This window comes from Tinamus guttatus, unplaced genomic scaffold, assembly GCF_059628265.1.
Source record: "Tinamus guttatus ecotype Peru unplaced genomic scaffold, ASM5962826v1 Tinamus_guttatus_pri_ptg000211l, whole genome shotgun sequence".
Taxonomy (NCBI): domain Eukaryota; kingdom Metazoa; phylum Chordata; class Aves; order Tinamiformes; family Tinamidae; genus Tinamus; species Tinamus guttatus.
Genome location: NW_028288745.1, coordinates 2,450,171 through 2,594,349, shown reverse-complemented (window position 1 = coordinate 2,594,349; position 144,179 = coordinate 2,450,171). Strand labels below are relative to the sequence as shown.

General features: G+C 41.2%; 2 protein-coding genes and 1 long non-coding RNA gene across 3 annotated transcripts; 1 reads left to right on the top strand and 2 right to left on the bottom strand.

Moving 5' to 3' along the window:
- Nucleotides 1–1,362: 1,362 nt before the first annotated feature.
- Nucleotides 1,363–11,382, bottom strand: ATP6V1G3 (ATPase H+ transporting V1 subunit G3). The gene is made up of 3 exons (XM_010224535.2): nt 11,281–11,382; nt 4,492–4,592; nt 1,363–1,665 (listed from the first exon to the last, which is right to left on the bottom strand). Exons 1-3 carry the CDS (start codon nt 11,360–11,362, stop codon nt 1,492–1,494), a joined length of 357 nt encoding a protein of 118 aa, XP_010222837.1. The 5' UTR covers nt 11,363–11,382; the 3' UTR covers nt 1,363–1,491.
- A 20,153-nt stretch (nt 11,383–31,535) lies between these two features.
- On the top strand, nt 31,536–82,389 carry PTPRC (protein tyrosine phosphatase receptor type C). The gene is made up of 31 exons (XM_088524348.1): nt 31,536–31,862; nt 57,299–57,394; nt 57,682–57,777; nt 58,050–58,145; nt 58,846–58,941; nt 59,654–59,680; nt 60,919–61,068; nt 62,804–63,010; nt 64,642–64,694; nt 65,539–65,707; nt 66,441–66,596; nt 68,970–69,163; nt 69,847–69,907; nt 70,577–70,685; nt 71,318–71,349; nt 72,177–72,292; nt 72,799–72,889; nt 72,995–73,071; nt 73,282–73,318; nt 73,703–73,800; nt 74,504–74,629; nt 75,748–75,905; nt 76,346–76,481; nt 77,038–77,187; nt 77,613–77,703; nt 78,394–78,527; nt 79,556–79,690; nt 80,011–80,133; nt 80,238–80,416; nt 80,875–81,010; nt 81,818–82,389. The coding sequence occupies exons 1-31, from the start codon at nt 31,796–31,798 to the stop codon at nt 82,088–82,090; spliced, it is 3,669 nt and encodes a 1,222-aa protein (XP_088380474.1). The 5' UTR covers nt 31,536–31,795; the 3' UTR covers nt 82,091–82,389.
- Nucleotides 82,390–114,566: 32,177 nt separating this feature from the next.
- LOC104569342 (uncharacterized) lies at nt 114,567–143,440 on the bottom strand. The gene is made up of 4 exons (XR_015913339.1): nt 143,331–143,440; nt 114,890–114,964; nt 114,736–114,807; nt 114,567–114,651 (listed from the first exon to the last, which is right to left on the bottom strand). It is a non-coding gene; the product is annotated as an uncharacterized LOC104569342 (long non-coding RNA).
- Nucleotides 143,441–144,179: the final 739 nt, after the last annotated feature.

Here is a 144,179-nt window from a genome sequence, read left to right as displayed (position 1 = left end):
TGCTTATGTGAATAAGAGCATCATTTATCAGTGCAGGACTGTGGTGGCTTCCCATGCTCTGGCGGGACCGAAACTGCTGCAGTTGTCCCCAGATCCTCGCCTGGTTCAGACCGCAGCTGCCCGCTGTCTGAGGAGGTGACATGAAGAAATGCAGGAGTGCTTTGCTGCTCGGGTGCAGATGCAAAGGCAGTGGCTGCCTCCTATAAAGGTTAAGATAACTGGTTCCCCCATCAGCTAGATGATGAACTCACCATCTGCTTAGTTGCTGATCCATTGCTATCCAGAAAATTCACGTCTTGGGTGACCATACCTCGTGCCAACCCGGTCCCACCGTTCCTACTGTAGTGCCAGTGTTCCACAGGAGCAGGTCATCTCATCCCGTTGTATGGGGAGACGTTGCTCATGGTCCCTACAGCTATGCAACATTTTAGGGGAGGAAAGGAAATGTTTTGCTCCATCAAGAGCTTCACCTATGCATTTATATCCTATGTGTGATCATTTGCAAGAGCGACTTATGTTGCACTGATAATCTTTCAAAAATATTTTAATATGGAGAATTTAATTGCTGCAACTATGTACCACGAATGAAATCCAATTTCAGCTAACATCACAATTAGTGGAATTGGCTAAATCTGATTCCCCAAATCTTGTTTTCCAATCTCTGCAGTAGCTAATTAACGGAAAGTCTGCAGAAAGCCTTCATATACAGCATAGAATTTATTCTTCATCTCTGTGGATGAATCCAATCTCGTGGATTCCTGTGCTTTCAGTGTAACTGTACATACAGATAATGATAAATGTGCTACTGCATGCCTTAAACTAAGAGAATTTCATAAATAACAATTGCTTCTGTACTCATTTTTAGACTTCAAAAGGCCTTCTAAAGCTTGTGATGTATTTACACAACAGAGCAGTACTTGGGGTATGGCATTTGCACGTAAATCTCTACAAGTTACATAATTTTGCTTTAAATTATCATACAAAAACTGCAGATATGTTTTGGTCTACTGTGTTTAATGAAAAGCTACAGAGTTCCTGTGCACTCTCCAAACTGACTACTTGATGCATCCCAAACAGAAATGTTCTGGTTTTTATTTTTGTAGCATTAGTCTCTTTCACATGCCTTTAAATACAGTAAAGATTGTGATAAGCAGATTTCATGCAACATCACATCTCGTACAGATCGTTTTACACAGAAGAGAAATAATGAAAGTGACTAGAAAGCTCTTGGTGTCAAATAATCATTTATTCTGCTGTTGTTGACTCACTCTTGTGTCAGTGACAGGGGCTTAGCCACTGTCAGGAAACAAGTACATTCTAACAAATGCTTGAATATTTTTTGCATAATCAAAAAAAGTGAGGAACTACAAGCTTTGGGCTTTAGTGCTCTTCTGTATCACATGTGCAGCAACAATAACGGCGGAAACGCTGGTGACATCAAGAAAAGGGGCTGCTTCTTACAAACACCCTTGCCCAGCACATCAGTGGATCTTAAACTTCGTATCTGAAGTTTGGGTGGATTTCAGGACTGATGTCACATATCGTGTTCAAAAGCTTTTTCATCACGCCCTCCATGTTCTTGTGGTAGCTGCCAGTGAGGTTTTGGATCGCTTCTGTTGTTTGCTCTTCTATTTTAGTGGAGAGGTTGCCTTGGGAGCCCATTGCCTGCAAAGCAGAAGTCCTCTGAGCAAAATGAAGGCTTCCAGGTGACTCTGTGCTCATCGTACCTGAAATAGCCTCTAAGGATTTCTCTTTATCGTCCAGTATAAACATTACGCAGGCATTTCACAGCCCTTTTGCACGGTAAGGGTACAAGCTAGAGTAATCCACTCGCGTAATAAACAGGGTTAGAGAGAGCTCTTCCACATGCTCATTAGCACTGGAATCTCCCTGTGTAATGCAAGTTTCCCAGCTCCTTGTGGGAACAACATTTTACACGCTTTCTCTTTTATACCAATCACTATAATTTGCTTTATTTTAATGACTAGTCAGCTAAACTCTGTCACTGGTATGCTTCCTTTGGCCTACCTGAGAATGAGCATGAACAGGGCTATGGAGCAAAACACGGGAAAGCCTTCCTGAAAATACGTAATTAGAGTTTCAGACTGTTTGAAAAGGCTTCAGTGGTTAGGGATGTCTAAGGCTTCACAGGCCTCAGACAAGGTCTTTTAATCTTGCATTTTCTTGTCTGGCAAAACACCAGACGGCTCCTGGCACGTTAATACCGGGACATTCGCTCAGAATTTAATTGACTTGAGCCCAGTTGAACGTTTCAGCAAGGTTATGTTACAAGAACATGCATGTATTCCAAATCCAGGACTTTGGTCCCCTGTCTCCACTGTCCCAATATTCTCTGAATTCCTCCCTGATGGAAAAGTCCATCTGATTGGAGATAAAATTTTATTTCCAGCTCAAGAGTTGCATGGGGCACAGCAGGTGCCTGTTCCATATACTGATGCAGTATGAGAGCAATAAATAACATATTCTGTTTGTTTCTGCTCCTCGAGTGGACAACCAGCTGAAGCTAGAGGGCAGATTACATCTAGGTAGCAAGTACCTAGATGACCACCAGAAACAGGGAAAGGAACTTTATTTTTGACATGATTTTAGCTCGACATAGTCCTTAGAAGAAGGAAAAGAGGCTGAATTCTTCTGCACAAGGCACTGCCAAAATTCTGTTGATCTGTACCTCGCAGTGTAGTAAGATGTCTGTCCATAATCCTGATGTAAAACAATTTCTGATTTGGAAGAAATTGAGGACGGACACCCCCATGAAAATGCTGGGAAAAGACTATAGCTTTGAGTAGTAGCTATTTTTAGTTTGCATTTTATATTAGCTTTTAGATGAGTCAGGAGGGCCTCGTGGGGAAAGGATTGTACAGTTTAGACCTTATTTATGAAGCTGAGTTATTCCACCTGGGAAAATAACTTTCTAGCGTTCCCAGATAATTATGTGTTATCCAGCTAGTAAGTACTTCTGAAAAAATTCAAGAAAAGCATTATAATTTTTTAAAAAAGAGCCTCTGTAGATTGGGAAACTGCTTGCATGACTCATGCTAATACAATAATTTGAGGTAGTCACTCTTACACTTCTATGAACTTTTTTTCTTTCTGCTTTTCTGTTTCTGAATTTTTAGATCTTGTTCTTGTCAAAATCTGAGCAAATGCCCTCCTCGGTCCATGATTTGTGCTGACCTCGAGGGCCTGTTCTCTCTTAGGCCCATCCTGGTTTTGTACCAACTTTACACTGACTTCAAGAACACAACGTTGGGAACGAGGCTTGGCCTCTCCCAAGAGCAGTGATCCCCAAACCTGGGTGTTGACCCCACGACCACTAGCAAAATTACCTCTCGCTCTGGGTTTGTGTTTTCAAAACATGCAAAACTTATTTTGCTAATTGGCACTCAAATGCCATTTTTCCTCGCTGTTGTCACTTATTCTGGACTGTCGTGAACAATTCACCAGGTGGGAGCAGGGCTGTAAAAGGCTTGTGCCATGGGTTGTTTTTTGGGGAGCAATAAGTGATCTTCCTGTGCAAATTCTTTGGTCAATAAGCAATGGCGTTTTCCTGCAGCCGTGGTTTTGTCTGGGAGTAGAAAATTGGAGTTCACACCATGGTATGCAAACAATTTTTTTCTCTTCAGCTGTAATATATGCTTGAACTGAACAAGTGAACATATTTTAGAGGTATTTTTACTTTATTTTAGCATTAGTAATGACCCAAAATTGTATGTATGAGACAAGTTCACCTAGCCTTGCTGTGTGACATTGTGTCTGGGGGCTGATTTTCCTTACTAGGGACTTTGCATGTGTATATGTTCCTAAGGCCTATGATCTCTGCTGGAAGGTGTTTTATAGGAATTGTGGCTGAAAAGACAGTTTTGTAAAGCAGTTTCTGTTTGACCTCTTTGGCTTTTTTGTTTTGCTGCAGCTTTTGCAGATGTAGTTTCCCTTGGCTTTGCACAGTACAAGCAAGGAGAAAAATAGGAACAAAAAATGGAAAAGGAAGGTCACCGTCGGGGAAAAAAAGAGCAGTTTGTGATGAACCTTCATGAAAATGCTAGAAAAAACTGCAAGATAGTGTAAGTACATAAAATGAGCTACAGTTCAGGTATGAAAATGTCAACCTGACCATTTTTACTTTGCAAGTGTAGTGAAAACTCCCCAAATTTGGATGATTTTGGTTTATCAAAGCTGCAGTGCTGCAGCAAAAGCAAAGCAGAAATCCGAAGAAAGGTTTTGAATCTTTGTTTCTACCAAAACATCAACCTTATTTCTGCTTCCGGTTTCAAGAGGAGGGTGAGGTCTGTCTGAAATTGAAGCCAGCAAACGCAAAGGTGTTTTTCCTGCACCATCAAAGGACAGACGTGAACCCAACCCAGAAGCTGGGCAATGTGGGTGATGTTCAAACCCAGAGCGGTGCCACTGGGAGCGATTTGCTTCGCAGTGAGCACGTGGAGCTGCCCAGGGGCACGGGGGTTTCCTACTTACGCTGCTTTGCTTGTGCCTGAACTCCTTCTCCCTCTGCAGCCGGTAGTGGTCTATCTCCGCTGTAGCCTCTTCCTTGGCCTGCTTCAGTCTCTTCCCCTTTCCTGCACATAGAGAAGAAAACAGGGAATACTATCCCAGAAGATAAATTCTCCATTTCCCAGTCAATAGCAGTTTTATTTGCAGGGAATTGCCAGGAGAGGCCAAGTGATGTGGGTAGCGCGCTCTGATTCGAGGCTGGTTGTGTAGACACCTTTCCGCTTCCCTATGCGAAAGCACACATCAAAATCAAAAGTTTGTTGGTTTGCTAATAACAGAAGTCTTTTTTTTTTTTGCAACTAGACATATTCTCATAACACAACTGGTATTTTTTTCTCTTTTGTCACAGCTTTGTGTTTAAATAAATATCTATCTTTTCTTCATCAGCAATAGTAGCAGCCAGATAACAGATTTTAGTTGTCACTGATTGGAAAAGACTTTATTCTGTAAGATTTGCTGTGTTGACTGGTTGCCAAAATCCCTTCATCCCACACCAACTGGATTCTATTTAGAGCTGGCAGATTTCCAAAACGCTGCAAAGATGCATCTTAACCACCAAGGAACTGAGCTGCAGCCTTCCCACTTCGTTGTCTTCTCTCCCACCTTTTTTCCCCTCTAGCATTTGTTAAATGTGAGTGAATAAAAGAAAAAGGGTGTCAAAGGTGTTCTTTGACAATGTGTAGAAAACCTTGCAAGTGTTTGGAGTAGGAGGGTGATCTACTAAGTGGTATTTTAGGCTTTCTTCTAAAAAAGGCTTGTTGACATGCTTAATTTTGTGCGTTGGGAACAGTTGCTTTGCCTTTTGCAAAATACTAAGGGTTTGTAAAATGAAACCCATGTAAGACCTTGCAGGACTGCACATACAATTCATGGTATTCCTGCATCTACCAGGGGTGTTAGAGATCAGATAACAGCAGAGCTTTGAAGGAAATGCGGTCCTTAAGGTTTTTTGCCAAAGCAAGTACTGAACGTGTCGTACCCACGCGATGGTGACACCTCTGCTTTCTGTTTTATATGAACCAGGTAAGGGCCCGTGGATCTTGGCAGCGCTTGGCTGCACCAGTTTCTGAGGAAAGAGCCCTGTTCTAACTGATGGGGCTGTCAGCCTCTTGCTTTTAAAGCTGACGTGTTATATCTGAGACTCCTTGGCTGCTGCTGATCTCTCTTATGGGCCTCTCTGCTGTACAGCTGGAAGTTCAAGGGTGGCAGAGGTGAAGGTTGCTCGCTTCTCTCAACAGATGCAAGGCCTCTGGAAATAAACACTCGTTTAGTTACTTAAATTAGGATTTCATAAGACTACAACAATGAAAAATGGGCATCTCAAAAAGGCGTCTTTGTCTGAAGCATGAAATATCCTTTTATTTTATTTATTTGTTTGTTTGTTTGTAGCCACCTGCTTGATATCGTTGACTTATGTGAACACTTTGGGAAGATTTAAAAAAGAAAATTCAAGTAGGAGGGCTAAACCTCTTGTGAAATCCTGCAGTTCTCCAGTTAAGCCAGAGGACAAGTGTTGCTCTTTCTCAGTTACTCGCTCAGGCAGCTCCACTGGATGGGCTCCACTCGTGCTGGACTTCTGAAGCCTGGTCACGTGTGACATGTAGTGATCGGCTTCCCCGGGGTTGGCACCAAAGTGAACCTGGGTGCTGTGAGGATAAACCCTTGGTTTTGATACGTCTATGATTCGAGCAAATCCTAGATGAAGGGCCTCATCCAGTGATAAAATACTTGCTCAGTGGATGGCCCATCTGCAGCCAGTGCCTGTGATTTGGTGAGTAGAAGCAGAGGTGCTGAACGCACACGTTTCCTGTTCAGGCCCTGATTCCTGGCCCTGTGACTCAGTGCTGTGCTGCTTGTGGGGTGTGAGGAGAGCTGAGGGGAGGCTGTGTCAAGGTTTCCTGCATGGAGCAGCAACATATTGGGGCCCTTGTTAGATTTACTGATTCTGAGTCCACCTGGAGAAAGCTTCCTTGTACAGCTAATTACCCTTATCAGAGCCCATGTGCCACCAGGGAGCTGTAATTATGTACAAAGGGACAGAGAAGCTCTTTAAAAGCTTGCATGGTCTTTTCCAAAGTTTGCCTTTGTATGGAAAGAGCTGATTACATCAGCTTCTGTGGCTGTATTAAGTCTTGGGGACCAGTAAGTAAAAGCATCGATCTGGACAACAAAAGTCAGAACCAGGCTGAGCTCTGTGCTTTGAAGTTCCCCTCATCCCCATCCCCAAAAATGGGGCTCATCAGCCTTTTCCAGAGCACGTCTTCACAGGTCTGTGGAAACGGGCTGCGAGGAAGCGCTGCCAATTTCACCAGCTGAGGAACTGGAGCTCAATAGCAAATCAAATTATTTCAAAATCAGTGGGATTTCAATTTCAAATTCCATCTGGGGGGCCATCTGTAGTAAATATGTTGCATACCTTGGCCACCAGATAGATAAATAAATCCATTTAAAATGCATGCAAGAGAACGAGACTCTAGGAAACAGCAGTTCATCTGTCCCCAAGAACATAACTAGCAAAGCAAAGAAGAAAATGTGTGTGCGTATGTGGCAGTTCTTGAAAGTGCACTGGATTAAGCACATATACAGGGCAGCAGCCATTTCACTTCTCCGTGATGCCTTTAGGACTGACACAGCAGGAACCTGCTGCTTCCTATTTAATTAAGTGGAAAAGCTGTGCGTAAATTACTGCGAGTTCAACAACGTTGTGGTCAGAATCAGCAACTGCCAACATATGCGATAGTGCATATGCTGCACCTGATTAAACTGAAACTAGAGTCTAACCTGCTGTTTCACCAGAGGCACCCCAAAATTAATTAATCAGCCCGTTAGGAACCGCTCGTCTGCTGCCTTGGTCGTGCGAGAGAGGACTGCCTTTTCCAAGCCTTGCTGATCCCATTTGTTGATGGTTGGAGAAGGGAGGCGCAGAAAGGTGCAAGGTGGGAATGTTTTTCACCCATGGGCACGTTGGGCACCTATGTCTTGACCCTGCCCCTTCCTCCCTGCGGTAGGTTTTTATCTCACCTAACCATGGGGGAAACATTATTAGGGATAAGCATAGGGAAAGGTTATAGCTGTCTTTCTGGGTATTTCTGTGATAGTAGAGAACCAGCTTTAGTTCACTCCTTTCACTCTTGGAGGCTACTGGTAATATTTTAGACCTTACAAGAAAAAGATAGCAGAAACCAAGTATTTCTCAAAATGTTGCCTTCTAATTTGCTGAAGCACCATATTATCTTACTTTCAAAAAGTTGTCTTGCTAAAAACTGGATTTTGGTTTTCAAACATATAATCTAGGCTGAATTTCTTCATGGAAGTTGCCCCAAATTAATCAATTTTTACTCTAAGTAGGACCATTTCCATTGTCTTTGTTAAATTGCCTGCAGAATGGCATTTTTTTTAAAGTTACAAGTAAGTTAAAAGTAAAAGCCTTTTTTTAAAGTTAAAAAATAATCTCAAAAAGTACAGTAGAAGCAGCTGGTTGGTGTATATATAGCTTTTTCACTGTAAGAAAGTCCTGGATATTATCCAAGAGAGAGCCAAGGATATAAGTTTGTTGATAATATTTTATTTTGGTTAATGATTGTTTTATAACCTGATTTCCTGGAAGCTTTATTCTGAGCTTTATTTTGACATTAGAAATGAAGCTGAGACATGAAAACCTACAGGAAACCAATTTTGCTAAATCCAGTGTTCACCATACATTTGTTTTCCCCAGAAGTTTTTTCAGAAATTGCCATTTTAGCTCTGACAATGCCCATTTATTTCTGGGATCTCAGTTATGCTTGAGGAAAAAAGAGCCAAAGTAGTGCAGTGGGTATGAGAATAGGGGACCACAGGCAGTTTTGGTTCATTTTTAATCAATTTGCTACTTTCAGCCTTGCCCATGTGCATTCCCAAAACTATTAATAATGTGTCAAGTATAACTGACATCAGCCAATGGTGCAATAAAGATATTGCAAGGCAGGACAAAGAGTTTTGACCATGAAGTTTACAGAGGAGCTTTATCAAAGTATTTTTGCTTTGTTTCATGTTCATAAATAGCATTTTATTTGTCATTTTTTCAGGATAAAAGTGGATTTTGCATTACAAAGAGCTATGAATATGTCAGGAAAAAAATGGGCCCGTCATCTGCTCATTTACAATATTGTGTGTGTCCGTTCTAAGTTTTCAGATTATGTGAGTATCTGTGAACAAGACTAAGGGTCTCGCTTGAGGGTAGTTTTGATAATCCCGTTTCCTTGAGAGTGACTTGCCTGGGTCATGTCCTGCCAATGATTTACCTTTCATTCCTCTTATATTTAAATGTAAACAGGCCTGTGTGACTCATCTGTGCAGCAGTGCCGTGCAGAGGCTGCTTGTTGTGCAAAGGGGGTCATATTTACAGTTCAACAGGGAAGGGAACGCACAGGCAGGGCCCAGGCAAGGTCCTTGTTTTCACCTGAAACCAAGACCAGGAGATCCCCCAGTTCTGAGCAGAACCTGCTGATCTGAACCGGTGCTGATCGGCCCTGAGCTGGTGAAGCAGCCTGTTCCTGGCGTGCTGCTCAAAATCCTGTGTGCATAAGGCAACCAGCTCTATTGCATATAGTGCTTGATTGCATTTCAGGTATTTGCTTTTGTTTTACTTTTTGCATTTAATTAAGGACCAACTGTGCAGTCCTGTATGATGATCAAAATGCAGAATAACTCTGGTTAAAAGACTTGGAGTTGTTCTCAATTGGCAGAACAGAATTTGGCCCTGAAAAAGCATCCTGTTTGCCTTGTCCCACGCTGCTTGCACTATGCTGGTACGTAAGGTGGCTTCAGTGACGCTGCTATGAAAAGCCTTGAAGTTAAGGACAGACATGGAAAACGTCTGTCAATATAATAATGTCTGCTTGGCATATGGGAGCAGGGGCAATTATACTAACAAAAGTTCTTAATACGGTACTTGTACAATTTGGAGAAATGCTATAAACAAAATCTCCCTCTTTTTTTCTTTTTCTTTTTTTTTTTTTTTGTGTGCTCACTGAAAAACTCTTGTAACTTTGAGTATAATACCGATTACCTTGGTATACATTTTTTCTTTACCTTAAATGGAATTTTCTTTATTTCAGTTTGTGCCCTTTGCCTTGACCTCACTGCAAACTGAGAGGAGTCTGGCTCCATTTCTTTACTCACAGGTATTTGTTTTCTAGGTATCTATCAGGAATATATATATTGTTTACTTCATTTTTCTAAAGGAGAAAAACATCTTTAGTCATAAAAGTAACAGAGAAGGAACTCATACTAACGTGGTATTTCTGTTTTATTTGCTGATACCTGGCTTCTGTTGCTGCTGAATGCTGCTTACCTCAGCGTGGCAGCCCTGGTGGGTGTAGGCAGGGGTTTAATTCAGGTTTCTGGTTTGGAAGGGTTTGGAAAATACTGTCTTTATAAGGAGCTCATCACAAGTGTTGTGTTTAGGCCTGAGGTGATGACTGAAGAGTGAGTTTTTGTGCAGAGTAAATACCTCTGTAACCCCATACTTGGACTTAGAAACACACTCATCTTCTGCCATTACTTTTACATATATAGTTGTATCTATTGTTTTGGGGGTGTTCTTAATTTACCAAGCTTCTTTACAACTGGCTATTAAAGAACAAATTGAAAAGTCTCCAAAGCACGGGGAGCAGTCACCACCAAGCTCTGGTAGCTCCAGCCCAGGCTCTGCAGACCAGACCCTCGTCCTCCTCCCCATTTCGGGCTGGATACTGCCTGCCCAGATCGTATTTTCTCACTTCTTGTCCTGGGGACAGCACATTGCCAGTGCCCCAGATGAGCAGGGAAAGGCAGTGCCACCAAGACACCTCCCCTGGCTGCCAGGCATGGTGGCTCGGTGCTTGGAGAAGGGTGGTTGCCTTTTTCCATGTGCGCTGCACAAGTTAATATATCATTCTAATAATTAATGAGTATGTCGTGATGCTGATTTGTGCGTAGAAGGGATATGGGGGCTACACAAATTATTTTTGTTTAGCTTCTACTTCTCCCTGGAAAACAAAATACATTTCTTCATGGCGCTCTCTTTCTGCACATGGCATCACCTTCATGTATTTCATGTGAGGTCTGTAGGATGACACCAAGTTTCCCTGCTGCTGCCATCTAAATCACCATCACTCTGTGAAGCAATATTAATGTTCCCCTGCAAATGCAGCCCAGTGACTTGTGTGGTTCATGCCTAGTTCAGGGGAATATGGTCACCAAAGTTTCTTGCATTAAATCACTGGGATGATTTTATTTACATTATTCACATTATTTAATTAAACTACTAGCAGATTCAGCTGGAACTTTTTTGGCTATTGCCTTGATTTTTATATTTGTTTCTGTTACTTTTTGCTTATAGTTGACTGGAATAAAATTGTTTTAATTTATTATTCTTGTATATTTACACATGCTTTACCTTGGGCATTTAGGCATTCAGCAAATGAGAGTTTGTTTTAAACTGAACATTTAATCACTTGCTGATTGCCTGTGCCAAGCCAATCTCATAGGTACAACCTATCACAGCAGCGGCAATTCTTGTGACTGTGACTTTCAATAATTATCACTGTCCTGAGGTCTGCATTTGCTAACATGTACTTTTGTTGGAGACCAAATGACATTCAAAGGTAAACTGCTAGTTTTTACCGGAAGAACACTGAAAATTTTGTATAAGACATGAAAAACTGAAACACGGTTTGTTTTTCTAGAGAGTTTACAGTAGAAAAACACAATAAAACCAGCCCAGATACTTACTTTTTTTGGCTTCTTCCAGTTTGTCCTTGGCCCGTTTCTCTGCCTGCAAAAGCTGCTGGATTCCTTGTGACTGGCTGGTCATGCTGGTTCCCGGAGCGTAGCGGGAGCCGCCGGGCTCCTCCGCGTGCTCTGCTCTCCGGCTCCTGCAGCCGCTTCCAGCCTGCTCCGCCCCGGCCGCTGCTGCCAGTGTCATCAGGAGGAACTCCTCCGGGAGGCTCCAGGTGACATTGTCTCCTCCTCAGGGTCACCCGAGAGCTCAAGTGTCTAATCGGCACGTTGGGGAAAGGAGGCAGTAACACTTTAAATGGCTTATAGTGCCATTGAGAAATATGTGTATTTTTAAAGTCCTGTTGCTGGAGTGGACTTTAGCTAATCTTCTCAGAGCAAGTGATAACAAAAATTATGTTGTTTCTCAGAATTTTACTTTGATGAAACTTCCCATGAATGTGAAGGATCAGGCTCAGATGGCCATCAAGGAGTCAGGACTGCATACAGTGAACTGATTGCAGACTGCTGTTTCCCGTTACTTCTCAAAGTTGTTCATTGGGAATTTTTATTTAAAATATCTCAATTGGCAATTAATTAATTGAGGACTTGAGTTTAGGTGCTCGGGGTGCCTTGTGTGGGAAGGTGCCCCTCGGCCGCAGCGAGACGAGCGCCGCGGCGCGCAGCGCTGACGTCCAGCCCCAGGCAGGGCACGTGCGTTGCTCGAGGTCCTGCTTTCGACACAGGCGGGCGTTCACCATGGTGGAATGTGGGAGCGTGGCTGCAGGGGAGAGCCCGGCTTCCCGGAGTGAGAGCGTGTGCGGTGAGCTGCATCCAGAACGAGCAGCAGCGCCTGCTGCCAGTGCTTGGAAAAACGGAGTTTCCCCGTCAAAGTGCCCTTTAGGCACAGGAGCACGAGAGGAACATTACAAGATGCATAATTAAAATGGATTTTTAAAAGACTTCTTGGCAAGAGTAAAACATGTTTATTGCAAATTCTTCTTGCAGTGTAAGGACCAGGGATCACTTGAACCTCAGATATACCTATTTTTTTTACTTTTTTTTTTCTTTTTTGCACTGCAGCTACCATTTCCATACATTTGCTATACAGTTATCTTGCATTATACCTGACTAGCAACAGAAAGCAGAAGTGGAAAATGAAAGTTAAGAAATGAAGCACTCTGCAGAAAACTCAGGCTTAGCACCTTAAAGCAATAATTACTTAATATTTCTGCCTCTTATTTATTTTTTTATCAGATTTATCTCAGACATCAAAAGTATATCTAAGGCACAATGGGCTGTGTCAGGTAAATCTCTGTGCTGCAAGAAATGCCACCAAACAGCTGGCAGATTGAGCTGCAGTTCAGTTTCAGGGCACAGGCAAAACAGCAGGGATCATGGCCCTTGATTTTCTGAGCAGTTCTCAATGTTGTTACGAGGTTACACTGATCTTAGTGTTGCTGTAAATGTTCATATTTACAATCTGTTAATTGTAATATTTCACAGAAGAATATATGATTTTTTAAGGAAAAAATCCACCATTGAACAGGTTATAGCATCCTTCCATTGCTCAAAAATGCATGTATTTCCTAAGCAGCTCAGCTGAGCTGCAGCTGCCTGATTTCACATATTTCAATGCCCTTTTTTTTTTTTTTCATTTTCCCTGTAGCTGGCGCGTGTGGAAGGAAGCCTCGATAGGGGCTGCCCACGTGCACCTTCGCGGCACCAGCCGGGTACCAGGGACCGGCCCCGCTGCGCGGACGAGCGCCGATCCAGGCGGTGCCCCTGCACCTTGGTGAGGCTCCTCCGTGCGGGGCCGCGCGCAGGGCTCGTCCCCAGGCCGGAGGGTGAGGTGGGTGATCTCAGACCCTTGTGACGTGGCGCCTCCGCACACTCCGCTCTGTGGATAATTCATTACAATAAAGCGGGTTAAGGCACCGCCTGGCCACGCAGACTCCTACTCCATCAGGCGAGCTAATGAGATGTGCTGCACTCGCCGGCTTCCTCTCGGAGTCGGAGCGAGCTCTAGAGTGCTTTAATTAGAGGAGAGAAGCTGAGGTGACAACTGGCAGGGGGGAGAAGTATTTGCGGAGGGAGGGGGGTAAAAAGCAGGTTTTTCAAAGACGAGCCCCTTTCCCTCACAGCAAGTTGTCCTTTCATCTGGCTGCCTTGGCCGCCGGAATTGCCCGCAGCCTTTCCTGGCCCTTCCTGCTGACGGGAAAGGGGATCAGCCCCAGCTCCCTCCAAACTAACCCGCAAAGCCAGTAAATGAAGTCAGATGAGGGATGAGAGACCCTGCAGGGATCTCCCTGCTCTTGGCTGCGCAGCTGGCAGAAATGCTCTAAATTAGGTATTTCTAGTGCAGGTGGAAGTGGAGCACACGCTCTCCTCTGTCTGCAGCTGGGCTCTGAGCAAGCCTCAGGTTGTCCTCATTATTTTACTAGGGAAGAAATAAAAACCCACGTGTTGCTCCTCCGGTTGATCCTTACCTAAGGTGAACCCAGCTTTAAAGACACTGAAGGGTAAAGGCAGAGTCTCCTTCTATTGAGGTCTGAGAGCTGCCCTGTGCATAGGAGGGCATGTGGGATGTGTCTAGGTTGAAGGTCTCCCATGTGTTGTGTCCCTTCATAATTAAATAAGCATGTTTGCTTGTATTAAAATAAAAATAGCTATGAATTTTGCGCTAAAGCAGTAATTACGCCCGCAGGTTTGAGTTCCCGCTGTTACATTGTCCAGCAGTGAGAGTGTCATCAGAGCACCTCGGCAGCCCCCATTGCACCCAGAGGGCTGACGGTATGGAAAGAAAGAGGTAAGGCAAGCTGGATATGTAGTGAAATATTGCCTGCAGCTGGCACATCTGGGCCGGCTTGTTGGCGCAGACCCAGCCTTGGCTGCGGCAGCAGTGTGCGGTACCCTGCGCCGGGCACACAGAGCACCGACCTGCCAAGTGGCCTGGGTTTGTCCCTGCGCTTGGTGTTTGCCGTCTGGAGATGGATAATTGGACTTGGAGCTCTCTGAGCGTCTGGGGAAAGCCAGTGTGAGCTGTGCATTTAACCAGTGCTCCCAAAAACCTCTTCAACTGCTAGAACAGCGAGGAAAAAATTCACTCTCTCCTTTTTTTAACATTAACCAAGTGATCATTCAGATAATTAAAAAAAAATGCTGGAGCCTAGAACTCCCTTGTTTAATATCTGTTAAATGGACCAGAAAGATAGCTTGGATTATTTCCCATTCTCAGTGTTTCGTGTTAAATGTTTCTATTTTTTTTCTTTCTTTCTTTCCCGGTACAGCCATTTGCTATTTATATTCCCAGCCTTTGCACTCAGAGCACACCTCTTGTTTTACCACATCCTCTCAGTGATTTTCAGCATTGCTGCCTGTCCCAGAAGAGGACTTGAGCCTCGCTGCCGCCTTTGTGCAGGCGGGCTGTGAAGGGAGAGGAAGTGGGAAGCCCTGTAAATATATTCTAAATTACACAGGCTAACCAGCCGCTCGCACCCATTTCACAGTTCAACATTCACTTGAAAGCTGACATTTGTTTTTCTTTGCTGGTGTTATAGACGTGTCGATTGTATCATTTGTGTGTCTGCATGCAGATCATGCATGGTCTTGCATGTGCCTTGCAGGCCACCTTGCACATCTCGTTCCCCCAAGCTGCAGCATCCCTTGAGTTTTCATCCAGATGCTGGAGCTCATGAGAATTTTCTACCCCAAGGGTGTCCCTGATCAGTGCTACCAGCATCAAGGAATGGGCTGGCAGGAGAGAGGCTCCTTGCCCTATGGTGCAGCCCCCTCTTGCAGCTCTCCCCCCTGCATGTCTGCACAGCAGCAGGGGCGCCCCGGGGAGGACCCATGTCCTGCCGGGCAGCGCGGCCCCAAGAGCTGCAGGGGGAGATACACCGAGCCCCTCAGTGCGGTCCCACGTGCACGCAGACTTCTCCTCAGAGATTCTGCGTGGGACATGGGAAGTCCCAAGGCAGGAAAGCCCCCAGCTCGCGGCGGCCCAGCCGAGTGCCCTGAGCACACTGGAGCCCCCGTGTCCCGCGAGCCCCCGTGGCTGCGGCTTGGCGCGGGTGACGGCGCCTCTCCCGCTGCTCCGCGTGCAGGCGGCGACGGGGGCGGGCGCGTTGGTGCCCCAGCTCGTGCTTGAGGGAACTCCTGAGCTTCGGCATGGCTGGCTTGGGTTCCTTCCACTGCATGAAACACGCAGGGAAAAAGCCCCCAGAACACTGAATGCAAATTTTCATTTATTGTTCTATTACTTGATAGATCTATTTTTTCCTGTTTCTATTGCAAGCTTTTACATGTGGTATATCATAACATTTTGATGCTGCCTAGAATTTGATTTACTGAGATAACCAAGACATAACAAAGATGATTATCCAGCTTTGCAGCTCAGCAGGGCTAAACCTGTTGTTTTCGGTGTCATTTTACTTATGCGCTTTTCCTTTGCAGGTGGTTTAAAGGATGTTTAACTAGTATGCTGAACTTTAACAAAAACTTAGGTTTCTTCTCCATTTCTCATTGTATCTCATTCCAGATTTGAGCAGTACTAGTTTCAACTGAAAATGAGGAAAGGGAGTAAGCAGGACAGTCTTTTCTTCTAGTGAAAATATTAATATTACAACCAGAGAAGGGAGGCATCATCTTAGTCCTCATAAGGCAAATGAACATTTGAAAAGGTAAGGTACAAAACCTGAATATTGACAAGCTATCGTTAAGACCAGAGTAGATGTTGTCTATAAATGCTACATTTTACGGCATTAATGAGAACGATTATGAAGGTGATAAAGTTTTCCCCCCTTATTTTCATATGCCCTGGTTTTGAATTGCAGACAGTGTTTCTAAAACAAGAAATCTGTGATCTGTGCATGTACCTGTGTTTGTACACAGGTATACATGTGCATGTGTGTTCGTGCATTGAGATTTAAACTGCATGCTATTTCTTCACCTTTCAAAGCCTTCTGGATTTTTGGAGTGTTTTGTTTGCTTGTTTTTCTTTTTAAGAGCTTGCGTCCCTTCACTAAAGAAATGAGAACGTTAACTAATTGTAGCCTATTCCTCACTTTACATCATACCCCTGGTGTTTCGGTTGTTTCTCTTGCTGCTCCTGCGACTGCAAGAAGGGCAAGTGTTGCATGTCAGCGAGTTCCTCATCTCAGAGGAAGTACTGTGCTCATCGGGGCTCGGCGCAGTAATAAACACTTTTTTCTTCAGCCTGTCCCTTGATACGCTGTTTAGCTTTTGCTTTACAGAAAGCGATTCTGCTGCTGGAGATATCTGCACTTTTGTGTATAGCATTTGTCCCTTTTTCATCCCTGGAGAAAAAGGTCAAAATTCATCAAATCCGTTTTTATTTCACTCAATTACAAGTGATTTCGGAGCCTAGCTAAACTAAGTACTAAATTATCGCACATTAAGCACAACCTGATTTCTGGTGTTAAAACTTTTTCAGAAAAGTTGGATGATTTCAATTCATGAGCATGGAAGGTAAAAAAAAAAAAAAATGCTACCATGCAAGGAGTCTTCACTCAACACAGTTCACATTTCTCTTACTGGGAAATAGAGAGATGAATTTGGCTGCACTGCTTAGTGCAGACATGTACCTAAGGCTGTCTTGATAAATTTTTCCTTACTTTGTCTGCAGTGCTACTTGAAAAATTGCAGCTGATTATTTTCTCAAAGCCAACTCTGGTGAATGTTTTAGGCATTGGCGTGATGCACCATCAGTCGGTCAGTTTTTCTAATGCAGTGCTATCATTTCTAAAGTATTATTTTAGAAATAGCATTTTTCAAGGTGCAGGTATTATGGCAGGAGCTCTGAAGAAAAACAGGGTAGCTGCAATTAAAAGGTTAGAGCCAGCTAGTGCTTAAAGCTGGGGAGTTTCTTCCTAGTCTGGCTGGATTTCTTTCCGTTTGATGGAGAGAAATGGACACCTTGTTTCTGCACGTGCTTTGCAAGGTCCTGTGAACAGAAGGAATCCATGGCCAGCGGATCCAAAGCCCTCCATGGGGATCGCTCACCCTCACTTAAATCAGGACATGGCTGCTCTCGCGGTAGGACTTGGTCCTTGGATCACCTATATATGGATTGTAATTAAAAAGTATCTTTGTTAACATGTAGAGCAGATGAAAATTTATCTCCAGTAAATACATAGTCAGAAAGAAGCTGCTGGAAATGACATTATGGGCAAATTAATGATACTGTCTTGGTTACTCTGAGCAGGTGCCCAATTTATCTTTGAAATAAATGGCTGGAAAGGGTTTTTTCTGCAGGGAGTGCGAAAGATCTGGAATTAGGCTACTCTGAAATGAGGAAGCTATTCTTGATATTTCTGCCCAAGAACACTGTGGATATTTGCATGGCCCTTTTTTGACACTCTGGGTGACAGCAGAAGCAGCATGGATTAATCCTTTTCTCATAGAGCGTGGTGCAAGCTGCAGTGGAAGTCTCTCAAAGCAAAATTCATTGCTTTGAAAAACCTCAAAAGCTGCATTGGAAAAGAAGCTTTGTGCTTATGATAAGATAACCCTTGATAAAAGTCTGTGCAATATTGGTTCTCAAAACCCTCTTAAATTAAACCCATTGAAATTCATCACTAAAGACCCAACATGCAATGACCTTTATTTTGTCAGTCTGCCTCACTGAATCTTTTCCTTGCAGGCCACCCTGATGTCCTCCTGTTAGCAGCAGAGGTGGCTGTAGATACATGTCCTAGAATTCAAAATATTACAGCAAAGCAGAAAATGTTCAGCTGTCCATTTCATTTCTTTCCCTTTCCTGACCTTATGTCAAAGGACTGAAAATCTCAAAAAAAAATATTTTCTGCCTCTTCAGGGCCACTCTATTCATTCTTGCCTTTGGAACAAGAGCAGCTTTGGTTACGTAACACACTGAGGCTTCATGTGCTAAGTGCTGCCCAGTGCCCTGTGGTCGGGGCCACCCTGGGGTCAAGACAAGACAGACCAGCTCTGTTGCTCGCTCATGCAGCTGTTTTTTTTTTTTTATATATATATATATATATATATAAATCCTACATGGGAAGGAGAGGGAAGAGCTAGTGAGGAGAGGGCCAGATTCACTCCTCGTGAGCTGCTGCGAGTGGGAAACGAGCGGGCAGTCACCAGCGTTGCTGTACGTAGGGTAACTGCATTGCACTGCAGCTCTTCAGGTGTCGTGCAAACTGACTGCAAAAGCAGCAGCCTGGTACACTTCTTGTAACAGCCATGTCGTGTTCTACATACACCAGGGAAAAACAAACCAACCCCCCAACCAAAATATATGTTATTACATTGTGGAATCCTTTGAAGTGCTACACTTTGGACACTGTCACTTCCTTGCAAGGATGCAGTGCAATTGACTTCATTTCACAGTTATATCTTAGATAATGGTGCTTTTTTCTGACCCTCTTCTCTCTTTTTGCAGTTCTGCAGCATGTGAAATGTTTATTACATCAGTGATGATACTGAAGAACTAACAAGGCTCTGCAGGGTAGAAAGTTGTGTCAAGAGCTATGTGAATTACAGGGTGGGAGGAGAGCTGGCGGTAAGAGGTTCAGAAACCAAATACTTTACAGTAACTTTGACTTCCTCTAGGCAGATTTTGGCTGTTTTGAAGTTTGCAGAATTGAAAAAAAAAAAAAAAAAAAAAAGGGATGACTTAGTTTGAACTTTCCCTCTTCCCGGATGCTATCTGATGAGCTTGTTGCCCATAAACCCAAGGCTGGTGTGAACTGCAGAGGGGCCCTGGGCTGGCTGCACCGTGTGCTGCTCTCTTTCCTTCTCCCCCTAGTTTCGTTATTGGCTTGTGCTATTGTCTTAAGTCATATGCCAAGGTTAAAAAGAGAAGGTGAAATGAAGCTCCCCGAAACAAACTTCGTGCCATGCACAATTTTGCAAATTCTCTGTGGGTTACTTTCAGTTACTGTTCTGTATGCAAATTACAAAATCTAGATGTTAACAGAAAACTGATTTCAGTTAGTGATTCATAACCATGCTCAGAACTCACCATCCAAATGTCCACAAGTAATAATTTCACTGCAGCTTCCTAGTATTTCAGAGCTAACTTATTGTTACCATGCAGTGAATGAACAAGACTTACTTATGCCTGTAAATTCTTGTGCATGTAATGTAATATGCCGTGCAGACACTTGCAATTACAGACCCTTGGTTTTTCATGGCATTCATGGGCTGGGCTTGAGGTATAGAAAAATGGATGCATGTTGGTGAGAAGTTGTGGGGTTCTCCTGCATGTTGAGATAAGTAAACTCTCTCCCCTGTCACCAAGTTTCCATAGACTAAGCCCAGAGACAATAAAATAAAATGTGGGATGTACAAGTATTGATGTGTAAACCAGAGGAGAACAAAGCACTTTAGAATAATTTTTTAGAAAATATTTTAGAGTTATTTTAGAAAAAGGAAAAACAGCAATAAGATGCAGTGATCACTTTAGTCTAACCAGAGGCTACTGTTTATCTGCACCTTTTATCTCTTCTGTCCTTCTCTTCTTGAGATACCATTCCAGGATGTTCACAGAAATGATTTGGGATGTGCAACAGGAGACCACAGAGAGCGAACGCAGGCAGGTGATACCTGGGGTAGAGCAAGGCACATGTAGTGCCCAACATGTGGTCATTAAAAAAGACTGGATAGGGTTTTTGCTGTGGATAGCTGTGTCAAATGTTCTCTGTGTATCTATAATTTTATATATTTATATATCTGTATATACATACAGATATATCAATGTCAGCAATAGTTCTGTGAAAAAAATCAAAGCTGCTCAAATCCAGTGTGATAAATTTTCAGTGATTATTGGATGTATTTTAAATGCCATTTCTCTTTCCATATAGACCCTATTTTGACTCCTGTTTTCTTTTTGCCTTTTACCTCACTGAGGTATTCACTTCCTTTGTGCAGGAGGCCACCAGGACATCTGTAAAACCACTTCTTTTTTTTTTTTGTAGTACGAACTACAGGATTTGGCCTATAGTTTTAGTGTTCATGAAAGAAATAATGGATTTCTTTGAAAAAAAAAAAAAAAAAAAAAAAAAAAAAGGAAAATCAGGGACGTTTTGTCCACTGCAACAGCAGTGTTGGCAGTAATTGCCTTATACAGTTCACAAGTTTCTCCACTTTATGTAAATACATTACCTTTTGAAAAAAACCCTTATATCTGTGAGGTGGGGCCTTTTGAAGAGGTGGTTCCTTTGAAGATCCACAGCTCTCTTAAACACACATATTTTTTTCTTCAAAGTAGCTGCTGAAGACTCCCTGTCACAAATCCTTCTTGTTAGGAATTCTGCTTGAAGAACACTCTGAATTTCAATATCAAGTATTTCAAACAAATACATCTAGTGCCTTAGTGCATTTTTCTTATGGTCAGTCAGTGGCCCCAAATAAGAAAGGGAACCTTGGATAATTTGAAGTCTATTCCTAGTCTATTCCCTTTGAAGAAGAAGAAGAAAAAAAGAGATCTACAGTTGTTATAGTTATTCCTGGAAAGTAAGAAAGGAATAGTAATAGTAAGTAAACTGTGTTTTTGAAGCTATTACAAAAATCACTCCAAGCCCCACTGCAAACACTCCTTTAAGTCCTCTGATTCATTTATGCAATGGTGCTGCAGAGCTAGGGAAAAATTTAGGCTGGCAGGGATCTCAGGACAGAGAAGAGCCTGACTCTGTCTCCTCTATAACCACCCATTACATATTTCAAGACAGAAATGAGATCCTCTTCTAGCTTTCATTTCTTCCAGAAAAACAAACTTCGTTTTCTCGGTGTCTGCTTGCTCATCATGTGCTCCAATTCCTTATGCTCATATAGATAGGATGCAACTTAGGGAAAAGCATCATACCACGCTGGACCAAGAGCTCTCTGTCCTGCCTTGTTCAATAAACAAGAAAGGTGGGAAACCCTCTAACAGGAAATTAGGCAGCAACATAGAAGTGGCTGAAATAAGTTACCTGTGACCAGAGGATATGTTCTAGCTCCTAAATACAGGAAGCAATTATAAATATGTCTGTCATTAGCAATTTAGGGTGTCATGTGAAGCTGTGAGCATTGCAGGTTTCAGCTGCAAATGTAAGACACTGTTCTGGAAGCTTTGACTGATTTCAGTAGATCCTGTGTAGACAGAGGGTCTGTCTTACCCATTAGGCACAAATAAGGCCTGTAGCTCTGGACTGCCTTCTGCAGCTAGCACTGCCTATTTTCATACGTGAATGTGACCCTCGCAGTGGGTCAGGTACTTGAAACAAATGTCTGATGAAAGACTTGTAACAGACGGATGGGACATATAGAGGATCCAGTTTGCCTGACAACATTTCTGTGTAAAAATTACAACTACTTTACCACTGCATACATCTATGTTCATCTCTACAGTCATATATATATATATATATATATACACATACACACAGAGATATACTTACAAATGCACACTGAGTATTAGTTCATTGCACCTCTTCTCCTTGGGACTTCCCAAGTGCTGCAGAGCAGAGGGAGGAGGCTACATGAACCCGGTGTCTAGCTGGAGTCAAATACAGTGAGGCACGTGGTGCCAGCGCTCGAGCTTTCCTGCTGAGAGTGTTACCTGCACCTTGTGTTTGTCTGCAGTGTCTGAGTGATCACCTCTTCTGACTCCATCATCTCCTTCTCCTTCCTCTGCCCTCCCACACGTGTTTGCTCTGTTCTGCTCGAGCATCTGCAGCTCTGTGTTCCTGCCTGGAGCTGGGCTAAGCAAAGCCTGAGTTTCCCTGAGCACTTGTAGGAGTGGGGCACATCCAGGGGGACGAGAAAGAGAAGAGCAAAATAGACCTCCGTAATACTAACATAATAGTCTTCCAGTGTTGAAAATCTGTGAATTATACCTATGAATGCTGCAGAAATGGCCATAAAGGCAACAGCCAGAGCCACAGCTTCTAGCTATAGGCAAGCCAAGCTCACCCGTCGTTAACGGTGGAGGGGAGGAGGGCCTCGTTAGCAACTCGACGGCGTGGGTAGAGCGGCCGTATGGCTGAGCTGCGAGCCACGGCCCACGGAGACACGGCGCATGTTCCACCCTCTGCACTGCCGCCAGTGGCGTGACAGGGGCTGTTTCATGGAGCCGCTTCTCCCATCGAGCTTGTTGTTCAACTCCTGTCCTGTCAACAGGGAGCCGTCAACAAGCTGGAGCAGCAGCCCCAGGCCACAGGCAGGGAGAGGGAGGCAGAGGTGCTGTGGGCATTCTCACTGGACAGGACTTCACATTTCCACACGCTCCTGCATCCTCACTGCTGCCCCGGAGCAGCTCTCGTTGGTTTTGCAGAACCTGGGAGTCAGTGTCACTTACGCTTCTGCTCAGGGCAAACCTTAAATCATCAGATGTATCTTGACAAGAGCTAAGAAACCAGCTTATCAATTTAGAAGAACCTGAGGCAAGTGACTGAAAAAGTTGTGCTGAATCTCTAAAGCAGCCCTTGGATGCCTGTCACTGCTCTTTTTTACTTCCAGTAAGGACAGGCTGGCTCCCGTGGCACGTAACATGCCAAGCCAAAGTGGTGACAACGGGTTCTGGGTCCCTCAAGTACAAAATGAAATCTGAGCTATTAATTAGGTTCTCCGTGTCCCGAAGATGGCAGGCATTTCATCAGGCCAAAGGTAAGGAGGCAGATGCCAACTTAAAAGGTTTTGCCGTGTTACACCGGGGCTGGGGAGCGGGGCTGGATGCCGAGGGCAGGCTGGATTCGACGCGTGGGCAGAGGGGCTCTGCGCACGCCGCGAGCTCCCGGACAGGAACCGGGAAGCAAAGCCGCCCTGGAAAGCCGAGGTCGGCCTCGCTGGTGGGCCAAGCCGAAGTGAGCGCTCAAAGCGGGCAGCAGTGAGGAGCTCCTAGCGATTTTCTAGCTGAATTAGCTTCATATATAAAATACTGCACCCTAATGGGCTTCACCTGACGGTCTTGGAAAAAGTCTGTAGATGTTTGTGATGCAATTAGCAATACAGACGTTAAATGTATCTCTCAATACAGTCAAAGCAAACGTGCTTGCAGTAGCTAATGTGGGTATGTATATGCAGCATAAAAGAGTGATATCATCAGTAAGGTAGCTTAAGTGGGTATTTGTTTGAATTCAAAATGGATAACATTTGATAGTATTTTTTTTTCCTTTTGAGATTTGTCCTGCAGTTTTAAGATGTTTTGAGGGTGTGAATGATTGGTAAAACAGGTCTTTCACAGCCTACTGCAGTGGCTCATGGAAAGCACAGGCTAGGCTTTCCTTTAAATAATTTACTCTTCCATGAAAGCAAGAACATTTTAAAAAAGTAAAGATGAACGATGGTCAGAGAGTCCGTCTGGCTGGACGCTTGTGCAAAGGGCACCCCTCGTGTCCGCCTCCTTAGCTCTCCAGGGCAGTGCGGGAGATGTGCCCACGTGGGCTTTTCTCAAGCCCCTCTTGACTTCCCGTTCCCCTCGGAGCTGGGCAGGCGGCTTTGGGAGCCGCCAAGCGCCGCTCTTCCCAGCCCGTGGGCAGCTTCTCCTTTCCCAGGCTCCGCGTGCCGAGTTTCCCTGGCCAACGAAGGGGAGGGCAGCTCCTCTGGGCCGTCCTGCCCCTCAGCCCACGCTCGAGGTTGGGTTGGTGTTGGCTCGGCAGGACGTGACGTTGGGCGTCCCGCGCTGCGCAGAAGTCCCTGTTTGTGTGCAGCCCTAAGGAAGTCCAGGTTTCACCTTAAATAATCACGTCTTAAGAAGGCAAGAGACCTGTGAGCTGTAGAGCTGAAGTATCCTGCTCATCGCGCACTGCTGGCTGCCCTTGTTTTGTTCATTTTTTCACCTGTCCTTATTCCTCCCTGTGGTGGAAGAAGGACAGGAAAATAGGCAATGGATTAATAGCTTTTCCAAGCAAAAAGTCCTTTGGGAATCTAGATACTTCTGCAAGGTGCTGGTGGATATGCAAAAATGTGTCAGAAATTTCTCCCCCCAGAAAGAGTCTCAGTTGATCAGTATAGGTCATCACACTGCTGGGCATCAGCAAAATGGAAATAAGGCTGGGACATCGAACACATAGGAGGTTGATTTCTTCCTAAGTGTGCCTTAGGGTCTGAAAAAAAACCCCTTATTCTTATATACCAGTTTACAAGCCTGATTGACTTACCTTGTTCCAGGAACTGACAATGCTTAGCCAAGAAGTTAGGATTTTTAGATTTTGTTTTTTTTCTCCTAGAAACAGTTTTAAATAATGCCTCTGTGCTTTAACACAGAATTGCATAAAATCTAAAGCGGATCTTCTGATGACTGGGCAGTCATAGCCTCTTGCCAAATGATCGTTGCGTAGAGTTTCACCTTCTGCGCTATTTCTTAACTAACTAAGTATAGGAAGTAACACTTGCTATAAGACAAAAAGAGGATGTGCAAACATTTATGCTGATCTTTGGAGGAAGGACATGTTATCTCGGTTGCTTTGTCAGCCTGAGCTTGATATGGGAAAAAATGAGCTCTTATTGCTATGCCAAAATTTATATTCCTGATCTTTTATCAATTTTTAAAACAAATTGATGAAAAAAATAGCTTCATTAGTGTTGTTTGTTTTTGTCAGAGAGTATTTTTTTTGGCAGTGTGTATATCATAGAATCATAGAATGCTTAGAGTTGGAAGGGACCTCTAGAGATCATCTAGTCCAACCCCCTGCACACGCAGGGTCACCTAGAGCACATGGCACAGGACTGCGTCCAAGCGGGTTTGAAGATCTCCAGAGAAGGAGACTCCACAACCTCTCTGGGCAGCCTGTGCCAGTGCTCTGGCACCCTCACTGTTAGGAAATTTTTCCTTAAGTTCCTGTGGAACTTTTGGTGCTTCAGTTTGTGGCCATTACCTCTAGTTCTGTCAGTGGCCACCACTGAAAAGAGACCATCACCGTCCTCCTCACTGCCTCCCTTGAGGTACTTCTAGACACTGCTCAGGTCCCCTCTCAGCCTTCTCTTCTCCAGGCTGAACAGGCCCAGCTCCCTCAGCCTCTCCTCATAGGGCAGATGTTCCAGGCCCCTGATCATCCTTGTAGCCCTGCGCTGGACTCTCTCCAGCAGCTCCACATCCCTCTTGTACTGTGGAGCCCAGAACTGGGCACAATACTCCAGATGCGGCCTCACCAGGGCTGAGTAGAGGGGCAGGATCACCTCCCTCGACCTGCTGGAGATGCTCTTCTTAATGCAGCCCAGGATCCCATTGGCCTTCTTGACCACGAGGGCACACTGCTGCCTCATGGTCAACTTGTTGTCCACCATGACACCCAGGTCCCTCTCTGCAGAGCTGCTCTCCACAAGGTCGGTCCCCAGCCTGTACTGGTGTCTGGGGTTATTCCTCCCCAGGTGCAGGACCTTGCACTTGGCCTTGTTGAATTGCATGAGGTTTTTCACCGCCCAGTTGTCCAGTATATCCAGGTCCCTCTGGATGGCAGCGCAGCCCTCTGGGGTATCGGCTACTCCTCCCAGTTTCGTGTCATCAGCAAACTTGCAGAGGGAGCACTCTGTGCCTTCATCCAGGTCATTGATGAATAAATTGAACAGGACTGGACCAAGGACTGACCCCTGGGGGACCCCGCTAGCTACAGGCCTCAATAGAAGCACCAATTATAAAATTATCTGTGATGGAATTGTAGTATTTCTGTGAGACACGTGAAAGGAGTTTTCCTGAGCTCAGAGAATCCGATAATGTTTTATTCCCGCTGCTATTCAGTAGTTTATATGCTCTGAGACTGCCAGGTGTTCTGAGGAGATCTCAGCATGAACTGTTGCAGCACGATGCTTTTAAAGCTCTCCCTCCTGCTCTTCAAGAACTTTGTCTATTCCATCGCAGCCATGTGTTTATCAAAGCTCAGCTCTGTGTTCTTTTAACAGTTCCGACACAGCTAAAACAGCCAAATGGTGCTTAAAAGCTTTTCAATGTTTATTACAAAGCAAAACTGAAACAGAAACGAGGTATAAAACCATAATATTAATGAAGCAAACCTCTTTATTTCCAAGTCTTTATGCTACCACAGATCTACCTCTTCTCCTATTTGTCTTTAAATCACCCTGTATTTTCTTGCTTCTCTGCCAGTTTCTCTTTCACGCAAGAACCTACTCATTACCTGATTGTCCTTTTAAAACTATTTCAGTTATTTCTCTACTCCTCAGTTACTGTCCACTAACAAGGAGTGCTAGAGAGACTTAAATAAATGATTTTGTAAATTAAATTAAATAAATGATTTTGTAAAATATTCATATTACCCTAATGGAATTGAAATGCTTAATTGAATCTCTTCTCACTTTTGCTGAGATTTAGCTTTTGCAGGTCTCGTTGGGGCTAGGTACCAGTCTAACAATCTAGCGTTGTCTTCTGTTTTTATCTTCAGTAAGTGTCCTTTGCATCACAGGACAAAAACAAGGATAATTAAAAAGGGAATTAAACAGGGATAAGTGGCAATCAGCATGGAGGTAGGGAAAAGAAGTCCAGTAATTTAGTAAATCAGGATTTGATGTGACTTATTGCAGAGGAATAACCAACATGAAATATTTTGAGCAAGAAGCACATATAACATGCAGCCGTCAACCCTCTTCCCATGTTGCCACGTTACCTCTCACACACTTTCTGCTTCTGCCTCCTTATCCTTCTACCATTTCTATACTGTGATTTATTTTTTAAAAACTGTTTCATTCTAAGATAATCATGAAAGATATGTGGTAGTATTGTTTTTTTTTTCCCCTTTCTACTAAAAGAACAAATACGTAAGGCTGTGAATATAGACTGTGAACTGCATGTAGTTTGGGACATCGGTGATTTAACAATATATTTCCAAAGCATATTTCTCAGGATATATCTTCATGAGATTTTCAACTGAAATAAAGAAATCTTCTTCATTCTTTTAGTTTTACAGTGGCAGTTTCTTGACAAGTCACTGAGGAAGAAGTAATGCCTGCCACATGTTTATCTTTGGAGACATCTTTCTAACTCATTTGGACATCCCTAGAGAGAAAAATCATGTCAAAGCATGGAGAAGGATAGGAGAGGGGCTATCAGAAGATGCCCGGCAGCATCACTGCAAGCAGACCAGCCTTCTAGGTAAACATTTCTGGTTTATGATTGGAAATACCTTGCTGAGAGGCGTTTTTGTGCTTCTGCACCATAATACTTGCAATCAGCTGTGGGAATACATTTCTATCCACAATCAGAGCCTGGATGTTAGGAAAGCATTGTATATAATCTATTGTGTAAATATATTGTCCAAAAACAGACAGAGAAGTGGCAAAAAGACAGCCAGCCTATTGATTCAGGATAGAGGCTGACCTCTAGAAGTGTGATGGTGTAAGAAGATAGCCAACCTAGGTTCAGCTGCCCATGGTTCAGAAGCCATGGTTTAAAGCAAAATAAGGCAAAGCATTACAACAGCAAAATCTGTCCATCCTCTTTGGTTTTATTTAGGGCGTTGGTTCCAGAATAAACTGAAATATATCTTTATGCAGGCTACAAAGCATGCAGGAAACAGTGTCCAGGGAACTGCAATGATATTTGTGTTTGTTTTTTTAAAACCAGAGCCAAAATATTTTGGAAAAGATTGTTTCTGTAGACTTTTTATTCTCTTTTTTCTGTAGGCTGCTGGGCTGGTGTTAACATTGCTTTGACTCCCGTTCCCCCTTTGGCCCTGCTCTGGCTGCTGTGCAGGTAAGAAGTCGCTTCTTGCACAGGATTATGTGTTGCTAAGGCAAAGTTTTGTGAGCAGCTATGAGACTCTGAAAAGTTTGTGTTACTGCTTATGTGCTAAGGGTGGCCCTTGAGGTTGCAAGTAGGAAAAATGAAACTGAAAAAAAAAAAAGAAAAATCTGCCATTGTTGAATGAATCCTGTATTTTTAAAGAACTTCAACACATTCTAGCACTATTATAGCCTATTTCTCCTGTGGTGTTAAAATTGAATGATATGAGCAAAGTATTATTTTGAAATCATCCTAATTTCTTGACCGGTTTTTCAAGCAGGCTACTGTTGTAACAAACAGGATGTTTCAGACATCTCGGGCATATTCTAGATGAAGGTCTTCCTTTCGCTAATGTCTTAAATACAATTCAGCTTAAAAATCATCCTTAAGAAGCAGGCGTATGAGATTTATCATCCCTCATGGCAGGGCACCCTGAGATGTTAATGGCAGAAAAAAAGAAACAGAATAATGTGAACTCATTCACTGTGCCCCTTCTGAGCACTGTGGAGCTAAATTCTTAATTCAGCTCTCATTCAGAAACAGGAGTAGTGCATCTGTTGCCTGAAGTGATCAGGTTCCAAGGCAGACCTAATATTACATGTCCAAAATTCAGGAATGTCTGCCTCAGAACAGCTAGAATTTCAGGTGCAAGCGAGATGTAGGCGCAGGGAACTTTGGAGGGCTTATGAAAATTATTGCTCATTTGGGGCCAGATTGTGAATAGTGCCTCGAGGGTACCAAAATATGGTCTCTGTCCTGAGCAAGTACAATATAGATCATGCAGGCGAGGTATGAAGTGAAGATGTCAAATCAGCATTGCCTGAGGGCTGGTAGCAGCAGAGCAGTCTGTCTACACGAAGAGCTGCGTTGTATACTCCTACACTCCTGACCTTAAAACAATTTCATCTAATGTGGCATATTAAGTAAAAAATGTTTTCTTTCTTCAATAAATAGTTCTTGGCATTTGTAAACAAACCTGATAAAGTATATGCAAAATAGAATCCTCAGTAGATATTCAGCACAAATTTAGAAGCATTGCAACATACATCCTTTAGCACAAACAATGTTTTCACAGTGAGTCTGTCAAATTAATTTTACAGGATGAAATGCCTTGTGGAGGAGCTGCCTTGTAAACAGAGTTGCCCTTGGGAGGAATTTGTCCCGTGTCCACTACAGTTTGCCAAGGTGTGTCCATTGCAGTTTGCTTTCACATCGAGTGGAAGGCTTAATTCTGATGTGCAGTCACGGTGCGTATGGATGTAACTGAGCTCAGGCATAGTAGCAGACTTGTGCACGAAAAAAAAAATAGGCAGACCAAAGAAAGTATGCATAACTTGTCATTGAAATGCGAGTGGTATATGGAGTATACGGGGCATTTCATTTTTATTGAATTCGATGCATCCTACTGCTGGGATTTGTCCATCTCTCCTGAAATCTTCTGATACATGAAATTTTCTGTTGCAACATTTAGGGTCTTCTGCCTAATACACCTGCTAGCAGAATGCATTCATTCTATCTGCCCAAACCTGTATTTTTTGCTTAAATCTGCGTTTTTTAAAATGTGACTTTTAGCTTCATGTTTGCAGTTGCTAATTACTTGCTTTCAAAGGCTTGAATTCTGAAGGGAGAGAACTTGAAAGAGCTCCACGTCCTACACTTCCTCCTTTGGCCAGGTACACAGCTGTCCCAAGGACTTGGTGACTAAAATGCACGTGGCAATTCACAGTATCAGCTCATCGACTGAACTGGCTTTGAAAAGCCAGCGTGTTAGTACCACAGTATCTTTCATTTCTTCTTCAGATGTTCAAACACACAAATGTCAAATACACAAGCTGAACTGGTATTTGTATTTCAAATGTGTTGCAAGCAGATGGAATCTTATAACTTCTGAGGCTAACCTAAGATCAAAGGCACATGTAATTTCTGTGAAGGGTGTTTGTTTTCTCTTGGATACAGGACAATTGTTAAACTCATTGCCCATCATGTTGCCTTGCTAACCACTGAAACAGATTTGCAGAAAGAGGGATTTGCTCTGGGAAAGAGAGAGGGTTTTTTTTCTTGTTAGCAATTCACTAAAACTCAGGATATTTTGAGTCTGTGAAACCTCTCTCAAGTTTATTGTGTAGTCTGTGGTCAGCAATTTTAGCAATCCATGGGTATAGTTCCTTAGCTGTTAAGCGAGGGATAATAATAATAACAACATACCCAGATTTACAGTGATGGCTAGCGTGTGTGATGTGTATCATTAAATAATACCCGTGGTAGGCTGCAATATTTCAGTGATGTGGAGGGCTCGTTGTAAGTATCACACAAACAGAAAGGTCCATCGTGTAGCAATTATTCTCGGAAAGACATCTTGAAAAATCAGGCAGAGGTTCTGTAAAACCGTTGGGAAGATCAGGCAGAAATGGAACTTGGCTCCATTTACTTCATTGAATCCTGAAATTATCCACAGGATACAGATGGGACACTTCAATGCTATGGCTTCCTCCAGGAATAACAAGGAAGAAGACACCAGTGTTGAAGACAGTGTAAGGCTGTAGTCTGGATTCCTCTTGCAGCAACTTCCCAATGCATATCAAAGCGAGGGTCCCTGGAAGACTGCCTGATGCCACCAGGTCAGTTTCGTTCTGAGCACATTTACAGTATAATTATTATTACAACTAGCTGTTATACAGACATGTTACTTAATGTAAGCTATTATTTTGGTCTTATAGGACCTTTGGTGTTATTTGTTTTGGTGTTATAGGACTTCACTTCAACTTGGACCCGAGGAAACGGATTTTCATCTTATGGAGAATCTGATTCACTGGTTTCGTATGTGAATTATTTTGTGAATTTGCACAACTTCACAGTGCGATGTCTAGGAAGTCTCTGAAGGATTTATGGCATGAGTGAAGAATAAATTCCTGTCTTTGGCACTTTCAAAAACTTCAGAATTGCCAATAAAAGATGCAATCTCAACAGTATTCCCTTTGCAATTTCACGCTACTAGCTACTAGAAAGGTACAAAATATTTCAGTTTCCAAGGATTTGTAATATTTTTATGGAATGAGTGAATAGTTTGACTTTCCATTTTGTTGTTGCCTAGAACTAAGTAGAGCATTGTGTGGAGCTAGCTAATTAAGAACTGAACATCACAGAAAACAGACTATCTATTTTTTATGTACAACTGTCATACCTAGAATTGCATTCTTAGGTTCTTTAGAGAGAAATATTCTCTGTTTAGAGGTTGTTCATCTAATCAGCAATCACTTCCCTTGAGGATGCGTCTCTCTTGAAGGCTGTGTTGCCAGCGTAACTGTTAATGTTGACTGATATTTTTTTTTCTTCTCCCTGGGAAGTGTCTATAATAAGAGAGGACTCAGTGAAATGTACACTACAAAACATGAATATGGGGAAACAGAATGACTATTGGTTGAACTGAGCCTTCTGAAAAATAAAGTCTTGTTTGGTTCCCCAGTTGAAATGGCTGAAATTGTTCAATTTCATTTGAATTAAGGAAGCTGAGCATTACTGTAGCAACTTAAGAAAAACCCTCTTGACTTCCTGGAAACTGAAAGAATTTTTTTTTCTCTGAAGAAGTAGTTGTCTCTGACATCACTGCACTGTGCTGCGAGTTTGCAAGTGGTTAGTTGGGGTAGCAGAGGAAGCAGCTCCTTTGCTGTGATAAGCAGGCAGGGCGATGTATGTGCCTGGTTATTCTCCCTTTTGATTCAAATTTCGCTAAGAAATTATTTTGCAGAGAGATAATGCTTATTTTGCTTTCCAGAGAGAGACAGACACATGCTGTTTCATAAGGATACGCTTTAAGGATTTCCAGAAATAACCATGTTTTTGTGGCTTAAAGTCTTGGCACTTGTCATTGTCTTTCTGGACCAGGATGCTTTTGTCAAAGGTAGGTAGCACTTGATATTTCATTCTCAAATTTTGAACCATAACGTTCTGTACAGAATTTAAACAGCTTAAAAGCTTTGAAAAATAGAGAACTAACATCTTTGTTCAGAAACTAGAATCTGCTTGTATGTAACGTTGGCAGAACCTAGATCAAGAAGATGACTCATAATGTACTGGGCTAAAATGTCTTCTGCGTGGTCAAGGGTGAGCGCTGCATGAACTACTTTAAAAAGAACTGTAGTTGCATTTGAAAAAAATATTTAGATCTCCTATATTAGCCTATTTAATGCAGTCTTTATCTTTGGTTTCATCTCACAAGGCAGTGCTTCTGTTTTCTGTGCTTAAAAACTTTAAGAAAAAAAAAGTCCTTTTAAGCCACTCCCTGATCTGATTCTGCGTACAGTTCCTCAAATTTTAATTTGTACTGCTGTGAGATTAGGAAAAAAAATGAAACGTTGTAAGCTTTCTTCCACTGTTGGAAAATTACATTTATAAATTATAAAGTATTTATAAAATTGTAAAAAAGTTTTTATAAACTGCTGCTTCAAAGTGCCTTCAGAATTTTGAATTGTCTGTAACTCCTAACCCACTGCAGGTGAATTTAAGTCACTTGATCCTTTTTTAATTTTAAAAAAAAGAAAGTTGTACCTTGAGAGATTGAGATCTCAGAATGTACTAGTTGTGTGAGAGCTGAGTAGCAATAGAGACAATTAATACTGGGCTAACAATTTATGTAAGTTTGGTGGATCTATATTTGAAGGAAAGATTTTCTTGAAAAGAACATACAGCACTGTGTATCTAGGTCTCTTTCTTACAAATTGGCACAGTTTATGGTGGATACAAAGTATTTTTGGTTAGGTAATGTTAATCCTAGAAGTGCTTATAACTTATATGCTCTGAAATTGTAACAAACTACATGCAGGGTCAAAACTGCTGCTCATTTATTCTAAATTTACTTGTTTCTATCCTCAATTTACTGTGGTAACTCCAGATTTACAGTGATCTAAGTAAGAAACCGACCTGCCTTTAGCTGATAACCAGCTAAAAGAGCGTGTGAAGTCTGGACATGAGTTCTCTTGTCGTTCAAAGCCTCTCGAGCGAGACATCACGCAGCAGAGCTGGCTGCGTGTTGTGGGCAAACAAGTGAACGCTGTATTGTGAAGGAAAAAAGCAAATCTCTCTCATTTTTTTTCTGACTTTTTTTTTTCTTTATCTGCTGTCCTAGTTTTCATTTTGTAAGCCCTTTTCTCTGGCCCCCCAGGGCCGCCTGTTTTCAGGAGGGGAGGCTGCAGCCTCCTCCTGCAGCCACCTCCACAGTCGGTGGACGTGGTGGCTAACGGAGAGGGCTGGAAGGCAGAAGGAGGGGCAGCAGGGCTTTATTTCAAACAAAACCTGTTATTTTCTCTGTCTGTAGACGGCAGCCTGCCTTGATCCAATTCCTCACGTGCTGGTGCTGTGCAGAAGAGCCTCAAAGAAATGTAATGATTTAACCCCTCTCTAGAGCGCCTAAAGCCGTTAGCAGTCCGATTCTGCAGGATGCAACGTGGTGGACTGTGTTTTCACCAGGTCGTTGAGGTGCCTGCTTATTTGAGACTTCTGCACCACATTTCTACAGTCACGACCTGTCTGTATAACTTGCCTCATAGGCTGAATTTTGGCTTGCAGGATGCCTTGCCCTCTACTTAAAACAGTGGGGAAGGGTAGGAGCAGAAGGCTCTTGGAGACTGGTTTTCCCGTGGGGGTGACAGGAATATTGTACTTCATCTTTGCCCTGGAGATGGCCCTGCCTAGTAGCTGTGGACTCACTGCTCAGTCTTTCAGGGAGGAGGCCAAATTAGGAGAAGTGTGCAGCAGCCCTTGGCTTTGGGGCAGGTCAGTGCTCAGTGTGCTGCGGGGTTTGTTTTGGCGTTACGGTTAGTGTCTGAGAGCCTGATTACCTAGTGATTTTGAAGACCCGACAGGACAATTTTAAGATTGTTGGATTTTCACTACAAGCCCAGGAATCCTGTAAAGTATCTCAAATTCCCTGTGCTATGCAAACCACTTTGCTCAAACTGCATTTGGAAAATAGAAGTTAGGAACACCTAGAACTTACAGAGAGACCTTTTCATTATCTAAATCCCCCAAATAAAACTCATATATGGTTGCTTATACTGGTAATAAGCAGTGAGTAATGGTATTAGTGGATGAGTGGATATCCACATTCCCATAAATAACAAAACTTTCATTTGAAAGGGGATGGGACTGTACACAACGAAATCCTGGAGCTGGATCTGCCGTTGTAAACATTTTCACTGCTGAAATACCCCATTAAACACCTCAGCACTTGTGCAGTATTGGTTAGTCTTTCATCTCCACCTAGATAGAGTAGCTTTTTTTTTTTTTTTTTTTTAATCTTTAGTTGTCAGGTGTGTGCAGTTTAAATCTGAGGTGCGATGCCTTCTGTTATACAGACTGACTTCCTGATCAAAAAGCTAATGCGAACACAACTGATGCAGTGCATCATGCAACTTTGTACAATACAACTTTGCTCTTGTTAGAAAGAAAAGAAAAAAACTGCTTGCAGGATTTGCAACACTTTTTTTTTTTTTTTTTTTCTTCAGTATCCCATTAATTCAGATTGCTCCTCCACCCTCCACAGCAGTATTACCAATTTAGTAGCTTTCAAAAGAGTTTACCCACTGCAGAGCAACTTCCTTTATTTCAGGAAACTCAATAATTACTTGGTGGCTTCACGGGTAGGTCTGCGGCCCCAGGGTGTGCATGGCCAGGAACGATGGAGGATTCCCCTGGGAAAGGCTCACGTTCTCACCAGCTGCCTGGATGCCGCGCTAGAATTAGCTACTGACTTGGACCAAATGCCTGATTGGCTTTACCCACTCACCTAGGCCTAAACAAACAGAGAATGAATGTGTGTTTTGACTGCTGCTCTGATATATTTATTGATATATATAGAGATAGATATGTATTTATTGATAGGTGCAGAATAGGAAAGAGACATTGGTTCAAGACTAATAAATCTTTCTTGCATAGGGAAGATGGTTGTTAATCCTTCGTATTCATTCACATTAGCAAATTGGCATACTGAGAACATTTTACTGGTATCAGCTTGAAGCCAAAATATTCCATGCAGGGGCTAGTTGAAAGGGAAATCCTGCTCTCAGTGGCATGTAATATTGGAGCTGCTTCCTTTACTTTTGCTTTACTTTTTTTTACTTTACTTTTTACTTTTTCTTTGGTGATATTGCATTAATGTATTTATGTTCTGAACAACAAATCGGCAGTGAGTGGAATAGAAACATCACAAATATGTAATGAAATAAGGCAGAAAAGGTGGGTGGGGGAATCCGTAGCGAAATCCTGTTTGCATTCTTGATCTAGGCACAAAAATGAGTGTTCGGAGGCACATACGTGGTCCTCAGGAAGGCAGAACAGATGGTGCCCCGTGGCCCTGCTGCCCGACCGGGACGTGTCTGTCCCGGCCGCCGAGGTGGCCGCGCGGCACCGTCGCTGCCCGCCCTCGGGTGCGGGCCCAGGACAACGTAGAGAACAACTCAGCCATCTTCACAGCTCAGCTCAGCCCCTCAATCGGTTTGGTGCAAACAGGGATGAAAATTCTTGGGGTGGCAAAACTCTGCCCCCTCCATAGGCAGCAAGGCTCACGTCGCCTCGCGGGTTGGGAGGGCTCTTTTTGTCTGCCCCTCTCTTACTCGTGGTGCTGCCTGCGTGTCCGGGTGCATTTCCCGGCCACGGACCCGCTCGCAGACCGGCCCCGCTCGCTGCCCTTTCAGTAGCTGTCAAGCTTTTCATCTATTTCCAGGCTTCCTCCTCTTTCAAGTAGAGCAGTTTGGGGTCTTCAGTGCCAGGATTTTAGGAACTAGCTGTGAGCACTTCAGGGCCAGCTTATGCTATTTGTAGTGTTGTGTAGGTAGCCGCCGCGTCGCTTTGCTTTAATGCCACCGCTTTTGCAGCGCTGCTCCTCCAGCGATCCCCCTGTGCTGGTGCCTCCTCGGCTCGCCCGCTCGCTCTGGTTTCTGTGCTCCGGTTTCAAAGGCCTCTCGTTGCTCTGTCTGTTCTTCACTCGTAATCCCACCACCCTGTACAGAACTGTCTGCTTCAGAGGTAGCTTTTGTTGTGCCTGAGTGGGTATTTTCTGTTGTTGTCGCAAAAACATGGACTCCGCGGAGCAGTATTTTTAATTGCCTTTTGAAATACATTTCCCTCCCTGACAAATGGTGAAGCGGGACAAAAAGAAAAATAATCGAGCTGGCTGTCCTGGCAGGAGCGGGAAGCCACATGGAGAAGCTTTCCTTCAGCACAGCATAGGAGCAAACAGCGGTTCATTAAACAAATCCTATATATCCAGGCACCTGAAAGACTTGGGGATTAGGGCCTGTACTACAATGCAGATGCTCAGCTGAAACAGTGTGGAGCTGCACAGCTCATATAAGCCTTTCCAGGTAATCATACACATGCTGCAAAAGTCCTCTGACTACAGTTATGAGTAGCATATTTTAAATATTGCTAGGTCCTGAACTCCTTCATTTCTCCAGACATCAATTTTGCTCTCTGTTAAGTTGAAGGTAGTTATACTTACTGGATGGTAATACGAGGAGCCATAACTCCTTAAATAATTTAAGAGATGAGGGTCATTAGTGGCAAATTACCACAAATTATTCTGAGGAAATTGCTTACATATTAGAGATCCCTGAACAGTGTATCTATGCAAAGAATGAAAGCCATGAAAGGCGACTCATGCACCAGTTTGCAGCCTGGTCTTGCACAGAGGTGGGCAATGGGGAGCTGTTACTTCCTGAGCAAGAACAACCCAGATGAGACTGCTACTGCGCTGAACTTCAGCAAGTCCAAAACAGGACTGCCCAGTGAACTGTTTTTCAGAGTTTTGGTGGTAACATTTTTGAACTCAGGTCAACTGAAATGCAGAGCAAGCCAAGTCCATTTAAAATCTAGTGCAAGCATCATAAAAAGAAGCTTGGCCAATGCTGCTCCTGTCTGTTGTAAGCAGTGCCCAAGTTCCCCCTCTGCCTGGCCGGGTGTGTGAGTTCATGTGCGTGCACTTTGCACCTGCGTGTGCGAAGTCAGAGTTGAGGATCCTTGAGGCTCTGCAGTGCTTACGTGAAAGGACTTGACCTTGTTTGCAGTTTCCTTAGTGCTTCTGTGCTGAACTGTGCTGGCCCCGCAGAACTGAAAGGCTTTTCTACATCCTCTGCACCTGCAGTCTGGTGCTTTAATCTGGAGCACGAAACGTGCTTGAGATCGAAGGGGAAGACATGGAGCAGCAGTGAGAACAGGGCGCTCGTGCAGCTTGGTGACACGTCTGGTTTTGGTGTCCTGGCCTGCTGGCCACGTGCCTTGGAAAGAGGAGGTCCCAAGAGCTGTGCCACGCGCTGCCAGATTTGGAGCACTCAATACTTTGTGGAAGATTGTTTGGCTACGAGGATTTTGAGGTGATAACACAGAAAAGTTCTAATATGCAGCAAGACAGTATTTGTAGGGGCATACTGTCATGTGGAAAGCTGGTCTACAGGTGCAGTGTCCTAAGTCCTTTGGAAATCATAGAGGAGATGAGGATAAAAGGTCCAACAAAAATCTGACTTTTGGGAGTCGGGTTATTACGAGTGGTAACAAACAAGCCACAGCCATGTCTGTCTCGCTGCAATGGTTAATGCTGCTCTTGAGGGCCTGCTCAGTTAAACTGCAGTTTGGCACCATCCTGAATGAACCGAGAAGCATTGGGAGCAGCAGCTGGCTTTAGACTTTGTGCTGATATTGGGAAGAAAGCTCTTCACATGGTGGAAGTGCTCTTGCTTCAGAAATGGGTGGTACCTGAGTGTCACTTCAGTGGTGATGTCAGTGGAAAGTCTGCAAAGGGGGCAGAGCCTCGAGGCCGTCGGGACTCTCGCAAGATTTATTTGAGCCTTGTGGTTTTTCACTGTGGTTTGCTGAATTTTCCTTGCCTTTATATTAAAATAGGAAAATAAAAGTTTTTACTCATGATAAAGGGCTTCGCGTTGTTTAAAGTGCCATGTTCCTGTTTGCTCTCCTAGGAAAACTGTTTGTAGGAAATACCCCAGTTTTGACCAAACGCTCCATAAAACTTGGGAGCCACTTGTGCTTAGGCGGAGATGACAAGAGAGCTCCATGTGTTGGTCCCTGGCCCGGTGTGGAAAGTCTGGGTGTCCAGCACGACTTAGCCTCTCCTGAGAGCGTGAGTGCAGCGGTGAGCGCAGGGCGCCCGGGCGGGAGCCGCGTGTGTGTCCAGCCAAACACTGTTTTCCTTTTATAGTATTTCCTTTTCTGTGCACATCAGCTATTATGAAACTGCTACAGGGAAAAAGCTTATGCCTGCCCAAAGCTCCTCTCTCGCTATACAAAAATAATAATTTTAAAGAGTCAGGTTGTGTACAAAGGTATTGTCTTTATTTGCAGTAATTATTTGCTCCAGTTGTTTTATCTTTTCCTAAATGTATTGTATTCTCTCACCAGTGAGTGATGCAGTAAGCAAACAACAGAACGTGTACAGGATATTGCACGCAGGGACACGCTCTCTCCTTCCCTTGTAGGGAGGGCAAATAATCTCGTGCCTCTGATAATTTGTGTAACAGAAGCTCTGTCTACATGAAACTATGTAATGTAAATAGCATCTACCTATGAGAGGGACTGTATTCTATTCTGTTCAATTCAGAAACTTTTGCATTATGTTCAGCATTCTCATATCTGAGCCCTCATGAATAATAACAACAATAATAAATTAGTACTGACCTGTCATTGACCCAACAGATTTATTTAGATAGAAAAAAAATCAAGCTATACATTTTTTGTCTTAATAAATAAATAAATAGATAAATAGAGAAGTTGGGTTCAGGGTGCAAAGGATGGCATCACATTTCCTGGATATCAGATGGTGAGCAGAGGCAAGCTTTGGGAATTGCCTGCAATTAATTCAAGTGCCGCCTGGATCCTCATTACAGCATTGAATACTTTTCAATATTTATTGGACTCCACAGATACTTCTTTTTAAATAGCTTGTGATGAATTTGCTCCAAGTTCATTTACTTGTGAGGACCGTCAGGTTTTAGATGGCATCAAGTTTGAGTAGAAAAGGTTTTGCTTCAAAACGCTAAGAATTCGAAAGGCTGTGTTTGCTACTGAAATACTTATTGGAAGATATGGCTGTGAGTAAGAACTGGAATGAAGCTGATATGTAAGAACCATTTACAAATAGTGTCTCTGAATCTCATTTCTTTCTATCATGTAAGTTTGTCTTCATGTTGATGGGAAATATATACAGGTAGCAGGAAACAGGTATAACCCTACAGTCTTTTAAAAATTTGCTTAAAATTTTCAAATAGTCTTTGAAAAGAGTATTGCACTGATTGATAGAAGATATATCTTCTCATTGATAGGAAATGCATCTTCTAATTTATAGTTTATGTCAGACTTTTATTGTGTTATTGGATACAACTGGCTTTTCAGCGGATTTTTTTTGTAATTGCAAGCAACCAGCATCCAAGAAGCAGTTTTGATTAGCTGTGAAGCCAAATGAGAGGTGATCAGTGTTGTGGGACAGCCAAGTGATAGTAGAGCCATTGCTACCCTGTCTTAGAGGAGGAAGGAGGAGGAAACTATCTAAAGAGGTAGGCAGGATGCTGGGACTGAGATGGCAGTGGGAACAGAGCAGCTGGGCAAAGGAAGATCTGAAAAACGAAAAGAAAGCAAAGATCAGCTAGGAACAGACAGGTGATTTGTGGAGGGTTTGGTGGGAAAAGGTGAATCTGGCTGGAATCAGACGACTAATGAATTGGGGCTAACTAGATGAGAAAACAAGATGGTTTTGTTCCTTTGAAAACGGGATTCGGACAAAGACAGGGCAGAAAAGATCAAGTTTGGAACTAGAAGAGAGAAAAATTTTTCACCTCTGCATGATACTCCAAGACCTGAAATAGCAACCAAAGTCCCTGAGTTTTCTCTCTCCTCTGTTGTCAGCAAATACCTGCAAAATTCACTGATGGAAATCTGCTACCCCTGATCTAAGGCTGAAGATACCAATGCCGGTACCCCCTCGCCCCCAGAGGCAGATCTGAGCAATAGACAGACACTGCCAATCCAGCACCATGGTGCCCCTTTCAGAGAGTTTCTGATTTTTTTGAAGGTGGAGGATGTTTTTAAAAGCTAAGAAACCACACGTAAGAAGGGCATGAAGATTGCCAAGTTAAGCATTCACAGTGTGCAGGAAAGCAAGCTTGGCAGTACAGTTCTTACTGGCAGGTTAATGTATTGTGTTTCAACACAGGTTTCTTTCCTTAGCATGCAGCATGAAATTACAATCACTGTGTTATTTTATCCTGTTTTAAATGCAGAATTCCAGCTTATTTACAGAATACTATTCCAGGCTTTCTCTGCAGCTGCAAATGTTTCGTCCTAAGCTCTCTGATGATGGTGCTCATCTGTACCCAAGAGCCCCACACATACACAGTTTCCTATTTATAATGACAAAGTGATCCAAAGAGGGAATCAGGCTACCAATTCAGAAAGCCTCTTCTGAGGCCTAGCAAGCACTGGACACTTTAGAGGGCCTCTTACTTCAGTTAATTTGCAGTTTTGAAAGCTCGTGGTGTTTGCAAGTCAGACTAGTATCGCAACTCAGATTTCTGGAAAACTTGGTATAAGCAGCTTTCCTAGTAACATACAAGAATTCTGTGAGAAGAGCTGGAATATGATGAGTATGATCACGTTACCTAAACCAGCATTTTACTTCTTAGCCGTAAGATCTCTTTTCTTTTGTGGTGTTCTGACTAATGTCTCAGCTTCTGCAGATGATTAGATAAAAGCATCTTCACTGCAGATCCTGTGTAGTTCTCAGTTTGTCCATCTTGTGATGGGTAAAAAGAGCAGGATGCCACCACGGAATGGAAGATGTTATCTCAGGGAGTATTTGTTGGTATTAGGAAAGGAAAAGAGCTATGACACTGCTCTGTCAGTCTAATGGGTTTGCCAGAGTTTGCCAACTCTGGAATGATTGTCTTTGCTACCCCAAAAACGTCTTTGGGAGCAGCATTTGTGTATAGAATTATATTATAAAATATTAATCAAGTGTGAAAATCAGGGTATCTGTGACCTTTCTGAAGTGTCCTTCTCTGTTGAAGTTCTTCTGGTGATGTTATGAGCTTATGTTCTTCAAACATCTACTGATACAGTTTCTTGCACTGGTGTAATGCCAAGTCGGCTACGTTCTTGCACCCCAGACTGACTGTAACCCATTGACAGCCAGTTTCCTACTTGTCTTTGAGGATTAAGATGGATTATAGTATATTTGTGATGTACATAACTGACTTATGTCCTTGTTATGACTATGTTTGTATGGCTTTTAATTATCGATTATCAAAATACATGTTGGATTTATTGATACTATTTGGCAGAGGGTGTTTCAGGGTTGTTTCATGAGGTGCTCTTTCTTCCTACCAAAGAGTGGAACATTGTGGATTTTGCATTTAAAAATCAAATGAATACTGAATTTAGATGATTCATATAACAATCTGCACTAGGTTATCATGCCATCAGGAATGTGTTAGTTTGCTGGTTTTAGAATGAGTTAAGCTGTAGTTTGGATGAGGACAATGCAGTTGTCCTTCTATTGCTGAAGCATAAGATCTACATGGAAGTGGAAGGAAGCGTATAATATAATCAAATGATTCTCTTTAGTACTTGATTTGAGCTGCAGCCCTTATTTTTATATGTTTAATTAGCACTTAGACTTGAAAAGTCATTTGTTGGTAGGGAATCCAAGAGCAAAATAGTATACAGGAATATTTGATGTCTTAACTCCAGTATAAGAGGTGTTATGGGATTAAAAAAAAAGAATAATGAAGTGATTTGTTGACTATTTCAAGTCTTTCAATATTAAGAGGCATATTTTGTGTTAGGACTGTGAGTCTAAAATAAGCATTGAGTAACCAAAAGGAAGTACTTCAGTTCCTCTGGATCAGGCTAGGATCCCAGCAGGAGAACTTGTTTTGGCATGGTGGTTAGAAACACTGACAGAACTGGCCTTTCTCTGATGGATGCAGTGGACTCTTTCAGGATCACGTAGACTCCTCCATCTCTTACACACTTGAAAAAAATCGCCATTGAAATACTTACAATGATTGTGCTGATGTATTAATAACTTGAACTAATAATTGCGGTCTTGCTGCCAAAACAGTTCCCGTAAGCTGGTGGGATTTGTTCCCACCAAGGAGCGAGTGTGTACTGAATGCATGATCATCACTTTGCACGCGCTTGTGGAAAGGGTGAAGACCTAATGACTTATCTCCATCACTTCTTCAGGGCGGCCTTTCTGTCCGAAAGTGAAACAAGGTTGTTCTGGGACTGGAAGGACGGAGGAAGGTTGTTTTCAGTAGTTCTTGGTGTCCCTTGCTCCCAATATCCTCATCCTTTCTGGCAGTCTCCAGAACAAATCCAGAGCTATGTCACATTGGCTGGATAGGCTCTGTGAGCTGGGTGGCCGCCCCGTCACTGACTCCAGAGCCAGGGAATGGAAGGAACTGTGCAGTCTGCTGAGACTTGTTCTGAGCACGGCTATAGTCATGGAAAAAACGTCCTTCGTTTTCTCAGTGATTAGATCTGATTCGTTTTGAGGGACAAGCACTAACAAGTCTTGAACTGATTCATCAAGATAGGTAGCATCTTTGTCTCTAGATGAGTATGGAAAATTACCTGACCTTTGATGGATATTGTGATAAAGGCAGACACACGGGCCTCTGCTGAGTTTCCAGGAAGTGTAGGCAAAATAATACCATTCTTCCATTTATAACAAAGATTAAAAGCAATTCTTGAGGGAGGTGAGGTGGGGGCAGGAATTGTTGCTCAGAGAAGCCACTCGGACTGATAATGTCTGTGGAGACATCCTGGTGTCTATGCAGTAAGCAGTACTGTGCAGAATGAATGCAGGTGGCTGGAAGCAGGTATTACAGTTCAGTAATTGCAGTGGGGTGGGGGGAGAAGCAGTATCTAATCAAGAAAAATGATTTTCCCTTTTTTTTTTTTCCTCCAGTGAAGAAGGCATTTCATTCGCACCTTAATAATGGTTGCAGCTGCATTACCTTAAGGGTTATAGTCTCCCCTCAGCAAATTCTTTCTTTTGGACCAGCTTTGAAATTATGGTTGTGAGGACTTGGCCCAAGAGAAAACGGCTCATCTTCAAAATTAATTTGACTAGAGCTTTATCTATTTAGAGGCTGTGCCTTTGAGAGAGAGTGTGAGGAAACTTCAGTGAGATTTCTTGGGATAAAGATCAGATACCTCCATGTCAGGATAGGCAACAGAAATGAGGTAAAACACATGAAGCTTCATCCCATCCACATATGAGTGCAGGAACCACCCAGGGCTTCCAGACCCTTCATGGCACCGCCGTTCTTTCTAGAATGAGGCTTCCTGTGTGCAAGGAGAAATGCAGTATCTCCTCCTCAGTGCTGAAGGGTTTCTACTGATTTCTACATTCAGGAAGGTTTCCACGCGTTGGTGTATTTCATATATGGAGAAGTGGCCTTGAGTGGAACATAATCTCAGTGATTGTCATCTTAATCTTCTAAGCACATTTTACTTGATAAGTACATTTTATTTGATTTTATTTTGCTTCAGTACGTTTTATTTGATAAATATCTGGCTGCCTCACTTTGCTCAGAGCACTTCTGCTGAGTAAGAGAAAACAGAAGAGGGAAACTGCAGACATAGGAAGGCTGTTTTTTTAATTCAAGGTTTAAAGTTGTTTGTTTCTCAGTTGCTTCACTGAGTAAGATGGATTGAATTTGTAGCAAATTCAAAAAAATCATATTTAATGCTACAAAAGGGAGGACAGTGTAGCATTGATATTCTGGAGCGCAAGCAGGTTTAGAGATAACCACGAAGGGTTAATCAGAAGCAGGGAAATAATAATAATAATAATGCAGATAGCACCGTCCCCCTTGCAGCGGGGTCAACGCCTTTAGCAGCTGCACTCGCTGCATGGTCTGGGAGCACTGTGGCATTGCAGCACACAGATGCAAACCAGAATTAGCCCCATGGCAGCTGTAATGACAGGCAAATTTCACAAGGCAAATTTGTGTTAAAGATACTGCGCACCCCCCGTGGAGAAGAAATCCCACCCACAGACCAACAGAGTTGAGTTTTGTTGGTGGAACAGGCTCCTGGTCTCTGCGTTACGTCCCCGGGTATCAGATCTTGGAGTCCTGTCAATCTGTGCCCGCGCTAGCGCGTTCGCTGGCGGTGGAGGTTGCTGCAGGGGACGTGTGGTTGCAGTGCTGGGGCCGTCGCAGAGAGCAATGCGACGTCTCGCTGCAGGAAATGTGATCATTAGGGAAATGATCTGTCACGAAACTCGTTGTAATGCCACTTTGGAGAGCAAAAAGTGCTTCAAAGCTTCTAACTCAAAAACAAACTCAAACCCAAATCCCTGCGACTTCTTCTCATACTGAGAGGGGCGGTTTCACTCATAATGAAGAATGCGGGGAATGGCTGAAAGCGCCTCATGGAGTGTTTGAAGTGTTGAACATCGGTTTTCTTGTCCACAGATTTCATCTAGAAACTTTGCTGCACTTCTGCTAAAGAGGAAACCAGTGCAACTGCAAATAGATCTCGCTCTGGCTCTCCTCCGCGCGCTGCCTTTATGATGGGGTGCTCTCCACGTGCCTCTTGGTGGAGAATCCAAAGCACCTTTCTGAATTTCAGTTCTTTGGATGATTCTTTGCCCTAGGCTAAATAATTTTAGTGGTCATTGTTTACAGTCTTACCGGTGCATGTTTTACTGTTGTTTTTGATGGCTTTTGTTAACATAATAAACTGGTGAGCACCAGCTCAGATCATGCCTATTTTGCAGAGAAAGCCTTGCAAGGGAGAGAATTAAGGAAGCTGAAAAAATCCCCTAGAATTTCAGAATTAGGATGGGAGTTTTCTGCACACTGCAGATACAGAGAAGGAAGAAAGAGCTCAGACCTGATACTGTATGAGTTCTCCAAAACTGGGGGGATTCAGAGGATTCTCCTGAGACAAGGGTTCATGTTGTGAAAAATCTACTTCCTGCAATGTTTTTGGCTTACAAAGCCAGAGGCATTTCAGGGACACATCGAGGCTCATTGCACTAGCCTACTAAAACTGAATCAGAATATACAAAAAATGTGGACTAGAGTGAAAATCTGAATGATCTTGCTGTATTTATAAATATAATTTTAGTGTGTGTGTGTGTGTGTGTGTGTGTGTATATATCTATATTATATCTATATATATACACACACCCTTAATCCACAGCAGGACCAGGTATTTTCAGGTGACAGTTTCTGTTCAGCAGAATCTGTTTCAAAGGCTCAATATGATAACAGTGCAAGCTTAAATAAATACATATTATTTCCAGTTATATAAATCAGTCTACATAAGCTTTCTTTCTCCATCTTTTGGGGATTACTGAGTGCTGTGCCTTGCCGGTGTTCACCTCGCTAGTTTTTGCAGCCCTGTCCTTCCGCGCGTCCCGCATGAGCCACCGCTCCCTCCCTGCCTGCAGGTCCCGCTGTTGAGGCCTTCGGTGGGAAGGTGGTTACTAATTTCCCCCAGTGCAGCAAGGATGAAGTTTGTCACCACTGGAGGAAATCAGAGGCCTCTTTTCACACCGGGTCCAAACCTGTTGGGCCACTTAGATCTGATCTTTCCACTTTCTTGCTGTGTGAGCTATGCAAGAGCAGCTCTCTTGCAGCGAGCCATCCTTTTTCGTCTAAATACAATTATTTTCTGTCATGTTGCCACTGGACCCTCCTTTCTAGGGGAGATATTTTCCATTAAGAAAAGTACAGGGAAAAATATGCACATGTGGTACTGTGTTTTGTAGTGTGTTTTGGCTTTTCTCAGTTTTCATGTTGGTCTGAAAAATCCTCCTCCGCTTCAGGAATCTGTCCGGAGTGATGCTAACTGAAGATCATGTAAGATGCTGTAGATAAAATTCAAGATAATTATTAACCAATTATAGAAGAAGTTACTTCAGGAAGTAACAAAAGCCATAATACATTACTTCAATATATGAGAAAGTCTGTGAATAACTTGCTGGGCCTGCAATCAAACAGAAGACCAAAGACATTTTTATACAAAGCCTTCCTGCAGTACTCATTGGTTTTATGCAAAAAGTTTAGGCTAACTTGGTGTATGCAAATTCTTTAAGAAAAGAGTATGAAAAGAGTGAATAATGAAAATAATGAAAAAAATATCTGATTTATTCTGTTGGAATTTTGGCACATCTTTGATAACTTAAAGGATGTAAAGAGAACACCAAGAGTAAAAGCGTTCCTATAAGGAACACCTGAGTATTCACAAAGTAATCTTGTCCCGAAACAGTTGACCCACTCATAATGCTTTGCTTCAGAGATCCAGGGAACAGTAAAGTTGAGGAAAAGGTGTCTGTGCAGTGAGGCTTCTGTCAACGGTAATGGGTAACAGGCTGAAGATACCCGTGATGTGGGATGTGGATGAAGATATTGTCAATGTGTTCACTGACTGTTGACTAGATAAGGGAAAATACATATTTGTTTTCAAGTTATTCATGAGCTGCTTTATTTACTTTTCTGAGAAAGCTCATTTCAGTCAAATTACATCTGCATAGTGTTTCTGGAGAGGGAGTAAAAAGCATGCATTTAGTAAGTTTGAGTATGTGCTCGTGGGTTTGTTTTCCTGAGTGATTCCCACATCTCCGGTCGTCACAAGACGGCCCTTGGGCAGCCGTTCCCAGGTAGCTCCTTGTTCCTGCCGGCTGCTCGCGATAGAAATGCCGTGAAGGAGCCTGGTCATGGCCAGCAACGTTCCCTGAGCTACCCAGCAGGTAGGCCGGGGAGCAGGCGAGCCATCGTGGCCCGCTCCGTTCCTGGGGGTTCAATTCTGCCGAATTGTGTGTCTGGCAGCGACGTGGGCCGCGGGGCCGGTGCTGGGGCGCGCGGCTGCGGTCCGGCCTGTGCCGGGACGCGCTGGGGCAGCCGTGCCCAGGGCGCTCGCGCGGTGCAGCCGAGAGCTCGCCGGCTGCAACACAGGCGAGTGCTCTGCAAAATGCAGATAAAATGAAGGCGCCCACATCCTGTGGTGCTGTGCGCTTCTTGCAGGCTGCTGTTTACCAGGAAATGAAAAGAAGATCCATTAGTTCCAAAGTGTTAAAACACCCAAATCCTCCAAACGTTATTCTTGAATCCCTTTCTATGGTGTGAAGCTGGAAACAAGCTGTGTGGGCCAGACTTTCTTCTGACATCACTCAGCCTCTCTCTGGGGATGCCAGTGGGGGAGCAAAACGCAGGCCCAGCTGCTTGTCTGGTGGGTCAGGTTGCAAGTGAACCCACGATCGTCCTGGCATTCCTGCTTGGCGTAAACCTCTTTGTCCACCTATGATCACTGTTTGCTTTTAGTTCCCCTGTCTGTTCCCGTGCATGCTTAAAAGTAAAAGATGTATAGCCTTAAATTATTAAAAAATAATTTGTATGAAAATAAGTTGTTAAAGAATAATAGCTATGTTCTATTTCTGGAGTGCGTATTTCTGGAGTAACTCCCGAGTTGGAGTTACAGACTAGGTAGAAATGGGTGTTTTCTTTTTATTCCTGTGTCTGGCAGCAGCACAAGTAGAGATTTGAGATTTTATTTATCTCTATCAATAAATTGTTAAATAGGGTTATGCAGGTGAAACGTGGGAGAGCTCTCTATTCTATTGAAGTCAAACATTATTTCCCCAATTAAGTGAAATGTGGTCAAGGTTAGGAAGAAAGGCCATGCGCCACAAGCTTGGTGGGCAGACAGATATAATTACTTTCTCTATAGCGGACTGAGCCAGTGCCTCTGATTTTATCCCTTCAAAATTGGAATTTTTGATCAAGCTGGCAGAGAGCTGGTTGAGGCCCCACACAATATGCAACCCATAGAGTCATTCTGAAGCAACTGCAAGTTTATAATGAGACCCTTGTGTTAGAGCTACTTTCAAGAACTCAAATATTTCTCCTATCATTTCCTGGCGAGGTGGTGGGTTGCAGTATATTTTATTTACATTAGATGATAGCTCTAGGCCTCCCAAGTCTCTAAGCCAAGGCAATATATAAAGAGCAACCAAAACTTCAGGGTAACTAATAGGTAAACACCAAAACTGACCTCTTAATTTTATCCACTCTTGTCCAGAGGCAGAAGCTTCCCCAGGTGAAGGGAACCCTGCTGTAGTTAAGCCACTCAAATCTAGACTGAATTTGATCTACACTGAAGTGAGAGCCTGACCATGTGTTTGATTAACTGTAATGACTCATAGCCAAATAGGATGTGGCTACAGGATGTCTTGCAAGACAGAGATCCCTGAGCAAGCAGTAACAAGCAGGGGTTTTGCCACATTCGATAGTGGTGCATACCTGAAACGGGGATGGCAGCACAGTGGGCGAGATGCTGGGGACAACGATGCTATTTCAGGCATTTGGGAAATATGTAGAAGACCCGTTTTGGTTCCCATTCATCACCGAAGCAGATTCCTTGGGAGTAGGTGCCTGCCCCAGGTGTCAGCCAAACTGAAGGGGTGATTCGACTTTCGTCCATACCCTCTGATGTTCTTCCAGGTTATTAGCAACTCCTTCACTAACAGAGTTACATCTATGCCCTGGTTAGGGAGTCCCTTTCCCTGCACACTCTGTAGCTTCATTTTCTTGTGTGTTTGCTCATCTTTGTCATTCTTGAGGCTTTCTTTGGCCCTGTCAGCATAAAGAAACCTGATGGTTTCCAGTGTTATGCCCCACTGCATAATTTTGGATTGTTTACAGCAATACTGTTGCTCTGTCCTTAATTTCTTTGAGTCCTGATTATGTACATGTGCCTGAAAAATCATGCTTGATTTTTCAAACCCTTCTGGATGTGAAGCTCATTTTGGAAATCCAAACTGAGAAGCTGTCAGCAGGTAGAGCAGTCTCAGTAGATCTTGGAGAATGTAGTGCCTGCTCCACAAGAAAATGCTGGTGCTGGAAATTACAAATGTTTACTGTATTTGCAATGCTATAGCAGAAAGGTAGGAACTACTATACCAAGTCGGATACTCTACTCAGGATTATGGGTCTGCCTGTGACTGGTGACAGATGTCTCTCCCAGACGCTAACGTGTGCTCCTCATGCCACGCTACACGTTCTATAATGACCCGGACACGTTACAAATTCTGGTTTTCACGTATGGATGAAATCGCCTTGAAATGTTCAGTTTGCAGCATGCAGAGTTGCAAAACCCAGACAGTTTGTCCTGGAGTTTGGTTCTGGGTGCTGTAGATTAGGGCTATGATCATAGCCCATTGATTAGCCTGCCTGACTTTCCTTGGCTAAAAATGAATTGGAGGCTAATTTTGTTAGGTTACAGAGTCATAAATTCGTCACCATTTCAGCCACATTCTGGAGGAGTATAGGCCTTGAAAAGCCTCGCCTTACCCACAGTCACACATCTTGTGTCTTTCTGCCTCTGCTTTTCCCTCTGTTCTCACAGGTGGCATTGCCATCCTACTGCCAAGCTGGTTTGCACAGGTACAAATGGATCCTTTTTTACTGATCAGATAAACAGCTCTTCTGACCTTCTGCTTCTCAGCAGTTGTTCTTGCTGTTGTCCTGATAAGATGTGTAATGCCACAGTGTGCACAACTCTTCTGCTGGGGCATCAGAAATGTTTACAGGTCTGCTGAGTTTCCTGGCTTGTGCATTGCTGTGCCTGTATCAAGAGCTTAAAATTATTTGGAGCATGAAATTCGATGTTCTCTTAGCTTGGGCCTAAGGCTTTCTCTGGGTCACTATACTTCGAAAGGTCCATAAAATACTTTCCCTAAATAAATCATTGTCTAGTATTCTTTATCTGATATCTTTAATTTTTTTTCCCTGAATGGCTTGCTTAATATTTTTAGGTTACTAAATTCTAAATATTAAAAAAAAAAAAGCAAAGATGCATATATTTTTTGAAATACTCAAGAAACTAGCTGCATTCAGAAGAAGGTAGCATAGACTGTCTGTGATCTTGTTGCCATGAATTATTTAAAGCAGCACTGAGATTAGTCTCATTAAAATCCCAGGGAATGCGAGTTTTGGGATTCCCAGCCGCTTGGCTGGAATATGTGGTATCCTCGTCCCTGTGAGCATCCCTGGTGTCCCTCTGTCCTGAGCCTTTGTTTTCGTCTCCTGAAACGAGACCACACTTTGTCTTTCAGAAGGGAATGGCTTAAAGCAAATTGATGATAATACAGTAAAGAGCTCGGGTTTGCTTATGTTTCCCAGGTTGCTGGTTAAAGCAGGGACTCGTGTGCCAAGTGCCCTTGGCAGCTGGGGCTGCTGGCGCCGTCCGCAGCCAAACGCGGAGCTGCGGCCGGGGCGCTCCGGGCCCGGGTACCGCCCAGCCGCTGCGCCAGGTTCTGTCTGTTTCTCAGGACAGAAGGGGTTTCAGGTCAGAAACGGCAAGCATAGGAAGCTTTGGTGAATTTATAAGTGTTTTTTTCTGCTTTCCATTAAAAAAATAAAAGGATTCTGTATAATTTTACATAAGAAATAGATAAAGAGAGTAGGTATAGATACAATTTTAGTAGTCAAGCCATCTGAGAGATATTGGTATGTTTCAGTAAATATTTTTCTTCTCAAATAATTTTTGCCTGGGTAATCGTAGTAGGACCTGACCCTTACATGATGCTCAGTATCAGCATTTTGTGCGTATATTTTACCATGTTTAAGATTTTGCCCTAAATTCTGTTGGGTTGATTCAGTCATTGATCAATGGATGCTGTTCATCAGAATATTCTGTTAAGGTAACAAGTGTGATTCGGTGAGGTCCCGGCAGGGACGGGGCCATGGCGTGCGGTGCCACAGCATAGGATGCCTGCACGTGCTCTGTTAGCCTCCCAGGTGCTTTTCTGGGCAGTGTAGTAAGTCCCTTTCGAGGCAGAAGTTCAAAATGAAAGTTGAATATTTTAGCTGAGCGTTACTGGAGCTCTGCACGCTGCGTGCAGAGCTCGCTAAAAGCCAACAGAACTGCTTATAGCCCTGGCAACTAGATAAAATGCAGGAATCAAGAATTAATATATCTTTCTTTTAGAAGTTATATATTTTTTTTCTTTTGAAATGAGTAAAAATGAGGAAAAAGTGTTTTATCCTAAGGGCTAGCCATTTGTGATAGGCAAAAGATGGATTTACCAAGCACTTAGCTGTCATTTGGGAATACTGTTTGCAGCATACACTTTTTCTGGGAACTTGGGAACACCTGTCTTAAGTTAATTTTGTTGTTGTTGCTATCTTAATATTCCCTTTGTAATTCCCTTTCCTTTTCTCTGTCTCGTCTAAATGAAGCCTTTCCAGGCATAAATTGTCTTATACCGCATGTTTGCTTAGAACATGTGGGTCAATGCTTGTGACCAGCTTTGAGGCATGTTGTTATTTCCGTGGTATAGATGAAATTAAACTAGAAAGGGACAACCTCACCTTTGAAAATAGTCTGTCATCTAAAATTCTTTTCTGACTCTAGTTACAACAAGCATCCACGGTTTCCTATGAGAAGAAAAAAAAAATATATATATATATATAAAATATATAGAGAGAGAGATTAAAGGAAATGCTGTTGTCTCTCTTCACAGCCTATGTGTTTTCTTTCCATTTTTGATTGTGCTTTGATCCTTTTTGTAGAAAAGCTGAGTGTCTGCAAATCCAGGTGGTGGCAGCTGGAGACGTAACTGCGCAGAACACCTGAAAATCAGCTGCTTATCTCCCGGCAGCAGTTCATAGGCAGGGGTCGCTTCTTGAGAGCAATTTTCATTCCTTTTTTAATTGCTGGCTGCCTGTTTTTGCAGGTTATTGGTTATGGGGTTTGATTGCAGCCGCCTCTTTTTAAAGCTCCTGCTTCCGGGGATGGCTCTGGCTCTGCTCAGCAGCTCCCCGGAGCTCATAGAGGTGGCAAAGGCAAAAACACTGTGCAGGAATGGGGCGAAAAACGCCGTATCTGCCATCCCCTCCTTGGCGTGCGTGCCACCAGTGAGTCGTCCAAGGGGCAGCTCCTTTGGTTTCTCATGTTTTGAAGGTTTTAAGGACTGGCAACTGCACCCAGCACCTCACGGCCACTGTGGCAGGACCCGACACCCTTCCCTCTTGCAGACGGAGTTCCCAGCGAGGCGAACGCTCCCTGTATTCCCAGGGATCGCCGCCCCCACCGTGCCGTATTCACGGAGCAGCAGAGCTAAAAATAATTCCGCATGCAAATGTGGTGCAAAGGGGCTGAACAGGGAAACGTGGGGGCCGCGCGCGAGAGGCTGCGGTTAGCGCGAGGCCTGCGCCGGCCGGGAGCGCGGCGCCCTCCTCCTCCCGCCCCGCGCGGAAAGCAGAAGTGCGGAGCAGCGCGGCCGGGGCTGCCCGCGGGCTCCTGCAGCGCCCGCGGGGGCTTCTCAACCCGTGTCTGTCCACGGGTGGAAACGCCCTCCTGCTGCCTGGCACGTGGGCTGCTCGGCTCAAGTTTGTGAGAGAAAAACGTTTACGACACTCGCTGCCTCTAGTCGGCCTGCTACTCCAAGCGTGTGGTGGTGAGAAGGTCTAGACGTCATTAGTAACAAACATGGTTTCCATTAAAATTAGTGTTTCTTGAGGCCTTTTTTCCTATAGACGGTTTTATTTTTCTGTATGAAAAGTAAAATCTTGCATTTACGTTTTTACCTGCTTTTTAAATGGCGTCAAATGTTTCACTTCATTTCAGGTTAGCTGAACTATATCTGGTTTCAGTATTTTTCATCTTCTTTCCTCAAGACAGGCTTCGTATGGTAGTGTGTAGCATTTAGGCTTGGTACTAACCAAGATCTGTTGATGACTGTTGGCAGGCAGCTATGGATGCTTGTTCTTCCCCCTGTCCTGGTGGACCTGTGACATGGAGCTTCTCCTTGGAAGGGCCAGCTGGGGTTTCTTCTTCATTCCACCTCTCTCATGACTTTTGCCCTGGTACTTGATTTCTGGCCAGTTTGAATTCATCACCTTCTCCAGCCCTGTAGCTGTGGTTTAGCACTTCTAATAGTCTCTGGATCTTCAGATGTATTTAGATGTATAGCCCAAATCTTAAAAAGCCTTTTATATGCAGAATAGACTAGACAGGAATGTTTACAGAAAATGGAGTAATTCTCAAAATATAGTCACGTGGTTCCTTAAAGTAGTCACTTGTGTGAGTCTTCCAAAGCTTTTTTTTTTTTTTTAAGGGCTATCTGAAATATCTGATTTACCTGAGAAGTTTCTACATGTTAAACTCAAATGAGTTTTTTTTTTTTTCATCTTGAGCATGCAAAATTTCACTTTTTTTTTTCTGTGAACTTTATATGGCCTCTGTCAAACAATTAAAAAAACCCCAGCCTTTTCCCCCTAAAAGCAGTTAAGGATAGAAGAATAAAGTGTAATTCTGCAGCCTGCTTATGAAAGCACTTTAGCACACATGATCCTACCTATAAAATTTGAGGGTCCCTCTGTGGTATGGAGTTACTCAGATATTTAAGTGTTTGCAAGACTATTTATAGGTCTGCCCCGTCTTATTCGTAGAGTCGCCACGGATCCCTTTATTCTGTGTTTGCAGCCGGAGGAGGCAGCAGCGTCTCCGGCCCCCATGCTCAATGATTTAAGGTCTCTGTACCCTGTTCTGGCAGTGCCAGGGAGCCTTAAAGCAGGTGTGAATTACATCCTATCTCACTCGAAGTTTAAAAAGAAGCCAAAGCAGGGCGGCTGGCAGCGTTTTGCAAGGCTCCTTGCCTTGCTCCCCCTTCGCCTCCCGCCAGGAGCTGCTCTTTCTTCGCGTCGCAGTTCAGCGCTGGCTTGCTCGGAGCTGAGGAACGTCTGCGCCGCCCGCGCCGAGACCCCTCTCCGTGCCGGGCTGCCCCGCGGCGCAGACCACATCCTGTTGCTGCCGGTGCAGATGTGAAGAGCTCTGTGCAGGAGGAGGACGGAGCGGGGAGCCAGCCCGCTCTGAGCTCCTGCTCCCGCGGGCATTGAGGTGGGGAGGTCGGGGAGCCGCCGCCAGGCGTTTTTCCTGGTGGAAAGTCCAGCTGCTGCTTTACCTACCTTGCAAACTGCGCGGCAGAATGGAGTGGTGTGTGCATTACCTTAATAATGTGTTTTTGCCTGTGAAAGCATGGTGATACTTGACTCCCACTGCAGCTTCTCCAGCCTCTCTGTGTTATTGATTGGCGTTTCCTCTGATAACACCTAGCACAGGAAGCGCGTGTTGGCGCTTCCTTCTGCTCGAGGAGATCAAACTTGCTTCAAACACAGCATCTTCTAAAATATGCTAGGTCTGGATTGTCTTCTCTTGAGTCACTTGCTCCTGTCACTTGGCAGGATTTTTTAACCTAGGTTTTTTCTCCATTCTGCCTTTCCTGAGTGGCCACAGTGTACAGCGGGTTTCCACAAGCGTGTGACGACCATCCACTGCAGCAGGTGTGAAGCCACCTGCTCCTCTGCCCCTGCGTGTGACCAGCACAGCCTGCACTTCTTGGGTTAGACACACTTGGCGCTTTTCAGCCTGGTTCTTCCCCTTGCTCTTCCTGTTTAGCAGCTAGAGATTTCTTCAAAGTGCAGGACTCCTGTATTTCGCTCTCAGGGCTTGCATGGAGGCTCCAAGAGGAAGGATGGTCAGCTCAGCTGGTGGAGGTGCCTGCCTTGAGAACTTGCCTCCCCCTCGAAACCCTTCCCTTTCAGGTGGCAGCTGCACTCGGTCTGCCAACTGGTAGCCAGACACTAAAGGGAACTAAAGCAGCTAGCCAAGCTTCCCATCTGGTGGCTGGATGCGCACTCGGTGTCTTTTTGCAGGACACCAGCACAGGGCCAGAGCTGCCTAGACATCCATTATGGATAGGACATGCGTCTTCCTGGCAAGTCAGCAGGAGCTAGTCGCTGGGCCAGATGAAGGGAAAAGGGAAGGAAGCCCGTGTACACCCTTGATAACTTCTTATATACTTAATTCTCCCACTTGAATTATCTTTATATTATCTTAAAAATGATTTAAGGCTGGCTACAGTTTAAGATTTGAGCAAAGATTTTGGATAATTCCTGTTTAAACCCAGGGTCAGGTGGTCGTAGCTCGCAGCGTGTTGTTTGGGGTTGGACATTCTTGCTGAACTTTGAAGATGTTCTGAGATTTCAACCCTCAAGTTTCCAGCCATGTGTTTTAGAATATAAGCATGATTAGAGTTGTGACTTCGAGGTTAGCTTTGCAATTTCTCAGAGGAATTGGATGCAAGTGGGATATTTTGGGAAAATTAAATTCATTGTAACTGCCTCCTGACACTGGAGTAGCACAGTCTGATGTAGAGCCTGGTGGAGGTGGTATCCTCCTTTCTTTTTTTTCCTCATTTTTTCTACTATTTCTCAGTAAGATAATAAGGGGAGAATTATCTGCTTCACTGTCTGAGAAGGCTTGGGGATTTTTTTGGTGTTCTGGTGCCACCTACTGAATTTTTATTGACTGCATCCTCTTCTATTGCTATAATAAATTCTATAATAAAATCCAATCAGGTAAGGACAGGAGACGTACAAAATGTTCAGAGTGATGCAAAACTGCCATGGATGTCTGCTTCTTTGGAGCAAATAAGGGGGGATCTGGGAGTCTACCAGTTTTCACTTGTTTGTGGCTTTTCCCCAAACTAGCTGATTTCCAGGCCTCACTTGCAACCTCAACGCTTCTGTGGTTGTGTGTAATATTCATTATCTGTCATTGTAAGCAAATCATAAATCGTACATGATATTGCTAATTGTATTTGATTTCTAAATGTTTCCCTAACCCCTGAAGCTTTGCTTAAGACTTTTTCTGAAACATCTTTTATTCTATTCTTAGAAGCTGTCATTGAAGTGAAAGTTAGTTTATGTAGGTGCTCATATAAAGTTAGTTTTAGGCTTGAGACTAAGGTGTGCTTAATGTACTGAACCAAAATAAGATTTGGGAAGGGGGAAAAATGATGAAGTTTAGGTAAACCAGTTGAAGAAAGAGGAATAATAAATGGAACTTAGAGTGACCAGCTGTCATCTTTCAAACACTGAATTTCAAAAGTATGAAGATACATTGATAGCACCTTGTTTGTGACAAATAGGAAAATTCATGTTATCTCCTACAAGGTTTTCAGGCTTCATTTCATGTAATTACTGTTAACAAAGTTACCAGTCCTTACCTGGGATTTCTGAGGCTGAAGATAATTTGATAGTTCAAAATATCACCTGCTCTGTGCCAAAAGATAAGTCATGTAAGCGCTGTGGCCACTGGTTGTGGGGTTTTATGGCTGGTGCAGGTTTTCTTCAGACTGAGGATGCAGAATCTGTGGTAGCTGCTGAGCAGTCAACGCGTGTGTTACTGCTTGTCAGCTTGGTAGGAGAGGGTCTTCGTAATCTGGGGAGATGTGCTGATATTGGCTTCTGTGTCACGGATGGGGCACAAGGTCTTGGCCCTGGCTTGCCAACAGGACAACCAGACGTGTAGTTCGTCATTTAAGTTAAATGTGCCTTTAAAAGTTGAAGGTCTCTCTTCAAAAGAGTAGGGTTACAACATGTAACTCTATGAATACCATGTATTGAAGGCTGCAGTAAAAGAGAAATAATAAACAATGTAGACAGCTGAAGACAGACAGACACACACACAAAACCCAGGAAGAAAGAGAGTGGGAAAATGGAGCAGAAGTAGTAGAAAAAGGGGAAGAAAGGAAAAGCAGAATAGTGGATGGTGAGGCCGGTTGCAGCGAGGAGCTTGTGTAGGAGCAGACATCTGATGGGCGGCCTGGCGCGCCGCGGGGCAGAGGCGGCGCGCGGGAGCCGGTGCGCGTTCACAAAGGCCTTCTGGCTTCACTGCCGTGCGGAAGCCTCTTAGCCTGAATGGGTAAAACGTGCAGTGACAAGAACAATCTTCAGTTTTGGTGCTGAGGCAATAACACCTGCAGAACGTGCACAACCTTGTGTCACTACTGGCATCTTCTCAGGGCTGCCCGAAGTGCCCTGGTTCCCCTAGTTACTGATTTAGAAATCAGGACGGGAAAAGAGCTTTCAGGAACCCTGCCTTTTGCATCCCTTCCTCTTGCACAGTGAGCATTATACACAGGGGGGAATTTTCTATTAGTGCGGTGTTGGTGTGTCTCTTTAGCAAAAAAGTCATTCTTGGTTCAGCAAAAGCCAGTCAGTGCAAGTTTATGCTGCTTGTGTTCGTGTGCATTGCTCTGTGTCATTATGAAGACTTTAAAGTTATTAGTTGATGCTGTTGCGCAATATATTGATAGGCATGAAAGTAGTTACCTACATAATATCAAATCTGGTCTGAGAAAATGTTTTCAGAGAAAGCCATGCAAACAACTGGCCTTTCTGACTGGAGGTGATGTCTTTGTCTTGACGGGTTGTTCAACTGATGGTCGCTCTTCCCTCCCTGCAGCTGCAGATGACAATTCCACAAGTGCCACCTCTCCTGGCCCTGTGTCACCTCCACCTGCACGCTCCACTCCACTCTCACCTGCAGACACCACCCAAGGTATCGGTGGCACCAGGGCTGCAGCAAAGCTGCCCTTCTCCCACATCAGTTGGCCTAGCATCTGCTGTTGATTAAGTCACTGATGATCATTGTTAAAACTGTTTCTTTAGCCCATATGTATTTCTTGCTTTAGTGATACATGTTGTCTGAGTTCAGTCTTATTGTAATAAAATGTAGTAATGGGATGAAGACATCCTTAAAGGCCTACAAACAATTGGTCTGACTAGAGATGAGATTTTTGTCTTGGTGGATTGTTCAACTGATGGTCTGTATTCCCCACCCTGCAGCTACAGATGACAATTCCACAAGTGCCACCTCTCCTGGCCCTGTGTCACCTCCACCCACACGCTCCATTCCACCCTCACCTGCAGACACCACCAAAGGTAACGGTGACGCCAGGGCTGATACAAGGTTGCTGACCTCCCTTGTCAACCGAGCTGTCATCTGCTGTTGATAACTCCATCACTGTTACAGCTATTGCTTTAGTCCATAAGTATTTCTTGTTTAGTGATACATATTTATTGCGTTAAAAATTATTAATGGGATGATAACATTCTTGCTTAAAACCATGCAAACAGCTGGCCTATATGACTGGAGATGGGGACTTTGTCTTGTTGGGTTGTTCAACTGATGTTTTTTTTTCCCCACCCTGCAGCTGCAGATGACAATTCCACAAGTGCCACCTCTCCTGGTCCTGTGTCACCTCCACCCGCACGCTCCACTCCACCCTCACCTGCAGACACCACCCAAGGTATCGGTGGCACCAGGGCTGTGGCAGTGCTGCTGTCCTCCTGCATCAGTTGAGCTGGCATCCGCTGCTGTCCAATGGGGATTACCTCCATCACTGTTAAAACTTTTACTTTAGCCCGTGTATATTTCTTGGTTTAGCAATACGTGTTGTCTGAGGACAATCATATTACATTAAAATTTGTTGATGGGATGAGGATGTCCTTAGTTAAAGCCCTGCAAATGACTGGCCTTTCTGACTGGAGATGAGGCTGATGGGTTGTTCACCTGATGGTCTCTTTTCCCTGCCCTGCTCCTACAGATGGTACCTCTGCAAGTGCCACCTCTCCTTCTACTGTGTCACCTCCACCCGCACACTCCACTTCACCCTCACCTGCAGACACCACCCAAGGTAACGGTGGCACCAGGGCTGCAGCGATGTTGCTGAGCTCCATCGTTAGTTGAGCTGTCACCTGCTCCTGGTCCAGTGTTGGTAACTTCATCACCGTTTGATGGAGTTAGTCTATAAATAGTCATTATTTTCATAATCATTAGTCTGTAAATATTGCTTGGTTTAGTGATACATATTTATTGCACTAAAAATTATTAATGGGATGAGGACATTCTTAGTTAAAACCATGCGAACAGCTGGCCTTTCCGACTGGAGATGGGGACTTTGTCTTGATGGGTTTTGCAACTGAGGGTCTCTCTTCCCCACTCTGCAGCTGCAGATGACAATTCCACAAGTGCCACCTCTCCTGGCCCTGTGTCACCTCCACCTGCACGCTCCACTCCACCCTCACCTGCAGACACCACCAAAGGTATCGGTGGCACCAGGGCTGTGGTAGTGCTGCTGTCCTGCATCAGCTGAGCTGGCATCCGCTGCTGTCCAGTGGGGATTACCTCCATCACTGTTAAAACTGCTACTTTAGCCCATGTATATTTCTTGCTTTAGTGATACATGTTGTCTGAGGTCAATCTTACTGCATTAAAATTTAGTAATCGGACCAGGATGTCCTCAGTTAAAATCATGAAAACATTTGCCTTGACTGGAGATGAGGTCTTTGTCTTGATGGGTTGTTCACTTGATCTCTTTTTTTCCCCACCCCGCAGCTGCAGATGACAATTCCACAAGTGCCACCTCTCCTGGTCCTGTGTCACCTCCACCCGCACGCTCCATTCCACCCTCACCTGCAGACACCACCCAAGGTATCGGTGGCACCAGGGCTGCGGCAGTGCCGCTCTCCTCCCGCGCTGAACGCGTGTCCTTTGCGAGCCCTCAGCAAGCTCTCTCCACACGGGCTCCCTGCTCGAGGAAGAAGGATCTCAGTGTGGAGAACATCAGTCCACAAATCATAAGCTTAATATTTTGGGGGTCAGATTTTCACTGCATGTTGTTAAATTTCACTTTTGCACATGTAATTCCACGTGGAACAATGATCTGAAGAAAAAAGTTTCTTTTCTATCAGGTAGTATGATTGCTCAAAATTCTGCTGCAGTTTTACTTACTCTTTTTCTCTCTCTCTTTTTAAGGGGATCAGCCAACATCACCTGCAATTGGTAAGAAACTTCTAATTGCATTACAAAACTACACTGATTTTTGTTTCTGATGGTTTCTCCCTGTTTTGTGTTTTATGATTAAAGAAATATATTGTTGGTTATTGCACAGCTGCCTGGCAGTGTGTGTAATGTCCTTCCATTTGCCTAGTGAAATGGAAAATGCTGTCTTTAGAAGGAAGAGCATGATCAAAAAATTGACCTGCTTTGGAGCAGGAATTTGGGTATATCTTAAAATATAAGCGAAATGAGTGAAAAGATCAGTGGAAGAGGTGCAGCTCTTTGTACAGGTGTCCTAAAGGATTATGCTTACTCGATATTTAGCTGGCTCTGGTTGGACCTCCTAGGAAGTTGTGTAGAACAGTAATGAAGTGGAGAACATTGGCGAAGTTTGGTCCTGCCTTGCCTGCCTTTGGAGAGCGGTATGAGATGGTCAGCAGGAAACACAGATCTTTTTCCTTTAGCTTTTCTACTTACCAAGAACATGTTGAGGGATGTTGAGGAAACTTCTTCACTAATTACCCAGGCAAATTTTTATGCCCGTCTCTGAAGGGACGTCACAGGCATCGATTATGTATCTGCTGAGGGAACAGTTATTGAAAACTCCATTTAATTTTCTCCTTTGTCTAGTTCAGCAAACGTACCTGCTGTTCAGTGTAGCAACAGGACCAAAGCTGGGCCAGCGGGTCTGATGGCCAAGTCTGGTAGTTGTTGGCAGCAGTGGCCAAAGCAAGAACCGCAGGAAAGGACCTAAAACCAGGCAGTGGCTTCCCGAGAGAGGCAGTGAGTGATGGCAAGGGAGCCGGGGAGCAGCCTGTGCGCTCTGCCCGCGGAGAGGCCAGCGCCCGTCGCAGCTGCCACGTTGCACAGGCGTGTTGCCAAATACTATAGATTCTCCTATTTCACACTTATTAAGGAATTTTTTATGCTGACTCCCTCATGGATTATGCCTAAACAGTGTAAGAAAAAAATGTCTGTCCCGTTACATTGAAAGACTCCTTAGTAGGCACTTAGTAGGCATTCTTAAAAGTTTGCTTCTAGTTAAATACTTGTTTTCTGTGTTGCTGGGCACATTAGCATAATCTCACCTTCAGCACTCTTCTCCAGCTTGAAAGTATGTCCTGTAGAGAAGAAAGGGGGAGGATGGACTGTGGAGTGAGATATTTCTGATGACCTAATGATATGAAATACTGGTTTTTACTCTTCGCTGCTGATGTGATGTGTTGTTTATTTCCTTGCAGATGATTACAGCCCCAAATCCTTGCACAGCACCACCTCACCAACCAGCATGCCAGCAAACACTGGGATCAGCCCCAATCACACCATAGGTGACAAACTTGCACACAGTTATCGCAATTATGATACTGCAAGCACAGGAAATCTTTCAGAATGAGGGCACTAAAGCTCTTTCATTTTTTTTTTCTTTGCAAACTTCAGGCATACAAATTAGGCTGCCTTGAACTTTAGGGGTTTTAGGAACCTTATTAGTAGTGTATGAATGGTGTAAAAAACACAAAGGATTCGCTGCTTGTCAAGCAAGTGAAGAGCAGAGGTGATTTGCTAGGCAGTGGCACAGCGGGAGCGCAGATCTGTCAAGCAGCTTTTCCAGGCCTCCTTGGGGTACCGGAGAAGTTTGCCCAAGCAGCAGCAGGAGAAGCGTGGTGAGGCCCGCGCGCGTGGCCCGTTTCCACGTTGCTCGCACGTCGCTTCGCGCAGCAGGAGCAGCTCTGGCATCGCGGGCCGCGTTGGCCTCGCGCTCGTGCTGCGGGGAGCAACGCGGGTCGCCCTCTTGGCAGGGCTCTTCGCTTCCGATGCTTAAGAAGCAGGTGCCAAGTGCTGTGGGTTGTTGCCTAACGCTGCCTGCAGAGGTAGAATGAACAGTGCACAAAGCAGGTCAGTTTGGTCCCTTTAGTGACAGGGAAAACGATTTGGTTGGCCCTGCCACAGCACCAGTACCATGGGAAGCCGGGCAACTGTCACACCTCTGGGAAAATGCGTGGTTTGGGAATATTCCCATGCTTTTCTTATGCAGAAGTGTGCAAGAAATGTCATAAATAACGCACGCGATATGGAGGCAGTAATGTCGATGAAAAATGCTGAGATGCAGTGCTCACGGTCTCGAGAAGGAAAGCTAGGGTTGTAGTTAGCTAGGTGGCATTTTCTTCCATGTGTTCACGTATGAATAAATACTATTACTTGTATCAAATGACTGAAAAAGCATTTTGAACAGGATCTGTCATCCTGCTCTCATGCTGTGTGGGGAAAAAATTATATAGGGGCAGTATTAATTTTGTTTTCTTTTCTTACAGCACCCACCACAGCGACAACTGAGGAGCCTTGTCGTAAGAGCCAAACCCTTATTTTTCCCTCGGTTCTGCTAGTTGACCAAATCAGTAAACTCCAATTGACAAATTGCATTAGAGAAAACTAACTGGAGCCCCAGATCATTTTGCAAACTGTCTTTTAAGTCAGAAAGTGTTATTAAAGTCACATTTCTGGTGTTCACACACATTTCTGGTGTTCTCATCTCTGTTCTCAGCTCTGCTAAATGCTCTCTTCTGCTTTTATTCAGCTACGCCTTCCCTATTTTTTTATTTTTTTTCCCTGATGCTACAAACTAATTCGTAAGTAATGTGAATGCAAGGTTTAGGTGCTGGTTTACCTTTCTTCAAAATTAGAGAGCTCTCTCCTTTATAATTTGAAGGAATAGACTACAGCTGTTATCTACGAGATGGTTTAAAAAGCTCTGAAATGCTTTGAAAGAGAAAATTGTGCTTTTTTGTTCAAACAAATGATTCAATGTGTCAAAGTGAAATATTTAATTTTAAATTGATGTTATACATAAAAACAAATACAGTTCTGGAATGTTAACTTATTAGGATAATCAGAGAATTATTAAGAGAATTATTTAAAAGAGTATTTTCCTAAGGAAAAATTCAATTTTGACTTTTTTTTCAAATAAATAATTATTTTAGCAAAAAAAGGAATAAAACCCATGAAAAATCATCCAAATCTGCTGTATTTTCTGATTCTCAAAACACAGATAGTGTTTGAGGTGCTATAACACACAGTACTTTAAAAAAAAATCTGAAATCAATTGTGTACTTTTATCTCCCTTTTTCTTAGCTCGTATTCATCACAGAGTACTTAACTGCACAGATGATTGTGACTCTGTTGACATCACCCTGTACAATCTCAAAACAAATAAAGAATATACTATCTTGAACCAAAGGTTCACAAGCAATGACAGCTATAACCTGACGCTTCCAAGATGCCAGGAATACAGGATCCTACAAGCTAACTGTCCGCCAGAGACTTTCAGTATCCCACCTGGTAGGTATAGAAGGACTTTGCTATTGTTGTTTTTAATGCAGATTTTCTTATGTTAAATTTTGTTGTACTTTGTCAGTAATCTGTTATAATTCCAGTTTTGCTGCCATTTGACAGATTACAGATATTATTTAATGTTGAAGTCCCTTTTAGGAGGGTAATCCATTGAAGTGACTTCCCATCCTTACCCGCAGTTTTCAGGCTTCAGTTTTCCCGAGATCCAAATTGTGCTTGGAAATGCTTATATTGTGAAAAGTGTGTATTCATATTACAGGCAAATGAACAATAAAAAAGATAAAACTGACACTTAAAGAATCAATACAGCTAATGTCATCATGACATATAATATTGATCCTTTTTAGATGGAACAAAATATTCTTTAAACAGATGGGAAATAAAAGGCGATTTTGCAAAGATGTGCTGGACCAACCTACCAAAGTGTCCTGTGAACCACTCTGTCATCTGTGATAAGGGTAAGATGCTTTTAAGATATTTTAAAAATTGAAGGTTGGTTGGTTGTTTTTTTTGTTTGTTTTCGTATTTTCTCTTGATGAGCAACTGTCAGTTTTAATGATGATGCCAACCTGCAACAAGAACTGTTTAACATTTTCAGGGTTCCTAGGTTCAGGACAGCCATTCTTAGGTGCTACAGAAGATCTGGGTAAAGTTCAAGTCCAGAAAGCTCCTTCTCTGAATTTACCAGCTTTACGTATTTTAGGCATATGGAGATTTTTGAGGTAGTAGGGAAGACTCGGAGTTCAGAGGTCCTTGTGTGTCCTGGAGAACTGCGTGATAAATATCCTGGGCTGGAGATTCCATTTTTCAGGCACTGAAGATTGAAATCTGCACTATATGCAGATTTTTATCAGACTCCCATGAAACCTTTCGATTTCTGTGGGAAAGCACTGTTTTCTTGAAAATTAAAATCTGCATTGTTAAATTTTTCTGATGACTTCTGTGGCACATGTTCCTGGGAATTACAGATTTCTCCTATATATGTTACTGATGAAAAGTAAATATCCGAGAAGATTCAGTGAAAATATGTGAACCTAGAACCTAATCACCAATAGGTAGTGATTTAATACCTTCACATTTAATCACTGTTAGTTCAGTTAATGAAATAAATGCTAGACATCTGTGTGGCCTTTGAAATTCAAATTGTTATTCGTATCATCTAGGTGGACTTTTCAAGAGAAACAGAAGGTATGGCCTTTGTATCTTGGTTTTCTTGGAATTTGATTTGCTATGAATCACAGACATTTATTTCTTTTCATGACTTGCCAGCCTTTGCAGAGAGCTCATTCCACTCTCATTAAACCTGTGTGGGAAGAAGATATATTTGTACCTAAGTCATAGTGGTCTCTAAGCATAGATTTAATATGATCTGATCCTCTCTTCCTGGCTATTTTAAATGCAAATCTTATGTTTTTCTAATAGTATGTAGCAAGATGAAAGGAATAGATTCGGAATGCCAACTGCTAAAGTGTTTTCAGGTTATATAGTGTTGGTCTGGTTACCTGCTGAGTGGACAGTAATCCATCAGGCTGTTTCTGAAAGTCCCAGCTAATATGGGACCGTGTATTTTTTGAATTGAGAAAAAATATTGATAAAACCTTTCCTTTGTTTGTGTGTAGGTCCAAGCCATTTAAATAAACCTCAGGTCATCTCAGACTCGCACTCGCCTTGTGTAAGTCTGACAGAATTGTCGCCCAACCACAGCTACAGCTGCAGTTTTACAGTACAGTGTTGGGGGGAGCAATGTATACATGAAAACACCACCATAGAAACAGATTTTGGTCGTAAGTATAACCTGCAGTTTTGTTTGCTCTTTCACAGGGTTGTGCAAAGGCCCGTCATGAACCCCCGTGCTTGTGTTTCTGGGGGTGGCAATACCTTTGGAGGACCTTTGCTCAACTGGCCTTGCGTTGTCCTCCAGCTCCTGCTGTCCTTTCCCCCTTCCCTATGGCTCTTCCTTGACTATGGCCACAGCTTTGCTTTCCCTCTCGAATCCCAGTCTCAGGCTCCCAGGCAAATGCTCCCACATCCGCATCCCAAGGCTGGTCAAATGTTAGATTCTTGCTCCTGAAGGCAGGTGGGATGGAACAGTTACAAAGATTGTCTTGAGATAAAATAATATGGTTTTCCTTAGCGTTGTCCTTGGACATGGCTTAGGTATTTCTGCTGAATTAAGAAAGAAAAAAAAAAAAAGAAGAAAAAAGATATTCAGCCTATACCAAGTGGCCTGCAAAGGCAATTTGGGCCACATATTACATTCAAAGTTTGTTCCATTCTAAGGAAATCAGAACAATATATTATATTTGGAAATGTTGGACTATCATATTTGAAAATGCTGCATTCACTTATATTTTACGTTGATTAAATTTATAAAATTATTGTACTTTGATACATATACTCTTTTATTTATGCATAATTTCTTTGCATATAAATGATATACCACATATTGCATGCTGTTGTTATCTTGCATTGGTGTGCACTGAAATTTGATTTTAGTCAAAGGCAATCAAATATAGGAGTATTTTTCATTCTCATTCAACTATTTTTTTTTTTCTTCAACAGCTCCAAAAAAACCCAAAATTCTTCAAGTTTCTTCTTCTGACAGATCTGTATCCCTCGAATGGGAGTCACCAGATGATAGTATAGATGGCTACTCCGTGTGCTGCAATAGCACTACCAGCTGTGGTAAGTACATAGCCCTTTGGGAGAGAATAATTCATCACCTGTTTCGGTATTTACAGAGCACCAAGCATGATGTAATGACAAATCATACTGGAATCTCCTGAAACTATGCAGTCAAAACACTGGAATGTTTTATTTATTTTTGTTTATTTAAGTTTCTTTCCGTTGAGGTTGCTCCAGTTTGGCTGCGCAGATCATTCAGTTTTTCATTTCAGGACATTTCTCCACAACCTGTCAGTGTTATGTACTTGAGAAAAGGTCAGGACAAGATTGTCATTTGCCTGATCAGTTCTGCATATGCTGCATTCTGCCTCAGAAAACATTCCTCTGGCCGGTTCATATATTCCCTGAGATGTTTTATTCACATTTGATTATGTTTTAGTTTTTAGCAGGTTAGAAGTTTGTAGGGGGTTCATAAAACTCTCATTACAGGTGTACGTCATGTTAGTTTCTGATTTCTGGTTGCATCCTTTTTTAATGACATACTACAAAGAAAGTAAGGAGGAAACAATGCAAAAAAACCCTGAACTCTCTGCCTGTTTGGGCGGAATATAGTCCTCCCTCTCCCTAAGTGCTCCCTTCACATTCAGGAGTGAGGCAATGATCCACAGAAATTAAATTACAAGTACTCGTGACCTTGAGTTCAGACAACCCTGATAAAATGTAGAAGTTCTTGTACTCCTAACATAAAATCTTAATCTGTACTGTTTTCTTTTCTTTTTTTTTTTTTTTCTAGAGGAAAGAGACAATATGGCACATATGTTTACTTGTAATGGATTACATCCTTTTAATACGGGTTTCGTGTCAGTCACTGCCTATAAAAAGAGCAAATACGGACCAGAAAAAATTGCAGGAGCTGTGGCAAATGAAACATATAAGACAAACGCAACAAGTAAGTCTCATTACTTCTACTGACAAGACGATGACTGCAGGAAATAGATACCTCCTTGTTTTAATTCATTATATTTTTATATTTTATTACTATTAATTTAAATGGTTAACTGATTAATGTTAAATAATTTTAATAACTTTCTTAGCATTAGTTCTTCATTTTGAACTATTTTATCTTAATGTGTTTTTAATTGCGTACTCAATATTTGTATTCTTTCTTTCTGTACTTGACTTTTTTACAGGCTTTCCCAATTCCTTCTCAGTTCTTGATAAGATTTTTAAAAATATTTAACGTTTCATTCTATAGAGAACATGTCTCCCAGGATTGATGCCTGTATCCGTGTTTGGATTAGCTTGCACGTACCTGAGTAGTGGTGGTTTCTGAGGCTCCACGTGGGAGCAGGGGCTGTGGCTGTGCTTGCATTAGCACAACCAGCCCCTTCGCATCTGGGGCGCAGCGTCTGCTGCCACCACCATCCTCATTCCTTCTTCCCTGTACATATCCTATTGATAATCCTATTATCCTATAAATACAAGTGTTGCAGAAGGATGCAAATATATATATATATATATATATGTTGTTTTTTAATCCTCAGATTTGGTCTCTTACTGATTTCATTCTTTCTTTGATCAAAAAAGAAAAGAAAAAGTTTCTCTTTCTCTTTTTCTAATTTCTTCCAGTATATATTTAGGCTCTATTTCCACCATCTCCAGACTCCATGGATATAAAGATTCAGTTATAGAGAAACTACAGTGGAAAATTAGGGAAATTATACCCGCTGAGATTCTGGATTAAAATTTTCTTTAACTGCTTTGAATGAGCAAAAAAAAAATTTTTTTTTTTGAGGAGAGGTGGAGAAGAATAATCTTCTCGCTCTAATGAGGCTGTGATACTATGATACTTAGAAGTTGTGGTATTGTTGTTGTTGATATTAAAAACCTAATTGTTTAGAGCTCCTACAAATATACAAAAGTTGATATATAAGAAACTTTTATCTATATAATCCATTTGTGGAGAGCTTTGGGAAATACAGGGCCCTGCAAGGGCCTTCTGGCAGAGTGTTGTTTTGGATTTGAACCCTGTCCTCCTGTGGAACATGTGGAGTCTTCGTATAAGGTTTATAGATTATCCAGTTCTCATGAACATTGGGATCTCCCCATTAGTCCAGTCTTTGAGCTAATAAATTTTAGTTTATAATTGAAAGAATGCATTGATCACAATTATCACCTGGGACCGCTCAGGAAAAAAATCTGACAGATTAAATTATATTATCCATTTGTTGTATACTCTCCTTGCACAGACTTAATTTTATCCTGAAGTGGAAAACATTTTATTCTTTTATACAGTCCTAATTTGGGTATGTATGTGATTTTTCTCTCTGATCATCTAGTTTGAGTAATTTATGTTGCTTCTCTAGTATAAAATACCATCCCAGATTGTCCTCGCTTGGCTTTTTTTCAGAGCAAGGGAAAAAACCCAAGCCCATTAATTTAGGTGGAGAATCAGTTTAAATACCAGGTTTTCACAGAATCCCTCATTTTCTGGCCTTTCATTCGTATTTTAGTTCCTCAGGTAGGATTTGTAGTGTACAGTGTAACTTTGTAGGTCTAAAAATTAACCTCTGTTCCCTTTTTTGTTTGTTTGTTTTTGAAATAATAAATTTTTGGCCTTTGTGAATCAGTGGTATTTATTAAACATCCCCCAGCTGTTACAGTAACTGCTAACATGTTCAAACAGATATCTCAAGATTTCCTAATCTCTCTGGTTTCCTGAATAAGAGAGTGGTATCAGTGGCACACTTGCCCCTTGATGTGATTTTGTAAAATATTCTTTCTTTTTCTCCAAACAAGCTGCCACAAGGAATAATCTCTTCCTCCCCCTCTCCTGTCTTTAGTTAAAAGTTTTCCTGGCTTCATGCCAGTTACACAACAACATGACCCTTGAAGCAAATGGATATGAAACCAAAGGATGCTTTTGAAAATGTTCCCTTGGTAGGGAATTTCATTTACAGCTATTTTGAAAATTATATAGTCTCTTAGGTAGAAAGTTTTGTCTTTTCCTATACTTTATCTGTTGTCCTATGTTTTTCAAATGAGAAGGTTTGAGAGAGGTGGTTGCTGCTGTATTCATCTTGGCAACCTGACCATTGCTAGAGCTCTGATATTCCCAGCCATTCCAGCTCCCTGTTACAGTTTTTCCAGTTAAGACAAGCCAGTGATTAACTGGAGATCAATCTGATTCATCTGGTTAAATTAGGATTTAAATTTTATGAAATATCTTAAGAAAAGGGGTGAAAAACAGACATGAACACATTGTTGAAATGTTTAGCTTCAAATGATTAAAATACATCTTTAACACTTCTTCTGTGAACAGAACCAAAGAAAGTGACTGAGCTTCGTGTAAACTTGACAGCTGATAACGCAGTCCGAATTAAGTGCCAAAATCAAGACGTGTATGGTCCAAAAACAATTTTTGTATTGGTTTGGGGTAGTGAAAACAAAACCAAAGAGAATGAGTGTCTTTTTGTAGAAGAAAATCTTTCTTACTTGACAAACTACTCATTTAAGGTATGTGTGCTTATTAAATGTATGAACTATTGATACAAACTCATTGTTTACATGAATTGTACGTGTTTTTAGAGCAAAGGTGGTGGTATGATGGTAAAAGTATGGTGGCAGATCTGAGTTGTAAAATAGTTGGTTGCTTGGGGACTGATAAGCGTAAACCAGTTCAGACTATGTCTCATGTCCTTGTATCAACCTCTCTCAAGCCAGCCCTTGTTTCCATATAAAATACGTCATCTTCTGAGTGGTTCGTTTATGATTTTTCCTTTCCTGAATGCCTCCTATATTTTCCTTCTGTTTGAGCATTTCATTCTTTTGACTTTTGTTGTTTGCAAAGCCACTGCATAGTTCCTGCAGCCTGCATAGTTCCTCTCAAAAAAGTTAAAGTAACAGAGTTACTAGTGGGAGTTGACTCCATTTAGGACTCTTTTTTTTTTTCCCGGATTTGAGACAATGTGTTGCAAGACATGTCTCCTATTTCACTAATATTTTTATTCAGGCATGTACATATTTTTGAGACCTAGATCAAAACTAAACTACATTGTAAATGGCTATACAGATATTGCCAGCAGACCCTGCAATCAGGCAGATTAATTCATTGAAAATAGATTTATTTTGAATGCCCAACTTTTTATTATTACTTACTTGTTACATTTTAACATCTCTATTGTTCTTACCTGCTGCAGATCCTTGTCCATAATGGACTTTTTGAAGGAGAAGCTGTAAGTGGCCATATAAAAACCAGATGTAAGTAAACACATCCAGCACTTTTAGAATTTTCTCAGCATCTATGATACAGTATAGAGTAACAGTGTAAACTTTAAACTCTGTTATAATTGTTGCTAATTTGAAATCCTCCATTTTTATAGCTAATGGCTCATCTGCAATTTAAAATCTGGTATCCTTGATCCTTACTGTAGATCAACTTCACAATAAGTGAAATTGATCAAATACCTCAAATCAGATCAAATACCTGACATTACTGAAATGTCCTGGTAGCACTGACAAGAGCTGGCAGAAAAGGGGTTAAAAAGATCATGAGCAAAGCAAGAAATATGGATAGGATTAATATAGGATTAGTTTAGGTTTCTGTGCCCAGACACACGAGACATCTCATGTTGTTTCTTGTAATGCGCAAATAACTACTGGATGAGCCATCCCTGCAGCGGAGCAGACGGGGCTGGGTCTCAGCACCTCTGAGCTTCCTTTGCTGTGAATTAAAAAGAAAAAAGGACTTCTTAAAAATGAAGCTTGGCATTTAAAAGTTGTTTAAAAGTTGTTTAATTTTTTTTTCCACAAAAATACTAAAATTTGGTTAGTCCTTGTTCTGGAATATAAAGAGATAAAAAAGTAAAATGCTCATGCTGTTGATTAAGTAAACTATGTGTTGAATAAACATTCTTCTTCTGTTACTAGACAATTCTAGGGCCCTGATTATATTCTTGACCTTCTTGATCATTGTGACCTCGATTGCTTTACTCCTGGTTCTGTATAAAATCTATGATCTCCACAGGAAAAAGCTTGGGTAAGCTTCACATTTCTCTCCTCCTTTTATAAAAGTGTAAGTTTTACTCTGTTTTTCAGCAGTGCTTCCCACCATATTGCAAGTTTAATATTTTATTAATATTTGGAACAGACATCTTTTCATTTTAACAAATAAAAGAAACTCAGGATTATTTTTGGGTGATTTGTCTAGCACTGTAAAGGCAATTTACTAGGGCAGAGCTAGGGCAGAATGTGTTTTCCCTATTTTTGTGGATAAATAGTCTCAAGGACCTGGGAAACTTTTCCTTAATGTTTTAATTAAAATAGTGAAAATTATATGTGTGACACCCGAATCTTTAGCAAGAAATTGAAGACCTGTGGTAGGGAGAAAATCATGCAGCTAGTAAAGCAGTTTTATGAGGGCCCCTCATTTCTCTCCTTCGCTTGTGCCAAGGCTTCCCCGGCTCCTGTGAGAAGACAGGGATCCCAACCACGTCTCCCAGCTGCCTCCGAGTCCTAATTGCAGCAATCCCATGTGCCAGGGGCTTGCAGTGTGCCCTCATGACTACTGAACCACCTTGGTGGTCATGTATGAACCTGTGTCCATTTAACTCATTGTCATATACATTTCTTAATAGTCAAAGCTTTTACAGATGCTTTTGCTTCTTACAGCAATTCTTCGGAAGATGTGAGTCTTGTCAGAGGTGAGTACCTTTAATCTATATATCCAGCAAATGAAAATAAGGTATTAGTCACATGTCCTGTTGCCACTTTTGGATGCTTTACATTCTAAGTAAGGTACATTGCAGATATCAATGTGAACCTCATTTGGAGAGAAAAGTACACCAGTAAATACATTCCATAGGTATTTATATAAGAATGAACTGAAATTTTATAGGAATATTTGGAGAACTCTTATATATTATCTTATCATGAAAATAATTCTGTTATCCCAGATAACGGTCAATACATTTAACGTGAGAGTATCTCCAGAATCTTATATGGCTTTAACCAGAAATTCTCCTTTCTGTAAACCTTCTTCAGAGCAAAAATTCAAATGTACACTTTGTTTATCACTGCAACATTTTGAATTCATTTTTTTAATTTAAAATCTTGTGTGTTGACTTTTTTGAAAGCCAAAAGACTGCAGACAGCATTACATGCAACTTTTGTACATGGTTTCAGGGTCTGTGAAGAAAGAGAGAATCGTGTAACTATGGTGTGTTTGCTGCAACCCAAATGTGACAGTTGCCACTCTGCGTAACAGCTTTGTGGATGCGAGGTCCCTGCGTGTGGCCTCTTCCTGATATGTTCCCAATTCCATAATAGTGAAGATGCTGCTATTCCCGTGGCCTGTTTGTTCATAGAGAAGGGTCGGGGACAGCATTTTCTGAAAAAATAAACCTGATTTAGGTCAATTAAATAGGCTTGCCCTTTTGTTAACTCATTTGCCAATGTGAGGAACACATTTACTGAAATGTAATTTATGTTTTAAAACCTGGAAAGATAAACATTCAACATCTTTATACAGTTAAAGATGATGAAAGGCAACTTCTGAACATAGAGCCAATACCCTCGGAACAGTTGTTGGAGACGTACAAGAGGAAGATTGCGGATGAAGGAAGACTTTTCTTGGATGAATTTCAGGTTTGTCATTGGCTCAAAATATGCTTGGACTTATAGCCAGGGGCATATGTGTTCACTCTATGTATATATTTCTCTGTGTGTGTGAATACACAGATATATTTATAAAATCTAATTAGAATAATTATAATTGTAAAATCTAAAAATCAGAAGTGAATTCTTATCTAAGGTCATATAAGGTCAAATATGGCTTCAGTTAATTTTGTTATTGAGTTTTCTTTGTTTCTAAAGGTGTCTTTCAGCAAAAACAAATGATGTGATCTGAAGCACATTTGCAGAGTATTGCTACATAGATATGGGAATATAAAAAAATCATAAATAATGGAGAAAGCATTTCATATTTATTTCAGACAACATGTAAGAAATATATGAAATAGTGCAGTCTGAGAAAGAATGTTATCTTCCAGACTGCCATTAGTACCAAAATACTTTCAAATGCATTTCTTTGTAAGTAAAAGCTATTTTGAAAATATGTGCTTATCTAATAAAAGAAACACTGTATTTTACAGAGTATTCCTAGAATTTTCACTAAGTTTCCAATAAAGGAGGCCAAAAAAAGCCATAATCAGAACAAAAATCGTTACATTGATATTCTCCCATGTGAGTATTTGTCACAGTTTCTTCACGTTCTATTAATATTTGTTTTCACTTACATTAATGTCTTGATTCACAATACAACTATTTTATTTCAAATGATTTAAACAGATGATCACAATCGTGTTGAACTCTCAGAGCTACCAGGAGACCCCGGATCAGACTATATCAATGCAAGTTATATTGATGTGAGTGACTTTGATTCATGCAATGTTATAGATATTATTGAAAAAAATCTGTAGTCTGTGCATACCAAACACCTTTGATGATTTCCGTCTTTGTAATGTATTTGGTATTTTTTGCCTTTTTCATATTGAACTCATTTCTAAAGTTGCAAATCATTTTATATTGTCCATGCTTTCTTTCTAAAAGCTGAGTAACATTGTATGTTTTTATAGGGTTTCAAAGAACCAAGAAAATATATTGCTGCACAAGGTAATTTTTAACCTTAAAAGAATTCCCTGTCTTTGTTCACCCACTCTTTATTTAAAGAAAAATCGAAAGACTGACTTTTGAAATTCAATACTAAAAAGTTGCCAGTGTGTTTTAGCTTGGGCATTTTTGTGAAGATGAACAAATTATACTTCACTGGCAGATTTGCCATGATGGACTGTTTCACACCAACAATTTTTACGTTTCACAGCTATGGACTAAAATGCATATATATGACTGTAGATTAATGACAGCAGTCATAACAAAATCAAGTCTGTTGCTGTTATTTGCATGATGACTGGTTAGCATTTCAGACTGTATGTCAGCAAGGAAAGGGCTTTTCTCTCCAACTGCACTCTTTGAAAAAAAATCTATATCTCTTGCTAGGCCCCAAGGATGAAACCACAGATGATTTCTGGAGAATGATCTGGGAACAGAAGGCAACAGTTATCGTCATGGTGACTCGCTGTGAAGAAGGAAACAGGGTGAGAAATATCCATCCATCCACCCACCCACCCACCCATCCATCCATCCTTCATTGCTCTGAAAATGAAGTGGGTGGTTGTGCTTGGGTGAATTATATTTTCTGCTGAAGTACTTTGATTTCCTTCTTTGCTGTTCTGTTTGTGGTGCAAAACCTTTGTTGGAAAGCACACCAAAGTGGTTTTGCCTTATGGATATTTTACTTAGCAGTCTTATCAGCAATGTAACTTAAATCACAGCTCTAAGGATCAGAGGGGGAGCTTCCAAATTACTGCTGATAAATCCAGAAAGGGGTTACATGTGTTGCAAAATCTCATCTTAGAACTCTAGCTCCCTGCTGACCTGTCACATTTGTTTGTCCGAACAGGAGAGGTTCATCGTTTTTCCCATCTAGTCTCTTCTAATATCCTGGCAATGCTTCAGTAAATTTGAGATCTCTTTTTTAACTGCTCTCCTTGCCCTTCCTTTAACAAGAAGGTTGGATGTTCTTTTTGTTCCTTATTCCAGGTATAGAAGGGAAGGGGGAGGTGGAACTTGTGTTGTGGCTGCTTTTAGAGATTGAAGGGCTGGCAGCATGCAGCACCTATGAGAAGTTCACAAACTGTACCGAGTTATTAGTGATATTAAATCAGACTTTCTTCTAGCTCTCACTTCTCCACCACTTTGCTGTCATGCTGCTCACCAGCTAATTTCATGTTTTCATAGAACAAATGTGCCCAGTATTGGCCATCAATGGAGAATGGCTCAGCAACATATGGGGACATTATTGTGAAGATCAATGAAAGCAAAGTGTGTCCAGACTATATCATTCAGAAACTACATATTACAAATGTAAGTTGACTCAGAAATGCAAGAATAACTTGAATTGGAATGTATATTTAGAGTCCTAACACTTGTATTGAGTGATTATTTACAGCATGAGAGGAATCTGCCAGCAATGAAAGATATTCTACTGTTTTGCCCCAAGTAACATGTAGTTTTCTCTTAAACTTGTGGTTGAAAGGATTGTTAAGAACCTATAGTGGCATCTCCACAATTTGACTTCAGTGAGGCAGCTTGGTTTTGGCCTGTGTTATGCTTTACATTGGAAATGTTTTTAAAATAAGCATACACTGAGAGAGTATGGTCAGCCACAGCAACCCTGATTCTTGACTGCAGAATTCTAGCCAACTAGTCTTGGTTGCATTTTTCTTCTCCGTTGTATTTTCTTTGGTGTAAATGTCCTTGTTGCATGTTCTGTTAAAAATAAGAGAATGGAAACAGTCTGAATGGACTGCTGATTTATTTTCAACCATTATCTGCAGAACAAAAAAGCCATTGACATGTCTTCCTCCTTCTGTTTTATAATCACACTTACAAAAATATATATTCCCTCCTTGAATCTAGCAACATCACGTGAAAGTAGGACCTCAGACTAGACGTGCTATAGGCCTTAATCAACTGACTTAAAAAAGTGACCCTCTTTGAATGTGACGCAGGCTTTCCTGTATCCTGTGTGTCTATTCTAGGTTACAATTAAAAAAAAAAAAATGTGGTAGCCTTAGCAGACTATTCCCAGGATGGATCAGAGAATTACCAAGCAGTGTGCCTCAAAGCACACAGAGCTACGCACTCTATGGCCAAGTTATTTACAGTGGGAGATTTATATTTTGTCATAGACTGGCCTTGACAGTAAATGTTTCCAGTGCATCTGCAGCAATGTTTTCTGCCATACCTCTTGCTTGTCCTCTGTTCAAGTTGTGTATCCCTGATACATAGTTCTTGAGTGCTATTTTTTAATTAAAATTAGGTAAACTAAAATTAGGTCAACTTTTAGAAGTGCCATATGACAATATACTGATTGAAATTTCTGTTACAACATCTAGTAGCTGCTTTCCCTATTTTTAATGCTTTATATATTTACACTTTATTTTGGTATTGCATAAAAGAGCACTTCTCATTTTTTCTAGGGAAGGGAAAGGACAGCTGGAAGAGATGTCACTCACATTCAGTTCACCAGCTGGCCAGACCACGGAGTCCCTGAGGATTCGCATCTTCTTCTCAAGCTCCGGCGCAGAGTTAATGCTCTCAGCAACTTTTTTAGTGGCCCAATAGTGGTTCATTGCAGGTAAATATTAAGAAGAAAATGAAATTATGCTAAATGTTAAATGAAAAGGAAATGGAGTAATTCAGAAAAAGGGAGCCGGTAAAGGTCAGTAATACCTGTCCAAAATCAAGTTTTGTGACTTGCTTACTCGATAGTGAGGTTGCTAAAGATACATTAAAAAGCCTGTTTTCTTTGAGATCGGTTTCCACTGAGGTTGACTAAAATCTTTGGAAAGCAGACAGGTAAACGTCAGACTACCCTGGCTATAAGCACCATGTTTTAAAATATTACATTTTAAAATACAGTTATTCAAAATACAAGTCCATCATTTTCCATATTGCTGAGCAGTTGATAACAAGAACTATTTTCGCGTTCATTCTCTTTACTCCCTGCTTCCCTCTTGGAGAGGGAGCCAGCAGTTCCTCTGCCCCCCGATAACCGCCTCCCTCTGTGCTTCGCAGCGCTGGCGTGGGCCGCACTGGGACCTACATCGGAATTGATGCCATGCTGGAGGGCCTCGACACCGAAGGCAGAGTGGATGTTTATGGTTATGTGGTGAAACTGCGTCGACAGCGATGCCTCATGGTTCAAGTAGAGGTATCTCGATAAAATTCATCTCACTTAAAACTCTACTGCACTAGTGCTTCTTCGGGATTTCTTGGGGAAAAGTGAGGTCACTCTTGGGTGATGCCAGAGTTCAGCTGAAGCTGTTTAGAGAAAATACAGTTCTGAAAAGATGTTGACAGAGAGAGCACAAAACTTCCAAAAAAAGTTTTCAGCTTTAGAAGCTGTACAATTTTCATACTGTAAAAATTGTGTGAGAATACAGTGAAAGTTGATGAAATGTATGCTTGTAACTTATTTAGGCATTTTAAAGGTATTTCAGATCTTAATTGCTATTTCCTAAATGACATTACGTATATTTGCAGAACACCTTTCATCCAACATACCAGGTTTGCTCAAAAAGTTGAACAGGAAGCCATTAGGGTTTTTAATAGTTCTATTTAATAGCACTTTAGTGTTAATGTTTAATATTATTACCATGAATAATATCATGTGATTAAGAGCTTCTTATAATAGTTTTCAAAAGTGATTTGACTTTTTTTGCTCATTACTAACTTCACTTTTAAACCTTTCCGATGGGAAACACCAGTCACAGTACATCCTCATCCATCAAGCACTAGTGGAGTACAATCAATATGGAGAAACCGAGGTCTGTCTCTCAGAACTGCATCCCTACCTTACAAATCTGAAGAGGAAAGATCCCCCAAGTGATCCATCTCTGCTGGAGGCAGAATTTCAGGTAAATATGGGAGTGCTCTTGCTCTTAATTGGCTTAAATTAGAATTTGCCTTACTTTTTTGTCATGAGAAGGAGATACCATACATAACAGATCACTTCTGTGCTATTTTAGTTCTCCCACACAGACATAATTTCTCCACCTTAATGAAGAGACTTATAAAGTAATGAAATTGCATTCCTGCCCTTGATATTAACATTTTCCATAAAGTTTAGGGGAACCAAATGATTGCCTGTGTCTGTGTGCGTGATTTCTTCTGGCATGGTGTATGGTATAATGGACATTTTCGAACTGTAGTCCAAATGTGACCAAAGTTTATACAATTACAAATAAAAAGAACAGAGGACCTGGGAGATGAAGGTAGGTTCTGGCTGTCTGGAGGAGACCATGAGCCATTTTTATAATGCCAAACATCCTGTTTTCTTTAGAGGCTGCCCTCCTATAAGGGGTGGCGGACGCAGAACACAGGGAACCGAGAGGAGAACAAAACTAGAAACAGGAAAGCCAACACGATTCCATGTGAGTATTTTCCATGACCCTTCTGTTATTTTCTCTGTTACCTTTAAGGAAAACCTATTATATTTTGAATAAATTGAGACAATAAATTACATTATTGGTATGTATTTCTGATTTGTTAAATCTGTCAACATTGTAAAATTGTAGCCTTATAATGTTTTAAAAAAAGAAAATGAGATTTTTTAACATACGGAGTTTTAGGAGTGTTTAATTCTATTAATTCTATTCTGGAAGAGTGTTTCTCAAATCCAAACTTTGCGCAAGTTGGCTTTTGACATTACCTATTGTGGAGAAGGCCTCAGCCCTCTCCTGTGAGATCCTTTCTCCTTGCACCTTGGGCCTTCTCCCAGCAAGGATACTGGCTTGTGTTGCAAGAGTTTTCCAGAATCATCCCTCAGTTCCCCCACTTCCTTCTCGTGCTAGGAAAGCAAAAAATGAATGCATATCTGGTAGCATGACCCCAGTTCAGAAACGGATACATTCTGGGGTGAGCGGACAAGCTTGTCTTTCCTCTGCTCCCAGTGCAAAGTGACTAAACCCCAAGGAAACCCAGACCATTGTGTGTGTGTTCATAGTCACCCAGCGAATAAAAACAGCACTCGGGGTTCCCTAGAAAAAGCAGGAGGATGATGACACAAGGAGGACATTACATGCTATAGCTGAGCAGCATCGTGGTGACACTGTCTTATGCAGATGACTTTAACCGAGTGCCGATCAGGAATGAAGAAGAGCAAAGTAAGGAGACTGAACATGATTCAGATGATTCCTCAGACGGGGACAGCGACTGTGAGGAATCAAGCAGATACATCAATGCTTCCTTCATAACTGTATGTATTTAGAGGATGAACTATGAGCATCTCACAAGCTTGCAGCCAAAACTTGCTGATGAGCATATGCTAACTTGTACCTTTATTCTCTTGTTGGCTTCACCAGTAGAATTGCATTAACCTGGACAGGAAAGGACGATCTGACATTTGATCGGCAAAACCCTTTATAGTTTAAATCATTGAAATCTTTTCAGTTTTGGTGCAGGAGTAAGATAGAGTTTTTACCCTTACATAATCCTAGACCATACTATCACCAAAAAGTCATAACAAACAACGTGATAAAAAAAGAAAACAGAAAAGTGGTTGGTTTTTTTTTTTCCTTTTTTTTTAATGTTTAAAATCACAAAATTTCAGCTCACCTAGGAGCAGCCTACTTTTCCAAGAAAGGGCATTTGTCTATGCACAAATTGATTCATATTAATATTTTCAACTGCAAGTAAAACATAAGTATAGTTGTTTGCATTTACAGAACTGTACCAGAAAAAACTGAGGCCAGGAGTATTTTGGGATAACATTTACTTCTGGAAGAAGTAGAGCTACTAGTCACCAATGAAGACAATTGCTTACGAAATTATCAGATAAATTATAGTTACCTGGATTCTCTGTACAGTTCAGATGCCTGTTCAGAGTATTTTTATTTTTGGATAATTCAGTGTGAGCTGACTTGCTCATCAGTTCTGTTGTATGGGATGGATTTAATTTGTTAGAAGACTATTAAGAGTTGCGCAGAATTATGGTCACGTACATTATGATCTGTGCATAATGGCAGGCTGAGCTGTCACCCACTGCAGCAAGGGTATGTCTTGTTGTCATTCTAGAGTCACATTTTTATATTCAGTTTCAAATTGCTTGGCTATTATCGTTCCTCTACGATCATTGCCTCGTGGGATAGGCAGATTTTCCTCTATAGGCAAAAGGGACCGTTAGTTTATTTTACTGGAAAGTCTTTAAATGTCAAGGACTTCCATTGCATGAAGATAGCATTTTGAATGAATTTAAGGAAAAGATGTTCTAAATTCCTTTCCTAGGGCTACTGGGGTCCAAAAGCCATGATCGCAACTCAGGGACCAATGCAGGAAACAATTGCTGAGTTCTGGCAAATGGTCTTCCAAAGAAAGGTCAAAGTGATCGTTATGCTGACAGAGCTGAAGGAAGGAGACCAGGTGAGGAAGGCATCATCTTCACGCTGCATCCTAAGGCACCCTGTGTGCAAAGAAAATGCTCAACTGCTATCTCTTTTTCCTTTCCTCCATTTAAAAGTCTTTCATCTGATAATGATTTTTAAAATATATATTTTTTTCTATTATTTATCTTCTTAATTTGCCTTCTACTGAATTTCTGAGGGAAAGAGTTGCTTGCTGATGTGTTTTAGACTATAGCAAAACTCCTTCTACTTCCAAATGAATGCATTCTGTGAGTTCATGCAGAAAGCAAAATAAAAGCAGATTTGAAAAGTACTGACTTTTACTTCTGTGTGTTTTAGGAACTCTGTGCACAGTATTGGGGAGAAGGAAAGCAAACGTATGATGGCATAGAAGTACAAATGACAGATACTAACTGCTGCCCTAGCTATACCATACGTGCATTCGATGTTACACATCTGAAGGTAAAAGTTGTTTTTTTTTTTTTTTTTAAACCTGCAATAGATGTACTATGTGAATCTTCGCTGTTAGCGTGAACATTGATTATGTCTCCGGGGCTGTTTTGCAGAGGAAAGAGACCCAGAAGGTGTATCAGTATCAGTACCACAAGTGGAGCAGCTCGGGTGTTCCTGAAGACCCCGAAGACTTGGTCAACATGATTCTAAACCTCAAGGAGAAACTTCCGACTAGACCAGGCTCCGAGGACAACAAAGGCAACCGCTGTGTCCCCATTGTCATCCACTGCCGGTAGGTGCAGGCACACCCCTACCTTCCTAGCTCTACCTTCCACATTTCTTTAACAGCTGTGTTTTGTAATTCCCACCTTTTCCCAAAAGCCTTTGTATGCGCCTAGAGACTCAGCTGTCCCCTTGAATAGTTCAAAACTGAACATTTTGATTATGGTGCTGAAAAGTAAAAACTCTTGCGTATCATCTAAACCAGAATAATCCATCCAAAACAGTTGCTGAGACCACAGGACTGAAGTTTTAAATTTCCCTCTTCTTTCTTAAATGGGCATATGAGATGCAGCTAGAATTTAGATAAAGTAGCTATGCCCTTTTGGGCCCTGCAGATATTTTTGGTTGCAACAAATTCCGTACAGTTAAAAATGCTTGGGAAATGTAATTCACTATACAGTCTTTGAAATAAATCTAACATTGAGTCTTGCTGATTTTACATTTTTAAAAATGTGCATCTTCTTCTAGCGATGGATCCGAGCAAACAGGTGCATTTTGTGCTTTAATGACCCTCTTGGAAAGTGCAGAAGTAGAAGAAGTAATAGATGTTTTCCAAGTAGTAAAAACTCTTCGGCGCACCAGGCTGGGAATGGTCTCCAGCTTTGTAAGTAAATCTTATGAATTAAAAGCATAAACTAAGAGATTACTTAAAACAGTCAGGAATATCTTTGCAACCTCATGCATCATTTCTGTGTAGGGAATGCTAATTGTAACGAGGACATTCACAGCCTTTCATCACTACTTGAGAAATTAGCATAATTGATGAGAATGAAGGAATTTGTGGGATGCCCAGAGCTGCAATTCTGTACATCTTTGTGGAGGATACATGTTGTAAAATTACAAATCAGATCAGTTGAGGTTTCTGCAGCTGCTTAAGGAAGTGACATGCACAGTGTCCCTTAATCTCTGCAGAGCTGAAAGTCTAATTCATTCGGGAGCCAAGGAGCCATCAACTTACTTTTAAGCATATGCTTAAGCTCTATGGCTTACGTTGTATATTTAGTCTACAACAAACCATCTAGTTTTGGTCAATGTGCAGCAAATTAGTAGACAACTGTTCTTGAGTCCTTAAAATATGTGTTGACTACAACTTAGATGCTCTGAGAAACATGTTTTTGGTACTTTGCCTTGTAAACCAAGAGGACCAAGAGATACTTAGTGATGCTTAACTGAGAATGCCTGGTAGAAGCAGTCACAGAGGCATTACCTAAATGTGAGATTAAAATTAAACCATAGAACCAACACCCTGTAGGGCAAAAGTTGAATCTGCTCTGTATGTGATCCTCCGTGTTCAACCAAGTGCTGCATTTTCAAGATTTAATTAAAAAAGAAAAAAAGAAAAGGAAAGTAAGTGCTTATTCTCAGGTAGTGGACATTGCATTGATCTTAAACTTTTTTTTGTTATTATTAGGAACAGTATCAATTTCTGTATGATACCATTGCTAACACCTACCCTGCACAGAATGGACAAATAAAGAAGAACAGCCAGCAGGAAGTTAAAGTTGAATTTTGCAACGAGGTAGAAAAAACAGATCAGGAAGCTGATTTGATCACTATTGATCTTACCTCTTCAACGCCAGAGGGAAATGGAGCTTCTGAAGCATGTGTGGATTCTAAAGCTGCAGATAGCACTAAGGAGACAGAAAGCTCTGTAAATGGTCCCACAACTCCAGTTTTAACTTAGAGGCTAAATTAAAATTATGCATTTGTCAACTTTTATATGTGCAAAAAATCCTAAACAAAAAAGGAAGTATATGATTTCTTCCTCTTCCCACCTTTTTTTTAAAAAAAATCCTGTTATATCAGTTTTTCAAAGGTATAGATTTGTCAGAATACTTGAAAATAGGAGAGTGTGACAAAGAACTGTGAAAAAATATTTTTTGTGTAGATTTGCATTTAGTATTTCAAAATTGTTTTCACTATTTTATACTTTTAAAAATATGTACAGCATAATACTATGTTCTCATTTTGAGCAGTGGGAAGTTTTTTTAAACTTTTATAATAAGGTGAAAAAACTCGGAACACCAAATTTACTGTGTTTCAAGTACAGGTCTGGTTTCAAAGCTACTAGCAAGTAACTTAACAGGTAAGAGAATATAATAGAACTTCAGGAGTGTTTAGCAAACACAGATTTCATTAAATTCTGTAGAACTTGTATAACTTTGCCAAGCAATCTTAAATGCTTATCATTTACACTGTGTATCGACCAAGGAAGTCGAACTTCCAGAGCCTTCATCCTTTCACATCCATGTGGACTATAAGCTTTGCATTTTTCTAAACTGCCTCAAGATGTCCTTGTTGCTCCATGTAAATTCATCTGAGATTTCAATAGTAGACTCAAAGAATAAGGTGTGGAGACCAGCGTGCTGAATGACTGCAAAAATTCTGATAGAATTCTGATAGAAAATTGACTTTGAGAGCTTGAAATACTGTGTGCTGGCACATCTGTTTCTTACGTTTATATTATATAATTTAAAAGGAATACTTCCTTGAAATGCCTGTGCATTGAAGAGTCTTGTGCAATTTATAGTACGTGCTTCGCCCCGCCCCATATTGTAGATTTTAGAGGTGGTGGTTGTTGTTGTTTTTCTGAAGGATGAGGTTTTGTATGTTACTGTTGTGACAATTTTACTGTTTCCTACTGGATTTTAGCTAGCAATTTTGAAATAAAAAGGATAATAGTTGAAATGGTGGAAATTATTTTGTTCTACTGAACTGTGTAAATGGATCATTTTCTTCTAAATGCAAAACACCTTGTATTGTCCAGTGCATGGAGTTTTCAGCAGAAAAACGCACCATTTAATATGTATAAAACTGTGTGAACCCAAGTCATTACTCTTAGCCTGTCATTACAGATGAAGAAAAGCCCTTTATCCTGCCATTGATGGAAGTCACTGAAGTCACTCCATAAGCTTAAGGCTTTTCATTTATCACTGCATATTCCTAATCTCTCTTTACAGAACATAACTGAAAATATTTAGAGCCATGTAAACAACATGTAGAGACATACTTGGTTAAAACATTAGTTGTGTAGCTGATGTAGATCAGATATTTCATTCAGATAGAGGCGTGAGTGAAAAATTCAAAATCTAGAGGTAAATCTAGATAAAAATCTAGGGGATTTAATTTTCTTTGAATTATTTCCTAGAGTGGCGCATTTTCAAAGAAAAAATCAGAACTGTGTTAAATGTTGCCTAATGCCCATTATTGCCTGTTATTGGCCTTGCTGGTGGAAGAGGGCCCTGCATTGAGGCACTCCTCAGTGCCCTGTCACTGCTGGCACAGTGCTCCATGCACGGACAGGGGGATATGCTCGACCTCTGCCTTTTTAATTACTTCTAAATTAAATAACACTGCGTACAATTAAATCTCTCTCAATCCAGGTGTGACAACTAAGGGAGCCTGCTTTGATGCTTCCTCGAGATCCTGACTGTTTTGGGGGCGCAGCAGGGAGTTTTTGCCTTCTTTATTGTTGTTTTCATGTCAGAAATAAGAACTGCGGAGGTGCTGGCGCAGGGGCACGAGGGAGAGCGGCGCGTGCCGAGCCCGCCGCCCGCGCGCGCTAGCGACCCTTAACGGTCGCCTAACGGCTGCCTAACGGTCGCGTAACGGCGTTAACGGTCGCTGCCGCGTGAAGCGGGCGGCGCAGGGGAGGTGCGGGGAAAGCGGCCACGCTTAAGCTGAGCAGTTTCGCCGCGTTTCTCCACACATCTGCTCTGCTTCAGAAAAACGGTAAGTGCCTGCAGAAGGACGGGCTGCAGTCTATTTTAAAAATGCGCTGAAGTACAACTGAGAAAGTTTGTAACTTTGAACGTTGAAGGTAATTGCAAAGTATTAAGCAAGTTTATATTAATGTTCTCTCTTTGATCTTGAAAAAAAAAAAACTATTTGGGGATGAGACCTGGTATAAAAAGGTATTGCAATATTAGCCCTAATAAACAGGGTGTCACTAGGTAATTTTGTACTGGGGTTCAGGAGCATCAGCCGCGCATCATGGTACCAGATTTGTGAAACTTAGAGGATGAATGATTTTCAGGAGAAAAGGCAGGTGACATTTTACAGCTGGGATGTCTCTTGGATGCTGCAACTGCACACTCATTTGGCTCGTGGTGGTGATGTTCTCTTATGCACACCTGACTAATACCCACAGAAAAGAGAAATGCGAAGCTTAATGTGCAGTATTTTGAATTTTTAGCAAGCAGGGGCTCAGGTTCTTCTTGCAGACCAAACTTCAAGCTCTGCCAGGATGTGTGGAGAGGTGCCAGGGCCACAGGAGCTGTTGGCCGGGTCCGTGGGCCGTGGCTATGAGCGCCGCGCGCCGCCAGGCTGTGCTGGGCCCCTTCAGGTGCCTGCGCCTCGCAGAGCCGAGCGGCAGCTGCGGCCACGCTGTCTTGTACAGCACTGTGCACACCGCGGCTGCGCCTCCCGGGACCAAGCACTGCGCCCGTCCGCGTGCTGAGCCAAACCAGGCCTGCGCAGCGCCGAGACGTGTTTGTGCGCATCATGCGTAGTCCTAGTGCGGAACTAAATCAGTCGATGGATCCTTGATCGGCAGGTGCTGACAGTAAAAATGCAGAGGGGGAAAAAGGCACTGCTGAGTGTGTGGCTGGGGGCTTTGAGAGAGGCAGGTTTCAAAACAAATTTGCCAAAAAAAAAAAAAAAAAAAAAAACGGTGCGTGAGGTAGAGTGGGTTGCTTACACTGCAGAGTGCCTGTGCTGTCACAGAATAAACCCATGCTGGCATCAGTGTCTGGTAGAAAGCTGTTTGTCAGCTCTCCTGCTGCTGCAATCAGAATCAGTGTTGGTGTTCTTCAACTGCAGAGAAAGATGGTGAAAAAGTGACAACAGAAAGTTATCACTGGAAAAATGCAGCTTTGTCCAAATGCAGACATTTGATAAGGACTGTCAGATTTGATTTCTTTTTTCTTTCTGTCTTCTTTTTTTTTTTTTGAGAATGTAAAAAAATTGAATTCTGAGAAGGTAACACTCTCCAGTACTAAGTTTAGCACTGGATTTATTTTTATTTCTGTTCTTTTAAAAAATATTTAATTGCTATATATTTTTATAATTGTTTTATGCCATTGACAGTACTTAAAAACAGAAACAATTCAATATCATTAATAATATTTCTGTTTTCCACACTTAAACAAAAATTCTCTTCAGTAAGAAAATGAAATTCTGACTTCATTTATTGATTTAGCATAAATAAATGAATTCTTACAGAACAAAAATTCAGTTTCTTCAATGGCACTAATAATTTATTCCATAAAGAGTTAGGTCTCCCCCCAAGAGATTTCTGCTATCAAATAATACTTTGGCCCTCTTCCAGTCGCAATGGCACGACACTTTCTGATGGCATCAAAGGTAGGCAAAGTCTGCATCTCTCTCTCCCCAGCAAGTACCCTGGTCTCCCCTCCACAGTCCAATTAGTGGAAGTCTCAGGTCTTTTCTTTTGCAGTTCTTGTCTCAGTTACTAATTGGTGGACTCTTCCTACTTGAATATTTGCATCAGCTTTCTACATTTTGTTCCAGTTTCTGATATGAGCGTTTCACAAACATGAGCAGTGCTGCCTGCTTTCTGCTGGTGACCCACAAGGGTGGCAGGGCAGTGACCTCACTGATGTGGGTGCAGGGCCACAGCACCCAACCAAGGTGACCGCAGCAGGTCTGGTGACAGTCCAGTGTCAGATGCCAGCTCAGTTCTCTCCCCACAAAGTGGCGAGGCAGGTTTCGGAGCAAGGCAAGAAGCTGAGTCGGTGAGCAAGAGCAGGTGGGAACGGGGTCAGGCACAGGCAGACTGACGTGCAGCGCAGCAAGGGTAGGCAGTGTTTGTTACTAAAATGCCTCTAGTTTTGCAGAAACTTGAGAAATGTGTCAAGAAACATGTTTCTGTTAGGTCTTCACTTCTGATGTCTTAGGCCATTTTGGAGTCACTTGTTGTGTGAAGTGCACGTGCCACTTGGCTAGGTGCCACGGAGGTTGATTACTTGTTATAACATGTGTTGGAGCCTGTAAAGAATGGACTCAGGAAAGCCACTTAACCAGATTAGTTTTGAGGCATTCTGATCTTTGACTACTAAGCCATCACACTATCAACTAGTGGCCCAGTTTGGAGAATAATATGCTCTGGTGTCATACCCGGCGTCGCTTTGCCAGCTTTCTGTTGTCAGCAGCTCTACGGAGCTGGCACCACCCTATGGTTTGGCAAAGCAGGAGTTGTTACATCATGGTGCCCAATTCATGCCATCTCTTTTAGCATCTCCAAACATTGCTGGTATTTTAGGTTTTGCACATTTAGCTGATGGGAAAAGCACTGACTCTGGTAAAATCAATGCTTCAGGCATGGCTGACTGAATGTTTTGAACTTGAAACTTGTAGAAAAAAAGGATTGTCATGTTCTATCTAATGTTTATCTAAACAAAGTCGAGGGGTAAGAATTAACCACGTAGTGATGAAAGGAGAAAAAAGAAGGCTGAATTCAGTGACATGTAGGATGCACATGTAGATTTTCATTCATGCCTCATATCTGCTCTGATATTTGCATCTGCTTTCAGGATGAATCCTTCCGTCTCCTGTCTGTTGAGATTTTATTTTAAAGGATCCTATTTTTTTTTCCACCTTAGAATAGATGTGAAAGAAATTCCCACTAACTAGATAACTTGTTCTTGGCATTTTTATATTGCAGGAATAGTTTCTTGAACCCCTGTTTTGTAAGAGTCAGTTTCAAAAGTGCTGGTTTACACTTGCTAATTCAGTTTGCCTTGAAGTCGTGAAGTGTGGGTTTTGCATTGCCACACAGAATTTAAACTGCAAGTCTGTTAACAATCATCACATCTCATTTTCTGTTCTCTTGTCAAGGGACACAGCTATAAAATGTGGGATAAAGTTGCTATTGCCTTCTGTGAGAAAGATATTAAAAATATATATATAAACAAGTAAGAGAGCTGGGATACTACTTAGTAGTTTTTCTTCTCTCACCTTTGACAAAGCAAGGAGTAAAAGGTTTTCCTGCCCAAAAGATTGATGTATCCAGACAACATCAGAAAGCACAACGGGCTCTGGTACAAATTATAATTTATGTTTTGGTTACAGATGTTATTGTTTGGTCTTAGCCATTTTAAGCCTTGGTTACTGTTCTAGTCTACTACAAAGGTGATTATGAACTGATGGTGTGTGGGAAATGATATAGGTAGGTATGTTTTCCCTCATACCTATGGAATTTTCTCTCACTTTGGTTCCCCACTGCATTGCATTTTTGAATTCCATCTAGCACTCTGTTCCTTAACTTCAGGCTTTTGCTTGTAGCTAAAAATATAAATAAATCAAGAGTTTGTTTAGTTTAATTCCTGTTACTGCATTTTTTCATCCTAACTGTCATTTTGAGTTAGTCGTTTCTTTGCTCAAAATCATCAAGCACAATATCATCCAAAGTAAATACTTCAATAAATCAAATTCAATAAATTACATAGTTATAACTTCAAAAATCTAAGATAAATAGGAAGGAGAGAATATTTTTGCAAGGTTTATTCAGGTTTCTTTGGCAAGAGCTCAGCGTACGGTAGACATCCCAGCCAATGTTTCCCCCGTGCAATCTGACACTCTTGGCTCAGAGACATGACAAACAGGGAGGAGTGACCGCGCGATGGCGACTGTGCCGAGCAGCCAGGGCCCTGTGTGAGGTAGCTCCCAGGCCACGATCATGGACAAAGGCGGCTGGAAGGCAGCGCGAGCTCCGCAGCTCGGCGGTTGCGGCAGGATGTGCCCCCGCGTCAAGGAAATGGGCTGTGTGCGAGAAGCACATGCAGGTGTCTTGCTGTTGGCCGGCTTCTGTGTGGGAAATGGGTGTAACGGATTAGGTGACCGAGGGTTTTTTAGCTGGTTATCTCACTGTATGGCAGCATTTAAGGGTAAAATTGCACAGTGCATTAACCATCTCGAGAGCAAAGTGAGTAGCATCATGTGATAGGAAGGAACTTGCTCAGTCCCTTAGCTCCCTGGTACTGATTTCGTAATTGTTGTCCCGTAAATCTGAAACACTCGGAGTCTGTACGGCTGCTGCTCAGCCCTCACAGGGGGAAAATGGCTTCCTTGGAGGGGACTGAACTGACACCCTAGATTGCAGGGCTAGCACTACCTGCTGAAACAAATCCCTGAATGTTTGCTGTTTATCAAAGGCTAGGGAGAGCAGAATAAAATGTTCAAGCAGAAAAGACCAATTTTTTTCTACCCTGGTTAGTTTGAGGTAAAGGATGAGCTTGAAGTGAGCTTGAGAGATGTGGGAACAGAAACTTTTTTTTTCCTCAAGACTGTCCAAGTGGGGTGATTCTCTGGCAGTAAGTGTGTCACCCCAGTATTCTGTTAGAGGGCATTTTTGATGACGCCAACAGACTTCAGAGGGCAGCTGTTATGAAGCACGGCTTAAGAAACTGTGCTGCCTCAAGACCCTTGAGCAGCCTTTTTACTTTTATGTCCTGGCTAATGAATAGACTGCCCTTTGGCATCTGTTATATAAGCCAAGAGCTTTTTAAGCTCAATGCATTTCACATGCTCTTGGAGAGAGAAAAAAAAAAAATCTGACCGGATAGGATAATGTATAGGCAATTCCCTGAGTTACAGTTTTCCTGAGTTTTGCCAGCGTGCGTTTTTGCTCCACAAAGCATGTTATGTGCATTGGGGAAGCTCTTCCATAGACAAACTGCTTTTGCAATGTTGAATAAAATTGTCCAGTGATGTCAATTTGATCGCGCTGTGTAGCTGAGCCAGGACTCTGCCCTGTATCAACTAAAATTAGTGGGATTTTTTCCAATGGTTTTCCTGTGCAGTAAGTTGGAGCTTAAATATGAGAAACAAGAATAAATGGATTACATTCAACTTTTTGTGTGTGTTTTTCAGTACTAGACACGCTGATACTCACAAATACTGCCTCTATGCAGGAAGTTTCCCTCCTGTAATATGGTCTTTCTTCTCTAAAACAAGGTCAACTACATAAAATACATATTTGGCACCGCTGTGCCTTGAAACGATTCATTTCTTGGATCCCGCTGCCCAGAAAGTTGAGATCAGCACGAAGCAGGCTTGTGGTGGGCATTGGATGTTAACCTTCAAAAGGTAGAAAATTAAGAATCAATATTAAAAATTATAGAAAAATTAAGAATCAATATTAAGTTTTGCCTATATACTACTGTTAAATTGGTCCCCAGCCAAGAGCAATTTGAGAGTAAGCTTTCATGCTGATTTGGTTCAGTGACAAGATCCCTGCCAGCACAACGATAGTGGGGAAACTGTGTGGTTAGCCTTGATTCCTTGGCAAACAGGCTCAGAATTTGAGTAGCGGGAGGGAAATTCCTGTTGACCTGGTTATGCTGTTGTTTGGAGTCTCACACCTGTTTCTTTTGCAAAGCCTGTCTCCTTTACCATCAGTTTTTCTGTGAGAAAGATCAAAGCAGGAGGCATCAGAATTGTGCCTTTTGAAGTGTCTTCTGTAATATAAAAATTCAGTTCAATAGACTAAAAATCAGCATGCAATAAAAAAAAATCACCACTTTGTATCATTTCTGGAAACTCGTGTTTTATTTTTGGATATGGCTAATTCCGTGTACATAGTTGGAAGACATGCAAGAACCTGTTGTAGCCATGGAGTTGAGCAAGAGGGAAGTGTAATTAAATGTGCTGTTCTGATGGGCCTGACTGCTCTGTACAGCTGAGCAGACCACTGAGCTTTTCACCAGCTTGGGCATGCGCCCCTCAGAGCAGCTCCCAGCCTGGGACAGCAGCCACGTTTCGCTGCTCCTGCTCACTGAGGGGCGTTGGTGGAAGTGGGGGAGTCTACAACAGGGCCTGTTTGCACCAAAACTTCATCTCACCAGGATTAATCACTCACTTTTATGAGCACTAAATTTCACCGTTTACCCTCAAATTAAAGAAACTAACAAAACTATATTACTGAAGCAAAAAACTTTGCTTTTCTCCATAAATAGAGTCTTATTTAATTTTTGTTGCAGACAAGAATGTGGTATTAAGTGCCAAACCCTTCACAGCCTCCTGGATATACCTGAAATTAACTCCTCGAGACAAAAGTGGAAGTGACAAGTCATACATTTGTCTTTAGTTTCTTTTTATCTCCTATATAACTGGAGCCAAATTGTCCTAAGCTCGAACTTTTTTGGCTGCCAGATCACACTGTTTATTAGATCGATTTGAATCTCAAAGATACATGCACAAGACCATATTTAAAATAACTTGTTTTCCTCCTGTGCTTTTCTTTTTTGGTATAACTTCAGGAGAAGCAAGAGCTTCTCTTGTTTGTGTGAAAGAGCATTTTTATGAAGTCAGAAGAAAACGGTTGGCTCGTAGTAAAAGTTCCCTTTCCCACGCAAGTATAAATATTAAGAATGGAAATGAAAGTAGGAACAGATCAGTATATATCAAAATAGTCATCTCTTAAGACTGATCTTTGCAATCACCACTCTAGAATAATTGGATTTTACTTTACTTCGTTTACTACATTTTACTTCATTTAAATGAACATTTGGCAAATAGCGTGTCTGTATTTTGAGTCCAGGTAGTTAAGCAGTAGTTATGCATAGAAGCCTCCATGCGTTAATTTCCAGGAAAAAAAGAAAATCTCCAGGCACAAGCTAATCTCCAGACCCAGAGTGGAAGAAAAATGTGAGGAAGAGGGAACGCTTCATGCACGCCTATTTTGAACTGATGAAACCAGTGAGAGGTGTTGCTACGGTGGGCTCACATCCTTCATCTTGGATAGTTATGTCCTGATCCTCCAACACTCTGTGCTTCATAGGTGGGGCTTCCGTGTGGCTGTTTGTAATGCAGCTACTTTAGAGCAAAACATAATTGCTGCTCTGTGAAGTATGCTAGTGCTAGGTACTGTAGTAGTTTAGAAAAGTGTGGTCAGAATAGGAAAATATCAAATTTACATGTCCATTTCGTTTCAGTTAATGGACTTAAAATTCAAGATTTTGAGGATCTGAGCCAGGAATTCCTGCTGAAATAAAAGGTAAGATTTAGGTAGCCCTGTACTTTGTCTTATCTGCAGGATATAGCAGATAATGTCTGTGTTTTTGCCCAATGCCATTCTGAAAATAAGTAAGAATTCAGAAGAAACTTTTACACAGGAATAATTAAACTTCAGAACAATTTATCTAGGGAGATCTTTTTTGTTTTTGTTTGTTTGTTTGTTTTTTCCCCCATCCTTGCTGTTTTTGCGTACTGAATGTCTGTCTAAATTATATGCTAAACCTCTAAAAGAAGCTTTAGAGTTTGAGAAGAAATTACTAGGGGATATTCTGTGCCTCGCTCTGTCGAAGGTCAGACTAGAAAAATCTCCTTTTTTTTTTCTGTCTTTAAAAGCACAGAGCCTGAATGTCATTTTCCATATGAATGATGATCCTTTTACTTTACCATTAAGGAAGTGCATTAGTATGTGCACTGTCATGAATTAGAATCCTACCCTGTTTTATCTGTATGAATTGGTTTTGTCTTGTGAAGTCAGTAACATCCCTTAGACACTAATAATTGTAATTCTGTGAAAACAAAACAAAACACTTTTATGAGAAGTAACACTAATGGGGAGACATGTTAACAGGAGTACTGATTCATATTACTAATGCAGGCAGGAACTGGGGAGAGTGAAAGAGCTGTTTGAACATGCCTTTTTTTGAGAGCACACCTAAAATAACAGGCTGTTGGAGACGTGTTTCATAATGTTGACAACACAGGTGTAAGAAATTTCCAAGACAACTGTTAGTGAGCACTACCAGCTAAAAAAAAGAAAAACCAAACATCTCTTGAGGAATATGGAGGCATAGGTGTCATGTGGGACAGGGAACTGTGAGTGCAAGTGAGGGTCGGTTGAGATATTTGGGAAACATCTGTACATGAAAGGGTTCAGATAAGCTGGTTTGATTTCAGAAAAAAAAAAAAAAAAAGAACCAGGTTTAGAGGGAATGGAAAGTCATCCCGTTCTCTTAGTGCTTTTTTTTGTTTGCTTGTTGTTTGTTTTTGCTTTCCATGTCTTTGCCTTGGACAGTGGACCTTGGATATGGTTTGGCATGGCAATATCTTCCTGTATTTGCTTTTCTGTTGATATATATTAAGAATAATGCTTACTGCACCAGGAAAAACATTCTCCTTCCATTAATTTTCTTTCTTGAGTGCTACATTATTTGAGAATCACACATCAATTTCTTATTCAATTTCTTATTCAATTTCTTATTCAATTTCTTATTCAATTTCTTATTCAATTTCTTAATGAAACCAAAGAGATGATAAGATTTTTACTTTCACTGCTGCTCTCAGATAGTGGCCAATGATCTGGAATGGTAGAAAGTCTAGGCATGTGATATAAAGCAAGCTAGATGTTTGTGTATTTCTTGTATAATTTAAGTACCTTGCTATTAAAATGTTCATCTGTTTGACAAGAGTTGTTTTGTCTTTTTTTTTTTTCTTCTCATTCTTTCTTCTGGAAGATTTCTCTGAATTTTAAATGAGGGTTGTACAGGAGAGGTAAAACTTTCGATGATAAAACATTTGGACAGGCTTGTCCAAATATATAATAGAGATCCTCTGTGCTTATTAGTGAGTGATTATTATGATAAAAATAAAAATGACCCTCAGTTTTAGCACTTTCTTTTTAACCATCAGGCTCATGGCACCTGCAGCTATGGCAGTTTAAAGATATGAAGATTCACGCTAGGTTTTTGAAGAATATTTTCTTGCACATTAAAGCTTTGATGCTGATAGTTATTAAGTGCTGACCTTCCCACAAACCAAGTCTGGTGGTGGACTAGATCTTGCTTTCACTGAATCAGTGGGACCTATAAGGCCAGTGAAAATGGTGATGTTCAGACCTCAAAAATGGAAGGTTCTCCAAATTACATTTGAAATGCTTGAGGTGTTTGTCCAGAATACATTCTGTAAATCATTTATGCTGGTAGCAGAACTCTGGCCAGTCAGGCAGATCAGGTAATGGTGGCTGCCTGTAACTCTTGTACTCGGTCTCGAACACAGGCCTTTTACAATTTTTCTGTACTCCACGCATATAATTCTGCAAGTTTTACTGATCTATGAATCTGATCGATAGTGTTAATTAAAATTGTGCCTAGGAACACATTGGAAGTGCATGTTATTTAGGCCCTGTGTGAAAACAAAACAAAGCACTGAGGAACAAAGGAATAGTCATTTCCATTTTTTTTTTTTTTTTTACCTCTTTCAGATGATAGCCTGCAATGAGTTCTAGCAAATAGTTGAGCTATACTTGGAATCTGCATCTGTGATGTTTTCTGGCAAAGAGACAGTACCAGAATTGAAATTACAATACACAATCTGTCTCTGGCCTATTAAAGCATCTGCAAATGTGTCTCAGCTAGTTAGACAGTAGAGGCTGCCTGGGTCCTATCCATTCCTCTGATCCACGCTGTACATAATGCTTGTCGTGTGTGACCATTTCAGGTGTCCGTTCAAGGCTGGCAGAATCCCATGAGCCCATGATTATTTTGAGGGAAGATGAACACACAAATTATAGTGTGACCTTGTTTTTTGCATTAGAATGGAACCCTAGGATATAGTTTTAGGCTGTGCCTGCCCTGTCCCTCTCACAGCAGTTTTCTTGAAACAAAATACCTTTGCTGTTCATGATGCATTCAGCTTGAACTCCTTTCAGGCACAGTGAAAGTAACCTAACTGGAAAACGAGGGAGAAGGCAGGCAGAGTTAGCTATAGCCGCACTGCATCCTCTCAAGCATCCTGGAGAGCCCAGGACGGAGGAGAGCCCTCACTCAATTGTGAATAAGGAAAACAGAAGTATGTGTCCCTAGATTAAGGAAAAGCTTTTCACTTTTGCCGGTGTTGTGTTTTGTCTGTTGCCTGTTTGCCCCAGGCTGCTGGCTTCATCCTTCCTGCACTGTGCCAGCCACTGCAGTGCTCCCAGCGCTCCAGCACAGGAGAGGACAGGCGGCCAGAACGTGTAGGTCCTGTCTTCCTCTGGCCTCTGTTGCTGGGCTAAAAGGGATCAGCGGGACATGTGAGGAGCCAGGAAATGAGTCAGGATCAGGTCACAGACTAGGAAAACCTGATGTAGGCTGACGGGCTGCAAACACATGCCTGAGGTTTCCACTGCGGATGGGTTTAGGAGGTCTTAACGCCCTAGGATCAAAGTTTTTTAAGTACAGATATAGAGCTTTATGAAGCTGTTTATAACAGTTGCTTGTCAGAAGCTTGAGGTATTTTTTAATTAAAGCAATTATAGAAATGGCTTTTTCTTCTCAGTCTTGAGTTTTTGTCAGATGGATTACATGGACATTCTACTATTTCACATGGTCATGTTCTATTAAAAAATGATCAGGAGCTACACTGGAATGACTCAGTTGAGCCCAGCAGAGTCTGCACACTTTCACACCAGCATTCTGAGAGTAGAAAATGGCCATTTTTGATCATTAATGTTTTCTGGACAAAGGCATATGTTGTATCTTCAAAAGGGATTCATAACTTCTCATGAATGGGATTAATGAAACTTGAAGAATAAAAGGACTGTCAGGCAACAACTTTGTTCTTTGCAATCTGTTATAGCTAGTGATGCACACTCTGTATATTTAATAACAAAATGCCTGTCTTTTCTACACTTTTGGTGTATGCGCGTTGTGTCACAAGTATTTAATTTCTATTTTTACAAGAGCAATATCCCATTTATACTATAGTATGGTATAAATGAACAGCTTTTACAGTGGTTAGAAAAGTTTTGTCTCCCTAAAACTGGATTTTAGAATTCTTAAGTAGGGCATTCTCTGCAATAACTTTCCATCATTCGTTCCAACATTCTTTGTCTCTTTTGAAAATCACGGCTGATTAAAAGTCTAATGCAACAGCTGTTTATGATCATATGATTGATATGTTTTCTAGACAGATGCTGAGTATTAGAAACAGAACCATTCTAAATTCTTTGCAGGGCTTGGAAACTTTTAAATTGATATTTTTTTTAAGTCACAGTAGGACAGAGCTGCCAGGCAAAGCAAATTCTTTACATATTTAATTAAGAATTGGTGCAACTCAAAGGACTGATCATACAACACACGCACACAGACACACCCAAAATTTATACATAAGCTTAGGAGGTTGTGTGCATAAATCAAAAAGTACTCTGAAAACATTTACCTGTTCACTATAGTCCTAGAACACTGTGTTGTGTTTTGGTTTGCTGCTTAATATTTGAAAGGCAGTCCCTTGTGGTAGATTAGGCTCATTAGTTTATATTAGTAGGTAACAGCTTGGGCAAACAGCTAAAGCAGGGTGAAGTCAACAGAAGTTGCAGGAAAAATGCAAGTAGGGACAAGGCATTTGCAGTGTGGAAGATACAGGGTTTTGTAATCGCTCTTAAAAAGAGAAAACCCTTGAGGTCAATCAAGGGCAGAAAAATTCCTGACGTGTGTTTTATCTGATCTCTGACAAGCAAGACTAGAAATGCAGAGCACTACTCCCATCCCTTCAGTGATTTTTTTCCTAGTTACGTAAAATGAACAGACTTTTCCAAAAGGTTGAATGAACAAGCATTTTTTTTTTTAAGTCTATTTTAGACATTTCTAGAAAGGCTCTTGTGATAATTACTCAACAAATACAAGCAAGAGGTGGATTTTAAGCATCACATAAAGAATACTCACATGCTGGGGTAAAAAAAAAAAAAAAAAGGCAAAACCCAATGCAGTTCAGTTATTAATGAGCTGCCGCTTGATAGCACCTGCCTATACCTATGGCTGTTTCTTAAACACTTTGGGCTGTGGCCATCTCTTTGGTCACTGGCTGGGAGTTGCCTCTCCGTTGGCCTGGGGCATCTCTGCACACTAAAGCACTAGCTGTGACACAGTTCTGAGCAGGCACCTAGATTCTGAGAAGACTGTATCCCTGCCCACCTAGGTGGAGGGGGTAACCACCCTTATGGGGAGCAGTTAAGATTGGGGGTATTTGGCCTTACTGACCGTGTATTTAGGAGGTGGGTTGCCAAGCTGGTGCTGAGCATGCTTTTAGGCAGCACAGAATTAGGCACTCAAGCAAATTGCTTCATTCCACTTTCTGTATTTCCACCTTGGCAGCAGCCCCTTGGGCAGGTGCTGAGGTGCGATTTGCAGCAGCTGCTGGGAGGAAGGGCCCTAGCTGCCCCTTGCTTTCATTGCACTGCTCTGGGGAGCTATTTCAGAGCACAGATCCACATCCAGCCCCCACGTGTAGGTGAGCACTAAGGGACCCTGCTGCCAAGAGCCAAGTCTCAGCGACCGAGCAGGCTTGGTCTGACTTTTGTTCACACTTCTGTATGTTTTTTCTTTGCTCCTGGGCCACGCCAGGTGTCCCCATGTTGTAATTTACACATCAGTTGAGGTTCACAATAATTCCCTGGAAGTAGAGGAGGTTCCCCCTGCACGTGGCTGTGATGAGGCAGCTGTGGTGGGTTCTGCATCACGGTGTAGACTGAGGGGCAGCAGCTGTGCCCTGCTCCTCACAGAAGCTATAAGGGCCAGGCCCCATGGTGGGGGACAAGGAAGTGCTGCTGGGTGGCTGTTGCTTTGGGAGAGCACTTGGGTGTCCAGGTGAGTGCTTGGTGTTAAAGTCTGCTTACAGTGCAGATAGACATTACTGGGTGCATATAATAGCTGTGTGGCATGAAGGGGAAGAGCTTTTTCAAATCCTTCAGAAATGATTTTGGCTCTGAACTTTTGAAGGATCGCACTTTGTATTTATGGTATGGTTGCTGTTACCACAGTCGTGTGTATATGAGAGTCTAAATGCATAAATGTGCAATTCACTCTGCTGATGAAGGCCCTGTATTTCACCCAGTCTCCCTTGCAGTCTTGGGATGTCTGAGCACTTGCATGGCTGTGTGTGTGTGCGCTGTAATGTACATGTGAGGCTTGGATCCCCTCATAATGTGTATAGAACAGGTAATGAATGTTTTTGGTGAAGTATTGCCCTAATGGCAGAGTGATGTGGTTCCTAACAGGAGGTTTAGGAGGGTGCCCTTATCCTTTGCGTGTGCTGTTGGAATCTCTTGCTGTCTTGCAAGGATTTGCTTTTTTTTCTGGTATCCTCAATCTTCCTGAGGATATTATGAGCTTGGATCAGTTATTTTTCTGATATAAAATAGACTTCAGAAATGTAGCTGAAGGTGTTTTATGCTTTTAGCCAGGAGAAATGTTCAGCTGTTTTGTTTTTGTTCTAGAAGAAATAGTATGTTGACAGTTGGATTGTATATGCCATTTGTCTTTCCTTGTACTGAGAAGGATTGCCTTTCCTTTTCTTTTCTCAGTGGTAACACCGGGGGTTTTAGGACCAACCTATTTAAGTCTTTTCTTTCTTTTCCACCTTTTCCCCATTGCCTTGGGTTAAAAGCAAAGAGAGAAAAAAATGTTTTTTGTTCTACTTTCTGGAGTTGCTTAAACTTTTTTGAAGTTGCCTGTTTCATGAGACAGAGAGCAAGTTCTTGTATGGATTTCTAACCTACAAAATATTCCTAAACTTAGGATTAAATGATGTCTTAATAGAAGTACTTGCACTAAACCTAAGTGTATGCCTTTAAGATCTGTGTAGCTAATCTTTCTTTTTTTGCTTTTTCTTGAGGTATTTCTATACATATTAATAGAGATATCATGCCACAGTTATACATAGTATAATGTGCTTTGTTGTGCTTTAATAACTCTCCATTTTTTTCTTTTCTTACTTGTAACCTGAATAATGTCACTGACTGCAGACTATATGCATAGAACAACGTGTAATATTGGAACATAGTCCCTGTAAAACCACCAGTGCTGCCTTGCTTGGTGTCAGGAAACAGCTTTGGAAAGAGAAGGGCAAGTGGTTCAGTAACTTAGAAAAAGAGCGTATCTAAGAGTTTCAGTACTTTAAATTTGCTGGATTCTTCTATCTTTTGGTGCTTCTTCTATCTTCCATCAGGATAATTTATTTTGCTGCAGTTGAGAGAATAATCATTGAAGAAACTTATTTCTTTTAACAGTTCTAAGATTTACTACAGATTGATGGAACTGCTGCAGATGGATGAAATATAAAAAATATGGGGGGTTGTTTTTCATGTGATGTATCTATTAATTGTAAAATTCTTGTAACACAATCAGGGCTGATTAGCTGGTTGATTACTTCTCTTTTAAAGGAGTGTTAATGTAAACATCTGGGGGGAACAGGTGGTGCCTCTCTCACATACCATCTGCAAGAAGTAGAAAGCTGCCTCGGATATCTGTCCTGCTTGAATCCAGGGACTTTCTTGGACTGCCTGTGAGTGTTACTCTGGTCCCAGCTTGTAGCTTGAATGGGAATGTATCCACATCTGGTATTGTCCCTGTTTAATACGCTGCCCATGTTCCTGGTTCCATGGCAAAAATGCCAAATGGTTGAGTTGTGAAAGGCTCCTTTTGAAAAGCTTCTTGACTCCTAGAGGATTGGATTCAAAACAATTTAAAAGAGATATAGACCTAAGATATGACAAAGCTGAAGGGAAATGAGAGATCCACAGAGATCCTTCCCCATAGGTAAGATAACAAAACTGATACGAAAGTTAGCCCAGTAGGACATCCTGGTGAATGTTGATCTACAGTAGTTGCTAAATATGTATATTCTGGTAATAATGGTACAAATGTAGTTTATGTTTCTTTATTAAGAAAATGTGATTTTGAGGGGGGGCTTAGCAAAGCTGTCTTTAGGAACATGACATTATAAAGCTGACTCTGGGAATTTAAGGCACATGTTTGTTTATTAATGGTATACTTTGTACTATGTATCTAAAGAAAGACCATCAAAAAGTCCATTTCTGATTTGTAGCTTGAAATCTGAGTCTTTATTAAAGCTTGTTTCTGTGCCAAATACTTTCCCATAAAGATATATGGGATAGTGTGTAGCTTGGCTATTCTGAGATTAAGCTGGTGAAGAAAGGCAAGCTTGACTGCTTTGCTTGTTAAAAGGCAGAGGGCCTGTCTGAAAACTTTACAGCAGAAGAGTAGTTGTGGACAGACAGAAAGGCACCAGTGGGAGCTGATTGCTCCTTACATTTATAGATAAGCACAGAAGCAATGTGTGAAAGATTGCTCTAAGGGTTGATGTTTTCTAGTATATGATATGAAATACCAGTTGCTCTTTCTGAGAGCTGCTGCCTGAATGCCCAGGGTAGTCTGGCTTGCTCAGGTGTTGAGGTTGCTTAATCTGGCCCAGGGGTGCTGTCTGGGTCAGATATTGAGGACAAACTTCCAGGTGATGCCAGTAGTTTCTCTGGAACCAGTATGGACATGCTCACCTGTGCCAGGGGCCCCCCTTACACCTTAGCAATGAGTAAAACCATGTTCTAAGATAACCTAATTCTGTGCAAGCTTGGAGAACTTTACAGTTACTGTGGTGTGATAATACATATCAAGCACATGTGATAAATTACACAAGGCCCTGAAAGTCTTCTAATACCTGGCTCCTGCCAGTTCTTGCCATTTATTTATTTATTTTTGGAATGTGTTAAGGAATTAATACTGCTTTCCCCATATTTCTTATTGAAGTACAGCATGCTTTGATTTGCCAAAGAAGCTGTACCTTAGAATACAAGAATTGACTTCAGTCTTAAAATAATTTTTTTAAAAAGTGAACTGAAATTAATCAAAATGTAAACTCTAGTCCATGTTTCTATAGCCAATTTTTACTTGGTTCTGTTTTCTGCTATTCAGACTCATGTTCTGTGTTTCTATTGCTGTGGTGTTTTCATAGCGAAAGCATTTAGATGGAATACAGAGTTAGATGTGGCACATCAAGAAAGCATTTTCCAGAAGCAGTGATGAAAGGTACTGTGACTGGTTTCATTTTGCTTTCCATTTTTACAGTAAAGGAAATAGCTCTGGGATGAGACTAAATAGGGGTTTTTTTCTTTATAATGGAAAGCTAGCAGGTCACTTTGCCAGGAATGCCTGAGCAATTACCTGGGTGCAACAAAGCACATAGAGGATCCTCTGAGCTAAGGTATGGATTATGCTTATATGCAAATTAGGCTTCTTTCATGTAATCAGTACTTTATTAGTGGATTTTTGGAAGGTAACTTAGTCATATATTCAGTTTCAAGTTGACAATTCCAGTCTAGAAAGTAACTGGACAAACTAATAGCAAGTTTTCTGCAAAGTCTAGCAATGTCTCAGTAAGAATAGAGAACAGAAACACCATGGGAAATTCTCCCTGCTTTGGCATCATCTCTTTCCTTCTACTACTGTGTTAATAGATCAAAGGTTGTATTGTAGTCTTTGGGTCCAGTGAAACAGCTTTTGCCACAGAATGTTTAAATACTCTAAGTAAGAAGAGTTCTGCCTTTAACATGGATCTTGCATCTGATGCTTTTGGAGGTACTCAACTTCCCTTTGGGGTGAAACAGAGACAATCTGGGGCCTAGGAGCTCACCAAGTGATGGTTCCTCCACTACAGCATTTGCTCTTTAGCAGTGCCCAGAGGAATTGGTGTGGATCCCTTACCAGATCAGTTTGATGCGTGGCCCCTGACAATCTCTAAAAGATATATAACAAACTTAAAGCTCTTCCTCGCAGGCAAATTAAATACTGCTTTGCAAAAGGCTATTGCAATCTCCCAGCTATATGTGCATCAAAGCACAGATGTTAAGTAAAGCTGGACTTTTTCAGTTCAGTGACTGGATAAATGCGCTTGAAAGGAAGAGAGGGGAAATGGTTTCAGGACAAATCAAACCAGATGGGAGAAAGTAGGGAGTTAGGATTCTTTTTTTTCCCCAGTAATTTCTTATGGATTATCCCAAATACTTGGTCCAAAATGAGTGTTTTAAGCTAGAAAATATTTAATATTAGTGTGTTAATTTTGAGAGGTTAATTTTATCAAGGAAGAAAAGTGCCCAATGTTTTGTTTGGAAATGCTAAAACAAACCACTTGAATCTCCCAATTATTTCTCCTGTTTTGGTCGAGGGTACAGACTTAATTAGACTAGAAATGGGAAAAGGCTTCTGTGAATGTTATTTTATGGCTAGTTATTTGACCAGGAGGAGGAAGAAAATCCAATTGTCATATTAAAATAACCAAAACATGTTTGATTTCTGCTCATGCAGAAGTTAGATCCACCCATATCAAATAATAGAAGGAATGAACCTGTCAATCCTTATTTTAATTTTCCCTAATGTCTTTTTGGGGGAATTGTTTTTTTTTTCTCTCCCTCCTCAATATTCTTTTGAAAAAATTGAGATACCAAACTACCATTTCTTCCCTACACTGTATACAGTAATGCTGGATTTGGAAGCATTTATTTTTTATTTCAGATAGAATTTTTGATGAGAAGAGAGATGTTAAATCTTTCAGATCAGCAGAAGTGCCACTCTAAATCTGGAGTATCTCGGTTAGATGATAAAGGCAATATTCACATATGGTAGGGAAGGACCTATTTTGATCCTAAATCTCCATAGGCTTCTATATATTCCTCCTTTTACCTAGAGAATCATGTATATGGACAGTTGCAAGGGCTAGCACTGTGGTTTCTGCACTGAATTTCATTAGGGACTCTGCAAACAGGGATGTAAAAGGGCTCCATGGATGGTTTCAAATAGTGGTGAATACTGTGGCTTTGGCAGGGCACGTTTATGCCTTTCTAGATGAAAGCGCAACATGAGTTTGCTGGAAGCCAAAAGACTTTTTTTGTGAACTCCGACTATTTGGAGTGGGGAGAAATTGGCTTGAAGAAAAGGAAAGGTGTGAGGGGGGAAAACTCCTCAAGAACACTTTTCTCACAAGTGAGAGTATCACATGTGCTTTCCTAGTTAGTTGTTCTCCTGTCTCCCTAGGTTTTCAAGGTGAAAGCAACAGTAATCAGGGACTTGAGGTGTCATGGGACAAAATAACTTCAAAATGGTATTTCAAAATGCTGAAGGAATTTAGCCAGGTACAGCTGTCACTTACTGTCTAAAGTCACTGGGGCTTCACAGGATAGACTCTGTGTGCAGTCAATCCTCTTGTATTTCTAAAAGCATCACAAAACTTGGGTATTGGTCTTAGTCATGTATGGTAGTATAGGCAACTGCACTGTGAGACCTTGAAGCATCTGTTGGGAAGGAGCATAACTGTTCTACCATGCTGGTGAGAATGGAATGCTGATCTTCAGAAATCTGCCTGGAAAGAAAACATTGTGATCTTGGGTCTGGCTGCAGAAGGACTTGCATTGTGAATTCTGGGCAATAAATACCCTTCTGAGACACTGTTTTACTTCAAAACAAATCCTTCAATCTGAAAAAACTCAAAAAGGGGGGAAAAGTAAGCTTAGATTTTTTTGTTGTTGTTGTTTTGACTCTTCTAAATTTTCTACTGTTATATTAGAAATAGGCAGTCTTAGTTTGAAAGTGAGCTAGCAAATGTTGCTCAATGGAGTGTTACCTCTTTTAAAGTGTGCTTTCTTTCAAGACTTTTTAAATAACCTCCCTAAGTTCTTCTTCATTTGACCTTGTCTGCTGAGCACTCCTCTCTGGTCATGCCTCCTCCTTTTAGCATTACTACCTAATCTGATCAGGTCATCCAGCATCCTGAGATACTCTCTCATCTCTGTGCTGCCTCTGTGCAAGACTCCAGAGGATCCCCCAGCAATGCCTTCCCCATAGCTTTCATGATCCTGAACTTACTCTTTTTTAACCATTGGGCTGTTGTGAGGACATGAGCAAATTCTACAGATTTTGCCATAAGTACCTTATTTGCTTTATTACCAAGTGCACGAGCCCGACACTTTAAGCCTAGTACAAGACCCCTTGGTTTCCCAAATTTTTCCAATGCTTGAGTTGTGCTTCCAAGACAGGATCTAAAGCTTAGAACTTTTGTGGGGACAGACAGGGTTGAGCCCTTGTGCATTAGGAGTATACATCTATGCATACTCAGATGATGATCTGCAGCTTAGAGATTTTAGGCAAATAGCTCTGTTTGTCAGGCAGCTGAATCCACATTTTAAGTACCCACCTACCCTCATGTTCTAATGTAGCATCATGAGGTTTTGCGGCTCTGAAAAGTTAACTGTATAGTTGCAACATCTGCTTCCCAATGAAAAAAGAAACTTGTGTTTTCGAACATAGGTGGATTAATCCAAACCTGAAGTTTAAATACCTCCAAAGGTTGCAGTGGAACAGCAAACTGTTATGGTTTTACTTACTGTTAATATTAAAACCTCTTGAACTTTAGCTGCGTAGTTAAACTTGTAATTCTGTCTTGGGCCATTCCTATGCAGTTAAGCATGACAGATCTAGTACTCATATTGGATATCTGGTATCTGTAACTATACTCATTTCATTTTACAGTAAAATGAATATAAAGATAACTATTCCTTCATATGGGCCCAGGCAGATGTGCAAATTTTAAGTATCCTAACTAATATTATGTTAATATTCTAACGGTATTCTTTCTCCACTACTATCACAAGAAACATCCTAATGAGTTGATGTAGTGGTTAAAGACATAGCATGAGAACTGATACCAACATTTGTCCCACTGGAAGAACGTTTCACATCTGTTAGTTACAATGCCCAGTGCCATTGGGGACTGATCCAGTAACTATGCACATAGTAATATCTTTAATTAGACTAACAGAATAAACATTGCACACAGGCTTTAGGGATCTCATAAAAGCTTTACCTGTGGTGGAGAGGAAACTGGTGCAATTGGAGAGTGATAACTCCAGCAGGAACTGTAATCTGAGAAAATCAATATCTCCGAACTTCTCTTGCGCATTGATTCTTGCAGCACTTATGAATAAATCTGTGATTGCACTCTGACTTTTTTTTATAAAAACCTTCATGTGAACTCAGCCTAAGTATAAAACTTACTTATCAGTCAAATTACAAATGTCAGATGACCTCTTATTACTGTGTCTATAAGTGTGTGGTGTGTGTGTGTTGTTGTTGTTGTTTAGTACTGCAGAGCTGAGGTTGGTTATTGGAGCAGAAAATACCTTTACCTGGGTTGCTGCTGCCTCTCTTTCAGGCTGTGCTGCCTGAGGTGCTGAGCTGAAGTTGGGGGTACAAGAGCTTTGAAGTTTAAGCCAAATAGCCTCCTTGTTTTCTCTCTTTATCTTGCCATAAAGAGTGTGGGAGGATGGTCCCCACCTGCTGCTAGTGGGGTCTGACACCTCTGCAGGCCTCTACCCTCTACACAGGGACAGCCACAGAAACCTCCTTTTCAGCCTTGTGTTTTATAGTAGTGAGAAATACACATAGTCTGGGTTGTGTTTTCTCTCTGCCTGAAACCAGCTTTCCCCTTGTATTTCAGCCAGAGCAATACCTGCAAAAGCCAAGGCTTATTTTTCAGCTGGGCACTTTACAAATGTGCATTGACAATACTGCAATCACAGCATGCCTTTTTCTGGAGTTCTTCTGGAGTATTGTGTCCGGTTCTTGGCTCCACAGTATAAGAGGGATGTGGAGCTGCTGGAGAGAGTCCAGCGCAGGACCACAAGGATGATCAGGGGCCTGGAACATCTGCCCTGTGAGGAGAGGCTGAGGGAGCTGGGCCTGTTCAGCCTGGAGAAGAGAAGGCTGAGAGGGGACCTGAGCAGTGTCTAGAAGTACCTCAAGGGAGGCAGTGAGGAGGATGGTGCTGGCCTCTTTTCAGTGGTGGCCACTGACAGAACTAGAGGAAATGGCCACAAACTGAAGCACCAGAAGTTCCACATGAACTTAAGGAAAAATTTCTTAACAGTGAGGGTGCCAGAGCACTGGAACAGGCTGCCCAGAGAGGTTGTGGAGTCTCCTTCTCTGGAGATCTTCCAAACCCGCTTGGACGCAGTCCTGTGCCACGTGCTCTGGGTGACCCTGCGTGTGCAGGGGGGTTGGACTAGATGACCTCTAGAGGTCCCTTCCAACCTTAAGCGTTCTACGATTCTATGCCTTCTGTGGCTTGTGGAGCTGGTTTCTGCATCTTTACCGTGGGCCAGAGGCACTGTTAGTTAGACTGGGTGTTTTATATATATTGCTGGGTGTTTGTTGCCTTGTTGCTTATGTCTGGCTTTAGGTAAAAGACCCACAGGTTGGGCTACAGAGAAGAAATGGAGGTTTAACACTGGTCGTCTTTGCATTGTCCTCTCAAAATGAAGACTTTGTGTGTTGCTTGTGTGCAAGGTGAGGGGAATTAACCCAAAAAAGACCCTGATCTAAACCTTCTGGGTGGGCTCAAGAAAATGTCAGGATTCCATGGTTCTAGGTGCAGTCTCAACTGTGAAACTACTACTGTGTCTTCTGCCTGGCAGACGACACATTTATTAAGTTGTGGCAAGTTCTTTCTGCCCTGTCATCATTTACATGCTGTGTTTCACTAACATCACTCTTTAAGCATACAAAATGAAGGCTAAGGGTTTTTTTCACTTTTGCTTTTCTAAGTAGCTTCCTAAAATACTTAGTTTTAAGTCCACTTTATTTGCCTCTTGAAGAGATATCAAAAAGCCCTGCTTTTCTAAAGAATGCACGCTATGCAGCTGATTATATTCTGAGTGTGTTTATATCTAAATGCAGGCTTGAAAATATAAATAACCTATAACTTCCTACACAGTATGGCTGTGTCTGCTATGAAATGTAGTTTTTAAATTTCAAGTTTTATCCTTGTCTTGAGACTTACTGTCTTAGTATGTACACAGTAAGTTCTTATGCTGAAGTGGAAATTCCTCTCTTCATTTTGCTCTTGAAGCAGATCCAAAGCAGTTCTAGTGGCTGTTTGCACATGATGCAGGCCAAAAATCTCATTAAACATGAAAGCTGAGCACCCATTGCATTATTTTTCTTTTCTTTATGAGTTTGCTTTATTAATAGTTGTGTGAGGACTCGGGTAAGAACAGTTATTTGGTAATTATAAGAAAAAAAATTTATATGTGCATCAAGGAAGCTTGAATATAGGGAAGAACCGATGGAAAGTAGGTCAGTCCTTCAGCCTGGCTTTTAGCTACATTTTTAAGACTTTTCTCTGCAGTGATTTGTTGATCCACTTATTCTTAATATTATAATCCTAAAATTTATAATCCTCAGTGACAGTTAATGATTGCTAACGCATGTAATTTTCCTTGTCTAGTGTCAACAGCCTCAGTGATATACTTGGTCATGTGTTTTTAAATGGTTGTCTGTTTTAGAATCTGGTTATTTAAAGTGTATCTAATTTAATTACCAAACAGCAAATACACTGTCTGTAAAAGTCACTGACCTAGAATGTTGCCTTTAAGCTTTCTAGTGTGCCTGATAGTGGAATGATGTAAAATGACATGAAAGCTGAAGACATAATTGCTCATTGTGAATCTCTTTTTCGGTAGCTAACATTATTCTAAAAATGAAAAGTGACAGTTATATATTTTTGGCATCCTTTCCCTGTAGGAAAGGAACATGCAACCTACTTATTTTTGCGGCTGCTTGGGTTGACTCAATTATATTCATAAAAAGTTTATTTACTAACATTATGGATTGAATTTTCAAAGTAGTCTCTTTCCAAGTACTAATTTAGGGCTCCTGTAGTCTAGGTAGTTCGTGCAAAATGTGATATTTTGTGGATAAACCTCTAACTGCTTGAGTTATTTCTGGGAACGCACGCTGTGTTTTGGGAGTGTCCAAAATTAAAAATAGTTACGTATCCAAAATTCAGAGGCTGCTTCTCAGTATTTGGCACCACACGGCTCAGGCATGCCAGCTGGTGACAGTTTTACCTTTTATACAGCTCCCATCAGATAACGTATGTGTATGTTTGTGTCTGTTTCCATTGCTTTACACTTGTAGCTGAAGGAAAGGTTGGCTATGTGAAAGCTTGAAAAGCAGCTAGTTAGCAACCATCCTTTAAATTAAAAAAAAAGGCAGCTGATTAAAAGGTATCAGCTTATCTTAAAGGGGAGGAGAAAACCCTAGCAGTGCTTTTAAGCACATATTGCAATATTACATGGTTTTAAGCACATAGGCTCTGTGCTCACTTTGAGATAGTCGGCTGCTTTATCTTTGAATAAGAAAGCTGTATGAATTGAAGGCAGCTCAGGAGCCTACTGGTCCCATCTGTGCAGTGCAGAGATACTGTGTTACTGCCCAGCGGGCTCGGGAGGCTGTGACATCCTGCTCAAGGAGGAGACTTGGCAGCCCTGTGCTACAAGCCCAGGCATGGCAAGCTATTAATGGGGCTTTACGTTTTGGTACCAGAGTCGGAATCTATATGCTGACCTGTGACATACACCAGTTCATGTGGAAGAAAGAGGGCAAAGTAATCTATATATGCATACTCAAAATATGTTATTTTTGGACCCCTTAACTTACCTTTTGGTTTCAGCAAAAGCTTGTCTTTATCCTCCTGGCAAAGAATTCTATCACTGTTGTTCTGACACTGTCAGATTTAGCTACTCATTTAAACTGAAGAAAGAAGAAAGATTTCCCTTTTAGAAAAATGCAGCTTGGATCTTTTATCTGAGTAAAAAGGAACCACCAGAACTACACATGACTCCTGGTCAAACCCAGCCCCAAAGCTGTGCACATAGGTTCTAGCCAAAAATATCTGTGCAGGTGTCTTCAGGCTTGGGTTAGTCCTGAGCTCCTAGCATTAGAGGGAGTAGTGCCCCAAAATATCCATAGAGGATTGAAAGTAGAAGTCATGTTCCCTACGCAGGGAACAAGCTTTTTGGGAGGAAGGAAACTAACAGTTTTGTTGAGTATGGAGAATCTTAAGTGCCTGTCTGCACAAAACACTGGCTTGGGTGTATGAAGATACTGGTGCTGTACACTTTGTTCTGGAGCCTTAGTGAGAATAGCATATAGTGAAGGAAGGTGATTCCTTATAGGTTTACAAACCAGAGCAGTTGAGAAGGAAGAGGAGGGCGTTTCTGTGGTTTTCAATATTAAGCTTTTAAGAATGTAACTCCTAACAGTCAGTTTGTGGTACTTGCTTTGAATAGACCTGTTGTTTGGGTGTCTTAGTCTTGATGTGTGTTATCAGATTCCAGAAGGCACTTGCAGTCCAGCACTTGGAAGTCTTTGTACACATACCTGCCATGTTAGAAATTTTACTGAACATAAATCATCTCTTGTAAAGATCAAAATGAGTCAAGTCAGTGAGAAGGATTGCGGAACCAGTGCCCTTAAGCATCTTGAATTAAGAAAAAGCCCCTACATATTCTGACAGAAAGTATTTTAAAGTCACATTTGTCTTTATTTTCATTTTGCTCAAATGCATCAAATAGCTTGTTTGTTTTCAAAACTAAAAAAATAAAAAGTGACTGTTTAGAATAGGCAGGCTGTGATCACTTCAAGTATGTGCCCTGGTGCTGTGGGAGCCCTCGTCAGGCACAGATATGCTGTGAGCTCTTTTCCCACCCATGTACCTCTGTGTCCATAAAGCTAGAGACACCGTCATGTAGTAGTGAAGACCCGATGATCATAATGTAGGTGTAAAGTTTCTACCCCAAAATACTCTCTTGCTTGTTGTGTTCTGAAGCTACCTCTGTGTACCTGCAAAGCTGTAATCTGTATGGAATTGTTAGGCATTCAATGTTGTGCCTCCAGGGCCACCCACAACTTGTCTGTGGGTGGAAGTGCTCTCTGTAGGTGGAAACATGTGTTTTTAAGAGTGCACATGCTTTTGTTCACCCCGGGAGTGACATCTGCCTCTGAATGCATTTTTTTTTTTTTTTTTTTTTTTTTTTTACTATAGGATGTGCAGGACAATGTTTCTTTTACATTTGCCTTGTGTATTGACTTGCCAAGTCCTCAGCTTGTATAAATTGACATAATTCCACTGAATTTAATAAAATTATGTTGACTAAAACCAACAGAGACTATAAATTCATTAGTTATCAGACTATCATTCACTTGAATTTCTGTAATGATCTCCTGTGATACTTTAGGAATGCACAAGGATTTTTCTGGAGGAGCTACAAAGTCTTTCTCATCTCTAGAACACAGCTCCCTGCTGTTCTTGAAGTGTTTTTTTTTTTTTTTTTTTTTTGTCTGTCCCCTATAATCATATCCCGAATATGTGTCTTAAAGTTAGTTCTGTTACCTCTGCAGCAGTTCATGGCCCTATGGCCTTTGTGCTCTGGGAGGAACAGGGCAGTGGCCAGGCAGTTTCAGCATGTCTGTCAGTATGGTAATCAGCAGCCAAGGCAGCGATACCGAGGCACTTGGCCTCGACATTTAAATGTAGCTCTATCCCCATGAACCTGAGGCTTTTCATGCCTCATTATTTGGAGGCAAATAGAGTAATTAGCATGGGGTGTACTTTATGGTAATTAGGAATGTTTTACACATCAGATGGTGGTGTGGACTTTTGAGGGCAACCACCTGGACTCAACTCTTTGTAGCTAACATTAATATTTTATATTCTTGTTTTGGTGGTACAGAATGCCTATGATAAAATATTTTAACTGCTTAACCACTGAATAATAAAGCCATGAAGTCAGTTGGCTTAATGTGATTTTCTTTGGGGTAACTTACTGATGTTACATGTCATTCTCTAGTTTGTTATACTGTAGTTTTTGTGGTCTAGATATAAAATATATGTACATTGTAATAAGCTGCAAATTTGGTGCACAATGGACTATCATAATGTCCAGGTAAATGTTAATTTTCAGCTGTCCTGCCAACACTTTTAGTGCCAACTTGGATGTATCTTATGAAACAAAATCAGGAAAGCTCAGCATATGAATCCTTACTGTATATTCTAGTTGCAGAGCTAGGGGTTTAGTTACTTTGCAGCATCTGACAAAGTTCTATTGTAATGTGTGGCTTCTGTGGATTAAAGATCCTATACTTGAAGTTTTCACTGGATTTTTGGTGTCAATCTAGATCCACACCTGCAATTATTTGATGATTCCAGTGATGATATGAAGGCAATCTTTTGATTAACAGCTGTTGCAGAAGTGGTACTATTTTCTAACAGCTCTCTGATAAGAGCTGTACTTGAAAGTGGTGTGGCTTGAGTATTGATCCTGTTTTCTTCCTCATGGCCTATATTTCTTAATCTCAAACAAAAACCCCATGTATATTTATGCTAAGCATATTTGTATTTTCCATTTGTGATTACTAGCTATTATGAGTGAAGAATCTAATACTGCCAGTGAAAATCCTGAATTTGTTTTTTTAAAAAAATGTAGTATTTGCAGTATTGCTAAACTGTTTTTTTATTTTTTTATTAAAAAAGGCCAATGCTTAACAGTTTCCTTGTTATATCTGTGTACCTTGAAAGCTCCCCTCACTTATGTATGGGACAAAGCTTTTCTTTAAACTCATGAAAAACTTGCTGGTTTTGTTTGTTCTTTCCACTGCCCCCTTGTAGTCTTTCCTTTTAATTAAAAATAAAGAATGAAAGAGGAGGGAGAAAATGAAATACAGCAGCAAGCTTTTCTTGTTACTGAATTATGAGTTTATGGCTACTAATATATGTTGCTGTGGATTTTAAGTTTCAAAACTTTAGTGGAAAATATGTTTTATTTTGGGGATAAACTATATTTTGGAGTAATTGCTCTATGACCAATAAATGGCAAGGGCTGCATTTCGGGGAAATGAAATCACCTACTCCAAAGTAGGAGAGAACTTAGACATTCATGTATCTATAGAATAATGTTGGATAAATTTAAATCTGTTAATTATGTGGTGCCATTACAAATGCTATTTTTGGCTGAAAAGGATCAGTACTTGCCTGTAAAGTAAGGAGACATCAGACTATTTCAGCTAGCCTTGGCAGGGCTGGTTGGAATGCAGTCTGTATTTCTGGTATTTGCGCTTAAGGAGGATGCAAAGGAAGACTAGGAAAAAAATGAAAAGTTAGACAAAATTATGCAAGGCTTTTGGTAAAAGAAAGGGCAAGATGTACAAATTAACCTTTAAAAAAAAAAAAACTCCTATAATATAGTATATGCCATCATATCCTTAAACTGAGTCTGCACAGTAATTTGGGAAAGTAACAAAGATAAATATCAAATGCAACAGGATAAAAAGAAACTGTGTTCACGTGAAGGGGAGAAAGTCTAGATTACAAATTTATCTTTTTTTTTCTTTTTTCCAGAAAGACATAGGATTGAGATGCGAGGTTTAAATGCTGCTTCAAGTTTAACTGTAGGCTATTTCTGTATTAAACTCATACTGAGTGTCACTTCACCATCTGTAAAGGAAAAATGTTAGCATTAGCTCCTGCTTGGTGCTGTGAGACTGTACCAAAAAGTGAGTTTAACTTGTTCTTCATGCTGTAGTCCTATATATCACAGACAGTTTCTATCATAAAGATCATTATGGTTTATAGTTTAAAATACAAGACCAGGTGTCTTCATACTGAAGCAGAAGATGCAGACTAGATGCAGACACTGTTTAGTTATATGCTTTGATTTTTGTCTTATTCCAGAAGTTGAGGAAAAAATGAATGAATGCTTATAGGTAACTAAGAACCCTCAAACCTTCTAGCAACCTCTCAGCACCACCCCGCTGTTTCCAAGCTCAGTATTGAGGCCACTTCTTGCGAAGAGTTGCCCCACTCTCGTGTGACAGGCGTATTCTTTCTCCCCTCCTTTCTTCTTGTCAAACTGCTTCTCTTGCTGTGCCAAGGTCCATTGCTTCCACTGGAACTTCAATATGCTTGACCTAAAAATGTGAGTAAATTATTTACAATGTCACTGAAGAGAAATTTTTATGGAATGTCTCTATGGCCCATGGGAGCCGGTGTCAGTATGTGCACGTACTATTAACAACAAAAAACACACATGCAGAAATGATCATGAAAAAACCTCTCCTCAGTGTTTTACAGCTAAGATTGCTTCCTAGGGATTGTACTGTGGCCTTACAGCACAAGGCAGGCACTGTGGTGGGCTGTGGGTAACGGGGTGTTGTGCTGCAAGTGAACGTCCTGCCTGCAGAAACAGCCTTCTGGCACTGAGTGGTATGAAGTACACTAAGCAGGTTTTCAGTTCTCTATCTTGATATGGAAAGATGATATCACTAAAAGATTACTAAAATTTATACTAGATACCATTTCAGCCAAGCTTGTTCTGTAGGAATGCATAAAATTATAGTCTGGGTGAAAATCCTTGTTTTGCCTTTAATGGGTGTGGACTGACTATCTGTGGCCAGGTCAGTGCTGCTTGAGGATTCTGTGCCATTCTCTGCTAGTGGGTGAGCTATTGCTATTTAATATTTAGTGAGTGTAGGAAATAAAATTAAGATAAAAATCCTTTAGTGAGGAAAACATTTATGTAACTTGTGTATTCTGAGAAGTGTTATCTTAGGAAAGGTTGTAAGTGACTTTATTTTCTCCTTGCACTTTAACTGGTATACCTCTATACTAGTTATTTGCCCATCCCAGTTACAGCTGGAAAGGTTCCTATTTCCCTGAGCCTGCATGTACAAGGATGCTGGTTTCTTCCTGTGCTGTCAAATTCCAGCATCTTGTATTCTGATAAGCCTCTTGTTTGTTATAAATGCTCACCACCTCTGTAACTTGCATTAAACAATGCATTGCAGAAACAGAATTTGATCTATTCTAGCTTAAAGTATTCAATCTTGGTGAATACTTGTCAGAACATCCTAGCTACAGCTTGATTTGAAAGTTACCTTCTAGGTGGATCACTGCTGAAATAAATATTGCAAATAGATAAAGCCCATTTTAAAAGCAGAACTCAGTTTTATATTCTAAGTTTTCATTTCTGTAGGAATGGGTAAACATAGATACAGGCCTGTCTCTAAACAGGGTCACTGAGACTTCATGCATCCATAGTGCCTTTCCTATTAGCACTGAACTCTGCGCCTCTGGTAGCAGTTACCATCCTGCAAGGAGTAGGAACCTGGGGATTGTTGTCCAGAATTTTTTGGATTTAAAAACAACTCTCCAGTTGATGAATTTTACATAATGTCCAGACACTTGCAGGATTAATTGTTTCATGTTAGCGTGGTTATCTCTGAGGAACCGATCTCCTTTCCCTCCCACTCTTCTAGGAACGCAGCCCCCAATAAAATCGCTTGCATGGTATTCAGGAGACCTCTATCATGCCTGAAATATATTTTTACCACTTAATTAGACTGTTAATAGAAGGTTGAAGAAGCAGATATGGATGAATGTATCTTTCTGTGATAGACTTGATGTTTTATAACTGTCTAGTTGCTACATGGACAAACAATCTTGATAAAACAAGCAAGTACAGCAGTAAGAGAACCCTGTGTAACTGATTATTTATAAAAGATCATCAAACTTTTTTCAAACTATTGTTAATGGATCTCTTTTACATGGAGCAACAAGAAAAATGACCTGTGATTACTGAACTTAAGGATGTTGTGTCTCCCCTGGAATATCTGACTTGCAACTAAGTCTAAAGGCAAAACTTACCTTGGAGACCTGCATGATGTTAGAAATTTAGAATTGCCCTATATATATGCATGTGGTAAGGAAATAAGGACAGAGTAGTGTGCTTTAATTAAACTTTTATTATCATATTGCTATCAAAAATTCTGAGAACATGACTTAAGTACACAAAGCTTATAGTAGGTTTTACAGTTCAACTACTATTGGTCTATTACGGTTACTACCAAATAGGCAGTTTTTCATTCCTGGTTTATTGTGGAACACAAAAAAGAGGCAAGTCCAATGTTGTTTGTTTAATAGTGTTTATTAAATGCTTAAAATAAGCTTAATGTGAAACCAGTCCTTTTTCTGCTATAATATTTTATCTATACCTTTGAATTTTGGCTCCTGTTTGCACATTTATCTTGACAAGACAGCAGAGTTTATGTACTAAGCTGTAATTGTAGTTATGATGAGGCTTCTATCTTTCCTTCCTGTGTTGAGACTCCTTAGGAGTGCAAGTACACAAACAGTTCCCCAAGCTAGCATTCATTTCCACATACATACTGCATATATGCCCTGATGGCTTGAATGAGCCTGAACTCTGGGGAGGACATTGCTTCAGAAAAAGGCAGATTTTTCATCCCCTATTCCCCAGCCCACTGACTTAAGCACCCTTAAAAACAACATAAAAGTGAACATTCTCGACTGCTTTTTAAACAGAAAATATGAGGCTATAGGAAGAACATGCTTCTTGCTACGGCTCTCAGATGATGTTCCTCTTAACGGCAACTGTAAAATGTGGGGCCACAGTTGCATTCATTGTTCAGTGAGCTTGTCCACATAGTTAAACCCACCGACAGCAATGAATGTTGATTGTGACCTTTTGTGTAAAGCTTGGCAGGGTGGGGGAGAGGCCTCGTGTGCTGGGAAGGTTGCTATCTTCGGTGGTAAGGCCTGAAAGCATGAAGTAAGGAGGAGGATGGTTAGCTGGAGGGTACAATCAACGGTCGATGGTTTTCACTTTAATTCCAAACTCACCGACAGCGTTGAATGTTCACTGAAGCAACCACTACAAGAGAACTCCATTGACTTGACAGCGTCCTTAAATGTCTGAAAGGAGGGGGGGAAGATCAAAATTGACACAGTGATTTTAATCGCATAGATGATGCAATTTCTATCGTTGTTTTCTTACCGACACCAATACCCTTCTCTGCACATCCTATTTTGATCTTCAGACAGGGAGCTGGCAATTTTCCAAGCTTCTTCTCTATGGAAAGAAAAGATATTTCATTTATTTATGTTTTAACTGTGTAGGTTGGGCATCCTAGCAGAAATGGCTCTGTGGTCTGTTTTATCAAACTGATTTTGTGTTGGCAAATCAAAACAAAAAATCCCTCTATTTATCAAAGCTGACTAAGATTATGAATCAGTGTTGCTGAGTTGAGATGAATCTTTTGCTGATGTGGTTCAATTGGTTTTTCCATCAATCCTAAACAAGATTAAAACAACACTTGCTTTTAAGCCTTACTTTCATAATAAACTTCGTAGGGACGGTACAACTCGTTTGTCTTACAAAATGTCATGCATGCAGGACCTGTTACAATAGTTTTCAGAAGGGGAAAAATGAGCTTATGTCAAGGTTTGACACAAATTAATTCTCTTTTTATCTTAAGTGGCAGCATGCTGTTCATATCCAGAAATGAATTCACAAAGTGAAAGGCTCACTCTTAAACTTCCAAGACAGCACACCCATCCCAATTTTGTCAACTTTCCAATCAATTTGCCCCTTTTAGAAAAGGAGGAAAGCCCCAAGTAAATGCAGTGGTCTGTAATTTTCATATTATAGAGAAGACATCTCTTCACTGCGGGTGGTAAGGATTTTAGAGGACAGACCAGAGAGCAGGTGTGACATCCTGGGAATTTATCTTACTTATTATATGCAATTGTGAGCCAGCTCCTCTGAGGAGATCAAGCTCTTGAAGCCAGTTGGTCTGAGTGCTTTTTCTTGGGGCCATGTGTGCCCCATGGCACACAGACTGACTGGTTCATTGGCTTCCATGAAGTGCTACTTATTAAATAGTTTACCAAAAGGCAAGGGAGTTTTATGTTCTGTTTTTTATTAATGTTTCATTTAAATACATATATATTTATAAATGCTCTCTCTTAAAGAGTACAAAAGGAGCTAGCACCTAAAGACTGCAATTTATAAGTGTGCTGCCCACATAAATTCTGCAAAGAAATGCTATGACAAGCACCTTCGCTAGCTGTTCCTTTCAACTATTTGTTCTGTGTGTACAGACTTTTATTTTTCACATTTAGCTCAACTGTATTTTCTGTCAAATGAATCTAAAGGACAGCAAGTTGCTAGTCTCCTACTGGAGAGCTAGATGTGAATGGGATGAACCACATTTCTCTGGTATGGTAGATTAGGCCTATTTTGTGTAGGAATGCTGCTGTGATTATGAATGTAGGGGACTTCAAAGCAGCATGGCAGAAAGCTCCTCTGCTGACGCAGCAGCATGGGATAGCTGCTGCCCATGAATATTTTAACCCTCGAGCTGCATTTTCCATGTTTGTTACTGGCTTAGCACAGTAACCCCATGGATATTAGGGAAGGAGTTCTAGGTTACACCAGCATGAACGATGAGGGAATAAGGCTCTTCAGCTCAATAGTCTTTTGTACTTATCTGTGTGCGTGTTCAACATTGTTCTAGCCAAATGAGGAGACTTGGTGGTTTAAGGTCACTTTACCATCCTCCTTGTTACAAGCCAGTTTCTGTAAGAGGCTTCTTTTAGTTTTATTCCTATGCTCTTATACTCTGCTTCCCTCTGCCATTTCATACCTCAATATGGGGTCTGAAGCCTGGCCCTTCAGATGGCTGTAGGGAAGGAGAGGAGCTGTGTTGATGTTACGGTCGGGTGAAGTGCATTAAAGTTTTTATTTTCATTGCTTACTGTTACATTCTCCCTCGCCGCACTTCTAGTGGGAAACCTCAGTATTTCTTGGTTGCCCAGCCTGTGCTGAAGGGGATGAAGACTTGTTCAGAGCAGAAAATAAGTAATTCTGTGTTACAGCCCTGATGCGTGCAGGTTGTACAGGGTAAAAATGCTTTCATCCTCTGTCATCTGGTTTTCATTTTTTTTATCCCCCACTGGGCTTAGCTAGCTGCGTTACAAATGCCAGCTTTATTTTAAGTTTTATTTCAGATCTCCAGGCTTATGAGAACATTCGGACTGGATTTTTTTTTTAATCTTTTAATTTAAGGTTAGTAGGTCATAAATAAACCAAAGCACTTGCCTCGCTATGAGATACAGGGTCATAGCGTACATGAAATATCCCTTTAAAAGATTTTTTTTAAAAAAATAAAATAAACCCAGGAATATAATGTGAATTGACAGAGGGACATGAGGAAGTAGTTCATTGTGTTGCCGTAAAGGCCATAGGGATTTGGACCGCTGGAGTTGCCTCTCTTAGGAATAGATAAGATATCTGGTCTGATGACCTGTACCTAATTTAAGTGACTGCTTTTGCCAGCCCTTCCAGAGGGCAACTGTGTGAAATAGAGCATCTCGTCTTCAGTCTTCAGCCCTTTTCCGCCTCTTGATGGCCTGACCTAAATGGAAGATATGGGTGGTGGTCTGCACACACAAACAATTACCTCAGTACTGTGCGAGCTGCATCTTTTATTCTAATTAGCTAGCTCCTGCTTTGATTTCTTTATATCTCAAAAGGCAACTATTCAGCTTCATTTCACTGGTTAATACTGGCAACTAGATTTTGTCATATGGCATGCTCATGCTCAACAGCTGCTGTGTATAAAACAAGAATAAAAGCTCCCTTTCCCTATTTAGGAATGGTGGCTGGAGCCTTAAGGAACTATTCTGTCCTGCTTACTGCCCCACTTCCTCCTTTCCTCCTTCCCCACACAAGTGATCATGGATATGTGTATAGAGATGGCAGATGTTACACAGGTCTGGCTTTGCTGGTGGTGTTGTACTGTGTGTGTCTGTTAACCAGCCTTGCTAATCCTCTGGTGGTGAGATCCTTTGGGAACAAATACTTAACTGAATAAACAGAGCTCAGGTTGGGGTTTCTTGAATTTCACCACTCTTAGATAATTTCCTTAATGCTGCATTAGAATAATGTACACAATTGTACATGGTTGAAATAGTATGTTAGCAAACTTCTGTGGTAGGTACTTGGCATGCCTTAGAACATCTTTTTTTTCCTTTACTGACATTAAATTTTTACTGGGAGGAGGAGGAAGACTTTTTGAAAGCAAATACTCATTCTTTTTCCTAAAATAAAGAGACACCAGAACAATAGTAGTAATGCTGATACTGCCAAGTTATCTTGGGGGTGCGGTTGTAGGCTGCTTGCATTAATTTCATCTCCCACTTGCCCTCTCCCACAGTCTGTCAGCAAGTTTCCAGTTACACACTTGGGGACAGGAGGAAATGCAGTGAGGCTGGATGTATCTGTAATTTTGTCACAAAAGTGAATTCCAGTGGCAGTGTCTAAAAATGGCACTAGCACACTTGGGATCAGATTCTCAGCTAGTGTAAACTGACACAGCTCCCTTGACGTCACTGGAATCTGCATTTACACCAGCTGGCACCTGGAGATTCATCTGGAAAAAAAGTGAAGTAGAAGGATCAGTCATTAGTTTTTAGTATCCTTTCTATTTTTCATCTCCAATTAAAGTATCCTTAAATGCCAAATCTTCATGTACCTGCAATAAATTAACCACAATAATAAATTCTGTTAAGCATTGACATAGTGGTGTGCTTCTACTAAAGGAATTAAATCCAGCTGACTGTTATTAGAGCTTCAAGCTAGTCTTGTATCTCTGCAAGCTATATACTAAAAGAGAAAGGCTTTTCTCAGAGGGAGTGAAGAGGGTGCTTTTCAGTGACCACTTTGAGGTACAAGCTGTGAGAAGAGGGTGCTGCTGTTTTGGATCACAGTGCACAGAGTCTGGCGCTTCCCATTGTGCTCTACAAACACCTACTCCAGTTGTTGGTGTGGTGTGTGCAGTACAGGATTGACTGATGCAGTAATTGCTTCTAGAGAAACCAACCAGACAATCACAGTATTTTCATCCTGCCTTCAGCCTGTGGAAACATGGTAACATCTTTGTAAACTTCTCCTGGAAAAAGATGCATTAGGGAATATTTTCCCATTTACAGGAGTATAGCCGTCTCTGGAGAAGAGTAGCAGCTGTGCAACATCTTAAAGTACTAGTGCCTGCCAGTATGAGGCAGAAGGGAACAACATGGTGATTGCCTTGTTTAAATGCTGCATTCTGCATGGTTGCTTTTCCTTACATTTGGTGTGAAGAAATCTAAAGTTATGCAGAACCATTCTCATTATTGCTAATGAACTAGGCGTGGGTGTACCAGAAAAGCATTTTGAAGTGAAATAATAACCACAAGATCCCTTTTAAACCAAATGAAGATGTGGTGGTGCGCATGCCTATTGACCTACAAGCAGTCTGCATTTTGTTGAGTCTTTCCAAAGTTCTGCTCACCCAAAACCACGTACATCTCCACATGTGCCAGTTCATTCATTCTAGCCTTTGACAAGCTTTCTGAGCAAGTCTGGTGCTTAAAAAAAAAAAAAATTGACTGTGCTTTTGAAGCTAAACCCATCAGATAATATTACATGTCTATAACCCGTCAAAGAGACAGGATGTTGATTAGCTGAGCTAATTTAGGAGCAGCTCATATGTGAGGAGTAGTGGTGATATCAGTTCAATCAAATATTTGATTGCACCTCCAGAAATAATTTAATTGCAGAGTCTGAGAGAATGCTTTGCCCATTAGAATGTTACCTGGCTAGTGTTTTCTTAAAATTAAAGACACTTCCAAAACAATTTAATGTAAAAATACCCAAGGTAGTACTGGCTTTTTGCTTACTGCGTTAAACTTATTGTACCTCGTACAGTACAAGTATTACTTATATTTAGAAAGCCCCAATTACTTTTTTTTATCTGGGCTGTTTTGCCTGACTATGCGATTTATGTGTGTATAACTTCAGGTTTTTAGTCCTGTTTGCAATTGTAAGAGCTTTTCCAGCATATAGGGTTGTAGCTCTGGACCTGTTAACTTTGTCTCTTAATTTAAAGACAAGAAATTGGCAAATAAATTCTAATACTGTCTGCGCTTTCCCAGCCTTTTTGGGCTACAATGCAACTTTTTGTTGCTGGAACACATTACTATTTATGGAAGATATGCACACATTTCAGTGTCCATAAATCATATGCAAGCATCTGTTCTTTAGATCAGGACATGGAGTATGGTAACTGCTTTTTACATTAATATCCATGAAGCAATGTTCACCTACTGACACTATGCTTAGAGTTTAGTATTTTAGCAGTAATGTAACTTTTCAGGCAATGGAAGTCAAAATGGTAGAAACTGTAAAAAGCCTGGCACAGGGTTCTGTGTGACCCATACCCCGAAACACCTAATGAACATTAAGCAATAGCTGGGGTGAAGATTAAGAGCACTGTGATCAGCTTGGCTAAAGCACAAGAGGTTCTGTTAGAGGTTCTGGTCATTCTGTTAGTGAACAGATCGTTGCTACCTTTGAAGGTAATTTCTTGGCCTCCCATTTTTTGTGATACCTTAAACGGGTACCCTTTCCCTAGCTGATGAACCTGGGTTATGTGAGAAGATCTGCAAGTTTGTCTTAGTGCTGCCCTGTTTCCTGCGTGAGCATGTAGATTCTAAGACCCATACTTGTAAAACAGTTTTATATTTTGCTTAGCTTTTATTTGAAGCTTGTATTTAGCTATTCTAGGTAGCAAGACTGGAGCATTTCAATATATGCTCCTTTATCTTACGAATCTTGTTTGAGAAATAAGACTAAATGTTGATCTCATGGAAATGGCGACTTAATATTTTGAGGCTGGAATTTAAATGCTAGCAAAGGATCTGAATTTTGTTGGGATGGAAGTCAGCATAAAAATGGAAAGAAAAATATTCAATATGAGTAAGAGGTATTAGTCTGAATTGTGCTGTAAGGGAGTCTTGGATAATGGCTTGCAGTTTTTAGCAGCTGAAAAGGGGATGATTACTTTTGACTTGCCTGGTCTTTGGTGCTTCTTAATTCTCTTGGTTCAAAATAAATTAAAATCAACTAAACAAAGCTGTTTCAGAATAAGTGAATGAGGATCTTCATCCTATGTAGTGCCTGTGGGCTGGTTCCATATAGTTTGTATACTTTGTCTTTTTTTCTGCTCTCTTGCTTTGGGACCTCATGGCAGCAATGTGGAGTATGAATGCAATGGTGGTCTTCACAGTCACTATAGAGTTGCAAATTCAGAAGAACATGTTTACAGCTTTTACTTTCTTTCTAAAGGTTTCTTGATGTGGCAAAAATTCTGCTGGAGCTCAGCTGAGCTTGGGTGTGGTCTGTGTGCCTGCATCTCACTCTGCCAGAGACCAGTGCAGTAACAACTGACACTAATACCCAACCTTCTTCCTGAGACACTATATGAATGGATTGCAAGAGCTACCAAAATCAAACAATCATGGTCTTGCCACACAAGGTTACTTCTGACTAATGGCAAGTCATTTAACCCTTAAGCTTAGTGGCTAATACTTACAGTCTTGTAAAATGTGGTGGTGATGATATCTGAGATGGTGCTTCATATGTTCATGGCGGTGTACTGCACATAACTCAGGCTGTTAGCTTGAGGTGCCTCTCCATGGCCTCAAAGGGAGGCACATTTTCCTTGGGAAGAAGGTGCTGCTTGATCTCTGCCTCTCTTTCCAGGTTAAATGTCAAGAACTTGTATCTACCTGCTACCTAGAAAGGTGAGAGGTGGGAGGGGAGAAGGCATTTTAAATGCTCTTTATTACACAGTACTAACTAAAGGCAGACTGTATTCAGGGAGAATTGATTTCTGATGACTTAAGGAGGTAAATCACTATCTGACCACATTCTCCTGTGTTGCAAATGTGTTTTGGTATTCCTGCATTGTTTTTCCTCTGAAAATTCTGCGTGCAAACCTATGAGGGTCACAAACAAAGACTCGGTAACTCGTGTAGTTTGACATAGAAGGGAGATTGTGCTGCTGCTTTATTCCTAAAAATACCGTTACTTCTTTAGAGAAGTTTTACAAATGCCGTTTGAAAGCACATTGAGGCTTCATGCCTGTCTGTAAATGTTGGGCGCAATCTGCTTAAGTATTAGCATTATTAGTTTAAGTATTTGGGGGGGGAGGGGGGCACTTGAACAAACAGCAAGTGTAACCCCTCCTTAGTAGATCCAGAAGTACTACTCAAGTGAAAGCAAGGCTTTCACGGGGGCTGCTGGAACTGCCTCGTTGCTGCTGCCCGTCACGCTCCGCGTGCACTGCTAAACAAGGGCCATGGTGCAGGGCTCCCAAGAGCTGCCTGTCTCGCGCTCACCACGGCATGCAGTCTGGGGCAGCTGAAAGGCTCGCCACGGCCTTTGGGGACAAGAGGAAATTCCCTGAAACACTTTTATGCCTGTTGCTCCAGTCTAAAAACAAATTGGTTTTGGTCCAGGGTTGGCAAAGAATCCTTTTTGCCTTTTGGTAGCGTAACTTTTTATTTTCAGCAGTAGAGACCGTTCTTAAAAAACACTTTATGCTTGTTTGTTCTTTCTACGACTTCTGGTGTCTTCAGCTAAGCCTTTAGGCATGTTAAACGATGTAAACAGAAGTTTTGGATTTTGTTACTGTTATCTAGGAACAACCACTTGGAACAAATATGCTATTGACCCAGCCCTGTAAAGCTTTAAAAACAGCATCAACTGAGACTTTGAGGAATCGAGTACATGGTTTAAGTGTTTAGCATAGCAAAAGCCACTCTAGTACAAAGCTACTTGTACTGGATTCAATGATTTACAGCGCAGGCAAAGCATAATGTTTTATGCTCATAGAGCAAATACCTAGTTTATTTGCTGCTTATGTTTAAAACAAAACAAACTCCCCAAAACTACACACATGCAAAATACCCTGGTGAGGATATTTAAGTAATATATATTTTACCTTTTTGTTGCAAGGTTTTTTAAGACAGAGGATTGCAGAAAAAGCTATAAAAGCCTTATCTTTATTGTTGAAAATAGATGCACTATTAATGTTTTTAATCTGCCTGTGCTCTTGGCTATCCCAACATCCTCCTCCTTGTCCTTGTTGAGCTTAACTGCCCTTTGAAAAGCACTTTGTGCTCCAGTGACCACTTTAAACTTTCTATTGATAAAATTAAACTGGACTCCTAATTTATTTTTCCAGCAGAAAGTGCAAGTTGAAAGTGGTCATTGGCCCACAAACATCTAGGGAGAGCAAAGATGATTTGGGTGGGAAAGGTGGAGTGAGGTTTAGTCTCCTTTTCTGTCTTTCTCAATTCCTTTCTCCTGCCAATTTAGCATATTTTTGCCCCCTCTGAGTCCCAGGAAATTGTAGTTAGGTTCCTACGTGTCTCCCTGCAGCTTGCAGTTTGTGCTCTGGTGCCGTGTTGGGCTCTTTCTCCAGCCCGGTGGGGAAAGCCCCAGCAGTGCGGCTTTTCTTCTGCAGCCCCTGCTGTAGTGAGCAAGGGCAGGGCATAGAATAAAGCCAGGTCTGGCTCAGCAACTGAAGCTGCTCTAAGAATTCAGATCCTGTAGGAGTTTGGCAAAGTGAAAGAGTAAAATGGGATGAGGGAGAAGGTGCATAGTCATGAAAAGCTGGGGTGAGGGGGACGATATGTAGCTCCTGGAAGGGTGTTTAATAAACTGCTCCCCATGCTTTGCATATGCTTAGGTATATTTTAAAAATATGAAACACATGCACACTATATAATGTGTGGAAGAAATTCCTTTTGGCAGTTTAAGAACCCGGTATTGTATATCTGAAGTGTCAAAAAGCTCAGCAAAATCAAAAGTTATGTCAGGACGACTGAGTTTTTACTCTTCTGTGGTAACTTGTGTGTTTAAGTTCCTTGCCTGTAAGGAAGGAGCCCTTGTTAGAGTGAGAGGATGGCACTTCCTGCAATCAGCACCTTTAAAAGCGGTTCTGGCTGAGAGATCAGCTATTACCATCCCAGTAAGGGCTCTTAATCACCGCACCGTAACTTCAAGGTTGCAGGGAGATATGGGCTGTTCTGAACAGCTTTGTGTCTGTGGAGTTGTGTTTCTGCAATGAGACCTTTGGATTTATAAAGCCTTTCTTTCTTACCTACAAATTTATTGCTGATGGTAATTGGGGAATTTGTGGTTCACAGATTCAGATTCCTGTGTTGCTTAAAGGTGTTTTATTGGTATTTTTCTTTAGAGACGTTTGGATGAAATTCCCTTTGGTGGGAGGGCTGCACCACTTAAGTTCTGTATAAACTCTATACTGTTGAACACCTAATACACAGACATTATGTTGGCTTTTAGCAGATAGGGTGATTTTCTTTCTTAGTGAATATGACCCAGGTGCTAAAAAGCTGTAGCTGAAGTGCCATGGTAAAAGCACAAGTCAGCTAGGTACATAAATATTACATGGCTACATCTTTAATGGGTTCCTGTTGTAGACTTGCTTTGTTTAAATATTTCCATAACCCTGCTGATTTATTGCGTCTTTGCTAGGAGTATGCTGTTAGCAGGAAACACGGCTGAAGCGCTTTCAATCACGCCGGAGGATCATTATACTTTCACTTGAATAACTAATTAGTTGCAAGAAATTAACCACTGCTGTTTAGCACAAAAACACATCCAAGAAGGCTTTCATTTTTGTTGTGGAAAATGACCTCAGGCTCTTGAGGAGGGGGCAGAAAGGAGAAATAATGATCCTGCTGTCTTTTAATATAACTTTTGTTTTCAATTCAGCCTGATAACTAGCAGGCAGCAAGGCTGGCTGAATAAGGCGCTGCACTTGGGCTTGGGATAAATACCTTTGGAATCCTGCCTGCGCCTGGGTCTGGTGCTGACCTCATTCCATTGACCGGAGCTGGTTTGGGATTCCAGATCCTGGCCCTTGGGGCTGTAGGAGACAGTGTTTGTGACTGACAAAGATGTGAACTAGTGAATGGGGTGCAGGGAAGGATATAACCAAAGAAAAGATGTCACTAGGCTGGTCAAGTCTTTGGATCTCATTTTTCCTGTGGTTAAGTGAGGATCCTGCTTTGCTGGAATGGGCAGGACTGAGTATCTATCTGAATATACCGTATAAGAACTCAGTGTTACTCCCACAGCCATTAGCAGCACCACTAACGAAATGAAAGGCAGTGAAGTGAAGGAGAAGGGTGAAGGATAGCCAAAATATTTAGCAATCTGCCCCTCTTCTAGCATAAAAATTGAAGGAGAATTGAGGACAAATGCCTTCCAAGATCTGGGCTCTTAATATATAAAAACAGCTTGGCAGGGCCAAGTGAAATCCTGGTCACTGACTTTTCTGAAGCTAGAATTTCATTCCAGCTATTTGAGAAATAGGTGTATTTATAAAAATTTTCCAACTAAAGGATGTGTAAGTCTTTGCTCATCTGTCAGTTTTCTCCTCCCTCTCTTGCAGAGGAAGTGAATTCTTCAAATATTTGCAGAAAGGGAGAGAAGTACTGTGCAGTCATGTAAGGGCAGAGAGGTTGGGAAGTATACTGATATTACTTGTTCTCCCCTTCCTTCTCTCTACCTGTGCTTGCAAGGGTAGAAAGCTAATTTTTTAGTATGTGTATGTCAGCTGTAGTGATACAAAAATGCTGGCAATTGCTCAGGTTAAAAAGAGAACAGGCTTCTGTGGCCATGACAAATTCCTGCTGAATATCAAAAGTAAGGGGCTGGAAAAAAGGGCAAAAGGGGCAGTGAGTTCTTATCTGCTTATAATCACCTACGAGCCTGTGCAGAGTGTGCATTACTGTGCAGCTGCAAGCTCCCTGGGTGTGCAGTGGAATTCCTGCTGCGATTCCAAGCCTCCTCCTTTGTTTTGCTGCAAAGCGCACCGCGTGCCAGAACAGTGCCGGCGTTTGTTAAATTACAAGACCCTTGTATAACATGATTTGAAGCACTTCACTTCTAATACCTGCGGCTCATTTAAACTACACAGATGTGCCTTGCAGTGACTACAGCTGAGTAATGCAACATATAATGCTTGAATGTAAAACCATCCACAAACATCCAAGTTAGAGGCTGTTGACAGATGCCTCAACCTGATACCTACCCTCCCCCCATCACCTCTTCTAATGTCAGCTGTTCCATTTTTGATCTGTGACTGTTCAAGGAACTTACAGGTTATGCATCTAAGAGCAGTTTCAGACTCCAGTTTGGACTGGTTCAGTCCAGTCCAGCGTGTGGTTCAGCTTGGGCTCAAGAAATGAGTGCTTAATCAGATCTGAATTTTGACGCTCCTTCCCACTTTTAGTTATGCTAGACTCCAGTTATTGCCTTGCTTGTGTTCAGATATCGGCTACCTCTGCTGTGAAAATCCATGGTCCTTCCTAGTCCTGCATATTCAGACAAGGTGGAGAACGTGCATTTTAAAGAAATAACTATCTAGGGAGAAGAGAATGTAAGACTGCTTTAATATTTTTTTTTTAAAAAAATAATTATAACATAGGCAACTAAGTCTGCTTTACATTCAAACCTTGGTAACTGATTGAAATTGCAAATTGTGGATTGCTTGTTTAGATCGTGTTGTGCAATGGCAAGTGAGTCTGGGGTTTCTGTAGTTTGCAACCCCTTGTAAATAGAGTGAATGTGTATGACCACTCTCTTTATAATTGTAAAGGCTTGCTGGAATATTATACCTCTGAATAAATTATTGTTATTATTTTTTTAAGGAATGGAAATAAGGATACTTTTATTGGTCAAAAATAAGAACCAAATATGCTTTGTAGTGTATGCTCTCGCAAAAGTTGAGGGAAGAACTAGTAGTATTTCTCGGATTGTGGCTTCTTTGTACCTAGTATTTTTGATATAAGTTATAGATGTTTGTCAAAGGTGCATAGTCAGAAGCAGAATGATGCACTTGGTCAACATTGCCTGAACGTCAGCATTCTGCCCAGGGTATTTTTTTCCTCTGTTTAGGGGGTTAGGACCAACTCTGTCTCATTCTTTCCTTTTTGAGCCTTTGTATAATACAAGTATCAGCTATTCAATCAGCATCTTTGAAAAGTACCTACCAGGCTGCCAGATTTGTGAGGCAGAGAAGTTAAATGGTGCCAGAAATCAATCACTTTGTGCTAAATATGGCTGCTGGCTCCTTTCCCTGTCTGTCAGAGCCTGTAAAAGAAGTCCAATGCTCTGCTTTTCACTGAAAAGATGGCAAGGTTTAAAGAAAATGACATCTGAAGCTGCTGTTACGTAACACACTTCTTGCCAACCTGTATGGCTAAGGAGCGTAGAACTGGTCTCAAATAGTAGCAAGGTCCTATGTTGATTCCTTTCTGGCATCTTACATGGCATGGGATGCGTTTATGTCCAGCTACTGTATTTGCCATTTGGCTTCACACTTTTGTTTAGGAAATTTAAATTATAAAAGTTCTAATTGAAACAAAAAAATCTTTAAACCTAATTCTGAAAACCCAAGCCAGTTGCACTTGACATTCAATTTGAAGACTTTTAAGCAGTGGTCTAGAGTGGGTGAAAAGGAATAGACTCATTCACCACAGTGGATCACTTTGATCCTTTTATTAGGAAAAGGTGGGGAAAAGTTATTTTCAACTATTTTGCTGCCAAACCGCCTTGCTCTTGTGTCAAACTTCAGCCAGCAGGAATAACTATCAAGCTGTCGAGCTACCATTTGCTTGCCTGAGTCAGATATACGAATGGACTTGGCATATTGAAACCTAGAATGGTGCAATAACATGAAAAAGTAATGCTGAATCTACAGTGCAAACTAATCTTTTTCACAGCCATAAATGGCACTAGAAGAAAAAAGTCGTGTGGTGTTTTTTTTTTTTTTTTTTTTTTTTTTTTTTCCTCCTTTCCCTTGTAGGGTGAAGGGCCTGGGATGGAAGGTGGGAGAGCAAGAGCTCTCCTGCCTGTGGGAGCGAATGGGGAATGTGAGGTCTCCCTCTGTGTTGCCTAACAAGCTCTACCTTAGCCTCTTCTCTTGCAGCCAGATGAATGTTTAATTGCTCCTTGCAAAAAGAGGGGGCCTGGCCTTGCTGCTGTAGTGGCAAGAGGAAACTGCACAAAGTCCACTTCCTAGCCTGCAGTTTTAGGCTCATGACTCTCCTTGTTATTCCCCTGCCTAATGTAGGAGCTCTCTTCACCATGCTGACTTCTGAGAGTGTTTTTACATATAGAGTTTCCTGAGCACTATGTATATAGTTGACTATATATATATCTCTCTACAAATATTTTCAGGATAGATGTTTGAAAGATAACAGCAACATTTACCATTTTTGTAACTTGCTTTTTGTTGATTTGATCCAGCTTTTGGAGGGTTTTTTCTTTCCTCCCTTCTCTCCCATATTAAAAAAAAATGCTTTAAATAGTTTTTATTTTTGGTTAACTCAGCATGTCCTTAACTAAGAGGCTAATAGTTCTTTGCTGGATATTTTCTTTTCTTCTTAGGCCTAGCTTGATATGACCCTATGCTGAAGAGAGAGTTCCTGAGTGCTGTATGACACAACCTAGTTGTGTTCTGCATTTGGGAGGCATCTTCTCCAGCTGGATTTTCCATGGGGAAGAGGCTTAGCAGGTAAGCAAGAGCCACTAAGAGCCTACTTTCAAAAGTAGTTTGTTGCTAAAACTTTATGCTGACATTTTTGGCACTTTACGTTCTTTCATAAGATTTAGTCTTAAAAAAACAACCTTGTTACTCCTCTCCAGCTGCCTCTGGGGATATTTGGGAAAATTGGTTTTTAAAATGCGCAATAATATGAACCTTGCTGTCTCTCACTTGATCTTTTTATTATAATTTATTTGTTAATTTGAGACAATGAAGGAGAACAAATGTTGCTTATGTAAAATGAGACTGCAAGTGCATAAACATGATAAATCTGTTTTGAGTTGTGTAGTGTACAATAGCTAATGATGAGGCACAACTGAAGAGCTCTTTTGACTAAGGTGGGCTTTCTAAAATGGTTCTGGTAGAGCTACTCCTTCAGACTGTGCACTTCTGGCCTCCAGCTTTCATACCTCTTTTCTCCCCATCCCTGCAGCACCATCCTGCATTTTTTCTTCATGGTGAGGTGCGGTTTATGGGGGAATGCTGCCTGACAATGAGCATGTACCTCCAGCTGGGGTCTAATGATAAACATCAGGAACGTGTTGCAAACATGCAAGGCAAGATGCGTAGAGAGTAGCCTCAGGAGCCAGCTTTCCTGGGAACTGTGGCAATATAGATTGTGTTGCAATGTGTTACGTGTCTGTGGCTCAGGACAAGTTAGTAATTATACCTAGGAGATAAGTCAATGCACTGTTTACAAGTTGGTGGTGAACTTGTCACTGATACTCACTTGGGACCTTATTATATTTAGGTTTGTTAGGCTTTTTCATTGTATAATATTCACATCTCCTTCTGAGTTCTTTTTTTCTTTGCTTTTGCAATGGAGCAGGGCAACAAAACCTAGAGGCTTGGCCTGTTTTGAGCAAAAGGACATTATGCTATAGGTGTTTCCATGGGTTTTGATTCCTTGGAAGCTTGATTACTGGAAAAGCAATATATTTGCTTTACTCAATTTGAATGTATTAAAATAATATGTGGTGTTCTTAGAAACAACAAACTCTTCTAAACTTAGAAAGGAAGAAATATGAAAATAATTGTACAACAAGGTATAAATGGAATGTATTAATTTCCTGAGACTCGGGGAAATATGCAGCCTGACATGAGACTACTTCTATTCTTAAGATGGGGATTCGGGAGGAAGTTTGTTCCTCAAGAAATGAGGGGGGAAAAATCAGTTTGTACAACAGTAAATCAGAAGAAAGTGAAGACATACTTTAAAAGCTGTAGTAAATGCAAGTTGGAATAAAGCATTGAAAGTAATGTAAATTTTATGACTGTTCATGAAGAACACACGTGCTTTAATTCCAAGTGTGTACACATATGTGGAAGTGATGGTTGGGTGCTTACAGTAGAAGACTGAAATGGAATAAATACAGGTCATCATCTCTTGGTTCTTGTTGAAATGCCACAATAATCAGGGAGGCACTTCTGAGTTCAGCAGGGTTGTATCAGGGCCTTAATTCTAGGTTGTTTTCCCCCCCACACACACTTTTTTTTTTTTTTTTTTAAACCCCTGAAATACAAGTTGCATCCAACATGAACTAAATTCCCGTGTGCTTTTCCTTTATTATATAATACCACTTTTTCTCAAGCAAATGCCTGAAGAGACTCTCTAGTATTTTTATCGTTACCTGAAGGCTAGTAATCCACACGTTTATCAAACCAGCAAACTCCATGCAGAATATGCAGTGGTAGGAAATCAAACCTAGTATCTTGGAATGGTGTGTCATATTCACTTAAAAGCAGTGAGTTTTTCTAGGGGTTGCTTTGGGCTAAACAGTAAGTCTTTGGAGTAAATTTTTTCAGAGGGCCTATTGTTAAGTGGGAATTTTATGCTGACTTTTAATTAGCCTTTCCTAAATTCAACTCTAATTACTTCTCTGCAAGGAGGATTTTTTTCAGATCAAATCATCAGAACAAACCATCAGTACTTGGAAAGAATGCAGCCTAGGCTGACTGCACCAACTTCCAAATAGCCTTTGAAACAGTTCTAATGAACAACATTAATTTAAAAGAAACTAAATATTAGTAAGGCATTGATGAATATGGTCAGATTGAAATGATGAAATAGTGAAAGTATCTTCAAATAATTGTCCATAGCTAGATCAAGTGATCATTAGCAAATCACTTAATAGACTGTTAACACAGTGGTCGTGACTAAATTTAGAGTGTTTACCAGCAGTTGCCATGGTATAGTATCTGGCATACCACAGTTACTTATTAGTAAAAGGACAGTTAAGTAATGTATGAGAACTAAATGCTATAGCTGAAATTGTAGGTATTTTCCATTTCCCTCACTGGCTGATGTTGCAGGCTCATGTATAGACTTGACTGCATATTTACTATGTGTTTAAAGTTTGTCTTGGAATATTCCTGACATTCCAGCAGAGCTTGAAGGAGATGGAGAAAATAAGGGGGAACTAACAGTGGTGTTAACTCCTCTGAATGGATTAGAGAAGATGGAGCCAAACTCCTCTGAGAAGCATGGTAAAATTGTAAAATGTGAAACAAGTTACAACATGGGAAATCCTGACTAGGATTAAGAAAAGAATAAGGTGGCAAAGTCCTGGAATAGTTTGCCCAAAGAGGTGTTGGTAACTTAAGATATTTAATCAATGGGACAAGGCCCTGCAAGAGGTAATGTCAGATCTAGCCCTATTATGAGCAGGATGTTGAACTAGATGTGCTTTCAGCCTTAGTTTTTTCAGGAGCCTGTCAGTCATGTTGGGTATATTGGGGAGGCTTGGTGGCACTGCCCAGAGACACTTTGGTTAGTAAAGATGTTTCAGAATTTTGTATTGGTATTTAAGGGTTCGTGTATGATCTTTAAGGATTCGCTTCTGTCCCGAGAGTATTAACAGCTCTGTTTCCAAAGCTTACATATATGCAACCATTGACATCTGTTTGCAATGTCATGTAAAAGCCAATACTGAAGGAAAGGGGGGATGCAAGTGTCCAACTTTCTAATTGCTAGCTGTATTTTGCCTCCTACTCAGTGAAAATACTAAGTATTCCTGACCATTTTTGCATCAAATTCCATTTCTGGTCTAATAATGGATTTTTGATATGCTCTAGAGAGCACTAAACCTCCCAGTACTTCAAAAAGCAGATCTGTTTCTCCATGTTTTTGTCAGCTGCTTGACAAGAACCCTTATATCTGAAGGATGCTCTAAGCTTTCTGTTCTAAAGGTCAGGAGTAATGAATGTATCTCTTTGACTATTGACGCTTCAAATTTTCAAGAGAACTCTATATTATTTGGGCTCTTCATATGTGTGGATAACTTCAGTGCCTGTTTAATGTTCTGTTTGAATGGTGAGAAGCGCTGAGTGAATAGCGGAGTGTGGCCTTTTATTATTTTGTTTTGCTTTTGTACACAGCTATTCAATGCCAAATCATTTTAGTTTTGGATGAAGTTTAAAATAGAATGCAGGAGAAAAAGTAAACAAGCTAGATTTCTCTTAAAATATAAAGTACAACTTTGCAGTAGAAAGCACACAACTTTTCATTTAGGGCAAATGAAGACAAAACACTAGCACTTGGAAAAAAGTTGTATACATTTTCTTGGTAGAAACAATTTTAAAAGTTGAGTTGAACTTTTGGATATATTCTGCTGCTCCTGATAATCTTGGTGGCTATAGCATTTGCTCAAAAGCTTCATGGATTTCTGAAATTTAGCTCTTGTGATCGAGACTGCCCTTAATGACCTAAAATCATTAGTAATTTGCATACTATCTTAGAAGTTAAGCCAATATTGAAAAAGCTGGTTTACTGTAATAAACTATATTTTTTCTTAGCCTGACTATTATGAAGCACTAGCTTGAGGTTTTAATGTTTTGTGATGAACAGAACTTTAAATTATGGGAAATCCTGAAATCTGAAAAGAGGTATAAAATTAAAACTTGAAATTCTTCTTTAAATGAATAAACCCTTTCAATGTAAGTGGATCTGCTTGAGAGCTTTCAGCAGCAGATGAGCCTTTAGGAGCAGATCTTTCTCAAACCACTTTTTTGATCAGGAGGCAGTTAGTTCCCTTTTAGGTTTTGATGGAATAATAAAAAATAAAGTCAAATGACCAACCCCAGGTCAAAAATCAGGATTCATTCAGCTTTGTTAATGCCATTATATGACCACAGGTTTCCACTGCTTAACCCCTCAGGATCATCTAGAAGAAAATGCCTCAGATCTGTCACATGGTAGTTTCAAAATTGAATGTATTCTTGCTTGTGATGTTGTCAGTGCAATTTAATCACTGTTTGTTGCTGTGAATAACTTTGTTATTGTGAATTACAAGTAAATGCCTGACGCCAGAATATAGTGTTTCAGTGCATCTGGGATATATTACTGAAACCAGAAACAAAAGCGTAATGTTAAAACAAAAATACGTACCTGATCTGGTTTAGTTAATAGTTTAACTGTGTTAACCTCTATTGCTTCCTAACTATATCCTGTATTTTCAGTTTAAATTCTCACACAAAGTCTTTTGTCTGGCCCTGTATTATTTGTAGCTCTAAAAAATTTCACTAATGTAGACGGGAATCTTGAGTACATGAGGAATGCGTTATTATGACGGTCCATGTAACAAATTTCTGTGGCATCCATAGGTAGCAGTTTGGGTGCCCACTCTCCCAGCAGACAGGCATTTTCTGCCCACATTTCTGGGCTTAGAGCATGACTAAGATCCAAGGCAAAGTGAGGCTGCTTATGTTTTTGACTAACCCATGGCCCATTCATGCATTTTGTATAGAAGTTGCTTTTGTGGATAGTTATCACTGTTTTCTTTGTGCCTGCTGACTTTTGAATATGCTGCTTTATGTTCCCCTGAGGCTGCACACAGAGCTAATGTGCCCAGAAGCTGCTGGTGTTGAGCTGCAGTGGAGCAAGGCACAGTCCTGTGACTGAGGCCTGGCCATAATATCTCACTTGTTCCCACCAGGCTGTTGTAATGGTCTGGTTTTTAGGCTTGTTGTCTTCTCCCTCACTCATGTGCCTCATGCACTTGCTTGCTGGTGCCTGCTTGTGCTGGTGCGTGCTCATGTGCACGTGCACTCTCTTGTTCTCTTTATATATGTATTTATTTACAACTGACTCTGTTCAGCTTATTGGACTTAACTGTAGGTGAGCACGTTTCCTTTCCTGCAGAGAGGCCAGGCGCTCGCTGCACCGGGGCATCATGTGTAGGGTAATTGTTTGCCATGTTTGGAGCGAGGCTTTCCAGAAACAGTCCCTGAGCCTTGAGAACCTTGCAAGAGCTCCCCACTGTTAATTGTGAAGCTCCCCTCCCCCCTCCCACTCTTTTTTAGTAACTATTTCAGAAAGAAAAGGAATGCTGTGCAAGTGAAACTTTAAAGTACATCAGCATTTCTAGCAGGAGACTGGGGTAGTAGATGCTTTACTGCTTCATACTGTTAGAAACCAAGCAAAAGGATGCAGTAGTTGTTAGTTGTAGAGTTTCCTCCTAGTTTTCTCTCTTACTTTATCCTTCCCCTTCTTTGCCCTGAATCACTGTATGTAGGTCTTGTACTAGTTGTTATGCTGGTTGATGTATGCTATTAGTTACCAATGTTGCTTAAACTCTTCTCAAAATATTATGCAGTACTAGCAGCCTTTAAATCCAACTTCTGTGAATATACTGAAACTAAGCATTTATAGTTGCTAAAGAGATAAGTGGTTTTTTAAAAAGCTATTTTGATTAGAACAAAACTCAATTCGGGGTTCAAGTGTGTGCATATAGGTATGCCTTTCTCATCTCATTTAAAAACAAATCATAACTAAAGTTCATAGCATATTTCTGTGCTAGAAAAATATATGAAAGGAGTCTATCCCTAGGATAAAGAAAAGGAAAGAAAAATAAGGTTGTTATATTAATCCAAAATTTTTTGCTCTTGGAAGTTTCTTAGTTTTGTTATCTGTATCAGTCATCTGTAGCTGCCCTTCTAAGCAAAGGCTGTGAAACATAGAAGCTGAGCAACACAACAGTGCATTTTATTTATTCTGTGCGCGCACTTACATAACAGCTCCATTTCATGCAGAGTCTAGCGCCAGAATGGGCACAGAAAACCCCTGACTGCTTTGGTTTGAGAAGGAATCTCCATCCACAGGGAGGGAAACACAGGAGGTGCCTGGCCAAAAGGGAAGTGCTCTGTGCTCCTTCCTACCTCAGCGCTGGCAAAGGAAGGGCTCGGGTAAAGAAACATCTCCTTGTGCACGACTAATGCCATGAGTCATTTTGAGCTTTTTCTCTTTCCCTTGTAAGCAAATGTTTACTGGCTTTAAGGTTTATTTGTCAGGAAACTCATCATAATACAAACAAATGAGTTGACCTGTACTTCTGGTTCCTACTGTAGTTTACCCCCCTCCCCTTGTTATCTCATAGGAATCATTACTTATGAAATCCTTTGGCTCAGCATGATTGCACTTTCTTACTCTGGCTTGTCAGTAATTAAAACAGCCTGTTGCATACTTAGTACTGAGGCTGTTGATTTTTGCATACTGAACTTGCCAAACTCTGTATTTTGTAGATATGCGCATGTGAGAGTTTACAATTCATCCTATATTACATAGGTGTGCAATCTGTGGGTGTGAAATTGGATTGCTTATTTACTTGTTTAATTTGTGGTTTGTATTTCATGAAAGATGAAAGGAGCTGAAGCACATGTATGGTAAGGGTAGAATTTACATATACCACATGCGGAAAACTGTCAAAGGGGACTGTGGTAATTCTTGCAATTTACTTTTAGGGAAAAAAAGGACATGGTTTCTCCCATAGAGCTTCTGTTGTCACAAAAGGCTTGGCTGGCAGGCTGGTAATTTCTTTATTAGAACTCATGGAGAACTAGAGTTTGCCTAGAGCCCCATCTGTACTAGAATCTTATTCAAGTTAGTGGAAGTATTTGCAAGAAGAGGAGAGTGGAAGAGCTTCTGGGTCTTGCAACAGATATTCTCAAGCCAAATGGCTAATACTTGGGAGAGGTCACAGACTTTCAGAGGAAAGTTACTTTTCTTGTGATTACTGCCACAAAGCCTGTGTCCTTTGGTTTCATGTCATTCCTCCGAACTTGGGAAAATGCTAGCAGTTTATTTCAAGTTGTTTTTTATTTCAAGAAATAAATTCTTTGACTTTATATTGGTCCTGTTGAAATAATTTTTGAAATGGGAGTTATTCTTTAAGTTAATTTAAATATGGGATTGAATGTGCACAATGCTTCATACAGGTCATGCAGGTGTCCCATGCACTTGCATAGCTTTGTTAAGAAATGGCTGGTTCTCGCCTAGTTCTCTCAGTAACTAGGACGGCTGCTACTCTTGTGCTAAAAGCCCAGCACTGACTGTGCATGGCCAGTGGAGCCCCGAGGGGAGCACGGCCCCTTCCCGGCTGAGCCGCGCAGCCCGGCTGCTCCCGGCAGGGTGGAATTCCAGGTGTTCCTGTTGTGTTGCATGGAATGGCTGGCAAGTGGAGCTGTGCTTATGCTGATAGCTCCCTATGCCTTGAAATCCCTTTGGTGTGGCTGTAGCCATGTGGATGTAGAATAGTCAACAAAATATAAAATTGGGCACAGCCTTTGAAAGGCTTTTAGGGCACCCAGGTGTGAACAGCCCTTGCACAGGAAGACATAATGATGGAATCTGTAATCTCATGTTGGGGGAAATTAGCTAGTGCTTAGAGCAGTGTAGAAAACGCATTCAGTGATCAAAAGCTTCTATTCATTTTTTTTAAACTTGCTTTCTTAGTGTAAATCATAATTGTGGTGTGATATAGAGAGAGAAGGAAACCTGTCCATGGGAGTGTTTCTAGATGTTCAACACCAGTGATTCTCCCACTGCCAAGTAGGGCTGTTCTTACAGGACAAGAAACGCTTAATAAAGTTTGGATTGAGTAAAAGCAAAGAAACATGAAAAGCTTTAAGCCCTTGATGTTTCTGGTTTTTGATCATTTTGGAGCATTTGACGCTACTGTGGTTCAGTGTGTGTGCTCCAGTTCCTTTCACATGTTCATGACATGGTTGAGGACTGACCCTGGATTCTTTCTACTCATTTTCTACAGGGCTGCTCATTGCTAACAGCATGTAGATGAGTAGTAGCTTCCTAGGACCTGCTTTGTGGATACACAACACTAAATGGGGGTTGGGGGAGGGAAGGAACATTAACCCTGATTTTTTCTCTCAGCAAATGGAAAAATTCAGAGGAGTGTTAAAGAAAAACTTGATTTTTTTTTTCTTTTGGGTTATCAGTTTGAAATATCTGCATCATTTGTTCAGTATGTTTTGAACTATGATCTATAGTGAAACACAGCTCATCTATAAAGAATAATAATTGTTTATTTTAATTTTACACACAGCAAGAAGGGCTGAACTGCTGCGCTAATGAAACCTCCATCTCCTTTGAGGAGGAATGTCTAATATGGAAACAAACTTTTTTATAACAATAGCTTGGAGGTAGGAGGAAGAGGCATCCACCTACTTATGCTTGCCAAGCTTGGGCATTTTGCATTCTGCATGTGGCTGCTGGCGCAGAGCAGTCATCGTGCTGCATGGGAAGCGCAGCTAGGGCTCATGCCCCTGGGGCATCAGAAACCTTTTTCCTTTTTTATTTTTTTCCTTGCTCCTAAACTTTGTGGCAGTTTCTTTTACCCTCCTAACCTGCTTAGCCTGAAAACTTCAAAAATTATAAAATAGGAATTTGTAACCGAGATGATAGTCTATATCTGTCAGTAGTATATGCAGCTCTGCTGTCTGGAAAGAAAAATTGAGGAATGGAGCAACATATGCTAGCAGCATACATTGCTTCATTGTGGAAGAGGTTGGTACTGGGTTAAGAGTGGGGAGCAACTTATCTGCCCTCCGAGGGCTGTGGAATTGCACGTTCACTTTTTCTGTGGTCTAGGGTTGTTACTAAATGCCCCAGTGAACCTGAGGCATCTCTTAAATAAGGCTGTGTCTGCATAGCTAAAGCTCAACTGGGCCTCTGTTCTGTGTGTCCTGCAGCAGAGTGGGGTTTGGGTGGCCTGCTGAGTGGCCAGATGACAGTGACAGATGTGGGGGGTCCTCATAGCCAGTCCCTTTACTCCAGCTTATGCAGAGGCTACATGTTTTGTGTGCACATGTCTGTCCAGAACAGAAATATAAATGACACTATAAGAGAGGATGCTGAAAAAGGTAACTTGGCAGCAAAGAAATAAGTTATTTAACTTTCATTACCTGACACAAAACTCCTTTAAAGTACAAAGCATGTCCAGTTGTGCTGTGCTTTGTGTAGTACTGATGTGATAGGCTTGCCCAGTGGGTGTTTTACCACAGAGCTCTTCTGAGGCCTGTGGTCTTCGGCAAAATGCAAGCTTGTGATGCGATTGCTTTTTTTTTTTTCCTCTCAACTATCACTAATACAAAAGAAGTGGTCTAAGAAAATCCCTATGTGCAGAATTAAGACCAAAATAGAATGTATTTAACAAAGCAGTGGAACCAGATGTTGCTTAATAAAAAGCTACTAATATGTGCCTGAGCACATATTAAAGAAGAAAGCTTTGTTAGGAGTCAAGCACAAGAATATATTAGGCATGGTTTGAACAGCAGTATTTTTATACTCTATAACATGCTTTTGTTGGACCAAAATCTTCACTCCTCCTGCTTGATCTAAAGGTCCAACTGTGTTACATTAATTTAAGTTAATGCATTATGCTTGTAATGTGATTAAAGGCGGATTAGAACTTTGTAGAAGGGACAATTTTTCATTCTGTTAGTGTTGCCTTGTGCATTTTCAGAAATATGTAAAATTAACTATATCCAATTGATAATCTGTTTTTTCTCCTCTCTCCTATGGAGGAGTAACCCAAGATGTTTTAAAGAAACATTTTTTTTCATGGGCATTTTTCTGGGGAGACTTTTTGCATGAGGAAAAGAAAAAAAGCCCCCGTGTTGCCCCAGCATGGTTGATAACCTGGTGTTTATGGTGCACCTCCGGAATGTCAGAGCGCTGCTTTTTTTGGAGAAGGGCCTGGAAACCTGGGTTTCTAATAGTCTGTGTGAAGGTCTTAGCTGTCAGATGACTCTGCATCTGGGAGGAGGTCGTGCTGCTAGGTTTTTCTATTCCAGCATTCTTTTGCTATGGCCTGCTTTGCCCAAAAGAAATATTTAATAATTTAGAAGTATGTTTTTTAAAAATCTGATGCAAAATAAAAGCTTTTCTAACCTCTATCATTTTGTGAAACAACAATCTTCCTTTCTAATCAGCCCTATGAGTAACAACTGATCTGTTTCTTATGGTATCTCATAAAGAACTGTCTTGGACTTGGACTTTTCTTTTAGCAATGAAGTACTGCAGCTGTGTATGTGCAGAGAGATGGCTCTGTAGTTGTAGCTGAAGAGCTCTATTTGGAGCAGTGGAAAATTCTTGTACTTATTCCACCGTCTTGCACAGAAGCATCTTGCTGTTCTCTCTGTGTGTGTGTACTTGATATTTTGCTCTTTTTCACAAGTAGTGAACACTAGAATGAGTGTCAATGTAAAAACTGCTCCAAGAAACAAAATCTGCAGTATAAGGGGAAAAAATCCTGTTTTATAAGGCCAAAATGGAGATGAAAATAATATTGAATATTGCATGTCTAAATCTTTCCCCTTAGTTCATATAAGAATATACAAAGCCTTAATTTTGTTATTGAATATTAAAGCAACTTGGTTTTAAGTAGAAATTGGTGAGGTCTATTTTAAAAAGTACAGCATGCACGTGATGTTTAGTTGACACATTTTTCTTCTCAACACTTCATCAGTAAAACATGTCTTCATGTATTTCTGAATCCTTACCTTACAAAAGGAAACTCTGTCATCCATCTCAAGATGGGTTTTCACCTTGTTTAAAGATTGTTTCTTTTTCTTTAGAACAGTTTACTAAATTCTACCTAATGTCCAACTGAGCTGCTCTTTATTTTTAATGCAAAGGAACAAGAGGAGGTAGCACTAGGTACAGTTGAGGTCTTTCAGAAGACTGAAAAAACATTTCAGTCTTTCTCTAAATACAGCACTGTAACTTTCTCTTGCATGGCTGCTGTGACATTTAGATGTTTGTTGGCTGCACTTGAAAGTGCTTTGGGTACTGTTTAGAAAAACCTAGTGCCCCATAAGTACAGTACACAAAGAAAGGAAGTAATGTTAAAGACCTGTTGTGGTGGGGTTGCTGCAGACTGCTTTTCTCTTGATGCTTTCAGCTTGCTGGGAACAAGTTTTCAGGATCTCTAAGACTTTCACACAGATAAATTTCAGGTCCTCCTTGGTTTTGTGATATCTACTTTTTTTTTTTTTTTTTTAAAAAAAAAAAAAAAAACTGTTTTGCAGCCCTTAATGCTACCTTCCTAACACATGCAGTGAACAGTTGCAGCACTGACTTCATGCGGATGCTATGAGCTAGTCTGATTTCGATCTGGTGCAATCATAGAGGCTTGATTTAGGAAGAAAGAATCATCCATAGTCATGGATGTCTGCAAATGTCCTAACCCAGGCCTAGGAAAGAAACCCAGTATGATGCTTTGTGACCCTCTCTGTCCTGAGTGGCCCCTGAGCACATCAGATAAAGTTCAGAGCCTTTGAGTAATTGCACATTCCAGGGGTCTCTAACACCTACAGCAATCTTGTTGCTCTTATCGCGTTTAGGGCTCTTTGCTAGTAAAAACTGTCAGGTAGAAGGCTGCATGCTCTGGAGTTCTATTCTAAGAGTCTATGTGTCTGTGCCAGCTGAACACTGAGCTTCTCACCAAAGTTTTATTGGCTGGTTAACTACACACAGCAACTCCTCACTCCCTCATTTAGGGGGAATTTTGTTCACTGGATCACTTCCTTCTCCTTTATTTTCCTGACTACTTCATGTCTGGACTTATTGTATGGGAAATGTATCTCTGTTTTGGGTGTTCATTTTTGGTTAGAAGTTCAACCTAACTGTTGAAATAGTATCTGTGACACTGCTGTATTTTATCTACATTTAGTACTGTATTTAGTACATTTAGTATCCACACTTCTATATATTTAAAATTCATAACTGAGTTTTTCCAAGATAAAAAAAAAACTCAGAAAGATAAAGGAAACTCTAAATAGACCTGTATCCCTATGCTTTATCTGTGACCAGAGTTGGATATTAGGACTATAACACTGTGTATGGGTGGCTCTCTGCATTTTTCCTTTTTTCTAGCTTCCCTCTACCCTCTGCTGTTTTTTTTTTTTTTTTTTTTCCCCCCCTCTTCCCCCTCCTGTTAAGCTGTAGCTCTTGGTAGTGTTTGGGGGGGCAGTATGAGGTTTGCAGGGTTTGATACCTCTGTAGATTTGGTTTGGTCTGTTCTTGCTTGAGAGGGAACTGTCTTGTGACCTTCTCTAGGAGCCCTCCTCTTCATCTCCCTTCTTTGTTGTCAAATGACTGTATGCTGGGCCCTGTATGCAGGGCGGTGTGTGTGTGTGCTCGTGGCATTTGCTAAAGAAACACTGCCAAGTAGTGGAGTCAGATGTCATCATCACTCTGAAGCGCATCCTTCAGAGAGGGAGCTTGAGAGGGATGATAACAAAATGGGCTGCTCAAGAGCTGCAGTGAGTGCTGACCAGTAACCAGGCTGCTAAAAGTAAAGCCAGGGCTCCTGGATTCTCCTCTCTCCTGCTGCATCAACTTGTACGGTTGTCCCATGCATATGCCCACCACAAAACCTTGGCTGCACGCCTGTCCAATTTTAGGGAAGTAGAAATGTAAAGATATAATCTCCACTCTTTAAATTTTCTAGCTCTTTTCCTTAGTAAGATAGAGTGGAAAGCATAACTAATGGTAAATGTCAACTAACCGCTAAACTTGAAAGAACCGGCAGCTGGTTTTGGCTTACGAAGCAGAGGGCTGTGTGGGAAGAGATGTAAAGAACAGAGCAATACCCACTCTTGCTGTTAAAGGACTGCACTGAATATGGGGTTTAACCTTAAGAATTCTTTTGCTGTTCTCATGTTCTTAATTTAAACTTGTAGGAAAATCCAAATGGCAATTGATTAGTTTCAAGCAAAAGCTTCAGACAGAGGCCTCTGCCCAGCTGAAATGCTAAATTCTTCTAATTCCTCATGTAAAATGGGGCACTTAATTTCTCTAGATCTGTTTTGTAGCTGTTAAATTGTTATATGCATCTCCTTAAGGCTTGTGAAATGTCTTTAGAGAAGCACAGTTTGCAGAGTTGAGAGCTTCTCAAATTCACCGCAATGTTTCTGTGCGGCAATGCTATTAATGCTGTTAGATGAGTATTGAAATGGCAGCACTTAAAATGCATCTGCAGCAAATCAGAGCTGGTGGTTTTGCTTTAACTACAAATATACACAAAGGAAATAGATTGGGTGATTCAGATTCTTGATGCATAATATGAGACCAAAAATAGTCCCCAAGTTTATAATAATGCAAACTGAGAGAAATTCTAGGTTGGTAGCACCTGTTGACCTAAAAGCTGTCCAAGCAAGGTACAAAGGTTTCTTATACCTGTGAGAAGTCTGTACCTGGTGTGGAGGACAGGGTTAAGGCTCAAGGGGTGTGTATGTGTTTGATTTCAAATTGTTTTCTTGCATTAGCTCATAGAACCTTAATCACTTTTAGAGGTGGAAAGTAATATGTAGCACTGTTAGCTCATGGCTCAATTAATGTCTGTCTCCCTTCTCCTTCCCCCACCCTCAAAGTAGAAGATGCATCAACAAGCAGCAAAGGTCCTGGTTGCTGTCCAAATATAGTCCAAAGAATCACTTAACCAGTGTATCTCAAAAACAAGTTTTTATTTTATTATTTTTAATCTTAAAACTTAAACTCTTTTTCTGCACTGAATATACTGAGCCAGTGATGCTGCTCTCAGCAAGTCTGCTAAATATTGTTCAAAATGGGAAGTTTGTTTTTACATGTCTGTTTAACAACTTGCATGGGCAAAGAAGAGTTGAATAGAATCTGTTATTTCACCTGCTTTTCTTCTAAAAGTGTCATTTTCTGTTGACAACTCCCACTTGAACACTTGTCTAAAGAGGAATTAATTACTAGTAACTCCCTAGGACTGGGTAGGAAATTAGAACTGGGGAGCTGGGGCTGGAAGGGTACCAGCTGGCGGGTATTTGTGGAAAAGAAGAGTAAGAGGGAGGGAGCAAAATAAATGGTCAGCACTTCTGGCTCTTTAAAAAGTGGAGTGCAGATGACTTGCCCTTATGGTTTGCAGTGTCTTGTTCCTGGGCTGCCCACTCTTTCATTTGCCTGGTCTGCCACAGCTGCTTCTGCTGCTACCGCAGAAAGAAATTATAGTTTCCAAGCCTTTCATTTCATCCCTCTTACCTATAATCCTCAAGTTCCACTCTGTCTGACCACTTGACAAGGCATTTTTAATTAGCGGGTCTCTTTAGGAGCCCTTAAATATGCTTTGCCTATACAGAAATACCAAACAGCCTTGGAAACTTTTGGGATGGAAAACATCCTGCTGGTGTATAAAATGGTGCATGGTGCCTAAAAATAATGATTTGTGCAATTGAGATTTTCCTGTGTCTTAGTAGAATGCATCATTTACCTGTGGTCCTGGTTTAACAGCAAAAAAATACAGGCTTTTAAAAACTCCAGTCTTTTATTTGTGTTTCTACACCATGTTGTTAATTGTCCTGAAAAGGCTTTCAAGCCTGGGGCGGGGGAAAACTAAGATGAGAACTTGCATTCAGACCTCCCTGCATGCTCTGTGCCGTAGATGTGTTTGCTGTATTTGCCCAGGTGAGGCACAGCTTTTAACCATCTCTTCCCTTGAGTTTGAGATGACTGTGCTGCCTGCTCGTGTGGCTGAGGTGACATCTTGCTAATAAGACACTAGTAAACAACATCACTTAGGGAAGATACGCTCCACTGCAGAGGGTAATGGCTCTCCCTGCTGCAAGTATTTTAATGCAATCAAAGAAAATGGCTTGTTTTAATCACTTACTAATTGTATAGCAGAACCAACTAATCTCTAGACTTACCTTGGAGACTCAATAACATGATTCGAGTGCAGGGGAGCTGACACAGAAGACGTTGGTCCAATTGTCCTCGCTTAGCACTGTTTGTTGGTCTGCAGCTCTGTTGTGAAGCCTCTAGAAGACAAAGAAATAAGAGGTTTTTGTTTGATAGCTCAGGATATGCCCAATAAATCAGCCACTAATTGGTCTTGCCTTGGGTTACCCAAGGGAAAATTGCTAGTGTCTCTATGAAGACTTGTCAGTGGTTTTGTACTGATGCTTTTCTTTGGCTTTTCAAGTCAAGTTTACTGTGCTTCGAGTTTGCTCTGAATGAAACTGGGTTGTTCAGAATATTAAACTAAGACATAATATTGAGGGGGGACCCTTATTTTCGATAGCGTAATCACAAGTAGGGCTGTGGTGTTTTGTTTCTTGCTCTTCTGGTTTGCTGTTCTGGCAAGATTATTCAGACATTCTGGTGAATTCTTTGTTTTGTAAGCCTCAGGCTTACTTGTCAGTAAATATTACTTATCAGTGCTGTAGATAATGGTATTAATAATCCTCTGAAAAATCAAGTATTAAACCTGTGCAAATAGTTCTTCTACCACAGTGCAGCTTTCAGTTTATTTTGCTTCATGAAAACATGCCCACTTGCACGTATGCACACATGCGCACATACCCCCAACTCCTCCCTGCTTAGATATTCTAAATGCTTAAAAATCTTGCACAGAAAGAAATACAGCTCTAGGTAATAGTCTGATCCTTACTGGTGCTGTGCACTAATCCTGCTGAAATCTGAGGGGATGGGAAAAAAATAATGTGGGTTTCAACAGCAAATTGGCTTGTCCTCAGGCCGTGACGCTCAAAGGATGT

Coding starts and splice junctions, on each gene's coding strand:
- ATP6V1G3 (XM_010224535.2), bottom strand. CDS start 11,362: ATGACCAGCCAGTCACAAGGAATCCAGCAGCTTTTGCAGGCAGAGAAA. Junction 4,593..11,280: donor ACTGGAAGAAGCCAAAAAAA/GTAAGTATCTGG, acceptor CTCTATGTGCAG/GAAAGGGGAAGAGACTGAAG. Junction 1,666..4,491: donor TCAGGCACAAGCAAAGCAGC/GTAAGTAGGAAA, acceptor TCTGCTTTGCAG/GCAATGGGCTCCCAAGGCAA.
- PTPRC (XM_088524348.1), top strand. CDS start 31,796: ATGTTTTTGTGGCTTAAAGTCTTGGCACTTGTCATTGTCTTTCTGGAC. Junction 59,681..60,918: donor GCCAACATCACCTGCAATTG/GTAAGAAACTTC, acceptor ATTTCCTTGCAG/ATGATTACAGCCCCAAATCC. Junction 78,528..79,555: donor TCAATGCTTCCTTCATAACT/GTATGTATTTAG, acceptor TTCCTTTCCTAG/GGCTACTGGGGTCCAAAAGC.